This window comes from Gouania willdenowi, chromosome 1 (assembly GCF_900634775.1).
Source record: "Gouania willdenowi chromosome 1, fGouWil2.1, whole genome shotgun sequence".
NCBI lineage: Eukaryota > Metazoa > Chordata > Actinopteri > Blenniiformes > Gobiesocidae > Gouania > Gouania willdenowi.
Genome location: NC_041044.1, coordinates 3,211,371 through 3,355,549, shown reverse-complemented (window position 1 = coordinate 3,355,549; position 144,179 = coordinate 3,211,371). Strand labels below are relative to the sequence as shown.

Here is a 144,179-nt window from a genome sequence, read left to right as displayed (position 1 = left end):
ACTAGCATTCTCCTAGAATAGTGATTTCACTTTATTACATATAATCCTTACTTTTATTAGCCTAGAAATGCATTTTATCATGATTTAATTATCCCATTTCAATTGATATTTTGACTGTGTTAATTGTTGACTTTTGAATAAAAGGTTAAACATAATCTTTGATTCCTCTGATTCATTAAAGCTGTGATTATGGTGTAGATTTGCTGTTAGAATTCACTTTCCCCTGGTTTCACATTGATGAGTCTAGTCTAAAAACGTAGACATATTTCTCCTGTTAAAAGGAGTGGCACCCCGCAAAATTTGAAGTAATATTAATAATCATAATTAATATTCTTAGTTATATAACCCATGAATAATAACTCATCCTCCTACACTTTGGCAGCAATTACGGCCTCAAGTCTTTTGGAATATGAAGCCACAAGCTTGGTACATCTATCTATGGCCACTTTGGCCCATTCCTCTTTACAGAACCTCTGGAGCTCCATCAAGTTGGATGGGGAGCGTCGGTGCACAGACATTTTCAGATCCCTCCAGAGATGCTCAATGGGATTCAAGTCTGGGCTCTGGCTGGGCCACTCTAGGACATTCACAGCGTTGAATAGGCTTGGGCAAATGTCATTTGTGTGAAATTTGAGGCTGATTGAACTTTTTGTGTCAGTTATGGATTTCTTTAAATTGTGGCGTGCTTCAGAAATTAGCATTGCAAATTTGTGGTGGGGCCACGACCAAACCGTTAAAAGATATGCAAATCATTTTGATGATTTTTAATCTTCAGTTGGTCCTAAGTGTTCTGGCCGAGTTTGAAACAAATCGGATGAAGCCCTTCAGACTAGTTTGCGCAATGCGTTTTGCCATTTTTTTTATCTTTGACTCAAGATGTCTCTGCCTTCCTGTTTGATTTTCAGCATGGTTCATCGGGTAACTTTTTGTTCATCTTGGGGTCAAGAATACATGTTGCAAATTTCATGTGAATTGGGCCAACCTGCCAGTCGTTTGGCTCCATAGTATTTTTGGCGTCTTTTACAGTTTTTTTCATTGCGGCAAAATAAAAAAGCAAGAACAATAGGTTCCTACGGCCAGTATGGCCTTCGGATCCTAATTATCTGAACTCAATTACAATTCAATTATTAAAACAGATTTATTTTTTTTGAGTAGGATGAATCCGTTTTTTTTTTTTTTTTTTATTGACAAATTGCAAGTTCACAAATCAGTAAAACAACATAAAGGGGACAAAAAATCACTAGAAAAGAATAAAATAAATACAGGCATCAGTCACTTGGAGGCACAGGAAACAGTTCTTCATACAGAAGCAATAATTTCACCTTTTTTTGTTTATTCAAATAATAACTAAACTTAGTTAAGACAAGATGAAAAATCGGAAGGGATTTTGAGAATTTTGCCATTAATAATATGAGATTAATGATGAAAGTAATTGATTTATTTGTTCTTTCAAAGATAAAAATAACATATTTTGAGCTGCAGAACAGCTCAATGTTGACAGATAGTCATGGTACCACAGGATAAGTTGAAAGCTGGTTAGAATCTCCAGGAGTGACTGCACAAAGTGCTTTTAAAAATGACTAAAGTGGGTCTAATATCCTAAAAAAACACCCAGTAAATACTGACCAGCAGGTGTCCTCAGTGAGCAACATTTGTAACTAAGGTGACTAATAATGATAATTAAAAAAAATAAAATAAAAATAGGCTTTCACTATATACAGTACTATATGTAGCCTATATTGTGCTCTGCACAGTTTGTTTAGCTACACACATACACGGCGCCCCAGCGCTGGGCCGCCATCGCGCCTCCGCCCAGGACAAGCAGGCCAACTATACCGCGTGATCAAAGCTAAGCTTGTCTGCTACGGGTGGACAATTTTATGAAATAATTCATTAGCAGTATCATTGCAGTCCAAACAAATCTGATGTCGTACACCAGTGAATCAAGCAGCAGCCATGTTGAAAGTCTCAGCTCTGTCTGTCCCTGAACCGCAGATATTTTGCACGCACGCACGCACACGCACACGCACACGCACACGCACACGCACACGCACACGCACACGCGCACACGCACACACACACACGCGCACACACACACACACACACACACACACACACACACACACACACACACACACACACACACACACACACACACACACACACACACACACAATTTCTACACAGATTACGTGATCACAATTATAATGACCTCAACCCTGTTTCCTTCCATACTCAGTAACTTTCGTCTCACCTCTGAAAAGACGTATATTTGAGAAACTTTCTGAGGCCCGTTTTCACGGCGATGTGGGCACAGCTCCAGTCCGGGTGGCTACGGATGCAGTTGACGATGGGCTGAATGCTCTCAGCCTTCAGAGGAAGTGTGTCGTAGAAGGGCTGGAGTTTGAGGGCGTACTGAGAAAACCAGTTCATGGCGTCGTCCTCGGAGACGACCTGAAACAGCCTGAACAGCAACAGAAACGTCTCTATGACACGGTGGTCTACATTAAAAACATCTACAATCCCTTTAACACTAGAAGTCCCACAGAGGTGTCAAATGAACTTTTTACCTATAAAACCCATAGAGGTGTCATTTGACCCAAAGAGAACACAAAAATTATTTATTTTTAATGACAGTGTGGTGTGAGAAATGTGCAAAAGAACAACTGTGATTTGTTTTCAATGGTTTTTATTTAGAAGAATCTCCTTCATCCTCTTATTGAGACTCGTGACATACTTGGCACTGCCACGGTATCTCTCTCCTACATTTGCCACATGTGTATTTGTGGCAATGAACACATCGCACAGTTGCGCGATTGCTCTTGCAGCAATGGTTGATCTGACACTTAGCCCTTTTCCCAGGGCCAGGTGTAGGCGGTTGTTGTTGGCGCAGTTGCTCTTTGAGTGCCTTCTTTTCACTCACATGAGAGTTAGCCAACTCTCTTGCTAGCTGAACCAGGAAGTCCACCCGTCTCTCCTGCACCCCGGTGCATGCTTGATAAAGCAGATGTGCATTGAGTGCCGCCATGTCGATCATGTTGTAGAACACGGCGACTGGCCATCGCCGTGTTCCTGTGCGCACACTGTACTCCCGCACCATCTGGTCCATCACATCCACTCCGCACTTTGTGGTGTTGTATTGGGTGATGGTGTTTGGCTTCCTTTTGATGGTTTCCTCAGTCTCAACCACGCTGTGCATGCTGCTGAGAATGTAGACGGTCTTTTTTCGTTTGGGCGCATACACCGTCAGCGTGGCACCAGTGGTGGAAAACACCTAAAAAAGAAGAAATTGTTGTTATTATAGCGGTTTTAAACACAATGACACACTCAGAGGTGTTGATGGAATAAAAAAGACCAACAACATACCTGAGTGGTGAATTCCTTGCGGTCCATCTTTCTAGTTGACTGAGGAATTTCCCGGCGAATCTTGTTGACTGTCCCGAGGATGGTGGTTTTCCGGCTGAGCAGTCGTCGTGCAAGTGTCAGTGATGTAAAGAAATTGTCCGTGGTGACCGTCCTGCCTTTGTCCATAAATGGTTCCATCAGCTTCATCACCACACTCTCAGAAAGTCTCTCCTCACTGGGACGACTGGGGTCCTTTCCAAGATATGGGAGGACATTGCAGATGTACTTTGTTTTCAAATCACAAGCCACCCAAAACTTTATGCCAAATTTGTCGGGTTTTGTTGCAATGTACTGCAGGAAACAGCAGCGAGTCTTCGATGGGAAAAGCTGTTCATCAATTGTGATGTGTCGACCAGGGTTGTAGCATGTGATGCAGTTGGTAACAAACGATCCCCACACATCCGAAATTGCAGCAAACTTATCTGTCTGCACTCGCTCACTGCGCGTAAACATGTCATCAAATCGTAGGTGACGCATGATGTCTTGGAAACGGTTTCGTGACATAATTCCAGTGATAAGTGGGTTTCCCAGGCATGCTGACCAGCTGTCACGCAGAGATGGAACCTTGGTCACCCCCCTCAAAATAATAACAGAAATAAATGCCATTAGTTCATGGAGGATCATGAACCAGTCCGTCTGCTCCGTTTGCCGTGCATGCTGAATAGTCCATTCTTGAATGGGACGGAGCATGCCAACAGTAATGAAACAGAGGAAGCTCTGAAGGCGACTCCTGATTCTTCTTCTGGCCTTTGCTGTTGGCTCTCCATCTGCAGCGTACGGTTCCATTGGAGTGAAACGGAGAATTGTACCCACATGTTCTTCATGCCACACTGTGCCCTCTTTCGCCGTCTCTGTGGGCTCACTCTCCAACCGAGCTCTCTTTTCCAGATGAGGAGCAGTCGCGTCATCTGCAATGTGAACAAATTCAAATTATTCTTTTCTTCGGTTTTAAATAAAAATAAAGTCAGGAAATGAAAATAGGATGTTTGGGAAATCTAACCTGAAGACAGCTCAGAGTCCGAATCCGAATTTGGCTGAAGGTTTATGTCCTCCCCATCTGAGTCACAAGGGTTTGCATTGTTCAGGATCAATTCCAACGCTTCTTGAGTGGTAAACCTTCTCTGCATTTTGAGTAGAATAAGTGTGGAGTGTCAGCAGGTGGAAGCAGCCAGCTATTTATTCCCCACAGCACAAAAGGCTGCATGACAACATGGTATTCCAGTGGTGTCCAATTCCGGTCCTCGAGGGCCGCTAATCAGCACACCTTATTCAAATGATCATCCAGCTCTGCAGAAGCCTGATAATCATTTGAACCAGGTGTGTTGGAAGAGGTGACTCTGTTTCTTTCAATGTTTGTAGTCTGTGTTTGTTCTCCCCCAGCATCAAGCAGAACGAGTTAATAAACGGGGCATTGTGACTTTAGCTTCCAGGGCACTTCCCCCTAACATTCCAGACTTCCATTGTTAGAGTCAGGCTCTCCCCCCTGCTGATTTCTCAGGTGATTCATTTACAAATTAATAGAGGCAAATTGTAGCCATCAGAGTCGTCAGTTTGGTCCTAGAGTTCATTTGACCCTGCTCTGGGACTTCTGGGGGGATATAGAAATCCCTGGGACTTCTAGTGTTAAAGAGCATTTCTTCTTCAAAACACTGGGATTATTTTACACTAAGAGTAGGCAACATGGGAAAAAATTAATATCACAAGTTTTTCCATTCAGATCATTTAGAATATTTTATTTTATTTACCAGTAAAACAAACCAATTCACCTACTTAAAATCATCGCCCAAAATGGAAAAAATGAATACAAGGTGATTTAAGTCAGGGTAATTTTCAAACATTTAAAAAAAAATGTATGTAAGCAATTCATCAAACTGCTTCCAAGTACAATTAACATCAAACAAAAAGGTTGACAAGTTATTTTAGTCACACAGTCTTTTTACTCTGTTTAACTAAATTGGTGTAGCATTAGCAACACTTGCTACATACCATGGCAGCAGATCAGTCTAGTGATTTCCATTTGTTTTTGAGGTAACACACTCATGTTAATAAAATCCTATTTAAAGCAGTGTTATTTTAAACCCATCATTTCCCACAGTTTGGACAATCATATTGTTTAAAAGATAAAAATGTTACTGCTTTGGTTACATCAGGCCTGGGTGATATGGACCAATATTCATATTTCAATATTTTTCCTCAAAATGGCGATAGGCAACTTAAACTTGACTTATTTATATTTTTCAATATAGTTTTGCAAAAAAAACAAGAATGGGTCAAAAGCAGTGGATAAAAATGTCACAAAAACCCTTTTATTATTAACTCGCAGCACAATATCAACAGTTTGTACCACTTTTGACTTTTTCCTTCATTAAGACTGAAATGTGAAATTAAATTCTGTTGTGTTGTGAAACCACATTCAGGACGTTGTCCCTTTAAGAAGTGTGTAAAAACCTTTGAATTGGCTGTGTGTGGGCCACAGACATACAGTACCCTCCAAAAGTACTGGAATAAAACATGACAATACTGCTGACTCAAGCTGACTCATGTTTTCACAAAGTTTTACAGGCACAGCAAAGTTAAACAGGCACTGGTGGCTCTGTATTTAGGAGTCAGTGATGATTTGCGCAATTTTTTTGTGTGGCTATTTTTGACAGTGATTTAGGCGTTGTTTAATGCAGCCAGGACAAGAGAGTGCAGGGTGGTGCACCTAATGAGCGCTCCCCAGAACATTTCCCCATAAAAAACATTCCTTGCCTCACGATGACGGTGTTTCATGTTGATTCTGTCCATTTCCGCATTTAACCGTTTTCATTGGTCGATTCCGTGATTCCGTCAGTGATTCCGTTAGTGCAGATTTTATAGGGCCCTAGTAGTGTGTTCAGCTGCAGCTGAGCGGAAGGGCTGCACGTGTATCTGTTTTTTGTCTGCAGCAGCGAATAAGGTTGTTGAAACAGGCGAGGAGATGAACCATTAATATATAGCGATGAACACGGCGCTGTTAGTATCGATACTTTTGCAAGTGAGTATCGTATCCGACACTCACTTTTTTGTATCAATACTTTATTCAGTATCGAGTCTTTTGACAACACTAGTTGGAACTGTCGCCCCCTGCGGTCACAAATCTGTTTCTGGGTTAAAACTGTTTTTATCCTATTTTGGTAAACAAGAGGTTTACATCAACATCTTTAACTTTTCATGTTTTTTTTAGAGCCACCAAAAGCAGCGCAAGTTGTTATTTTGACTGATATCAAAATCAGACTGAATGTTTCACTCCAATAGAAAAATATGGGATGTTTACAGGCAGTGGGACCGTGTGACATCATCAATCACGTGATTTCAACATGGAGGAACACACGCTCTAAAACTGTAAAGTAGTCCCATTTTTAAAAATTAATCAAAAATGAATATGGTGGATAATAATGCATTTTGTTAGACATACAGTAGATCTTCGTATCAGTACAATTCAAAAATGTAGGCCACATTTGTAAAAACAGTGAAAGATCCCTTTAAGTCAAGCAAGTAATCAGTTTTTGAGGAATTCTGTTGATTCAGCAGCTCGGGTCAGTCCACTTTTAACTGGTTACATGATGAATTATCAATGAAGAAGGACTGTGGACTGTGACAGTTTCACTTTAATCTGATCCTCTATCATTATCCGTCTAAATGAAGCCTTTAGAAATCATTTTTACATTCTGAGTACCAACAGTGTGCATTAGTTTGAGCTCTACTTCTCCAACTGATCAGTTCATGTCTCCACTACTGACCTGGGGGTCATTGTTGGGGTGTTGGGACACATGAGTAGACAGTCCCATGACTGACACTGGCTCTTCTTGTACAGCACCACGCGGTTCTCCTCTCTGAGCTTGACTTTGCCTCCTCCTGCGTAGTCAGACAGCGGCACGTCTCGGACCCTGTAAGGGTTGTTGGACACGGTGTCCAACAGGTTCTGCATCATGACCTGAAAAACAGAGAGACAAGGATGGGAGGGGGAGTGAACTATTAGGTCAGCACAATGTTTTAACAAAATATATAAAAACTCACCAAAACACAACATTGACAATCAGAAATTAAACAAAAGATCAGCGGTAGAGCTGGGTGATATGGATCAAAACTCATATCTGAATATTTTTCCTCCAAATAGATACATATACGATATAAATCTCAATAATTGTATTTCAAATGATGTCTGACCAGAAATATAATTCAGGGTTAAAGGTCCAGTATTATGCTATTTTTCACCCATCTCCAATTGTTCTAAGAACCACAACAACATAGTATTTGAGGTTTATTTTCACAAACTCGCCTGTTTTCTGGAGTTTTAGGCTCTGAAAAGTCACTTTCAGACCACTCCTAAAAACAGGCTGTTTTGGGGCCTTCATGCATATGCATGAGTGGGCGTGAACACACATGCGCAAATAACAACAAATTATTAAATACTGTATTTTCAAAGGAACAGAAAAAAAGTCTTGTTTATTCCTAATTAATTTATTTTTACACTTGCTATCCAATATTAAGTATAGTAAAGCTGCGGTGCCCAACCTTTTACACATTGTGGACTCATTATTACATCACAAAATTTTGGTGACCCCAGAGACATTTTTTCTCGAGAATTAGTTTAAGCGCAAACTGACAAGATGCGCCAGCTCAGATATTTTTATACAGCATTTTACTTTAAATATATATATATTTTTTTTTTTTTTTTTGAGAAAGTGAAAGAATAGAATACAATTATTTGGGATTGTGTGTGTGTGTGTGTGTGGTGAAGAAAAATAATTCAAAAACATACAATGAAACATCATTTTAATCAGTACTTCTCATTTATCAATTACGAAACATTTCAGGTGACCACGGTTGAAAAACACTGTAATAATAATGGTAGCTGTGGAATTAAAGTGCTGTATAATAACTGTCCTCTCACTGCTCTGACAATGTATTCTGGAATTGCGTTTAATGTTTCTCTACAATCCAAACCAGATTTAATCATAAACTAGTCTAGATTTAGGTGAGCATGGTGATCACTTTAATCAATGACACATGAACTATTGATGGCATCACCATTCTAAGTGCCATGTTGTCATTATCACTGTTAAGATTGTATATATCTGCGCTCTTACTCTGTGTGGCTGTGTTGTAGAGGTTGGATGTTGTAGCGCATGTTCTCCCCTTGGGGCGCTGTGATGCTGTGTAGTGTTTGCCATGGGTACAGTGCCATGGGTATCTGTACCCATGGCACTGACCAGAAATCTCCACCAAAAATGTTTTTATCTCATAATTATGACTTTACTAACTCATAATTATGACTTCCTATCTCATAGTTATGACTTTCTTTCTCATAAATATGACTTTCTAACTCATAATTATGACTTTCCTTGGTGATTTTTTATTTTTTTTAGTGGCAGAAACGGGCTTCTATACAAACCAGATCCCGTGGGATTACCTTTCACAAGTAAGATTGAACAATACTTTTGGTTTATTTACCATTTATATAATGTTATGTCATCATAACTAATGTTATTTACACGTATAAGAGCAGGAAATCATACTCTCTATTGTCTCTTGCTGTTTTTTTCTTCTTCATATTTTGAAGGTTTCCCAGTCTTGAGAAGACTAATTCATCAGTGCTCTGTAGTGAGCAAAGAGGTGTATTTTTACTCTACATGCTAACAGATATGATTCATATGGAAAACAAAAGTTAGTATAACACTGCTAAATATTTATTTTTCTTTACCGTTAGTTATTTCTGCATGTTTAGGAATTATGCTGCGTTCACACCGGATGCGACAAGAAATGTTCGTCCGACCAGATTACAAAGTCAATTGATAGATGGGTCTCAAATGCGAAATCTTTCCTGTGTGGCAGTGCAGTCCGATCCACGCGCCAACAGCGTTGGCCGTTTTTTTTTCATATTCGCACATTTGCTCGAGTTGAAAATATTGAACTCCTGCAACTGTTTCGCATGACCAAAGCCAATCAGAGTCTTTGTTGACGATGACATCAGGCCGTCAACACGCACACCGGTCTGTTCACCCATTCAACCAAATTAGGGGAGTTCCTCAGTAGAAATAAATGCAGGCCAGGTGCATTAGACACCTGTCCAAGATGCCGGCTGCACGAATCATCAGCTCCAATCGGTCCATGAGGCGTCTATGTATATAATGTCTATGGTTTTCAACCTTTTCAGCCCAAAATAAAGATTCCAGAGACCATAGATATATATAAACACTAGATGAAGCAAGCAGGATTCGCCAGTGTAGCTCAACAGCAGCCATCTTACCTCAGACAACTGTTCTGATGCGCTCTACGGTAACTGTTGGAAGGTAAGTGATCAGCTTAAACAAAAATGGCAGTGGCTATCCGTACGATTGCCGAATCAATATGTCGACATTCTATCCTTATGCAGCGCCCCTATTTGGCCAGTTTAGGTCGCGTGACGAAACCTAACCCTTAACCTAAACTTAACCTTTAACCTAACCCTTAACCTAAAGCTAACCTTTAACCTAACCCTTAACCCTAACCCTTAGATGCTACGTACGTGTACTTTGGTAACCGTACCAGTAGCACCGGGGGTTGTTCGTACGTCAACCGTACAAATAGACACTTTCAACAAAAATACCCTTAACTCAATGAAATATTTAAAACAAAATTACAAATGGTTTGTTGAAATGGTACATGTTGAAATTGCCGCTTTTGCTCTCGCAAAATGACTTAATTAATGCGTATGAAGGGGGAGGGAGTTTTAACACACCACACATCTCCTCCTATCAGTCAGATCTCTCGTTAGAGCACCTCTTTCCCATCAGTCAGTTAATTGATGTTAGCAGACAGACTATTGAATTAAATGTTGTTCTTGTTAGGGACTAGAGATGGTTATCATTAAAAATGTATCAATACTACTGCTCTTATTGATACCCTTATCTTAACTTTTTTTTTTTTTTTTAAATCAATGGAAATTAAAAAAAAATAATAAAATGAACATCAATCTGTTTATTTTTGAAAATGTTAACAATATGGCACACAAAATAAATGAAAACCAGAAAATAAATAGTTCTAAACAAAACAAAGTGTACAATATAAATAAAATAAAAAATACAGTATATATATTTTTATTAACAAAACACTAAACCAACTATATGAACAATACAAATATTCAAATCAAGCATATCAAACATAACTTGATAAAAAAATTGTGCAAAAGGAGAATTAGAGCTGCACCGGCTCGTGAAAACATGGCTAACTATGTTGATTTACCTCTGGTTTGCCATATTAACTCGCAACGTTTTAGATGTATGATAATATATGATAACAAGTTACTACTCGAACTAAACGTGGCCGACAGCCGAGGCACTGTAACGACCGATGGCCGGGAAAACTACGCCAAAATGAAAAAGCGGCCCCGGAAGCAGCGGGTTTTCCTGCCAGCATTCGCCGCCCCGAGAGCAGACAGAGGCGGCGCGACAACGTGGCAGCGTCGCTACCGCGGAGAACTATTGGCTAGGCTAAAGTTGCTAAGCCAGGCAGCACGGCAGTATCAATGCTTGTCTCAGGCTTGAGGATTAACGCGACCATAAAATTACCGTTAAAAGAGCCAATAAGGATGTAGCTTGTTGGTCCGAGAGGACCAACAGACCATGGGGCCGTTTTAATACCGGGTTTCGGTACCCATCCTTATTCGTGACCAGTCACTTCGACAAAAAAATAAATAAACAACAACTCAACTCAAAATAGCCATTATATTTCTGTGTAGAAATGTTAACTTTGAGACTTTTAGTCGGTATCTGTGTCTAAATTTGCCAAAAAACATTGAATATGAGCAATAAAAGTCTTACCGTAGCTACAAGAAAAATGGCGACGTCAGAATAAAGTTGCGCACCTGCACGAGGCTTGAGTCTCCTCCTCGATGGAAATGATGGGTGTGGTCAAGTTTTACACTGAATAGTGTAAAAGATCCTACACTGAGATGAACCACGAGGCACAGCAGGTTTGCAGCCAGCACTCGTCTCTACTGGAGCAGATGGAGGCGGAGCGACAGACGCCACCGCGGAGGACTATAGACCTTGCTAAAAATATATGAATTAAAAAAAATAATAATAATAAAATAGAATACAATTATACAAAAAAAAAACATATCGGCTAAACCAGGCAGCACACAGTATCAATGCTTGAGGTTTGAGGATTAATGTGACCTTAAAATTACTGTTAACAGGAGCTTAAGGATGTCGTTGCCCAAATTGCCTTTGGAACGATATATCACATGACTATATTCTGATACATTTAGAAATTACCAGGAAATGAGGTCAAAAGGTCTCCGAGAGGCTCTTGACATCTGCTCATAGAATATCCATGTCAAATTACAGCCCCATTAAAAAAAAATAATAAATCGGAGCTCAAACATAATCAAAAACCAATGTCTTTGGGGTCACCAGAAATTCATGATATCAAAATGGGGTCACGTTCCAAAAAAGTTTGTGAACCACTCCACTGAATAATGTTTCTTTCCACTTATTTACAAAATGAGATTCTTTAAAATGTGTTATTATCACTAATTCATTCCATCATTATGATCTATGGATGTTTTAAAATAGTTTTATGAGCAAAATGTTGTAGTTGGACAAAGGGGCGACTTAATAAGTGAAAGGGGGTACTATTGATCACGTGACCCTCAGATCGTTTTTGTCCCTTCTGTGATTAAAGTAGTCCATATATATTTAGTATCCATGTAAATAATACAACGAGCACTGATCCATTATAAAATCTATATATTTCTAGACCTATATGATATTTATCCTTTATTCTCTATCTATCCTTTATTTATCTCTCCTCCTTTATATTTATCATTATTGTTATTATTATTATTGTTGTTGTTGCTGGTTTGTTTCTTTGCTTTTTGTTTCACGCACCGACTCCCAAGTCAAATTCCTTGTGCTGTCTTAAAATCTGTACTCGGCCAATAAAACATTTCTGATCATATGTTGTTCTATTCTTTATCTCATAATTACACAGATATAGATGCACTGAACGTGTACGTGTTTCACTGTAAGCCAGAGACCGACTTCTTTTAATAAACACTGAACGTGTGTCATCCAGCCTAAAAACACACATCATTCACTCACTGTGTTGTTTGCTCTGTAGAGAGAAATAAAACACTTTGTAAAATGTCTTTGGTTCCATGACTGGAACTGTTGGGTGAACAGAAAAGACTTTGTGCTTGTTTTCAGATTTAAAGCTTCATAAAGCAGCCCCCCCCCCCCACACACACACACACTGTTCAGATTTCTCTTTAAACGTTTATTATAATGAGTGATTCTGTGCAGTCGGTTCACATGAGGACAGAACAGATAAACGATTTAATACCAATACCAAATAAATTTAATACCATTTAAATGTGTTAATATCAAACTGAAACCATTTGAGTATTTGTGTGGAATCTTCTGCACAAAGAACCAATCATCTGGACAAAGGACAATCATTAAACAGGGGAAGTGAATCAGAACCAGTGTCAGCCATGCAAGACATCAGTGGTGCCACTTCCTCCAACCCTCCAAAATAAAGGTCCCAGAGAGCGGGGACCCCCACTGTAGCTGAAGGTGGTTGAACACAGACATGAACATTGAAGAACAGTCATGTGGAGACAGGACCATCTATAAGGGGGAATAAAGGGGAGAGATTTTTGGGGTCCATCCATAAAGTCAGTAAAATGATGGTCTATTGTTCTATGAATCTGTGATAACCACATTTATTTATTCATCTGAATAATATCCACTGTTATCCAGGAACGTTTATTATTATTATTATTGTAGTCATCTTAAAGATGGAAATCTTTGTTTTATTCACAAATAAAATTAAAAGTACACCAAAAATGATGGAAAATGTGGTGAAATGGGATTTTTAAAAAAACAGAAATGAGTTAAAAGTTGAAAATGAGAGTGGACAAGAACAGTCAGAAAAAGTGGTAAAAATGGTTAAAAGTGTCAATATTGGCTTAAAAGTGGCAGATGTGGTGGAAGGGGGTAAATGTAATTTAAAAAGTAGGAACAATTAATTTAAACTGGTAAATAATAGGCATGACAAATGGTGAATGTGGTGAAATTGGCAAAAATAAGCATGAAATGACAATAATGGGTCAACATATGCGACATCAGGTGGGAAATGGTGGAAAGGGTTTATAAATGCTGAAAATGTCTTGAAATTGGAAGAAATGTGCAGAAAAGGCATTTAAATATGATGGCGAAGTGGCAGAAATTGGAGTAATGTAGCAAAAATACATAAAATGGAGCAAAAATATGACAAGTTTGGTGTAGTTGCAAAAAAAAAAAAAAAAAAGGTTAAAAATAAGCAACAAATGGGCTCAAATTGTTCAAAAAATATTCTTAGTTTCTTGAAGGCATCTGGCGATCACATCCCAGTGTCTTGCGATCCCAAATGGGGTCCTGACCCCAAGGTTGAGAACTCCTGCAATAAAGAACCAACATTCTGTGACATTTAACAGTTTTCAAGACTTTTAAACAATAAACAAGTGTCTGGTATTTCTTAATTATTTTAATTTTTTAATCATTTTATTATTTTTATTCATAATTTTATTATTGTATTTTATTTCCTAACACTGTCAATCTTGCATATTTCCAAACTTGACAGAATGGTTGTCATGGCTACGTTGACCATATTTTGAGGACACTTGGGCCGACCTCAAAATACTCAAAGTACTCAACGTTTTCTTGAATCTGCCTCATACTAAATACATTAGAGTAGATAAATAAGTTGTTAATGTTCATAAGGTTTAAAAATCAATTTCTCTTTTGATAAGAAAGACTTAAAAACATCTGAAGTCAGTGGGTCAATCACCTTTATTATGATTATATTAATCTGTCCTTGAAAATTCTCATTTAAGCCATCTTAAAATCACTATCATTGAAACAATGAGAAACATCTCCTAGAAATCAAAACTATAATAAAAAAAAAAACCTCAAGGCTTACAGAACATTAAATAATCATTAAATACGCACACTGATAAATAAGTGTTACCTTAACTTACTATAGGATAAATCTCTCTGAACCTCTATGTTTTCCTGCTTATGTTTTTAATAAAATCCACTGATATTTGGTCTCTTTCAGTTTTTCTCTTCTCTCTGAAGATAGCACATCAATATACCACTGGTGTGTTCCTAGGTGTACAGCTTCAGCTACATGTAGTTCTGCTTTGACTTTTTATACAACCCACAAGAAGATGAGCTGCAAAAAAGTGGATCATCAACATCTGGAGAGATAAACCCTAAACCCTAACCCCTAAACCCTAACCCTGACATGAAGGAGTGATCAAATGCACAAGGGCGTCAGTGGAGCTGTAACTGTTTGAATGGAATAATTACTCCCTTCTTGCCCCTCGTCCTGGTGTTTGGGAATGAAGAAAGAGACCAAACTCTCCCTCTGAGAACCCTGAGGAGAAAATGGATGTATCATGTCCTGAACACGACTACTGCTCCTGTGCTGCATTGGACTTATAGCCCTCAGTGTTATAGAGGAGGTCAGGGCGGAGAACGCTGCGCTCCAAAGACGGATGGAGGAGATGAATCAGGAACAAGTTTGACTTGGAAAGGTTTGCTGCTTCACATGAGGACATTAGGTTTTATACAAGGTAAGACTTGCTATCAAAACATAGCTGTAGCTACTAAAGTAGCATTAGCGCCTAGCTAAACATAAAACAAGAGGAGCAACTCTGAATAAAATTATCCTCATTATGTATTTTTAAGCCAATTTTATGTGTTTTATTAAGTTGCTATTGTGGCCGTGTAAAATAATAACTTCTGTCACTGCTTCAGGCCAGACAATAAAGTCTGTCTATCTATCTATCTATCTATCTATCTATCTATCTCTTTTTGTCTGGTCTCATCTGTACGAGTTCTAGTGAAAATCCAAAAGGAGTAAACTTCCTCATCCTCTGAGTCTTCCTCCTGTGAATCAGGGTCCGACATAGACACTACACTGAAAGAAATAACTATTAACATTTACTTAGAAAAATACTCGTAAGTATTTGCATGATGATATTTGAATTAAATTTGATTACTCTAAATCAAGTAAAACTCTCTTGCCTTTATCAAGTAAAACCTAAATGGTATTTGTAAATAAATCTTACCCTACTAAATCAGTTTTATTACACTTGGTTATTTGAAATAATGAAGTAAGGTGTATGTGATTTTTTGGATATTTCTGTGTGTGTCATAGAAATACTGAGTAACTTTTATGTGTGCTGATCATATACAATAATGGATTACTTTATTAAATGTTATTTATATTTTATCTGTTGCATCAGTTTATTTATTCTTATTACAAAAATAAATATTAAGCACTAAATTTGAGTAATAACTACAACATGTTAAATTTTATTGAATTAATATGAAAAATCAATAATACAAAAATGCCAATATTTATCAACAACTTTTTTGTTTATTGACAACCTTTTTTGTCCAAGTTTTACACTTAAAAGAACAATGAATCGACAAACACAATGTCTTTTCTGAAGGCACAGCTGTGAGAAATGGCTGCATGCGTTTACAGCTGTATTAACATTCATGAACAGTTTCGTATTTAGGGCAACAAATGATTGCAGTAGAGTATTTGGCATTGCAGTAGACACAAACTAAACTAGACAAAGAACCAAAAATTTGTCTAAAGTCTGCATGAAAAAGTGACTTCCAAAACATAATGGCTTACAAATGAAATCCAAGAATAAAACCACTTTGAAACATGTGCAGGTGTTTCGCCATAACAAAACTGCTTGCTAGCATAAAAATGCTATAACGGCAATGGCACGACAAGTCGCTTAAGCTGAACAAAATGTCATATTTTAAGTTTTGGACAGCAACTTCATTTTCAGGCTTTGTACTTTGGGGGATGGCTTTATTGCATCTAAATCTAAGAAAAGTTTCTGGAACACTTCAAAAGTGTAACGCAGTGTTGGAGGATAAACAAGATTCAGGGAATAAATGAGACCCATTAGCAGTGTACATGCCTTTGCAGCATTTCCACATCCAGTCAGAATCTCCTTGCCATCAAGAACAATGGAAACATCCACAGGCTCTTCAGCATAGGAAGCACGAACAACAGCGATCTTCATGTTGTGCTGACAAACATCCTCCAAGTTGTCCACCTAGATAAATAAAAGAGAGCAATAGTTACTTCAACACATACTCAACAGCGTACAAGTTTAAAGTAAAAAATGATATGCCCTAGCTATATTACAGTGAACTAAAATAAATAATAAACTTGAGTATGTTTTGTCTGTAACAGAATGATTACTAATTTAATAATCATAAATGCAATCATACAAATTTCAAGTATTTTACCTGGAAATCTAGAAAGAGGTCTTCCACTTTTTCACCAAGGTAGAGCATTAATCCACGAATCACATCTCCACGTCTCATCTCAACAGTTTGGTCCTGTAAACAGTCAGACAGGAATTTATTAATAGTAAAGAAAAAATATTTAATGCACTCAGCACAAGTTCAAGACAGGTTCAATTGTGACCAAGTAAACACACCTGTCTCAGGTTGTCCAAGACAGGTCTCAGTTTTGCTCCAATAGCACCACCCTTCTTCCCTACTGGATCTCCTTTGTGACATCTGCTCTCCCTAGACTTCAATGTATGGCTCCCCTGAAAGACAAAATTACAAAAGAAACAAAAAAGAAATGAGGAATTAAATTAATTAATTTAGTTAGCAAACAATAAATAATGTTTACAGTTAAATGCTTACCAGACTGAAAGTGTGTAGTATCTTAGTGGTCTCAGTTAGGATTACTTTGCTCTCCCCTTTTCTAAAAGACACATTTTAGGTCATTTCAAAATTACTAATGACATCATCTTTGCTGTGATTGTGTGACCAAACTGTTGTAACAGTATAGTTAACAGGTAATAACCATGCACTGATGGAATTTTGGTACACAGATTCCAAATCAAACATACCGGCTGGTGCTTGAAGGGTTTATGCTGCCTGCCGTTTGTCTTTTGAGAAATAAGGGTCACTGTAGGACAAAAATACAAAAAGAAAACTTATTTAATCAATGCATTTAGCTGGTAAACAATAAATGTTTATAGTTAAATGTTTACCTGAGTGAAAGTTCCAAATGAATCTGAGGGATTTCAGTTTCAGGACTTTTCTGCAAGACAGGTTTTAGAAAATGACTCAAAATGACTAACATCACGTTGTTGTGATTGCGTGAATTAGCTGATAAACAGTATAGGGGTTTATAATATATAATAAGACAAGACGTGCCATTAATATTTGTTAAGCATAAGTAATAATCATAAGTATCAGTCGTATTTACATAGGTGGTTATTTTGTTTTGCATTGTGAGAAAGTGAGACTGTAATGAAAAGCATGATATCCAGAACGAGCTCCAAATCTAACATACCGGGGCACGGGGGGCTTAACGGGAGCGCGCGGTCCTCTGTTCACAGCCCAGAGATAAGTTTTAGAAACGAGAACAAGCTCTTTGCAGACGAAAGAACAGGCATTCCCGTAAAGTCTCAACACACCCACCATCGTTGTTTTGGTTGACGAGCACACGTGACGTGCCAAGGCAAAGCATGATGGGATCTGTAGTATTGACCGTAACAGTTGCGACACTTGCTGAAAATGTATGGATTTGGATTTTGCGTTAATTGTTTTCAGTGGTTTGCATTCGGTTCTTTCCTGTAGCGAGAAGTACAAAATTAATAAAATTGCGAAAATACAGCTCCAACTTTTTAGTAGAGGGGCTTGTGTGGCCATGCTTGTGGCGCTAGCATCGCAAACAGGTGCCTTGTTTTCTTAACGTCCTCGTCTGCGATAATATACTGAAACAAAAAATATGTATATTGTTGTACGAAAAACAGAAATGAAAAGTAGTTACTTACCTTAGCCTTTACATGTTTGCACATTGGAGTCCTGGAACAGCTCCTTTGACTGAATTCGCCTTTGGTTAAAGAGTCCGTCCTAACCGACTACCAGACTGAATCCCGGGTTGTAAGGGTCCCACTGCGCATGTGCCAATTCAAACTTGAGCTCTGATCTTTTTGGAGTAAATTTTACTCGGGTTTTCATAATAATTACAATAATTAAAAAAAACAGATTAATACTAAAATTACAGTAATTGTTACAGTTCCTATACAATTCATTATTTTAAATAATTAAATCACATATTAGTACACAATTTTAAATGACAAAAGTTAGTAAACACTGAGACCTAATTTTACAAAGTAGGAATTATGTAGTTTTACACAATAAAATTTAGTACACCCAAAAGTCATTTCTTTCAGTGTACACGCGCCATGTCACACACTGCTGCATCACCAACACTGGGGACAGGCGTCTGGACGTGGGGCGGGCGATTGGGGGGATGGTGGGGTGGGAGGGCTCGCTGAGCTCACCGGGCATAGTGACGGAGTGCATGTGGGGCGCCGAGTGGAGAGCGTACACGCGCAGCGCATACACGATTCCACACCAAAAAGGAGGACCTCATCAGAATCATCATGAAGGGACCAGAACTGATGGACGATGATGCCAGGACAGATGTTCAGCTGTGGGTCTCTCAGTTCAGGGGTCTGCAACCTGCGGCTCTGGAGCCTAATTTGGCCCTTTGACTCTTATGCAATGGCTCCCTATAGCTTTAAAAAAACTATTGAAATAAATAGTTTTTTTTTTTTTTTTACAGAGGCTAATAATGATTAATGACAAATAAAATCAAGATATAACAATTTGTTAACCTAAAATAAATCACATTGTGCAATGACTCAGTACATTCCTACTTCACCAATGTACAGGTTCAATATGCATGTGTGGTAAGAAATGAGTTATTAGCATGTGTTGATTACATGATCATGTGTTATCATATTCAAGTTACTTTTTGTAGCCTTTCAAATTAAATAAAAATCTTCTTTATATAACATTGTGTTCATTTAAACTGAGATGTATAAGAATTTGAAGATGAAAGATACTGTTTTATTCATTGATGTTAATTTATTTTATTTTATTTCAAACTGTTTATAAGTTTCCATTTACATGATCAATATAAATCAAATCAAATGAAATCAAACATTATTCTATATAATATAATACCGTATTGTCTTCATAGAGAAGGTATTTGTGGCTCCAGGAGGACTTTAATCCAGGTGAGATGAGGTTAAATGGTTCCTTGTCGAGTAAAGGTTGCAGACCCCTGACCAGGGGACGAGGGTTCGGAGACCCCACTATCAGAGCTGGACCCTTTGAATTTAATTGAATCGGGTGAAACAATGCAGATGTTAAGTTAGTTAAACTACTGTTAAGTCAACTATTTATCAGCACGCATGGCTTGAAAAAAAAAGGGGGTGCGACCAAATTCTGTGCTGATGCGACCAAAAAGAAAGTTAGTCGCACCAGTGCCACCACTGGAAAAGTGACTTTAGAGACGTGAGACAACAAGTGTACAGGATTTTGAACTAAAGAAATGAGGACCTTAGTCTTGTGTAAAGTTTGAGATTGGATGATTTTGATTATGTTATTCACGTTACGTCCGAAAACATGAAATGTCTCCACTGTAAGAAAGAGGGGCGCCCGGTCAGGGCATGTCCAGATTTTGGTGAGGGCGGCAGGTCAGCTGATAAACAGACCGGTGGGTGAGGAAGGAGTGGTGAGGAGATCACCCAAGGGCTGATGGGGGAGGAGGTGCAGGGACAGCGCAGACAAGTAGATGAACAAAGTGAAAGTACTGAGAAGGAGAGGAGGGCAGGTGGGAGAGTGCAGAATGACGGGAAAAACGTAAGAGGTAGGAGAACAATTAAAGAATGGAGAACAGATACAGAGTGGGAGCGATGCAGGTAAAACAGGCAAACAAGCGTAGAAAAGTCGATGAAGAGGAGATAAAAAACAGTTAAAGGCAGGGAGAGAAACAGTCACAGGTTGGACAAGAGAATGGTGTAGATGGTAAATACAGAATGGTGCAGATGAAGGACGTATGTGTGAGTAGAGGAGATGATAGAAACAGAGGCCACAGCGTCCCTAGAGGGGAGCGCTGATACTGCAGAGGAGGGGATGCAGGAAGAGAAAAATAATGACTATGTTTAGCAGGAAACGAGTAAAACTTGTTTTAAAACAAGTAAGAAAGCAAAAGTGAAATCAGGAAGGGAACACAAGGAATCTGAAGGGTCGGAGTTCAGTGCTGATGAAGTTTTTTTCTCATCTAACTGATAGTGAGACATCTGCTTTTCTCAAAGACAAAGAAACAAAAAAGACTACAGTATTGAAAAAAATGTAAAAAATTAATTAAGAAAACAAAAAAAACATGTGGGGAGTTAAAATTGAAAACTACTTCCCTGATAAAAAAAAAAAAAAGTGTTGAAACAGTCAGAGATCTGATAAGAAGTCGAGGGAAAGGCTGTTTTACCAGGAGTTAGGATGGAGCTAACTAAAGGTACTGCTGCTGCTGATGATGATGATGATGGTGATGATGATGATGATGATGATGATGATGAGGTAGATCACTCTATTTTTGAGCAGTGTGAGCTGTTTTTGGTAAATGTCTATGCTCCCAGACTGCTGTTCTTGAGTGAGATGAACTCATTATTAAAAGTGTTACTAACGAGACTTTTTTGATTTCAGGAGGTGATTTTAATTGTACTGCGGAGGACTCTATGAATAAGAATCATATTGAACATCATCCTACTGTTAAACCAGGTAATTAAAATCATGAGCTTGTAGACGTGTGGAGGAGAAACAAAATAAACGTGGAGTCATAGCAGAGATGGTTTTATTTCTTTAGCCAGACTTGATCGGTTTTATACCTTCAAGTATCAGATGAATGTGTTTAAGGATAGTTTTATTGTACCTGCCCCTTTTACTGACAACTCTCTTGTTTTTTGTAATATTTTTATGAACAATTTTAAAACTAAAAGCAATTCATGGTACTTTAACACATCTTTGTTACTTGTTAAAAACATTGTAGAGAGTTTTAGATATGTATGTATGGAAAGATTTTAAGTCTTATAAACAGTGGTGGGATTGAGGTAAAGCCGAAATTCAAACGTTCTGTCAGCAGTACACTCTCAATGCCACACGGACATCACAAGATCCATGAAAGCTCTACAGGCTGAAATTGTGGAACTCCAAACTTTGCTAGAGTCCACAGGAAAACAAGCACATATTGAAGTCCTAAAAGCCAAAAAGTCAGCTCTTACAGACCTCCTGGGAACCAGAGCCCAGGGAGCTCTGGTCAGATCCAGGTTTTAAAATGCAACTCAGATGGATGCTCCATCCAAATTTTTCTTTGGGCTGGAAAAAAAGAATGGGCAGAGCAGGTACATCCATGTTCTGAGATCAGCAGCGGGACTGGAGCTAATGGAAGATAGAGCCATCAGGAGACGAGCTGTGCAGTTCTTTTCTGAACACTCGGAAGGTAATGAGTCTGTTTACTCCTTAAAGGGCTCTATAAATAAAGTTGAGTTGAGATAAAAAAAAACTGGCGTCCTGTCTCACTGCTCTGCACTGATGATAAGATCTTCTCCAAAGCGCTGGCCAACGGAATAAAAGAAGTCATGGAACAGATCGTGCATCAGGACCAGACCTACTGTGTGCCTGGCAGGTCTATTCATGACAATGTGTTAATAATTCAGGATGTTTTGGACATCTCTAGTTCATTGGGCACATTCTGGTCTCATTTCTTTGGATCAAGAAAAAGCTTTTGATCGGGTTGAGCACCTCTATCTTTGGAAAACTTTGGGGGCTTTTGGCCTCAACCCCGGTTTCATAGCTATGGTGAAAGCGTTGTACCAGGACATTGAGAGTGTACTGAAAATGAATGGAGGATTAAGTGCTCCATTGAGAATTCAAACAGTAATAAAGCAGGGGTGTGCTCTTTCAGGCATGTTATATGCCATCTCTATTGAACCCTTGCTTTGTAAGTTGGGCTCCTCAATTCAGGGGCTGGTGCTACCACACTGTCAGAGAGCTTTTGTTGTTTCAGCCTATGCTGATGATATTATTTTAATGATAAAAATTCAAACTGAAATAAATAAACTAAACTGGGCAAAGAGTGAAGGTTAGGTTTAGATCCGAGAGGGGGTGGTAGAAAAGGTGAAGGGCAGGTTAGAGAAATGGAGGTGGTTGTTACCACAAATGTCATACAGAGGAAGGGTCCTAATTATCAATAATCTGTTGTCTCTGGCACAAGGTGGCATGTCTAGAGCCCCCTGCTGGTCTCCTTAAACAACTACAGTCTATTATGTTGATTTCTTTTGGGACAATCTTCATTGGGTACCAACCAGATAGTTTGTGATAAAGCACAGCCGCTGCCCACAGTGATGGAGACAGAAGAGGAAGTCAAGTCCATCACCCGTGATTTAAAGGAAGTTTGGGATCACAAGAATAATTTTAATTAACCATGAAATATTAACTTAAATAACTTTTAGCAGTACAAAAAGTTTTTAATATTAACCTTCTTTTTTTAAATCCAAACAAACTGCGACACAGTGACGTCATGACCCGGTGACACGGAACCGGACATTGCACGCTCGATACCGCGCTCATTACCGAGAGTGCTGTAATCTTAAAATGAACGTTTTGAACGTTTTGCAATACCAAAGTACTCCAAAATAACGAATGCACACACTTGTGGTGTTTGGAATCCGTTGGCAAAGTTTCAGGTCGAAATCATACCGCATCGCGGAGACATTTGCTCCACACACACACACACACACACACACACACACACACACACGCAAACCTTCTTTGCTTTATAGATAGATGATCACAGTCACAACTTGAACTGTGGTCTGCTGACATGATGATGCCATCCAAGATAGAAGCATAAACAAAACCCAGTGACGTCGGGGCAAAAACTCTATAGGATGTCCATTTGGGCAGCTAATTTTCCAATACAACTGATCTTTTATCCAAAACTTAACCTGGTCCAGACCAGGTTAAGTGTTCAGCCTAAGTTACCATGGTGATTTAGCTCTGTTAGAAGTTGTCCAGCGTTGTAGTACAGCACACACAAACTAAATCCTGAAAAAAAAAAAAAATATATATATATATACAGGTATATACAGTATATATAAACATAAATATAAACAGTAGTTTGACTAATATGTGCAAAACTAAATTAAATAACAAGATAACAATAACAAGATAAGATAATAATAATAATAATAAAATAAAATATAATAATAAGATAATAGTGCAGTAGTACATTGATGAGTAGTGCAGGTGAACATTTAAATTAAATAGTATGTACATGAACATTCTCAGTGACAGATTGATCCAGGGTTGTTACACTTTAAGACTTTTCATCAGACTGCTCCATGCTCGCCATCTCTGCTGCTTCATCAAATCCGTACTGGTTGTGTCTGTGTGTGTGTCTGTGCTCACACGTGTAAAAACACTGGCTCTGATTGGCTACCATGAAACATGACACCGCCTTAGCCAATCATAATCGCTCACCTTGTTTTTAACCCACCTCCTCACTACAGCTGCGTATGAAGCCAGGGTTTCTTTCTGATAACAGTGAATTCAATCAATGCATGTAACGCACCACATTTAACGTTCAGTAACGTTAACGGCGTTGTAACGGCGTAAAAAGTAATTCGTTAGATTACCCCGTTACTGGAAGCCGTTACCGAACATTGTTATTCTTCAAGCACAGAATCATGAACAAAACCAGGACAGGAATGAACAGAAGCTCCTGGATCGATGTGGGAGGAGTCTAACAACAGCTGAGTGGGAGGAGCCTAACAGGAGTCTGTTTCGTGTGTGTATGATTCATTATGTATTTGACAATAATGAACCATCAGATGTAACTAAAACAGCTTCTTCTTCTCTGGCTGGTTTTTCCATTAACCCCCCCCACCCCCACCCCTCTGTGACACCCCTTCATGCTCATCTCTACAGATTACAAGGATAATTAGCAAATTATCTCTTAAAAATCTCTTCTTCTTCTCCTCTTCCAAAGAGGGATTTGTGCCTCTTTGTTGGCAGAGTGAAGGAGGAGCTGCTGCTCTACTCCTTTGGCTCTCAAACAAAGCCACGCTTTATCAACAGCGCTAATGGAGGGAAGCAGTGCGTGAATCTTTTCTCTCATCCTTTATTCAAACTCTCAGAATGACGTGACACCATAGCATCAGTGTGAAGAGCTCAGAGGAAGTTTCCCATTAACTCCCAAATGACACAAACCATAGCAGCACACACACTGGACACTGTAGGCTGTACAGTAGGCATGGGTGGGTGGAAATGTGGGTGGAGTTTACTGGTGACGACTTGCAAAATTAATGTGCCATCTGTTATTGAGATAATGTCATGTTTTTAGATATTTGGTTATTTTTTCAAGAATCTTTTTGTTTTACTAATTCCTACTGTATATTCAGTCACATGGTCTATTGTTGGATGACTTTATTCTAACACTGACTTTCTCTGACTCATTTACTTGGCCTGGCCTTCTTTTAATTGGCCTAATTATGCATTGGCATGTTTTCATGTCATTCAATAAATATGATGAGAGTAATTTACAGTTTACACTTGTGTTATTCATAGGAAATGTGTTTTGTCTATTTTGTTGCATTTCTAATTTATAAATGTAGACTACTTGCATGGATAGGTCAATGTAACGTTTTTAGAGGGTAACGTGCTTTAGGCTGATATGTAATTGTAAGCCTCATTGTGAGGCTATTGTGCCGCCAATGCAATTTCTTTTTAATGTGTAAGTCTTTATGAATAATTTCAAACAGCATATCCATGTGTTGAGTCAGTGTTTGGTCTTTCAGGCCGAAAGTGTAATTCTGCCCCCAATTTGACCCTGGCACCCCTGATTTAAATGTTTTTACTGTGTCCCATAGTGAAGTGATGATAAAGTGGGATTTTCCTCAAGTTTTCTTTAATCTTATTGCATTAATATCAACTCAGTAAATGAAATGTCACCATCTAGTGGACATTATGTGAACTGTGGCATCTTTCTTTCTACATCAGAGGTTTCTAAATGTTTTACATTTACAGATTAAATGTGTGTTCAGGAATGTCTGAAGATGAAGAAGTGATTAAAATAAAAATAAGTCCCACTTTCACACATTAAACATTAAAAATCATCAGCTTAATTAGATTAAATGAAATGTGAAGTTTGATTAAATGTTTCTTAAGCTTGATTCAGTTTCATTAAATATTTGTTAATTTTTTTAAAAAGTGTTCATGAAATGTTTTAATAAATGTCAGCTTAATTCTATTTATTATTTATATGTTTGAAACTATTGTTTAATGAATTGTTTAAATTAAATCTTAAGCTTGATTCAAAAAAGTATTCCTTATTAAATGTTTAATTAGCCTTTTTGTTTTAATTCATTTTATTGTTATTTTATTTTTTGATTCTTGTTTTTCTCTCTTCCTTTCTTTTTGTTTTTCCTTTTTGTTTTATAAGGAGTTCATGAAAAAATTTCATTTTTTTTTTGTTTAATGAAAAAAGTGTTTGTGAAATGTTTAATCAAATGTTTGTTTTATTGAAAATAAAAATGTCAAAAATAAATGTTTGTTTAATATATAAGAATAAAGTGAATGATTAAATATTTGTTGGTATTAAAAAAGTGTTTATGAAATGTGAACCAGATAACATTGAATTAAAATATGGTTTGAACTATTTACACCATCTTTTTTATGTTGTCCACCATTTTTTTTTTTCATGTTTTGTATTTAATGTATGTTTTTGGAGTTGAAGCTTTGTACGGTGACCTAAGGACCTTTAAAAGGCAACATTAAATAAAATGTAGAATGATATCATTTATATGGCTCATTTCTGCTGCGACCACCTCCAAAAGCTGCTGTAAAATTTCCCCATTACAGAAAATATTAGTGTCATCTGCATTTAACACAAATTAAAAAGGTTTGACACCCTACATTGATCGTTAACTCATTGAGTGCCATTCACGTCTATAGATGTGAAGTGTGTTTTTCGGCTGAGGTTGCTAGGAGACAGTGTGACGAAGCTCTCCGGTGAATATCTAACTTGTACCATGATGTAGTGACCAGCTGGTGACATGTAGGTGGCAGCAGTGCACCTTTGAATGAGAGATCACCTGTGATGGGCAGAGCTCAGAGGGAGAGGAAAGGAGTTTACAAGACAGAAAATGGTTCTACAAGAGTTGAAGCTGAAGTTCCCAGCAGCTCACACTCAACCAGAGCATGTGTGGAACTGAGTCGTGACGGTGAGAGAAAACAATCAAAAAAACGGGGCAAGCAGTGACACTGGGCATGTCCGCGATGAGGAGTGTGTTGCATGTGTGGGAACTAACGGGGGAGAGACTTGGAGGATGGCCAAAATACAGTAAGAAATCTATTCAACTCTGACATACTGTATATATGATGGAGTCAAAAGAAAAAAATTCATTCTAAGTCTAAGTTTGGATAAATAATGATATATTTTATTGACACTTCATTAATCACATCCAGATAGAAAATACATAAAAAGTTTCACATTGTCAGTTTCTTCCTTTAAGTCAAAGTCCAAAGCTGAGTTCAGCAAAGTTTATTTAACTTAATCAGGTGTGAGGCTACATGTGTCAGTATTCAGAACAGACCAGAACAGGCAGAACATGGGTCCTCTATGTGGAATAATAAGAGAGAGTTTTTATTTATCTTTTACCATGTTAAAGTAATAAGTAGATAAAAATCCAACTGGATTTCTACTGGTTTAGAGTTTGTTCCCAAACAGAGAAAACAGAGGTTATATGTGTACTGTGTGTCAGACATGATGAGGATGTTTATGTGTCCAGTAGAGACTGGGCCACAGACTGGAGGACAGTTCTCTGCTCATACAGGTACATCTGGGTCTCCCACAGCATGTCCACCAGGACAGAGTCGCTCACCTCGTCCAACATCACCTCCTGAGACAGCTGAGGACTCAGTCTGACACACAATAATGCACTGGATTAACACACACACACTCCTCTGTGTTATTAACGGTTCATAACAACACAATAAAATCACACATGTTCAGTAGCGATGCAACATATTATCAGCACAACTCAAAAACACGCTAACAAGTGTCCAGAAATGGTGGAAAATGTGGTAAAATGGGATTTTAAAAACAACAGAAATTGGTTAAAAGTTGCAAATTAGAAAAGGGAAAGAAAAATAGGTAAAAATAGCTCAAAGTGTTAATATTGGCTTAAAAGTGACAAAAAAAATGGGGAAATGAAATTTAAAAAGTAAAAACAATTAGTTTAAACTGGTAAATAATGGGCATGACAAAAGGTGAATGTGGTTAAATTGGCAAAAATAGATATGAAGTATGGTCAAAAGAGGTTAAAAGTGACAATAATGGGTCAACATTAAGCATGTGAATCTCCATCACTGACAACGATTTGATACGTATCTCGCTACACTACCAGCGATACGATACATTAGCAATTCACTGAATCCCCTGACGATACGATACGATTTGATATTGATTTGATGCCAATTCATTTCTACACAATGCGATTTTGTACGATGCGATTCAACATGATTTAATGAAATTATACCAAAAATGTAAATAGTAAATAAGTAACTGTAATTCAGTATAGTACTAGAGGCAGTGGACAACAAATTTAACAAGAAGTGCACATTTTGCTTCTAATCTCTACTAGAACTATGCATCATTTTATGGAACTTATTTTTGGCCTCTTAAAAAAACTAAACACAAAAACAGGCTTTTTCATTAGTAGGATTAAGATTTAGAACCAGAGTCAACATAAGGAACAGGAAGTGGTTCCTCACATTTAGAACCTGTTTATCACACTGTCACAACTTAAACAGTAAACAGTGACATCATCACTTAAAGAGACACTTTCAATAGTAATGTCCATATTCCTGTCTGTCACAGATACTAATATGAACTGTTCAGTAGACATTAGGCTAATACAGTAGCATTAACATTTATAATATGAATAATAATAATAACCTTTCACTATTAGGTCTTTCATAACTGCTTGTGCAGAAAAAGATCAAAACTATTATTTAACAGTCACAGCTGCTGTAAACAGACCCTCACATTAGGCCCAATTTCAATACTTTTTATACCCCTCCCCTCCTCCGCCTTCACCTCCAAACTCTCGCCCACACCCCCGCCCCTCTCACTCCGTCTCACAGTTTTGATGTCATAAAACCGCGCCCTTATATCAGCGGAGCTGAGCCAAGGATGTTTTTGTGTACTTTTCCAGCCGAAGCGTCGTCATGTCTGTTGTGTGTAACGGGGCGTTCACACCAAACGCGACTGTAGCAACTGAATTGACGAGATTACATTCAAATCCTAACCTAAACTATTGTGTAACCTAAACGTACCGGGGCAAAATTAAAGCGGTTACATTCTTAAATAAGCCTGCATTCTGAGTGAACTCATCCTTTAGTAACTCCTTAAGTTATTACAGTGGCTGGGAAGTGTCAGGTGAATGCATTTACAGAAACGAACACAAATGCAAAATGGCCACAACGTTTCCGACGGACGGGTATTATGATATGATAGCCTGATATGAAAAATATAAGAGTATCCTAATCAACCTTCACTTACTTTCATACGTGTTTCGATGTCTTCTTCTTGTTCTTCTCTGTTCTGACAAGTTAAAAACATCCGCCAGAAACGTGTCCGTCTGTAATACCGGTCCGTTGGAAACACTTCCGTTGTGGAAACACTTCTGTTGTGGCCATTTTGCATTTGTGTTCATTTCTGTAAATGCATTCACCTGACACTTCCCAGCCACCGTAATTTCTACTGTAAAAGCAGCTCTGTTTATGATAAGTGAAGTGATCAGTCTCCCCTGTTCTCCCATACCCCGTAAATTAATCCACACACACAAGCGCACACGCACACACACACACACACACACACCTTGTTCATGACGAAAGGCAAAAAAGCACCACTGTGTTCAAGCGACTCATCACAGGTGATTGAAGTGACTGCAGTCGCGACAGCTGCGTTCAGTGTGAACGCACCTTAATAATAAATGGTTATAAAACAAAAGCTATGAAACAAAAACATATGGAAGCTACATACGACATACGTCAGCCAAACTACTGCCGTCCTAACTTGGCATAAAACACAACCGGTTTATATAACTTTGTAAGCTTTTTATGTGAAAAATAGGCTTACATTTATGCGAGTCCTTCTGCGCCATGTTGCTGAGTTGCGGGAAAGTCTGAAACTCCTCCATCCCCTCTGTTTTAAGTAAGCATCGGTAAAAGCTCCGCCTCTACACAATAGTGAAATGGGGCACCCCTCTGACTCTTGTGAACGTACATTTCAGAGAGGTGGGGCTAATGCTGCGTTCACACCAAATGCGTTTCTGGCGTCAAAATCGTGCCTCACACCCCTGGTTGGACGCCTCTGCTCACTGAATCAGACACTTGTCACCTGCGTCGAAGACGCTCTGGAGGCGTGTCCAAACAAGTTGGGAACATTGAGCACGTTGAGCGCATTTAGGGGAGGGGCTTCTCTGTTGCCGGTGGTGTTCATACAATAGATGATATTGTGGCGATCAGTTACGTTCATATTTCACTCAGTGACTGTGAAGTGGTGGAACATTGTGTTGAGAAGGCGGTGTTTCTGGTTGGATGTATTTTGGTGTGACTCAGTGTGTGCACTGTGATGTCAGAGGGCTATAGAGAAGTGTGGTGGAATAAGAGTGGCTTGGATTTATTTGTGCTTCTGTGCCGTTTCTGGATTCACCAGAGCTGCGCTCGGACGAGAGTCGCTTTCAGCGCTACTTCTGTCTCTCCCGTGCCCAGTTTGACGACCTGCTGACCAGCATCGGCGCGAGCATTACCTACCATTACACCAACAACAGGCGCTCTATTCCAGCAGAAGAGTGCCTGTCCATCTGTCTCCGGTTTGTGTTTTTTTTTCTGAATTCATCACCGTGGAGAAAACTCCTGATTGGTCGACACGACAGGCTATGCCCCAAATGTTCAACAATCCCAACTCCAGTATCAGCCGCGTTGGAGGCGCCGGACACACGTCAAAAGCTTTAAATCTCAAAATGAAAAGCTTCAAACGCCGCACGGGAGGCGCGGGATGCACAGCGCGACCTCACGACGCTCCCTAGATGCGAGTACACCTAACGCTTTTGGTGTGAACGCGCCATAAGGCGGAGGGGTAAGGGGGAGAAATGAGACGCAGCCTTAACGTCAATAAGACAAAGAAAGAATAAAATAAAATACACTATCACAGGTAGAGGGAGGTGCCAGAGTACTACCTTGGACTAAGTTATTACAGATACTTCTCTAACCAGTTTTACTGGAGCTCTGATTTCAGTTTGCCACAGGGTGGGGGTGGGGGCAGCAGAGCCCCTCAGTTTGTGCAGGTTTAGCAGCACGGTGTTCTGGTCAAGTTTAGAATCTTTCTACGCCTGATTTAAAGTATTTAGGTGAGTTATAAATCTCTTCTCTAGCTGCTGCTGCAGCTCCTCTCACTGACCTTCATGTTATAACTTTGTTGCGGTACCAACGTGCTTCCCGGCTTCCGTGTTCAAAACAAAACAGAAGCACGTGGTGCATTCAATGTGCCTTGGAAAAACAGGATAGAATGAAATACAGAATGAAAAAACTGTCCCGCGGCCCTGAAAACAGGAACAAGCGGGTCAGAAAATGGATGGATGATGGATGGATGAAAAAATCAATGCAACCATGGATTTTACCGATGCAGGCACGCAGTGACCGATGCATCTCGATTTCACCCGTAAATTGTACAGATGCACACTGAATGGATCGATACACCCGCATCGTGCACTTATGTATCTAGATTTTTGATTCGTATTGATTAATCTCCACATGCTTAGTCAACATATGTGACAATAGGGGCAAAAATGGTAGAAAGGGTTTATAAGTGTTTATAAGTTTATAAGTGCTGAAAATGTCTTGAAAGTGGAAAAAATGTTCAGAAAAGGCATTGAAATGTGATAGAGAAGTGTCAGAAATGGGAGTAATGTAGCAAAAATGCATTAAAAGGAGCAAAAATATGGCAAGAAAAAGGTTAAAGGTTAAAATAGGTTAAAATATGGAACGTTTATTGTATTTGCAGAAAAAAGGGTGCAAATAAGCAAAGACTGACTTTGTTCTATGAATCTATAATAACCACATTTATTTATTCATCTGAATAACATCCACTGTTATCCAGGAAGTTTACTATTATTTGCCCCATAGTATATATTCATCTTAAAGATGAGAATCCTTGTTTTAATCAGAAATAAAATGGGTTAAAAGATGACTATATACTATGGACCAAATAATACTAAACTTCCTGGATGTCAGTGCCTGATTGCTTCAGATCCTTTAAACACGTGCGTGTAGACTACGTCACTTCCGTCACTTGCAATCTTTTTTTTTTCTTTGTTTGCACATGCTGTCAAAGGTCAACACTACAAGAAGTGCAATCTATTTAAGACAGAAATGCATGTTTTGTTATTGCAATTAAATAAATGAATTTATTTTATTGCATAATTGTGACCCTCACCAGCCCTCCCTAAGGAAGGGTAATTAATACTGTACTTTATTAAAGGGAAGATATAAAAAGAGAGGGCAGTATTACACCTGGGTGAGGGGGTGGGGGGAAGGGAGCAGGGAGGAGAGACTCAAGGTAGGTAATGGAAAGGGTGGGGATGAGTTGATTATTTTAAAGTGAGAGTGAGATGTGAAGTTGTAGTAGAACATATTGTGTTGTGTAATCAAGCCAGTCTGGTGACAATTGTGAAGTTTAGGTATAATGGTGGTGGCTGTGGACAGAGAGAATGAGTGAGTGGGAAACCTAGAACAGGTATTTAGGATCAACTTGTCTAAAGTTAAGCCCAGTACCAGTTTTATCCCACAGCCCAACAAATGCCAGTGCATCGTAGACCGATGTAAGAACAGCTACTGCAAACCCAAGCGCTGCCCCAGACCCAAAGATGCAGCCAGGCCAGCAGAAAGAGCGAGGGCCAGGGAGTCCCAGGCCACCCCCCCCACAACCGAGCAGCCCTCCAGACGCCCCCAAGATCCCAATCCGAGAGGCATCCACCACCCCCCGTATACACACCCGAGAAAGCCCCAAGGAGCCGAGGACCCAGCGCACCCCGCCACCAACCCCAACCCCCAACCGCAAGCCACAAGGCAATGCCCCAGGTCGCCCCCCTGGAAGCAACCGGGGGCCGCCACCGCGGCACTCCAACGGCACACACCCAGCGTGGAACAGCAGCCCCCAGCCAAGGGCGCCCTGGACACACCCACCGGTTCGCAGATAGCAGGACAGACCTACCAGGCCTGTGGACAGTTAACCTGATAGAACGCGAAATGGGCTTGGCGGATTGAGAAAAAGTGCTTCTGAGGGCTGCAGGAAGTGTGCATCCCATAGTGAGACATCTCACCAAATATTAGGAAATAGAACCAAACAGAAAATAAAATAAAAAGCAAAATAAATCACTCAAAACATACATTTACAATCCCAATTCCCAATTGGGAAATCTTGGCACCAGATTTAGAAAACACAAACTAATTATTTTTAAATAGCAAGGATTCAACCTTTTAAATAGTACACAAAGTGCTGTAAAATAAGTTTACTGGATGTAGACGTGATTTACGCTTGTGTTGAAAGGATCAGGCACTGACACTGGATAACAGTGGATATTATTCAGATGAATAAATAAATACTGTTATCACAGATTCATAGAGCAATAGACCATCATTTTACTGACTTTATAGATGGACCCCAAAAATCTCTCCCCTTTATTCAACCACCTTCAGGTACAGTGGGGGTCCCCGCTCTCTGGGACCTTTATTTTGGGGGTAAACCAGCCCTATTAAAAACAAACACACACCTTTGGTAGAGTGTGTCCGTCATCTCACAAAAGGCTCTGGCCCTGTCCACAGCACATCCATCAGAGTCGGTACACTGAACACACACAACAGTAGGTTTAAGGGTCACACACTCCATCATCATCATCATCATCTTCATCATCATCACTGTACTCACACAGTCCACCAGCATCTTCAGCAGCTCCTTGGCTCCTACCAGACTCTTAGCGAGCTCCAGAGGGTTGGAGGGCCTGAAGACGTTCACTGAGCTCACCTCCACCTGAGGAGGTTTACCTGGACACACACACACACACGCACGCACGCGCACACACACAATCGTACGTACCAACATTTCCACGCTAAGTACTATATTGGTTTTATCAATTTATCAACAATTTATCAAGAAATGGTACAAACTGTGTCCACACAAACCCTGGTGGTAGAACAGTGAAACTACTAAGGGTGTGAGAAAAAAAAATGTATTCCACGATATATCGTGGTATTTCACTGTCCAATTAATGTATCAATCCAAAAAAAATGTAATAAAGAAAAAAAAACGTTAAATTGCGCTAACATTAGAACAGTTAAACTCCCAGTCACTAGGTGTCAGTGATACGTGAACATCAGACCTGCATCACTGCTCAATGCATTGAGCTGGTAGTTGATAGCACTTTATTTTCATAAAACATACTGAGCACTTTGATAGATGTATGTAGCTACTTAAAAAAAAAAAATTAAAACATAAAATCATAATCTGTTGTAGAAGCAAAAGTTAAACTTTTTTGAAAAATATAATTTGCCAGTTTGATAAACATTCCACTTGTTTTGATATTTGTTCTTGAATTACAGTTAGTTACCATTTACTTGTTCTAGCAAGTGGTAAAAAAATGAAATAAATTGTATTTCATTCCATTTTGTACTTGTAAAGGTGACATTTGTAATTATTGATATTACAATATTTTGTGATGTATATTGTATTGTTTAGTGTTAGAATATATTGTATTGTGACATGCAAATCGTGAATTGTATCGTATCGTCAGATTCATGGCAATGCACAGCCCTAGAAACTACACATAAAGTGTTCAGTTTATTAGCAGTATGAAAAACCACATCTCACACATGTTCTCTGTTTCTTCTAATAAATGAAATATATCATTAATAATTTAGTTCACCATTTGAATAATTGGTGTAAAAGGTTATGAAACACAGCGTTGACAGGACAAGCTGATGGTGCTGAGTTGTTCAATGTGGGCTCTATTCTCCCATATGTGTCAGTCAGCAAAGCTTCTGTCTGCGTGCTATTCTTATCAAACTTAATTTGGTCACTGCGTGCCTTCATCCCAGTTACACACTCTGGGTGGAGTGACCATAAAATGTGGACGTTCCCATTCAAATCTGGCCTTACCCCTTATCTTTAACTTTTCATGTTTTTTGAGAGGAACCAAAAGCAGCACAAATTGTCAGTTTGACTGAAAAAGCTACTAAAAGATCTATAAAGCTACTAAAAGATCTATAAAGCTACTAAAAGATCCATAAAGCTGCTAAAAGATCTATAAAGCTACTAAACAATCTATAAAGCTACTAGAAGATCAATAAAGCTACTAATCTACAGATCTAAAAATCAGGCTGAATGTTTCACTCCAATAGAAAACAATGGGATGTTTACAGGAAGTGGGGCCGTGTGACATCATCAATCATGTGATTACAGGATGAAGGAACAGAGGCTCTAAAACTGTGAAGTAGTCCCATTTTTAAAAGTTAATAAAATGAATATGATGCATAATAATGTGTTTTGTTAGTTGTAGATTTACTAATAAGTACATTTCAAAGATTTAAGTCACATTTGTAAAAACTGTGGAGGATCCTTTAACCTCTAACCACACGTTTATTTCTCAGTAACAGGAACCAACTTATTGTTGTGAGTGAGTTGAAGGTTAGTGCTGCTGCTGTTTTCTACACATCATTAAAAGTCTTACCTGTCCCAAGGGACAACACCATCCCCAACTTCTTGGTGTCCTTGCCCTGAGGGAAAGATAAATTAAAAAAACAGCTCTAGTATTTATCAAACATACGTGAGCTTCACCTCAGCTGTCAGAGTTTTGTTGTACTGATGGATTTCTGCCATGGCGTCCAGCGTGGGGTTATTGGCCAGCAGCCCGCCGTCCAGAAAACGTCCCATTGGTTGGAAGTAGGTGGGCGCGGCTCCACTGGATCGAGCTGCTCTCCATACCAGCTGATCTGAGAGGAAAGGGAAAGAAGAAGGTAAGCTATAAGCAGAGGTGACATGTGACGAAAAACAAATACTTTGTTGCTGTACTTAAGTAGTTGTTTTCTGATATCTGTACTTTACTTGAGTATTAATTTTTTTGGTGACTTTTTACTTTTACTCCTTATTTTTTAAAAACAAATATATTCCTACTCCACTATTTTAAAAATGAGTTTGTTACTTTTAAGACCTTTGAAGATGACGTCATGACATAAAAAGATGCACAACTTTGGTAGTTTGAGCTTTTTTCTGTTAGACAGGTCCCTTAGTTTTATGCTTCACATGTTCAAGTTTTTAAAAATGTTAAACTCAAAGCTGCTCTGGGTTTAACTGAGCATTTTCATTTTTTTTTTTCTTGACACGTTAAATTTACATATTTTAGTTATCATGAGTGCTGAATTCTCCAGGCGTTCAAGGGTAACAGATTTAACTTGTTTCCATGTACCAGTTTTCTACAAATTCTTAAAAAAAATTATAGAAATGGAATTTGCTGGTTTAAAAACCCTGTCTTATTATTAAAGGGACATTTGTTTTATTTATTTTTTTTACAACAAATACATTTAGTTGCATGTACTATTTTACTTTTACTCAAGTAAGGGATCAACTTTGATACTTTTACCAGAGTCATTTTTTATTCAAATATCTATACTTTTATTTTTTTCAAAAACCAAAACGGTTTTTGAAAGTATGTTGGTCTGTTTGTTGGCGTGTGTGTGTGTGTGTGTGTGTGTGTGTGTCTGTTTGTGTACACAATAACTTAGTTATAAGTTATGAACGGATTTTGGTGAAATTTTCAGAAATGTTGATAATGGGTGAAGGAACAGCTGATTCACTTTTGGTGATGTCCTGCTACCAAAATAAAACATAAATACCGTATTTTTCGTACTATAAGGCGCACTTAAAATCCTTTAATTTTCTCAAAAATCAAAAGTGCCCCTTATAATCAGGTGCGCCTTATGTATGAAATTAATATGTCAAAATGTTTTAGTGCAACTATAGTAAACTATGAAGCTTCAATGCTTGATGGATTTTTGGCACTTTAGGGCTACCGTAGTCAGGTGCCTCGTGGAGTGATATGTACCTGTATTGTTCTGTATTTTATGTGTTAAACCTGAACAATGTTGAGAGTTACTGTTAATGAGTTGAATAAAGTTTGACTTATCTGACCATTTTGTTTCGTTTAACGCGTCTCATTAATAATAATAATAATAATAATAATAACAAACCGGTGCACCTTATAATCCAAAAAATACGGTATTCCTTTCATTTTTCCATGCACACTGTGGAACTCCTGTTAAACATTGTTTTAGAACAGGGGTTCTCAACTGGTCTCACCCTGGGACCCACATTTTTCTACGGCCATTAAATCGCAACCCACGTTTTTCAAAAATAGGTGTTTTAAACACACATTCTCTTCTTTAAATCATAAATCTACATATTTTCCTGTGCAACATGCACTTCACAGCATGCCTATCATAAGAAAAGTTTCTTTCAAAATAAAAGATATATCCAACATGAGAGACTTTAAGTATTTATTTATTTTTGACCAGCTGTTCGCAACCCATCCAGTACAGGTCCGCGACCCACTTTTGGGTCCCGACCCACCAGTTGAGAATCACTGTTTTAGAACACTGATGACGATTTGGAACAGTGTCTCCGTGGATGCATACGGATCCGATCGTCCGTTTTCAAAAGTCTGCGCTAAACGAGTGCGGGTTAATTTGAGTATTGAAGACGAGTATAACTTTTCTTTAACCACCTCTGACTTTAATGATCTGAAGCTCAATTTGCAGCAGAACTCAGCACAGATTGATTATTCAGCCAAAAAGTGAACGGATTTGACATCATTTAATCGTCATTAGTCAATCATTATGGAGTCATGATGAAGACACATTTAATCAAGATTAACGCAGTGCTTCTCAAAGTGTGTGGTGCGCCCTCTGGTGGGGAATGGAGACATGACAGGTGGGGCGCCACCTATTTCAGGCTAATCTTCTTAAAGTCCTAGTGGCATGATAAAATAAGTTGATTTCAATAGAAAATATAAAAATATAGAACCCAATGATCATTCTGATATGACATGTATGGTCAAATGTTTATAGTACAGGTGAGAAATGAAAATAAATCCAACATTTCTGAGCGTATGCTGCAGTCAGAAGTTAAATCAGCTTTGGCTTTTTCCACAGTGCAGTGATTCCCAACCTTTTTAAAAGTAGCACTAAAGTGACGAGTTGTGCCAGCTCAGATATTTAGATACTGTATTTATTTTTTTTTTACTAGATTTATATTTGAGGGAGTAAAGTTATTGAAATTGTTATTTATTTAACTATTTAATGATTTCATTATTATAGTGTATTTTTTTCCAAACTAGATTTATATTTGAGGAAGTGAAAGCATAGGATACAGTTGTTTGAGACTCCGTGTGGTGTTTTAATTTGAATAATAATACTAATCTAAAAAACTGCAAAAATATAATTTAATGAGACATTTTTTTTTCCTTTGTAACAAGTGTAAGAGCAGAATAATAACAATCCCTCCAGTGTGTCTGCTCCAAAAAGATGCCATAAAAATGTGAATAAAATCAACTCATCTGTGATTAAATAAAGTGCCAAGTAGCAGCCGTTTATTCCGTTATGTGTTTCTATAGAATTGTAGATATCTGACACTTCATTACATAGTTACAATTGTAATTGTTGATATCTACAATTCTATTCCCACTAGTCATAATGTTAATTGTAGATATAAATAATTCAATTCTCAGTAGTCATAATGTTAATTGTTAATATCTACAATTATTCTTACATTTCAGGTATCATGAAAGGAATTGTACATATTTCTGACTAGTCAGAAATATATATCTGTAACATGTCAAAATTGATTTCCAGATATTTACAATTAACATTTCAACATGTGTAACACAAACACAAAATGTAATTCCTATTAGCAAAAACTAAAACTGTTAAATGTTAAAACGGCTTGCCATAAGCTGTAAGCCATAAGCTGTACCAGTATTTCTCAAACATCCCTTTACTACAGTGTTCATTTTAGGACCTCCTCAGGTCTCAGAGTCAGGTATCAGGAAAACATCTGTTAAATCTAACAGCGTCACTTATCAAAACTAGTGTCGTCAAATGGCATGGCCACAGGCTTCAAAATAAAAGTCATCAGACTCAGGCTTTAAAACGCGACATGGCATTTTATTTTGAAAAAATCGAAAGTAAAGTAAGTTGAAAAGCCATTCTTTCCTTTTAATTTTTAAAAGTTAAGATATATTAACATATTGTTTGATTACTAAATACATAGAAACTTTTCATTATCTTAATCTTTAAAAATAAGTAAATAAAAAATAACAGCTTTCAACTTACTCTCATATCCGTAGCAACAAATTGACGACATCATGTGAATCTCCGGTTTCTTCAAAATAAAATGCTGTGTCATGTTTTAAGGCCTGAGGTCGTGCCATTTGACGTGTGATGACGTTTAATTTGACAGAGGTTTTGCTGAGTCATGAGTCTATTTGGTCTCATGACTGATACCTCACTCTGAGACCTGAGGATGCCTTAAAATGTCCAAACGTTGTTAGCATCAGTGTCTACACACCTTGGTGTGTCACCTTCCTACGCTTTGATGCTGGTTCTTCTGTGTATCCTACAATCAACACATCCTCATCCTCCAATCCTGTAACTCAAACCACACAAAGCAAACCTCCTGGTTGATGTTTCACTGCCTGCTTGAACTCATTTTGTCATCACCCAGTGAGCACGCCGTTCAATGCAAAATTCTATGGAAATGTGTGATATTAGATGGTCCCAAATTATTACTTGTTCAACTTTTACTCACATTCATGTTTTGCAAAAAATCCTGTGTGATTGTAGATGCTTCTGTTGTGACAGGTCACCAGATAAAACCATCACCAGATAAACTAATACACCATCGTCTTTGTACCAGAGCCTTTTCATATTTGAATGTAGTCACAATAATCTGAACTGCTTGTTCATCACGACACATTAAAGGGTACGTGTAGTGTAAATGTATACCACAAATAATGTGTTTGTGTTACTAATAAACAAAATATGTGCACCTTTCTATTAAAAAAAACAATAAAAGGACTTTTTAGAATGATTTTATACCTTCGGGCATAAACTATGAAGTCAACATTTTGAACAGGATATGACGCACTTTTCGTTTCAACAACAGTGTTTTGTTGGTCTACAGTTTCTGAACAATGACGGAGTGTAAAGCCAATAGTTGCTATAACAACAAGAGAAAAACACCACAGAATCATTTCTTTTGTGTCTCTGAGCCAAATAACACTAAGTCAGAGTTATCCAGACGTTGGCTCCATATTATCAGAATGGGATACACACTTAAAACGTTGGCGTTCGGACCAAATTGGGTGGAATGTGAGGATTGCTTCAAGCTTAGCTGCTATGAGAGGAACCTGTGGGAAAAGCTAATGGGCTAAGCTAGTGGGTACCAAGCCAAAGTTACATCTGAAACCAGATGCGGTCCAACAGAATTCCTTCACAGAAAGTCTTTAATGCAGCTTGTAAACATACTTGTTCAGAGCACTACTAAGTTTCTGCTTACAGGGGATACAATGGGGGGGGTGTCATGGCACTAACCGCATCCCCACCCCACTTTGTCAGGAGAACTTACCCGTTGGTTAGGTGCTGATCCTCAGAGGTAGTGGAGCATCATCCAATCAATGAACAGATAACCTTTCACGCAGCTTTAATCGTAGTTTCTAACCATATTTGTGCACTTCCAACACCTAACTACTCAGCCATGGCTCGTTTCTGCTGCTAACAACAGCTCTGTCCGATAGGCTAATTCTGATGCTGAGTGGGTGCAGGGAGGCTCACAAGAAGCAGAAAGTTAATGAGAAAGGTGAACATTAAACCTAGATGCTACACTTTATCACCGAGGGGAAGTTACACATTTAGCTTGTTTAGCACTGAGAGTAAACAGAAAAGCTACACTTCCCACAATGTAAATACACCTGTTATGCATCTACCTCCCACAATGCACCATGCTGATCAACAAAAGTGTATCATATCCTGTCCTGGTTTATGCTCCGAGGTATAAATATGTTCTAAAAAAGTCCTTTTAATGTGTTTTGTTTTTAAAAAAGGTGCACAGCACATATTTTGTTTATTGGTAATACATTAAAAATATTTTATGTATTACTACAGGTACCCTTTAAATGACACGATTGTAAATGGGATTCAGGGCAGAATTGGACTGATTTGTCTGTTTGTCACAGTTTCTAGACATTCAACTGCTCGTTTTCCAGTAAAAAGTATGTAAATGTGTGATACTGTCCCAAAACATGCATGAGAAGCATTTTCGTGTTATGTCGGGGCCCAATTAAAAATAAAAAGAGTTATAAAACAAACCCAAAAACGGGTCAAATAGATTTTCCCATTTCCAAAGGTAAACTCGCGATCGTGAGGAGCTCGTATTGAACATCCACCGTTTATGAAAACCCAGTGAAATGGACGAGAAAGCAGCCACGTGACACTACATGTGATGATGTGCAACAGCGTTGTGCATGTCGAAGAACCTTGTGGAATGGTGAGAGGTCTGAACGTGGCACTGGTGGAGTACGGGGGCTCGCTGGCGACGGATGGGGGGTCATAGTTCCTGAAGATGTGCAGCTCGCCTGGATGTCGGTCTGCGAGAACACTGGTCACCATCACCCTGAACAAATAGAAAGCAAACATAGAAATACAACAAACAGCAGTACTGTCGCTTTGTATGTGAAAACATGTGTGGTCACAAGCATTAGCAGGGTTCTCACCAGGAAGTTTTCACAGTGTAGGGGGAGCACATGTTGTAGTGGGGTCAGGGGGAAACCCCCCCCATGGAAAATTTTGACATTTATAATCCTCTTAAACACTATTTGCTACATTTTGAGGGTGTTATTCCTTTTGTGGCCGCTAGACATACTTGAGGGGGCCGTAACATAATTGGGGGCTCCACGCTGTGATGTCGGCCCCTACGCTGTGTTTCAACCAGCATAGGGGCCGACATCACAGCGTAGGGGCCCCTACACTGTGATGTCGACTGCGCTGGCGAGAACCCTGATTAGGTTCAGATGTTTCAATGCAGTGTAACACCTGGGGTATTGAACATCAGTCATCTTGGTATCTTCTCCAAATTCTTTCTTCAGGAATTTCTCTAGTGGCGTGGTTTCGTACGGCCTCGACCCTTTGAACACCTGCTCTTTCATCCTGAAGTACAGGCAGCGCAGGTACTCCAAAGACTTACCTGCACACACAGGAACAACTCAACATTAGCTTAATTTAAAGGGATCTTTCACTGTTTCAAAAAATGTGCCCTAAAACTTTTGAAATGTCCTTATTAGTAGTATCTATGCCTTAAAAAAATGCATTATTTTGGACCACATACATTTTAATAACTTTTAAAAAAGGGACTACTTTACAGTTTTAGAGCCTGTGTTCCTCCATCTTGAACTCAAGTGACTGATGATGTCACACGGCCCCACTGCCCATAAACATCCCGCCTGATTTTTATATAATTTAGCATCTTTTTAAATAATTTAGCAGCTTTTTACATCCTTTAGCAGCTTTTTCAGTGAAAATGACAACTTGTGCTGCTTTTGGTTTCTCTAAAAAAAAAAAAATCAGGAAAATTTAAAAATGCTGATGTAAACCTCTTTTGTTTAGCGAAGGAAGACAAAAATAGTTGTGACTACGGATGCAAACAATTAATCGATTATCGATTAATTGTTTGCAATTGCAATTAATTGCGTTTTGAACCCGTAATTCCCCGCCAGTCCATGTGAGGGCGTGCTTGACGCCAGACGTACTTGACGCACACGCGGGAACACAGGTGAAGCAGGGCTCTGACGACAACAACAAGACAAACGAGAAGCGGTACACTGACAGGATGAAGAGGGAAAAAAAACGGTAATGGAGTAATAGAGCGACTTTAAGTTGGTTAATGACTACAAAGACGCCAAATGCACAATATGTGGAAGCATTTTAAAGAACAACAACTCCACAACTTAGTTGAATTACCACCTAAAGATGACACATTCAGCCGTGCTACAAGCAGCGAGTGGTTCTTCTCATCCAACAATCACCACAGTGTTGGGACGAATGGTATGTGATTCCACGAAAGCAGAGGGCATTACCCAGCGGATATGTAACATGGTTACTACAGACATGCTGTCGATAAACGTTGTTGACTGACAGGGATTTCGAGAGGTAATGAATTAAATCAAGCCAGGGTACAATATCCACTCTAGAACAACCATAACCATCCACATGCTACGTGAGGAAGAACGCAGCATTGAAAAGACAACTTGCAACCACGAATGTGGCCCTCACAACAGACTGTTGGACTTCCTTGTATACAGAAAGCTACATCACAGTTACATTCCACTACATTAAACCAAACTGACAGGTAATGTCAGCAGTCCTACTCACAGATAGCATGTCAGTGAGGCATACTACTGACAGTTTAGCTGACAAGTTAAACCAGGTTGTGGAAACATGGGGCGTGTAGTTGCTCGTGTACATGACAATGCATGGAATATCGTCTCGGCAAACAGTCCCACACGAGTCAATTGGCGCTCAGTTCCTTGTTTCGGCCACATTCTGCAGCTGGCCATTAACAAGGGTTTCGCTACCTACATTAACCGAGTCAAACAAAGCACTCATAAACTCATCCAATCCTGTAAAACCAGGTGGAATTCAGTCATTGAAAAGTTTTACAGACTAATGGAGCAGCGGTGTCTGCTGTACTATCAGACCACACAGTGACCAAACTCACAGATGCCAGGATGCTGGAGCTGAGGGAAAAATATTGGCAATTGATGGAGGATTTGGCGCCAGTGCTGGAAACACTCAAGTGTGCAACGACCATCATGTCTACTGAGGTGTTCATATCAGACACGTATCCCATCACCTTCAGCCTGATCAACGTGCATCTCAAGACAGACGATGGAGACACCAGCAAAGTGGGGGAATTAAAATCCAGAGTGTGTACTTCACTGGGTGAAAGGATGAATGTAAGTGTGGAGGCCACACTATGTAGCTCCACTTAAGTTAAGTTATTTTCTCAGTTACTTCACATCAATATTTCTTTCAGTTGAAACTCAACATGTTTTGTTTTGTATTGTTTGCAGCTCTCCCCTGAACAATAAGAGTGGCATCATCCAAGATGGCTGCTAAAGGAGGGCGGAGTTAAAGCAGAAGCTACCATCTTGGGGAAGCCACTGGGGGGGAGGAAGCTGTCTGTTTAATTTGTTTAGTGATTTAATAGTGAATTAGAAATGTTAGTTTAGAGTTATATTGGATTGGTTTATTATGTTTATAGTTTAGTTTGATACATTGCTTCTATTAGTTTAATTATAGGTTTTCACCACTGTATGTTTGAAAATTCCCACCCCCTAATTATCTTTGTTGGCCAGTCACCTGTGTTTAAAAACAGCACCATATTTGTCATTGGGAGATCAGTGGGGAAAGGTAAAGTTCCTGTGTTCACCTCAGTTCATTAGTTTTGTTTGAATTTACTTGATAGGTGAATTTTTGTTAAACTTAAATATTGTGTTAATAAATTCAATCATCTTTTTTGAAAGCTACACTTGTGTTCCTGCTTTTGCTGTTTGGTCCATGACATAATTGGTGGCAGTGGTGGGATGATCCAGTAAAGAACCAGGTGTATTGCTTTCTTCCTCCAAAATTTTTTTTTTTGTGGAGGTTGAGAAATGAGAGGTAGAGGGAGAAAATGAGCCAGAGAAGAGTGCAACCGAGAGCAGCTATTGGAAATGAAGGAGCCAGAAGAAACTGATGGAAAGGAGCTTGGTGCAATGGGTGGAGCAACGGATGAAGAGGTACACAGAGGAAAATCAATTGAGGATCTAGCTCAAATGTTTCAAGTCTTCATGGGACAGCAAGGAGTACGAGATGCCCAATGGAACAAAGAGATGGCTATGCAAGATAATAGATTTAGGTCTTTGCAGCATCAATTTACTCTCCTCCAGCAGGAAATATCCACCCGAGCTGATTTTGGGCAGCAATCTGTTCAGTCAATTTCTCACCAGGTGGATGGCCATCCAATTAATGCACCAGCACAGAGTCCGCTACCCTCAGCAACTGCTGAAGCTAATGAAGGTCAGTCACGGTTCTTTAGAGATCCTAAACTGCAAAAACTAACAGATTCTGATGATATTGAACATTTTCTTATAACTTTTGAACGTATTGCAGTTGCTTGCATGTGGCCTAGGTCAGAGTGGGCTTTTCAGCTAATTCCCTTGTTAACGGGTAAAGCAAGGAGTGCCTTTGTGCACATGGATGTTAATGAAAGCCTTAATTATGACCAGGTGAAGGCTGTAATTCTTAGGAAATATGACATCAATCCAGAGTCATATCGTCAAAAATTTCGAGCTCTGCAGGTGGAGGCTGATGAAACACCAAAAGAACTGTATGTAAGACTAAAAGATCTATATGGGAAATGGGTACAACCAAGAAACAAAACAGTGGATGAAATTGGTGAGGTGATTATTCTTGAACAATATCTGAGAATGTTATCTCCTGAGCTCCAGGTTTGGATCAAGGAGCAGGACCCGCAGACAGCAGCTAGGGCTGCTGGGCTGGCCGATATGTTTGTGGCTGCACGTCCGAGGCACCAATCATGGGCCTCTACATCCAGGAAACCAACCAGGTACACTCCAAAACCAGGAACTCTTCCGCCAACCATGGTGCCAGCCCCTACGGTCAGTAAGCTTCCTGTAAAAGAAAATCAAACATTTCTTAATGTGTCTGCAAAGAACTTTAAACCCATAATCTGTTATCTATGTGGGCAAGAGGGTCATACAAAACCAAGATGCCCACAAAATGTTGTGACCTTAACACAAATGTGTTACGTTCCAAGAGCAAAGTGTGAGCCCGGAAAAAGACCTCAATCACTGAAAGTGACCTCAATTGAGGTGAATGGGAAAGTTCTCCAAGCACTCATTGACACTGGGAGTACCCAAACCCTGATGCATCGTCGGTATGTTCCTGCACATGTTATTTGTAGTACTGAGTTGGTTCCAATTTGCTGTGTTCATGGAGATGAAAAACCATATCCTACAGCCAACGTCTATGTGAAAGTTGAAGGAAACACTTACCTGTTGAGAGTGGGTGTAACAGACAATCTGCCATTCCCAGTCATTTTGGGACATGATCTCCCAGTCCTTTTGGATTTGATTGCCCCAGTGAAACACTGCAACGTAGCTCTGACATGGTCCCAGGCTAAACAAGTGGATGATGTGGGTCAAACTTTGAGTACTCTTCCATTTTATAATGCAGAGATCCAAATAAATCCCACAAAGACTCCAAAAACCCGACAGCAGAGACGCCAAGAAAAATTTAGGCACACTGTTAATGAGCCCTGTGGTGCCCCTGACTTGCCACTGGGTTTTGAACTCCCAGACAACATTAGGATGCTGCAGCAGCAGGATGAAAGCTTAGCTGAGTATCTAAGGGAGGCCCAAGAAAATGCTGAGGTTAATGGGGGTTCGGAACAGACTGTGGGCTATGATATCAGGAATGGTGTTCTTTACCGCTGCAATGGGTCAGTTAGGCAACTGATGGTTCCACAAGATGCCAGGGATGCAATCCTGACACTGGGTCACTCAATTCCCTGGGCTGGCCACCTAGGGAAGCATAAAACCTCAGCCCGTATCCAACGTCATTTTTACTGGCCTGGTCTGCGCAAAGATGTATCACAGTTCTGTAGGAGCTGCCCTCAATGCCAACAAACTTCAGCTAGGTTTCCGCCCAAAGTTCCACTTCAACCTCTGCCAATAATAGAAACACCCTTTGAGCGTGTGGGAATGGACATTGTGGGCCCATTGGATAAGAGCAAGACAGGAAACCGGTTCATGTTGGTAATAACAGATTATGCCACTAAATATCCTGAAGTGTTTCCACTTAAAACGATCAAGGCGAAACCAATTGCATGGTGTCTTGTACATTTTTTTTCAAGAGTTGGGCTGCCCCAGGAGATCCTGACACATAGGGGTTCTAACTTTATGTCAAGACTGTTGCAGGATGTGTACAAGCTGCTGGGCATAAGAAGTTTGAGAACAACTCCCTATCATCCACAGACCGACGGACTCACAGAGCGGTTCAATCAAACTCTTAAGCAGATGCTCCGTAAGTTTGTTAACGACACTGGCTCTGATTGGGATCTTTGGCTCCCCTACCTCATGTTCGCATACAGAGAAGTTCCACAAGCTTCAACTGGCTTTTCACCTTTTGAACTTCTTTATGGTCATGAGGTCAGGGGCCCTTTAACACTGTTGAAGGAAATCTGGGAGAAAGATGATACTGGCAAAGAACCTGTTAATGTTGTGTCATATGTTCTCCAGATGAGGGAAAAGTTGGAGAAGATGACTGCTCTGGCCCAGGAGAACATGTTAATGGCACAGCATCGGCAGAGGGTTTGGTATGATGTCAAAGCTCGGGAAAGAGGGTTTGAGTCTGGCCAAAAAGTTCTTGTGATGTTGCCAACCAAGGAGAGCAAGCTATTGGCCAAGTGGCAGGGGCCCTATGAGGTAATTAAAAAGCTAGGTCCTACAACCTATCAAATCTCAATCCCAGGTCACCATCGTCCTATGAGGACCCTGCATGTCAACCTGCTAAAGGAGTGGGTCCCTAGACCAGCGAAGTCTTCCAGTGTTCTACTCATCAGGAATGTTACAGATGAAGAAGTGGAAGAACAATATCTGCCAGAGGAATGTTCCTCATCTGCAGATCTTGGACATTTATCTGGAATCCAGCAATTACAGGTGAGGGCATTGTGCACACCTGATATTTTCCAAGCCAACCCAGGTCACACTGACATCATGCAGCATCACATCACATTAAAGGAGGATGCAGTCATCAGGCGTATGAGTTATAGAATCCCTGAACGGTTGCTTGGTCCACTTCAGAAAGAGATTGATCTGATGCTGTCCATGGGAATCATTGAGGTTTCTCAGAGTGAGTGGTGTAACCCTATCGTTCTCGTACCAAAAAAAGATGGCACCCTTAGATTTTGCATTGACTTTAGGTACTTAAACACCATCTCAAAATTTGATTCCTATCCAACTCCACGTATTGACGAGCTGATCGACAAACTGGGAAAGGCCCGATATCTAACAACAATTGACCTTGCTAAGGGTTATTGGCAAGTTCCTTTGTCTCAGCAGTCCCGTGAGTTCACCGCCTTCCGGACACCATGGGGCCTCTTCTATTTTACAGTAATGTCCTTTGGATTGCATGGAGCACCAGCTTCCTTTCAAAGGTTAATGGACAAGGTACTGAATGGTCTGTCAGAGTTCGCTTCAGCATATTTGGATGATATTGTCGTTTACAGTTTGTCATGGGAAGAGCATTTGGAACATCTTAAATCTGTCTTTGAGTGTCTCAGGAAAGCGGGCCTCACCATCAACCCTGCTAAATGCATGCTGGCGAAAACAGAAGTAGAGTACCTCGGCTATGTCATCGGAGGTGGTGTCATTAAACCCCAAGTTCAGAAGATGAAGGCAGTTCAATCCTTCCCTTTGCCACGAACTAGAACTGAGCTGAGGTCATTCATTGGCATGTCAGGTTGGTACCACAGATTTATTCCAAACTACTGTGCTCGAGCTGCTCTGCTTACAGATATGGTGAGCCTACGACATCCAAAGCTGCTATGCTGGACTGAGGAGGCAAAGAAGGAATTTAAGGACATTCAGCAAGCACTAACCAGTGACACATGTTTGCATTGTCCTGACTTTGGGAAGCCATTTATTTTACAGACTGATGCTTCTGACCGTGGGCTAGGAGCAGTACTGCTTCAAGGATCTGTAAATGATCGTGATCCAGTGGCTTTCATAAGCAGGAAGCTGTATCCAAGAGAAAGGAAGTACTCCACCATTGAAAAAGAATGCCTTGCAGTGAAATGGGCCTTGGATTCACTAAAATACTACCTTCTTGGGAGGAAGTTTCTTCTTGAAACCGATCACAAGGCCCTGACATGGCTACATAGAATGAAGGATGCCAACAGTCGGATTACCTGCTGGTACTTGGCCATGCAGCCCTACCACTATGAAGTCCATCACGTACCAGGCAAGAGGAATGCTACAGCAGACTATCTCTCTCGCTTCCACAGCGAGAGTTCAGAGGAGGGGGAGTGTGTGGAGGCCACACTATGTAGCTCCACTTAAGTTAAGTTATTTTCTCAGTTACTTCACATCAATATTTCTTTCAGTTGAAACTCAACATGTTTTGTTTTGTATTGTTTGCAGCTCTCCCCTGAACAATAAGAGTGGCATCATCCAAGATGGCTGCTAAAGGAGGGCGGAGTTAAAGCAGAAGCTACCATCTTGGGGAAGCCACTGGGGGGGGAGGAAGCTGTCTGTTTAATTTCTTTAGTGATTTAATAGTGAATTAGAAATGTTAGTTTAGAGTTATATTGGATTGGTTTATTATGTTTATAGTTTAGTTTGATACATTGCTTCTATTAGTTTAATTATAGGTTTTCACCACTGTATGTTTGAAAATTCCCACCCCCTAATTATCTTTGTTGGCCAGTCACCTGTGTTTAAAAACAGCACCATATTTGTCATTGGGAGATCAGTGGGGAAAGGTAAAGTTCCTGTGTTCACCTCAGTTCATTAGTTTTGTTTGAATTTACTTGATAGGTGAATTTTTGTTAAACTTAAATATTGTGTTAATAAATTCAATCATCTTTTTTGAAAGCTACACTTGTGTTCCTGCTTTTGCTGTTTGGTCCATGACAGTAAGCTACATCCATTAATTTAATTATTGTAAATATTTTAACTGCTTGCATTGCACACAAAGTACATTGTTTGACAACTGTAGTTTTTACCTGCTTCTACTATCTTATCTAATTAATATAAATAATTAATATCAAGCAATCTATTAATGATGAATAGTGGTTTATTCATTAAATGATAAAATACTGAACCTATTACAAACAAATTATGATTAAAAACAATATCACATTTAAATCCAATTTATTATCTTTTTCTTCACAGATTGCTTCTGATGACATGAGGTCAACACCACCAATGCTAGCCACCATGCTGGATCCTAGGCATAAGCACCCCACCAAGGAGGATCGCAGCTCATGCCAAAATGCTTGAAGTGCTGGCAGAAGCAGAAGCCAGATGTGGGAGCTCCACATCAGCATATGCCGCTGGATACCAGCAAGAGGTGGTCGGTGCAGTGCCAGTCCAGGGAGCTGTGCTTCAGAGACACAGTGCTTATGCTTTACTCATGGGTGAAAACTATACCACCAGAAGCACTGATGACGTAGTAACAGAAGTAGACAGATTTCTGAAGTATCCGCCACCACCCCTTGATTCTATCCCTGCAGCATGGTGGAAAGTCAATGAAGGAAGGTCTCCAAGAATGGCAAACTTGGCAAGAAAGTACTTGACCATACTAGGGGTGTGAAAAAAAAAATCAATTTTAAGATATATCGCAATTTTTTGGGTGCTGATTTTAAATAAAATTTTTTCTATTTAAAAAAACTATTTTTTTTAAATTTAATTTAATTTCTTTTTTGATATTGAATCAATATTTTTGTGTATTTGTGCAATGTTTCAGTGGTGGTTACAATTCTTTCTATGTGTTGCAATGGTTATTTGATGAACTTGATTTTATGATGGCAGTGTGTAATACCTGCAATATTTATGTATGTACAGGAATTTTATTTTCATATAATCTGTTCAGATCAGTGCTTATTTTGTGCATTATCAGTAACTCAGGGTGATTAATCCTTAATGTTCTCACTTACAGCTGTTACAATGCCGTCATTATGTTGCCATGATAACTTTGAGACTTCTACACAGTAGTTTCAGTGAAAAGAAACTTGTTCCACTTTATTTTATGATGGCAATGTGTAACACGGTATTTTCCTTTTTTCAGTGAAAATTTGCAAAAACACTATTAATAAATAATAAATAGGATGTTTTGAAGCAAATAGTTTTGACTCACTTTGTCTGAATGCTCAATATCTTCTGATGAACATATACAGCAACATGATTTTTCATCTCAACGATTAATTTTGATATTAACTGGGTAGAATATCAACATATATCGTGATATATCGTATCGTGATACGTATAGTATTGCAACATCCTTGAAAATACTCACCACTAGGCCATACCAGGCACGTCAGTTCCTTCTGAGCGTGTATTCTCAACAGCTGGTCTAAGTGTTAACAGGAGTCAGTGATGTATTGTGTAGTTTTTTGGCAGTTTAAATTGGGTTTCAGGAGATTTAGGAGCTGTTTAATGCAGCCAAGACGGGAGGAGGAGGGCGGTGCGCCTAATAAGCGTTCCCCAGAAACACGTATTCCCCATAAAAAATGTTCCTTTCTTCTCACACTGACGCATTTCATGCCGATTCTGTCCATTTGATTTAGTCCGTGATTCCATTATCGTGGATTTTATAGGGCCCTATACTTAATATGTGTTATAGGAAGGATAAAAAATAAATAAATAAACATTGATGTTTGATGCCAGTGAATAGATAACGTATCGCTAGACGAAACATTGCAATATATCATTGTATCAAGATATTGTCACACTCCAAGTTTAAGGGAGAGTAAAGGTCCCTTAGAAGAGCTCTTCTTCTCCGCTTCATTGTCTACTACCAAACCGCAGAGTCATTTTAAAATGGTGGAACACAGACCCTGAAACGGTAAAGTAGTCCCATTTTGACACAGATCTCTAGGTTTTAGGCCACATTTGTAAAAACCCTTTAAATAAAAGAAGAGGAAAAGGTGTAGAACTAACAATAAATAAACTAACCGTGGATGATAGCAAGAGCCAGGATGCCCCCGGTGCTGGTGCCGGCTACCCAGTCGAAGAGTTCTCGAGTGGGCCGACCTGCTTCTTTCTCCAGGGCAATTAACATCTGGATCAGCACGAGGCCTTTGATACCTCCCCCGTCGAGACACAGAAGTCTGTCCATCCTTTAGGACAGGAAGAGACAAAAAAAACAGCTAGAAGCAGACTGACACTAGTTGTCTCTACCATGAGCTAATACAGGCTGTAATACAGTATACTCGGTAGCCATTGTCATATAGAAAAAAGCCAATAAGGCTGGTGTCAAATTACAGACACTTTCAGCTGGTGATCTGACAGGTAGCATATAAGAATACCAAATGTCATCAACAAAAAAAGCCATGTCAAACCCAGGACCAAGTCGACACGACAGAAACTGACTGAGAATATAATGGTTTTCTTTATTTTTCTGCTAAAACTTCTGGTTGAAGTTATGAAGAATTCACTCATGCTTTAAATAACAATATAAGAAGTTTTAAAACAGGAAGTGTTTAAAATCAGCTTGTTATAGGGGGAATCCCTGCTCAGCCTTGTTCCGGTCGTAGGAACTTCCACAGCTGAATAACATACCAGCATTCATTCATCAACTATTCACACACTTCTGTTGTTGTTTTGGTCGATCAGCTACTTGTTGAAGTGCAACACATAGATACTCAAGCAGCTATTCTGATTTGTCGCTGTAGAAAATGCTTTTCCAGGGAATCGTGTGGGTTTCTATCGTTGAAACAAGTTGGACAAGTCTGAAGACATTACTCAGAACTGGTCTGTGGCTTTTATCAGTACATCACTATGGCAGAACCTGTTCACAAAGACGGATGCTTCCCACTGTGCCAACATTCAGAACTTTGCCTTGGTTCATTCGTAAAACAGCAACAGCGTCATTTGTGACAGGGGTCAGCTGTTAAAAGGATTCTCCACTGTTTTTACAAGTTTGGTCTAAAATCTTTGAAATGTCCTTATTAGTAGATCTATGCCTAACAAAACACATTATTTTGCATAATATTTATTTAGTTGCCTTTTAAAAAAATGGGACAACTTAACAGTTTTAGAGCCTGTGTTCCACCATATTGAAATCATGTGATTGATGATGTCACACGGCCCCACTGCCTGTAAACATCCCATTGTTTTCTATTGGAGTGAAACATTCAGCCTGAATTTTATATCATTTAGTAGCTTTTTAGACAATTTAGCAGCTTTTTAGAATATTTAGCAGCATTTTAGGTTATTTAGAAGCTTTTTAGGTTATTTAGAAGCTTTTTATATCATCTAGCAGCATTTTTAAATCATTCAGTATCTTTTTGGATCATTTAGCAGCTTTTTAGGTTATTTAGAAGCTTTTTATATCATTTAGCAGCATTTTTAAATCATTCAGTATCTTTTTAGATCATTTAGCAGCTTTTTAGATCCGTTAGTAGCTATATAGGTCATTTAGCAGCTTTTAAGGTCATTTAGCAGCTTTTTAGGGCTGTAGTCAACCAAGAAAATGGTTGGTCGACCAAGCCTTTGGCACACGTAGATATTAGTCGACCGAAAAATAAGGAAAATGAATGAGCAGCTGCAGAGGAGGACGATAAATATTTTGTTTTGGCTTTTTGTGGTGCTGATTTGCTTTTAAACACGGACCATTTATGATATGAACCTTATTCAAGTTTTGACCAGAACCGGACAAAGCAAAACTGAAACCTCGAGGTCCGACAGACATTAGGTATTTATATACGTGCCCGACCTGGAACCGACAATTAAAACCTATTTTTTCCTCATACAAATGACTTTGTTTTAGTGGTAAACCTGCTTTTATTTATAATAATTGTTGATGTCAACATCAGATCAGCGCACGGGGGAAACAAACACACGTCAAAGACAGGTGCGCAGTGGGTGCTGTGGCGCCAGAGACAGCAGTGGATGAATTTACATAATCTACGTATCAAATATAAGGATAATCCATGTTCTTGTGCAGAAAAAGGATTGATTCAACATGGATGCTTGTGCTTCAAGCCTGTCCTAATTTGTTCCCTCTCTGCTCCGATCAGAGCAGTCAGTGACAGCGCAACACTTTTTTTTTTGCAGCCAGCACTCACTCACACAGCTGTTGCTGGACATAGAAGTGTATTGCATTGCATTTTTTGGTATTGAACCTGATACCGTTGCTGGTCGGCCAACAAAAATCTTGGTCGACCACGATGGCATCGGTCAATTAGTCGACTAAACAACCAAAGTTGGCAGGTTTTTAGTTCAATTAGCAGCTTTTTAGGTCATTTAGCCAGCTGTTGAAGAACTCCCACCATCCTCAGGGTTTGTGTGTCTTCAACGGTCTGTGATTTACTCTCTAACTTCAGCCACCAGAATGTATCAGTGCATTGTTTAAGGAAGTGTAAAGGTCCCTTAGGGGTGCTTTTCTCGTTTGTTTTTCTCGTCCCGTGCGATCACAGATTTTTTTGAATTGTTTATATCCTCTTTCGGTAAACAAAAGAGGGTTACATCGACATCTTTTTTAGAGCAACCAAAAGCGGCACAAGTTGTCATTTTGACTAAATACCTGCTAAATGATTTAAAAACCTGCCACATGTTCTAAAAAAGTTGCTAAATGATCTAAAAATCAGACTGAATGCTTCACTCCAATAGCTGAATAAAACGTGAGATGGGTTTAGACCTACTGATGATGTGTTGTTGCAATAGTATAGGATAGGATTAATATTGCAACAACAGATCATCAGTCGGGTAAAACTAACCTGCCTCACGACGGTCTAATCCCAGCTCACGTTCCATGTTCGTGGGTGAACAATCCAACACTTGGTGAATTCTGCTTCACAATGATAGGATAAGTCTACATCAAAGGATCAAAAAGCGACGTCACTATGACGCTATTGGCCTTACCAGCCTGTCATTGCCCGATCCCGTTAGATCTCGGAAGCTAAGCAGGTCCAGACCTTCAATCCAATAGCTGAATTGGAGTTTACAAGCAGTGGGGCCGTGTGACATCATCAATCACATGATTTAAAGATGGAGGAACACAGGCTGTAAAACTGTAAAGTAGTCCTATTTTTAAAAGGCAAAAACCACTATTTTCTCAGAAAATTAAGGTTTCTGTCTTCTCATGGTCACTTGTTCCTTGAGCAACAAAAATAGTTCTGACAGAATGTTTGGATGTTGTAAAATGTCATTTTTTTCCACTCAAATACTACAGGAAACCATTTATGAGCTGATGAAACTCATAACGTTCATGTTCATTTGGATTGTGACCCTGTAAACACTTTAAAAATGTCAGTAGTTAGGAACTGTTTTAAGTATTTTTGTTGTTTGGTTTAAAAACAATAGTTATTAATAAATATGACATGTTTTATTTAATGACGTAAGTATTTTTATTGAATGATCAGAGATGTTCCATCATTTTCAGCTTCGTCTTATGTCTGCGTTCACTAATGTGATGAAGAGTCTGCAGAAAAGGTCTGTTTGTTGATTCCACCACAGAAACTAGATGATCTTTGTAATTAGGTGTGATGGAAAATATCAATATCAGTTATCGAACAAACAAGTTGTAAAATAATAGCGTATCATGTTATCGGCCAAAAATCCAATACCGTGCATCCCTGCTTTCAGAGTTATTCTTCTGAGCTTTGCAGCAGAACTCATTTGTAAACAGAAACAGAAATAAAACAAACCCACACTTACTTTGTCTGGCCGTCCACTTGAAAACGTCCAGGTCCCGTGGTACCAGCACTAGCACCAGGAGCCTCCACATGCGTGAGAGCCTCAAAACCTGAAAATCAGGAGCCATGATCGACACGTTTCTAAAAGCCAAACGACATCTGCAGTAAAACCAAAGCTCTTTACTCAGGTTTGAATGTTTCTCAGTATGAGATGAACAGATACAGCTTAATAATGTTACCTCTAATCAACATTGATCTCACAGCACTTTATCAAAAACTACAGGAAACCATTTATGAGCTGATGAAACTCATAACGTTCATGTTCATTTGGATTGTGACCCTGTAAACACTGTGTAAAATGGTTATGATGATGGAAAAATCAAGTTAAAACCTCAGGACATGAATGAACATGACCCATGGTGGGAAACAATCATGTTACCTATGCCTTGAGGTTTGGTCGTGGAGGACATTGGAGGAGGGCTTCCAGGGGAGGCTGGGAGGAAGCGTTGCACTCCTACACTAAAGAGCATGTCCAGGAGAATCTCTCTGTTAGGGCCTTCAATGCAAACACCAGGTTAGTCGTGCACAGACAACGTGAACAGCACGGGCACAGGATGAGTGAGTAACAAAACAAACTGTTCATGCTTTTTCACCAGTAAATAGAAACTTATTTACTTTGTTTTCATGTGCATTATGACTTGTTTTGCTGAGGGAGAACAAAATGACAATATCAAATGGCCTTAAAGCTGCTTAATCATAATTTTAAAACTGTATCTGCATTTCATCCAAGTTGTTCTCATAAATCCTCTGAAAGGGATTTACTCAGAAACGAATGTCCAAGGTAGAGATTACTGCTCAAAAGTTTCTTTCTAATCTCCACCATCAACAAACGGTTTGTTGAAAAAAAGTAATGTGACTTGCACTTTGGAAATGTTGATCACAATAGCTACTGTGAGATATGGAGGCACAAAAAAGAATGCACAGTCGGCGCGAGAACATTTTTTTTTAAGGGATCCTCTACTTTTTTTTTGTACAAATGTGGCTTAAAATCTTTGAAATGTACTTAGTAGATCTACTGTATGTATAACTAAACACATTATTATGCACCACGTTCATTTATTAACTTCTAAAAATGGGACTACTTTATAGTTTTAGAGCCTGTGTTCCTCCATCTCGAAATCACGTGATTGATGATGTCACACGACCCCACTGCCTGAACATTCCATCATTTTCTACTGGAGTGAAATATTCAGCCTGATTTTTAGATCGCTCAAAAACTTTCACCATGTCTTCTTATTACTATAGACATTTTTTGGTTCTTTTTTTCAGACATTAAATTTTTGCTCTTTACCTTTTTTGCTTGACAGTTTTGGAAATGTCTCTCGCCTTCCTCAGAAGTGTCTCACTGACAGTCTGTGACGTGTCAGCCAGCAGATCTTAGAACATAGTATTTGAAGTTTGTTTTCCCAAACTCACCTTTTTTCCAGAGATTTAGCCTCTGAAAAGTCACTTTCTGAGCAACTCTACAAACAGGCTGATTTGCGGCCTACGAAATTTCATCAGTGGGCGTGTCTATAGATGGGATACTGACTTCCCCTCCCCGCATGGTGATGTAGGGCAACAGAACAGCCCGCCCTCCTTCCACCCACTCCGTAGCCGAGTTCATTCTGCTTTATAAACACAATACAGAGCGTGGGGGCGGGGCGTTCACCAGTACATACATAGACTGTAGAAAATACATACATAGCACTGCGTGAAGGACGCTGACATGCTCACCTTTTGTGGGCGTGTCTGTTAACATGTCAATCACGGCAGAGAGCTTCCTGGAAGGCGCGGCTTCTCCAGCTCAGTGCATGTGTATGAAGCCCAAATAGCACTTTGATGATGTTTAAAGCACAGAAAAGTATATTTAGCTTAACATAAGCCCTTTAACAGTCGACACGTGCGGCACACCCAGCAGAGCTGTCAGATCCACCGGGTCTGTCACGCCCACACCAACCGGCATGTCCTGGCGGGCCTAACGGATCCGACCGCCCTGCCGTGCGGGCCTCGACCCCCGCCAACTAATTTTTCTGGGTGTACCAGGCGTGTGAGAGCATATAGCCCCCCTAGTCTCTGTTCATGGCCTTCTTCGCATGCTTCCTGATTTCTTTGGCCTCCTTTATCCAACGTTTGCTGGGTGTGCCGCACGTGCCGGCAGTTAAGATCTGCTGGCTGACACGTCACACGCTGTCAGTGAGATGCTTCCAAGGAAGGCGAGAGACATTGTCGAAACTGTCATGCAAAAAATACCAATCTCATTATGCCAATCCTGATTGGCTGGTGAAAAGTATTAATTTGCCGCAGGTAGTCCCTCCTACTATAAGTGGAGTGGGCTGATGATACTACGTCATTCAAACAAGCAAACCTCTTCTCACTCACCCAGCAAAAAAGGTTGTCTGGTGAGACATCTCATTCAAATTACTCAGAAAACCAGGATTATGCAAATAATCTATAGTTCTCTTTCATAACATTTGTTTTGATGTCTCACTATGGGACATGGTAGCTCCCACATTGCAGACAAGCTCATCATGCGTTACACCAGCCCGCAGGGCAAGCACTGTTTCGATCAAGACAGGAGAACCGCCCATGCCATGCACAGAGCGGAAAGATCCAGCAGGTAAAACAGGACCAAAGTGAGGGACGAGGACCAACTCGCCGCAGCACAAATATCCTCAACAGACACTCCCCTGAACAAGGCCCAGGATGTGGCTAATACCCGAGTCGAATATGCACGCAAGCCAACAGGCGGCTGCAGACCCTGACTCGTATAAGCCAAAGCAATGCTTTGACCACCCAGTGTGACAGACGTTGCTTAGTAACGGGACGAAGAGCTGACGCCAAAGCCAGTAACAACACTGCCTTCAGGGACACAAACTTCAAGTTTGCACATCCCATTGGCTCAAAAGGAGGCTGTTTAAGTCCCTCCAGAACCACAGCCAAATACCATGAAGGCACCAGTGGCCTCGACACAGGGAGGAGCCTGCGTGCTCCTTTTATAAAAGAATGATCAGCGGATACTGACACGCAGTTTTATCCCCAAAGCCCACAGGGCCTTGGCCTTCTGTTTGTCAATCAGCTCCTGCAGAAATGATAAAATCACTCCCACAGTGTCATGTTTTCAATAAAAACATCTGAGATGATTCTTCGTTGGCAAACTCCACCATTTAATGTGAACAGGAGCAGCTCATAACATTATTCTTCTACGACACATACTCCTCTGTGTCTATGCAATATAACTGTAGACACCAGTATAACTCAGGACTCGGATGGCACCTCAAGGATGGGAGAGCTAATGGCTCCTATTACCACACTGAAAGGGGGTGTGTCCCATCTGGTGACACCAACCTTCAAACACCCTCCACTTACAGTCATACAGAGACCTAGTGGAGACAGCCTGAGTGCTCTGTATGATGGAAATCACACGCTGTGAGAGTCCCGCGGCTGACAGATTGCGCCACTCAGGGCCCAAGCCCATAGCGCTAAGCCCTCTGGGTGAGGATGGAAGACTGAGCCTCCACCTGTAACAGCAGGTCTCTTCGCAGTGGGAGTTGACAGGGATGAGCGCACAGCAGCCGGTAAACCTCCACAGGGCATGGCAGGCCAATGCAGAGCTACCAGGATCAGAGTATGGCCGGCTGCCTCATAAAGGGCCCAGATCTGTTCCACAACCTCCGGATGTAGCATCCACTCCCCGTAAATTGGCGCCCCCTGGACAGCAGGTCTGTGCCTGCATTCAGGGCTCATGGGATGTGTGTTGCTCTCAGCGAAAGAAGGCGACTACAACTCCACAGGATCAGCCTGCATGCCAGCAGGTGCAACTGAAAGGAGCACAATTCGCCCCGATGGTTGATGTACGCTACTGCGGTCATAATGTTTGTCCTCACCAGGACATGGTGGCCCGTGAGGAACGGAAGGAAATGTCTCTGAGAGTAATTAATGTGGGAGCGCTGGAGGCTCACATCACAGTGATCTCTTACAAACTGCCCCTCGTGCACTGCCTCTACCCATGACGGTGCCCATAGGCATTAGGGATGCACTGAAATGAAAACTTGTGGCCGAAGCCAAAAAAAAATATCAATGATTGGCCGAATACCAAATATCGAATACGGTTGTTAAGTTTTTCCCTATTTTTTTTAATAATGCATAAATAGCCTAGAATACATTTTTAGATATGTTTTTTAAAGAAAGTAAATGTTTATTGAATACTCTGACATTTTTTAGATATTCCAGTAGCCTTTCTTTTAAAAAAAAAAAATCACAAACTTATAACAGGTTCGCCAATGCGCCAAACCACAAGAGCGGAGTACACCTCTGCATGAACAAATAGTGTTTATGCTACAGTGTATGTTCACCGTGGAGGAGCGGCACTGACAGCAGGCAAATTGTGTATTTAGTTTTATAGGTAGCCATCACTCTTTTGCTAGCGAGACAAACAATGGCGGACTTTCGCAAAAGTTTTCATCAGGTTAAGGGTCGAGTCCATGGGTGGAGTTACCAGCATTTGTGACGTCACAAATGTGTAAAATTTGAAACGGAGCATTTTTCTCTGTGTTGTAAGACTTACACAGGCCACAAATAAACGACCGGATGGATTTATTTCATATTTTGTGTGAAGTGTGGACACTCAAGTTACCTCATTTGTGTAACTGCGAAAGTGGATTTTTCATATGTCCCCTTTAAACAGCACATGCTGAGGACCTTGGAACGCCTTGCGGCGAGCAGGTGGAGACAGATTGTGGACTTCCTGGGTAGGCAGAGGCAGAGAGCCTAGTCATCCTTCTTGGCCGTGCAGCGCCTCTGCATAGAGACCAGCGCGGAGCAGAAGATCCCCTCTTGAATGACGGGCATGTGCAGGATGTCACCGCTCTTGTTCTCTGAAAGGTTTGTCAGGTCAAGCCTGTGGAGGATTATGGTCCCCATCGCTCTCCCAGAGGGCTGGACCGCACAACACTGGACACAGAGGCACAGGTCCGTGACTACCGACATCTCCTCCCTCCTGGCTGGGTCCGCAACGCAAGGTTGTTGCAGAGCTCCATCTGGTATGCCATGAGCAGCAACAACACATTGAGTGCTCTGGCCGAGAGCGCTGCAGCCTTGTAGAAGCTCTCCGTCAGGGATGACTGTAAGTTGTCAGACTTGGTGGGCAGACGTTTGTGGAAGCAGGTGTGCTGCTACCAGTGATTTCACCGGAGCAGCTACGGGAAGACAGGGTCGTCTTGGTCATGATGACAGGCCAAGGGATGGCCAATCGGGCAGCGGCACGTCTGCACACATCCAGCATGTCCAAGCCGAGGAGAAGCTGGTATGCTTCCCTCAGCTCACTCCATGGAGGCGACGGGCTTTGCAGCCTGATCAGGGGTGACGAAAATGTCGTCCTCCACTTTGTCCTCTGAAATGAGAAGTTCAGAGGTGACGTCATTGTCGTCCCCACAGTCCAAGTCCAGAATGTCCTCCCCGGGTGGAGGAACAAAGGCAAGCTTGGACTGGGAACCCCATGAACCACCTCAGGCTCCATCTCAGCCGCGACGGCCTTGGTGCCGTGAGGGGGAAGATAGGGTCCCTTCTCCGACAAGCTGACTTGGTGTACCAGCCGAATACGGAGGCTCTTCACTGTGAAGACGGCGCAGTGGCGGCAGGAACCAGGGGCGTTCAGGGCCTGCTGGGAGTGTTCCAGCCCGAGGCTCCCTGAGCAGACCTGGTGTGCGTCTCGAGCAAGAGCACACCAGGCTTGAAGGCTTGAAGGCGAGCCTTCAAGCCTCCAGACCCCGTGGTGTGCAGGGCCTTGTCCACCATCTCCTTCTCTGTGTTAGTGTGCAACGAGGAAGAAGTAATCAAGTTACTAACTGGTGTGTTGCGTCCGGTGCTCGACAGCCGTGGTGTGGCGTCGAGCCGAAAACTGGTGTTTCAGCGGTCGGACCTTGACGGCAGGGCGTTGAAACAGTGTTAAACCGAGCGTGGAGAGCAAGAAAAACACTGGTCGACCTGGTGTGGTCGAGAGCAGAGAAAAAGCTTCAACAGCAGCGTCCAGAAAAGGGTCCACCTGTGGACGGTTAAGCAGCTGCGATGCGAGATAGCTCTTAGTGAGAAGAGGTTTTTGAATGGCACTGTGTTCTCCTCCCCCTCTACTTATAGTAGGAGGGACTACCTGCGGCAGATGAATACATTTCACCAGCCAATCAGGATTGGCATAATGAGATTGGGCTTCTGAGATATGACGCGGAGGCATATATCCCACAGTGAGACATCTGAACTAATGTTATGAAAGAGAACAGATTTCACATGCATTACTCAAGCATGCAAACAAGCTGATACTCGGTCACTAATTTATTATTATCTTTTCCATGCAAACTTGTTTTCTTTCACTTCTCAGCTAACTGAGTTCCACTAATACATTTTTAAACTTGCAAGAACAGGTAACTAACTGTAATTGAAGAACCAATATCAAAAACAAGTGGTATGTTAATCTGTCAAATTAATTTTTTCAAAAAAGTTTAACTTTTACTTCGACAACAGATTCTGATTCTGTTGTTCTTAAATTCTTAAAAAAAAGGTAACCACATACACATATAATAGTCAACATTAAATGTGGACTATTGAATATCAGATCGCTTTCGTCTAAATCCCTCTTAGTGAGTGATCTTATAACGGACCATTAATTAGGTGTATTATGCCTCATAGAGACTTGGTACAAAAATGAAGATTGTATTGCTCTTAATGAAGCAACCCTCCCAATTATGGTTATCACCATATTCCCCGTGAGAGTCGTCGGAGAGGAGTGGCAGCAGTTTTTCACTCAAGCTTATCAGTTACCCCAAAAACAAAACTTAACCAAAATTCATTCGAAAGCCTCTCACTTGAAATTTGTAATCCCAAAAACAAGATAGAAAAATCCACTTTACTGGTTATAATTTACTGTCCTCTTGGTCCATATTCAGAGTTTCTCTCTGAATTCTCTGACTTTCTCACTGATCTGGTGCTGAGCACTGATAAAGCTACCATAGTAGATGACTTTAACATTCATGTCGATGATGAAGACAACAGCCTAAATAAATTATTTACCTCACTATTAGATTCAGTCGGCTTTACACAAAATGTAAACAAACCAACTCATCTTAATCATGCCCTGGACCTTATGGTTTAGATATTGACCACCTGACAATATATCCTCAAAATCCTATATGCGTCCTGCGTCCCTGACGCATAAAAATCTGAAAGGACGCAGTAAATCTGGGACCCACCTCATTTTTCCCATGAAAAACGACACATTGTGAACAACAACTGGTTTAAAATCACAGTAACTAGCAAAATAAATCTAGCTGTCAGCAGACCCCTTTACGCATTAACTCAGCACAGACAGAATCCCCTTGAGTACATGCTAGAGTAGCCGCTACAACAACAGCTAGCCAGTTAACGCAAATTTCATTTCAACAGTTAAAGATACAAACTTCTTAGTAGTAAGTAAAAATCACGTTTCCACTGCTCTATGCTGTGTTTACTCATGTCGACGATGCTTTAATGTCTAGGCGACATGCTGTAATAAAATAAATAAAACATATTCTGGTGATTGCTGTGTGGAAATGAAAAGTACTTTGAATGCTCAGATGGCGTCTGCGCATTCATCCCGCTTCCCACGAGATCCCGTTTTTTCTCGAGTAAGCAGAAAAATTAGAACGCAAAAATGCCACTTAAGAAAAAGATGAAACCTATTGCTGGTCAGAAGACTATTGCGAGCTGTATTTTGTGCTTCCTCTACCTCTGTACCCCTCCCTGACTCTGATCAACCTCATGAGAGTACCTCAACATCGTTTATAACTATTTCTGCCTCCACTAGTAAGCTTGATGAGCCCACTGCAAAAAAAGTGCCTCCATCCTCTACACCTTGCTCCCAAAATAAGCAAAATTTCCTCAAGCAGTGGCTCACCACATATAAATGGCTTCACTTTTCTGATGACAATTTCATGTGCTGCACCTAGGGATGCACCGAAATGAAAATTTGTGGCTGGTTTGCCAAAAATGAAGAGACAAACAAAGGCATCCAATACTCCGGGAGAAAACACCTTGCACAACAATTTCAACCTTTCCTCCTTTCCAACCTGTTCTGTCCACTCCACTTTAGGTCAGATGTAGGGGTAGTTCTGCATCTAAACACTAGGGGAGCACCAGCATGAGTGTTGGCTCTAAGCTCCTCATGCTCCAACCTGGTTGGTAATCAGTCACACCTTTGTTGAGACACACAGACAATGCAGTGGAGGAGCTCAGGGATGTTGTTGGTGAGTGGCTTCAAGTTTATTGAATTTATATGGTTTATTTTTAAAGTTAAGCTACTAAAAGCAAGTATTTAAGTTGGATTATGTGTCATGTTAAAGAACACAGGCTGAGTGCTTGTTTGTATGTTATTTTGACCCAACTTTAAGTTAAATCTACATACATAGTGTTTGGCCTTACCATGTGTTTACCAGAGGGGTCTTAGTCAAAGCACATTAGGTTTACAGTTGATTCAATTGATATAAATATATTCTGATTTCATAGTGTAATTTATGTTAAGAAAACATCTCTAAAATATTAAGAGCAATAAATATTGGTTAAGAGTTTTAGATAAGTTTATATATAAAATAAAATGAATAAATAAGTTTATGGGTAAAATACATTGTTAAAAATTTAGACTTTGATTAAAATGGTTAAAATAGGGATATCAAAGTATGATTTAATTTTACAATTAAAACTAGTTACATATCTTAGGTTAAATATTAAGTAGCAGAAAATTCATTTATTTAAAAGATACATTATTTAAAATATAAGGTCAGATTGTTCATTCATTGGAAAACATTTGAATAGAGCTCATTCTTCCTTTCTCTCCTTTTCACCCCTTTTTTTCTCAAGGTTTTCAACCTGCTGCTGCTACAAACCTAAAACAAAACTGAATAAATGGTTAAAAGCTGAGTTGGCCTCATGTCTCACTTGTGCTCCATCCATGTCCTTTCAAGTTGGGCAAGCATTGTAAAAAATAGACTTGACAGTGGCTGGAGAAAATATAAATGCTTGGCGGAATACCGAATATCTAAAGCAGTTGTTAAGTTTTTCACTATTTTTTTAAACAGTGCATAAATAGCCTAAAATACGTTTTGACAGGTTTTTAAAGAAAGTAAATGTTTATTGAATATTCTGACATTTTTTTTAATATTCCAGTAGCCTAACAAAGTATTTTATTTATTTTAGCCCTTCAAATAAAACAAAAAAACTAAAGTGCATTAAAGGGGCATTATGATGAAAAAAAATCACTTTCTAATGGTTCTGCTACAGTGATATACATCACTTTTAGTTCTGTTTCCTCCCTCCCTTGTTATTCCACATTTTGTTAAAAGTCAGCTCCAAACGGGCAAGTTGGATTTTGCCCACGTTGGCAGGTGACGTCACCTAACACACCTCCTAGAATGTAAGCTCCTCCCTCTCCAACTATCTAACAGCTAAAACAAACACTGTGGTATATTATGAAATATATATTATACTTTATTGCCATATATGTAAACGCAAACTGCACTACTGGATCCCCAAACTGCACTACTTCTTCTGCTGCCGATCATGTTGGGAGTCATTGCTTGGAGCCACGGCTATTGTTCACACACATCAGCTGTTAACACTCCGTGATAATGCTACACTTGCCTATGAAGAGAAACCTGACATAGCTTGTGAACTGAGGAGGGAACGATGGGGATGGCTCACAGCACTAACAACAGACTTGGTTGTAGTATTGAATGGTTTCCAACTTTTACGTGGTGATGGACAACGGAGAGCGGTAAGGAGAGAGTCTGGCTGTGTTGTGTGCGGAAAGCAGGAGCTGCGGCTGCTGCTCTTGCTGTTCTGGTTCTGCAGCAATGCGCACACTTTTCTGACTAAAAATGATGGCACGATGTTTGATTGATTCACACGCTACTATTCAGCCTTTTTTTTTTTAACTCACTCCACTAAAGGCCGAATATGGCTTTTTTTGTAAAATTCGGCCGAATATATTCGGGAACCAAATATTCGCCTGAATTATAGCAAAACAGGCACATCTATGCACAAGTCAAACAAATGCACCAATTATCAGCATTCTACCATCACTTGCCATGTTTTAAGTAAAGAACATCAGTCCTGCCTCAGCATTCCTGCTCTACAGAAAGACTTAGAACGAAGTCAGGTGAAGATGGACAGTCAGCAGGACAAAGCACTGTACGTGTATGACGAAGATGATTCAACAGTGAAGATTCTTGAATTAAATGGGAGGTATGATAAAAGAATCACTTTCTAATGGCTTTGCTACAGTGCTATACATCCCTCATTCAGAGGGCCAAAGTTGAAATAGTTATGTATCCTCCCTCCCTTGTTATTCCACATTTTGTAAAAAGTCAGATCCAAACACACGAGTTAGATCTTGCCCGGCCTGTGACGTCACCTGCCGGAAACTCCTCCTCCTGACAATCCTCTCTCCTCCTCCCATGGACATAATACACGCCTCCTAGAATATGAGCTCCTCCCTCTCAAACTATCTTACAGCTAACACGAACACTCCTGTTTAATATAGAATACACATTATACTTTATTGCCATATACGTAAATGCAAACTGCACTACTTTTTCTGCTGCTTGTGTCTGCTATATTACGGGAGTCAATGCTTGGAGCCACGGCCCCATTGTGTACACCCATCAGCTAATAGCACTGCGTGCTAATGCTATGCCAGCCTGAGCCTATGCAGTGATACCTGACATCCCTTGTGAACTGAGGAGGAAATGGCGGGAATGTGGCAAGCAACAGGGCAAAGTGCCAAGCAACTAGGAGAAAATATCAGCCTGTCCTCCCGTCCATCATCATGTGGAATATTAGATCTACCTCCAATAATATGGACAACCTAGCGGCGCTAACTCGGCATGAGAGGCTCACGGCGCTAAGTTTTGTGCATTTCTGTTGTCATTTTGTATAAATATTTAGTTTTGTGTATTTTGAGTCATTTTCATCTTTTCGTTGTCGTTTTGGTGTATTTTTCTGTAATGTATGTTTTTTGGAGTCGTGTGTTTTTGGAGCCTTTTTGTATATTTTTGTGCATTTCTGTTTTCTGTACTTTTTGTATCAATAATGTTTAGTTTTTTGTTTTATTTTACTCATTTAGTATATTTTTACTATAAATACCTTAGATACGGTGAGGGCGTGTTTTGAGATCCGCGGGAACTATGTGAAACTTCCGGAAACTCTTCCGTTGTCGCAACTCGGCACTGTGTGCGTTTAGCATGTACATCCAAGGTGCACATTTGGTTATATAGCACGCGGTGAACATATCAGCGTTTATAATGCCGTATCCACGGAGAAATGTGTATTTTTTTACCGTTAACTTTCAACACAGCCACGACCATTGCCATCAATAACTTCCGTGTCTCGTCCGTTCGGTCTAAACAGCGAATGGTCAAACTAACATGAAAATAAACATTCTGAAACAATTACCAAATAAGGAAGTCAAGAAGTCCACAGAAGCTCAAAACTTGTGAAAGAGCCTTAAACTATCTTCTTCTCTCTCACTCGCTTGTCTGCACACAGGTCTGGTGCTACTCCAGGTCTATAGCGAGCGATTGGCTCTGGCTGCACACGTGACTCTAGCTCGCCACTACACTGCACTACATTATCATGTTTTTTAAGGAAGAAGCGGTAGGAGGTACATGGCTTCAGGTTTAATGTATGAAGGGTACAGGGCTGTGAAAGGTTTGGGAACCACTGCTTCAAACCAATGATCAGGTGCTTTCTTTAACTTCTTTGCACTGATACCTTTGCTGGTTCGGGCAGCGATGAGTCCAGGTGTTTCTCCAAGGTTGTTGGGAATCTCCACATCAGCCCCAAAAACAATCAGTGCCTTAATAAGATCCATGTGATCCATCTACAGACAAACAGACCAAAATAAGCAGCGCCTTCAGCCCAATGAACCAATGGACCAATGACCAGGTCCATTCTTAGTGTGTACCTTCATGGCTAAGTGCAGTGCGGTGTTCCCATCCTGGCCCTTCAGGTTAGCATCAGCTCCATGAGTGAGCAGCACCATAGCAGCCTCAAAGCGGCCTCGCTTTGTTAGGATGTGAAGAGCGCTTTCTCCAGTCTTATTAAGGTAGTTTACTGAGCAATCGTGTTCCAGCAGCAGGCGACACATCTGGCACAAAAAGCGTAAGACGGCCACTTGTGAGACAAATATAAGCCACATGTCTAATTGTTTGTGGGCCTCAAAACAATAATACTCCAAAAACACTCAAAAAGACAGAAAGAGACACAAAATGACAAAACAAAATATACAGTAAAGATTGACAAACAAACAACAAAATTACAGCAAAAACACACATTACGACAAAAAAAAGACAAAATTACTCCAAAAACACTTAAAAAAAAACCAGAAAAATACACAAAATGGCTGAAAAATACACAAAACAGTAGCAAAAAGAAACAGAATAACTTTGAGATGTGATATCACAAACCTCAGCTGTTTTGGCCCAGTGAAGAGGAGTTCCTCCATACAAAGCGTCTTCAGCTTGGAGCTGGCTTGAATCTGCTCGAAGGATCTCCTCGACACAGCTGACACACACACACACACACACGTCCAATCTGTCCTGAGATTCAAACCCTAATCCATTTCCTTCATTAGCTTCAGCTTCCATTAGCTTCAGCGTTACTGTCTCAATGATCTACTTACTCCTTCTCATTGTACTTCATGCCAATATGAATGGGATAGCCTAGTCCACCAATGACATCACACTTGGCTCCGCCCCCCAGCAGGGCTTTGACAGACTCGACGCGGCCCAGACGACAGGCAACGTGAAGCGGAGTCTCCCCGTTGTCGTTCAAATCGTCGACTCCTGTGCAGAGACGGGAGCACAAGGCCTGAATGGAGGGAGGGGAGGGAGACGGATGAGAGGTGGCCGCAAAAGTAACTGCACAAAATGACTGAAAAATGCACGAAAAAACAGCGAAAAGAGACAAAACGACAATAAAATACAAAACATTACTCTAAATACACATGACAACAAAAAAACAGAAAAATACACAAAACAACAGCAAAAAGACACAAAATCACAACATAAATACACAAAATCACTCCAAAAACACAAAAAACAGAAAATGACTGAATTACACAAAAACAAAGAGACAAAATTACAACAAACATACACAAAATTACTCCAAAAACATTCAGATACAGTGAAATACACAAAATGACTGAAAAATACACAAAACAACAGCAAAAAGAAACAAAATGACAACAAAAACACACTTCGACAACAAAAATAATCAAAATCACTACAAAAACACAAAAAAAACTGAAAAATGCACAAAATGACAATATTCAAATCGTTAACCCCTGTGCCAAGTTGTGAGCACAAGGCCTGGATGTAGGGAGGAAAGAGCAAAGGGGCGGGATCAATGGAGTCTCACCTCTACAAAAGCAGAGGACTCGTGTTTGCAGGCACAGTGCATGGGCGTGTCCCCGTGGCAATCTCTGATGTCAGTACGAGCTTGGCTTTCATCCAACAGCTGTTTAACACTGGCCAGGTCTCCTCGCTCACAGGCCAGGTGGAGCGGAGTCTGGCCCACCTCATTCTGAGAGTTGATGTGACTGAAAGAAAAAACAGGGTTTGTTTAGTCGGAGATGATTCCTACCAGAGTTGGGGGTCATTTACAATTACGTCTTCAATTATCCATCTTCAATTACGATTACCAGCATTTTTCCCAATTACAATTCAAATTAAAAATCAAAATCAATTAAAATTACATGCTCAATCACTAAAGTTCAATTACGTCTTCACTTATCCATGTTCAATGACAACTCAATTACGATTAAAATCAAAGCTACAAGCAGCAGGAAGTGGTGCACGTTGAGGTGTGTTGCTTGTTGGGGTGTGGCAGTAATTTGAAAGCGTTGAGACGTAGCTGACCATTTTCAAGGATTATAGCAAACTTTCCTGCAATGTTCTGTGCAAATATAATGTCTATGATTTCCTTTTACCAATAGGTGGCGCTATGACTATGAATGATGGATGGGTTAAACCAGGGGTCCCCAATCCTGGTCCTCAAGGGCCACTATCCAGCATGTTTTAGATGTTTCCCTCTTCCAACACACCTGATTCAAATGATGAACTCATCATCAAGCTCTGTAGAAGCCTGATAACAATCCTGGTCATTTCAATCAGGTGTGTTGGAAGAGGGAAATATCTAAAACATGCTGGATAGTGGCCCTTGAGGACCAGGATTGGCCACCCCTGGGTTAAACCATAACTAATTTTTTGGCAAACAAATGAAAGTTGCTATAATTACAGTAATTAAAATCTACTTAGCTCTACAAACCCTTAAAAACTTCCATAAGCGTAGCACATCATTTAAGTGAACAGGCTGCTAAGAGGAATATTTACATCTACAAAGATTCACAATCAAATAAACATGTACGTTCAGGGGCGGATCTACCGGGGTGGCATGGGGTCACCCCACAACAAAGCCTTGCCACCCCTGCTGCCACCCTAATTTGTACACACGGGCACGGTACTACGCGGCAGCGGTCCACCAACCGGTAATGCCCCGCTGTCGCTTCCTGACTGCGGAGCCAACGTTCTAAAACACCAACAAAGAAGACGCGTAAGATCGCACGACTGATTATCAATAAGCTTGCGCTAAGTATCGATTTTTTTTTTTCTCAAAATCTTTTCTGTTTTTTCACTAAAATGTGCAGGTACGTCTTCACATAAATGTTGTCACTGTTTGTTGAAGGAGCCAATATATTGTTTACTGGAATAGAGCACTATAATGGTGTCACTGGTAAGAAAGACCCTATGTTTTGTTTACAGAAAGCACTACTGGAGATACTCATTCATTTACATTGGTATGTTGACACTTATTTACAGAAATGTTGCACTAAAATAGTGTCACTGTTCATAGGACACTTTTTCAATTTATTGTCTTTCAGAGATATAAAATAAAAATTGTATTTTTTCACTTCATCTTTTTTCATGTCATAGATTATCATAGATTGATTTCTGACCAATATATCGCTAATCGTAGTATCGTCACATCGTGAGCGGTGTATCGCATATCGTATCGTGAGGTACCCAGAGGTTGCCACCCCTAATCAAAATAACAATTAAACAGTGTGGTTATTTTTGTTTTACACAAATTCATCATATGCCTTTTAAAATAAGTTTTTATACTTAGTTATATAACAGTGTGGCATCATTAACATGTCAATGACACTTTTTCTCCATCTGGTTACAGTTTGTTACAGTGAAAACAACTGTTTTAAAGCCATATTTTTGTAAAATTGAAAACATTTTGCACCGTAATAATTTAAACTAACTACTAGACACTTTTTTTATCATTCACACAATTCCAAGTCTTACACTTTGTTAAATGTTACAGAATGGTTCTTCAATGTAATGAATGTGATAATTATCCTGTTTATTTTCATGGACTGAAGCTGTGTTTCTGTGTGGATGCTACTCCAGTAAATATTAACAGTGTCGAGCTATTGTCTAGGACGTTCATGTCTATTCACGTCTGTGCTTCTATAAATCAATGTCAGTCAAAGAAAACATGGTGAAGCTACTTTGTTAATCTCACAGAAATGAAGAGGAAATAATCATTGTACTTGTTAAGCAGCACTGATATGTGTCCATGTTTACAGAGAAGTTGATAATACTAGCACTGAAATGACTATTTTCAGCATACATTTTGTTTTTAATGATTTAGAGTTCATTTGCAAAAACATTAACAATATTTAGTTGAAGCAATATTTACAGTGCATACAGAAAGTATTCACAGCGCTTCGCTTTTCCCACATTTCATCATGTTACAGCATTATTCCAAAAGGGATTAAATAATGTTGTCTGTCCGATCCCACTCTTTTCATGTAATTCAATAACCAACAGAATGCTATTTTAAAGTGTTTATCATTTAAAAGGTGCTTGAAATACTAAAAAACATCACAAAGCTTAGTTCAAGGTACTGAATGTTAACCATATGATAAGGAAAATCCCTTAACCCGAATTTTGACATTCAGGTTTATTAAGTATTAACTATGCTATTTTTCAGCCGTGTCTGGTATCTAACTGTTTCATAATAGATGATATATTAAGATATGATGTTGAAAAGATGTTTTGAAATATCTGGAGTTAATTATTAGGCATTCTTTTATGTTAAGGAACTCCCTCTGTTGTCTATGTCATTTCACTACACACCCACACGCTGAAAACAGAGACATTGACCAATCACCGATATGATCTCAGAATGATCAACCAAGACACCTCCTCCAAAAGGCGTCCCCAAATTCTTTTAAAAAAAGACGCGCTGCCCGAAACTTTAGTTTTTGGGACGCTGGCATTTCATACTCAACGCGTTTCCCTTCCCCACCTTTTCACTTATTTCATTTTATTTTTAGTTGAAACAGTTAGATTTTTGGAATGAACAGCTGCTTGGTTCGGACGAATCCAGCATCTAGTGACGTGCGTAACAGCCGAAAGAAGCCCGGCCTGCGACCCATTGGGGTAAGCCACGAGCCATTCTCTAACCCAGCTGCGAAGGCCAGAACCGCCTGGAACGGCTGAAGGGGCTCTACTCTGTTGAAACGCAACAGAACTCAACGGTGGCACGTCCTGCTGCATTGCTTCAAACAGCACCTCCAGGTCCAACCCTGACATCATCTTCAAGGTACTTGAATGAACTTTCATCAGCAACTTCATCCACAATAGATCACATCCATACTTCCATAACTACAAACTTACACACACTCACAACATTCTCCACACACAGTTCATCTCATTCATGTTTGTTCGTCTCCCCTGTCTGTCTTCCTCTCTTTGTTATGAGCTCTCTTTATGATTTTATGATCTTATTATTCGAATATGTATCCTGCATTTTTATTCAATATTTAGTAGACTAGCATTCTCCTAGAATAGTGATTTCACTTTATTACATATAATCCTTACTTTTATTAGCCTAGAAATGCATTTTATCATGATTTAATTATCCCATTTCAATTGATATTTTGACTGTGTTAATTGTTGACTTTTGAATAAAAGGTTAAACATAATCTTTGATTCCTCTGATTCATTAAAGCTGTGATGATGGTGTAGATGTTGCTGGTAGAATTCACTTTCCCCTGGTTTCACATTGATGAGTCTAGTCTAAAAACGTAGACATATTTCTCCTGTTAAAAGGAGTGGCACCCCGCAAAATTTGAAGTAATATTAATAATCATAATTAATATTCTTAGTTATATAACCCATTAATAATAACTCATCCTCCTACACTTTGGCAGCAATTACGGCCTCAAGTCTTTTGGAATATGAAGCCACAAGTTTGGTACATCTATCTATGGCCACTTTGGCCCATTCCTCTTTACAGAACCTCTGGAGCTCCATCAAGTTGGATGGGGAGCGTCGGTGCACAGACATTTTCAGATCCCTCCAGAGATGCTCAATGGGATTCAAGTCTGGGCTCTGGCTGGGCCACTCTAGGGCATTCACAGCGTTGAATAGGCTTGGGCAAATGTCATTTGTGTGAAATTTGAGGCTGATTGAACTTTTTGTGTCAGTTATGGATTTCTTTAAATTGTGGCGTGCTTCAGAAATTAGCATTGCAAATTTGTGGTGGGGCCACGACCAAACCGTTAAAAGATATGCAAATCATTTTGATGATTTTTAATCTTCAGTTGGTCCTAAGTGTTCTGGCCGAGTTTGAAACAAATCGGATGAAGCCCTTCAGACTAGTTCGCGCAATGCGTTTCGCCATTTTTTATCTTTGGCTCAAGATGTCTCTGCCTTCCTGTTTGATTTTCAGCATGGTTCATCGGGTAACTTTTTGTTCATCTTGGGGTCAAGAATACATGTTGCAAATTTCATGTGAATTGGGCCAACCTGCCAGTCGTTTGGCTCCATAGTATTTTTGGCATCTTTTACAGTTTTTTTCATTGCGCCAAAATAAAAAAGCAAGAACAATAGGTTCCTACGGCCAGTATGGCCTTCAGATCCTAATTATCTGAACTCAATTACAATTCAATTATTAAAACAGATTTATTTTTTTTGAGTAGGATGAATCCGTTTTTTTTTTCTTTTTTTTTTATTGACAAATTGCAAGTTCACAAATCAGTAAAACAACATAAAGGGAACAAAGAACAAAGTCAGGGAAAAAAAATCACTAGAAAAGAATAAAATAAATACAGGCATCAGTCACTTGGAGGCACAGGAAACAGTTCTTCATACAGAAGCAATAATTTCACCTTTTTTTGTTTATTCAAATAATAACTAAACTCAGTTAAGACAAGATGAAAAATCGGAAGGGATTTTGAGAATTTTGCCATTAATAATATGAGATTAATGATGAAAGTAATTGATTTATTTGTTCTTTCAAAGATAAAAATAACATATTTTGAGCTGCAGAACAGCTCAATGTTGACAGATAGTCATGGTACCACAGGATAAGTTGAAAGCTGGTTAGAATCTCCAGGAGTGACTGCACAAAGTGCTTTTAAAAATGACTAAAGTGGGTCTAATATCCTAAAAAAACACCCCGTAAATACTGACCAGCAGGTGTCCTCAGTGAGCAACATTTGTAACTAAGGTGACTAATAATGATAATTAAAAAAAATAAAATAAAAATAGGCTTTCACTATATACAGTACTATATGTAGCCTATATTGTGCTCTGCACAGTTTGTTTAGCTACACACATACACGGCGCCCCAGCGGTGGGCCGCCATCGCGCCTCCGCCCAGGACAAGCAGGCCAACTATACCGCGTGATCAAAGCTAAGCTTGTCTGCTACGGGTGGACAATTTTATGAAATAATTCATTAGCAGTATCATTGCAGTCCAAACAAATCTAATGTCGTACACCACTGAATCAAGCAGCAGCCATGTTGAAAGTCTCAGCTCTGTCTGTCCCTGAACCGCAGATATTTGAGCCACACACACACACACACACACACACACACACACACACACACTTTCTAGACAGATTACGTGATCACAATTATAATGACCTCAACCCTGTTTCCTTCCATACTCAGTAACTTTCGTCTCACCTCTGAAAAGCCGTATATTTGAGAAACTTTCTGAGGCCCGTTTTCACGGCGATGTGGGCACAGCTCCAGTCCGGGTGGCTACGGCTGCAGTTGACGATGGGCTGAATGCTCTCAGCCTTCAGAGGAAGTGTGTCGTAGAAGGGCTGGAGTTTGAGGGGGTACTCAGAAAACCAGTTCATGGCGTCGTCCTCGGAGACGACCTGAAACAGCCTGAACAGCAACAGAAACGTCTCTATGACACGGTGGTCTACATTAAAAACATCTACAATCACTTTAAAGAGCATTTCTTCTTCAAAACACTGGGATTATTTTACACTAATAGTAGGCAACATGGGAAAAAATTAATATCACAAGTTTTTCCATTCAGATCATTTAGAATATTTTATTTTATTTACCAGTAAAACAAACCAATTCACCTACTTAAAATCATCGCCCAAAATGGAAAAAATGAATACAAGGTGATTTAAGTCAGGGTAATTTTCAAACATTTAAAAAAAAATGTATGTAAGCAATTCATCAAACTGCTTCCAAGTACAATTAACATCAAACAAAAAGGTTGACAAGTTATTTTAGTCACACAGTCTTTTTACTCTGTTTAACTAAATTGGTGTAGCATTAGCAACACTTGCTACATACCATGGCAGCAGATCAGTCTAGTGATTTCCATTTGTTTTTGAGGTAACACACTCATGTTAATAAAATCCTATTTAAAGCAGTGTTATTTTAAACCCATCATTTCCCACAGTTTGGACAATCATATTGTTTAAAAGATAAAAATGTTACTGCTTTGGTTACATCAGGCCTGGGTGATATGGACCAATATTCATATTTCAATATTTTTCCTCAAAATGGCGATAGGCAACTTAAACTTGATTTATTTATATTTTTCAATATAGTTTTGCAAAAAAAACAAGAATGGGTCAAAAGCAGTAGATGAAAATGTCACAAAAACCCTTTTATTATTAACTCGCAGCACAATATCAACAGTTTGTACCACTTTTGACTTTTTCCTTCATTAAGACTGAAATGTGAAATTAAATTCTGTTGTGTTGTGAAACCACATTCAGGACGTTGTCCCTTTAAGAAGTGTGTAAAAACCTTTGAATTGGCTGTGTGTGGGCCACAGACATACAGTACCCTCCAAAAGTACTGGAATAAAACATGACAATACTGCTGACTCAAGCTGACTCATGTTTTCACAGAGTTTTACAGGCACAGCAAAGTTAAACAGGCACTGGTGGCTCTGTATTTAGGAGTCAGTGATGATTTGCGCAATTTTTTTGTGTGGCTATTTTTGACAGTGATTTAGGCGTTGTTTAATGCAGCCAGGACAAGAGAGTGGAGGGTGGTGCACCTAATGAGCGCTCCCCAGAACATTTCCCCATAAAAAACATTCCTTGCCTCACGATGACGGTGTTTCATGTTGATTCTGTCCATTTCCGCATTTAACCGTTTTCATTGGTCGATTCCGTGATTCCGTCAGTGCAGATTTTATAGGGCCCTAGTAGTGTGTTCAGCTGCAGCTGAGGGGAAGGGCTGCACGTGTATCTGTTTTTTGTCTGCAGCAGCGAATAAGGTTGTTGAAACAGGCGAGGAGATGAACCATTAATATATAGCGATGAACACGGCGCTGTTAGTATCGATACTTTTGCAAGTGAGTATCGTATCCGACACTCACTTTTTTGTATCAATACTTTATTCAGTATCGAGTCTTTTGACAACACTAGTTGGAACTGTCGCCCCCTGCGGTCACAAATCTGTTTCTGGGTTAAAACTGTTTTTATCCTATTTTGGTAAACAAGAGGTTTACATCAACATCTTTAACTTTTCATGTTTTTTTTAGAGCCACCAAAAGTAGCACAAGTTGTTATTTTGACTGATATCAAAATCAGACTGAATGTTTCACTCCAATAGAAAAATATGGGATGTTTACAGGCAGTGGGGCCGTGTGACATCATCAATCACGTGATTTCAACCTGGAGGAACACACGCTCTAAAACTGTAAAGTAGTCCCATTTTTAAAAATTAATCAAAAATGAATATGGTGGATAATAATGCATTTTGTTAGACATACAGTAGATCTTCGTATCAGTACAATTCAAAAATGCAGGCCACATTTGTAAAAACAGTGAAAGATCCCTTTAAGTCAAGCAAGTAATCAGTTTTTGAGGAATTCTGTTGATTCAGCAGCTCGGGTCAGTCCACTTTTAACTGGTTACATGATGAATTATCAATGAAGAAGGACTGTGGACTGTGACAGTTTCACTTTAATCTGATCCTCTATCATTATCCGTCTAAATGAAGCCTTTAGAAATCATTTTTACATTCTGAGTACCAACAGTGTGCATTAGCTTGAGCTCTACTTCTCCAACTGATCAGTTCTTGTCTCCACTACTGACCTGAGGGTCATTGTTGGGGTGTTGGGACACATGAGTAGACAGTCCCATGACTGACACTGGCTCTTCTTGTACAGCACCACGCGGTTCTCCTCTCTGACCTTGACTTTGCCTCCTCCTTCGTAGTCAGACAGCGGCACGTCTCGGACCCTGTAAGGGTTGTTGGACACGGTGTCCAACAGGTTCTGCATCATGACCTGAAAAACAGAGAGACAAGGATGGGAGGGGGAGTGAACTATTAGGTCAGCACAATGTTTTAACCAAATATATAAAAACTCACCAAAACACAACATTGACAATCAGAAATTAAACAAAAGATCAGCGGTAGAGCTGGGTGATATGGATCAAAACTCATATCTGAATATTTTTCCTCCAAATAGATACATATACGATATAAATCTCAATAATTGTATTTCAAATGATGTCTGACCAGAAATATAATTCAGGGTTAAAGGTCCAGTATTATGCTATTTTTCACCCATCTCCAATTGTTCTAAGAACCACAACAACATAGTATTTGAGGTTTATTTTCACAAACTCGCCTGTTTTCTGGAGTTTTAGGCTCTGAAAAGTCACTTTCAGACCACTCCTAAAAACAGGCTGTTTTGGGGCCTTCATGCATATGCATGAGTGGGCGTGAACACACATGCGCAAATAACAACAAATTATTAAATACTGTATTTTCAAAGGAACAGAAAAAAAGTCTTGTTTATTCCTAATTAATTTATTTTTACACTTGCTATCCAATATTAAGTATAGTAAAGCTGCGGTGCCCAACCTTTTACACATTGTGGACTCATTATTACATCACAAAATTTTGGTGACCCCAGAGACATTTTTTCTCGAGAATTAGTTTAAGCGCAAACTGACAAGATGCGCCAGCTCAGATATTTTTATACAGCATTTTACTTTAAATATATATATATTTTTTTTTTTTTTTTTGAGAAAGTGAAAGAATAGAATACAATTATTTGGGATTGTGTGTGTGTGTGTGTGTGGTGAAGAAAAATAATTCAAAAACATACAATGAAACATCATTTTAATCAGTACTTCTCATTTATCAATTACGAAACATTTCAGGCGACCACGGTTGAAAAACACTGTAATAATAATGGTAGCTGTGGAATTAAAGTGCTGTATAATAACTGTCCTCTCACTGCTCTGACAATATATTCTGGAATTGCGTTTAATGTTTCTCTACAATCCAAACCAGATTTAATCATAAACTAGTCTAGATTTAGGTGAGCATGGTGATCACTTTAATCAATGACACATGAATTATTGATGGCATCACCATTCTAAGTGCCATGTTGTCATTATCACTGTTAAGATTGTATATATCTGCGCTCTTACTCTGTGTGGCTGTGTTGTAGAGGTTGGATGTTGTAGCGCATGTTCTCCCCTTGGGGCGCTGTGATGCTGTGTAGTGTTTGCCATGGGTACATGTATCTGTACCCATGGCACTGACCAGAAATCTCCACCAAAAATGTTTCTATCTCATAATTATGACTTTACTAACTCATAATTATGACTTCCTATCTCATAGTTATGACTTTCTTTCTCATAATTATGACTTTCTAACTCATAATTATGACTTTCCTTGGTGATTTTTAATTTTTTTTAGTGGCAGAAACGGGCTTCTATACAAACCAGATCCCGTGGGATTACCTTTCACAAGTAAGATTGAACAATACTTTTGGTTTATTTACCATTTATATAATGTTATGTCATCATAACTAATGTTATTTACACGTATAAGAGCAGGAAATCATACTCTCTATTGTCTCTTGCTGTTTTTTTCTTCTTCATATTTTGAAGGTTTCCCAGTCTTGAGAAGACTAATTCATCAGTGCTCTGTAGTGAGCAAAGAGGTGTATTTTTACTCTACATGCTAACAGATATGATTCATATGGAAAACAAAAGTTAGTATAACACTGCTAAATATTTATTTTTCTTTACCGTTAGTTCTTTCTGCATGTTTAGGAATTATGCTGCGTTCACACCGGATGCGACAAGAAATGTTCGTCCGACCAGATTACAAAGTCAATTGATAGATGGGTCTCAAATGCGAAATCTTTCCTGTGTGGCGGTGCAGTCCGATCCGCGCGCCAAGAGCGTTGGCCGTTTTTTTTTCATATTCGCACATTTGCTCGAGTTGAAAATATTGAACTCCTGCAACTGTTTCGCATGACCAAAGCCAATCAGAGTCTTTGTTGACGATGACATCAGGCCGTCAACACGCACACCGGGCTGTTCACCCATTCAACCAAATTAGGGGAGTTCCTCAGTAGAAATAAATGCAGGCCAGGTGCATTAGACACCTGTCCAAGATGCCGGCTGCACGAATCATCAGCTCCAATCGGTCCATGAGGCGTCTATGTATATAATGTCTATGGTTTTCAACCTTTTCAGCCCAAAATAAAGATTCCAGAGACCATAGATATATATAAACACTAGATGAAGCAAGCAGGATTCGCCAGTGTAGCTCAACAGCGGCCATCTTACCTCAGACAACTGTTCTGATGCGCTCTACGGTAACTGTTGGAAGGTAAGTGATCAGCTTAAACAAAAATGGCAGTGGCTATCCGTACGATTGCCGAATCAATATGTCGACATTCAATCCTTATGCAGCGCCCCTATTTGGCCAGTTTAGGTCGCGTGACGAAACCTAACCCTTAACCTAAACTTAACCTTTAACCTAACCCTTAACCTAAAGCTAACCTTTAACCTAACCCTTAGATGCTACGTACGTGTACTTTGGTAACCGTACCAGTAGCACCGGGGGTTGTTCGTACGTCAACCGTACAAATAGACACTTTCAACAAAAATACCCTTAACTCAATGAAATATTTAAAACAAAATTACAAATGGTTTGTTGAAATGGTACATGTTGAAATTGCCGCTTTTGCTCTCGCAAAATGACTTAATTAATGCGTATGAAGGGGGAGGGAGTTTTTACACACCACACATCTCCTCCCATCAGTCAGATCTCTCGTTAGAGCGCCTCTTTCCCATCAGTCAGTTAATTGATGTTAGCAGACAGACTATTGAATTAAATGTTGTTCTTGTTAGGGACTAGAGATGGGTATCATTAAAAATGTATCAATACTACTGCTCTTATTGATACCCTTATCTTAACTTTTTTTTTTTTTTTTTAAATCAATGGAAATTAAAAAAAAATAATAAAATGAACATCAATCTGTTTATTTTTGAAAATGTTAACAATATGGCACACAAAATAAATGAAAACCAGAAAATAAATAGTTCTAAACAAAACAAAGTGTACAATATAAATAAAATGAAAAATACAGTATATATATTTTTATTAACAAAACACTAAACCAACTATATGAACAATACAAATATTCAAATCAAGCATATCAAACATAACTTGATAAAAAAATTGTGCAAAAGGAGAATTAGAGCTGCACCGGCTCGTGAAAACATGGCTAACTATGTTGATTTACCTCTGGTTTGCCATATTAACTCGCAACGTTTTAGATGTATGATAATATATGATAACAAGTTACTACTCGAACTAAACGTGGCCGACAGCCGAGGCACTGTAACGACCGATGGCCGGGAAAAACTACGCCGAAATGAAAAAGCGGCCCCGGAAGCAGCGGGTTTTTCTGCCAGCATTCGCCGCCCCGAGAGCAGACAGAGGCGGCGCGACAACGTGGCAGCGTCGCTACCGCGGAGAACTATTGGCTAGGCTAAAGTTGCTAAGCCAGGCAGCACGGCAGTATCAATGCTTGTCTCAGGCTTGAGGATTAACGCGACCATAAAATTACCGTTAAAAGAGCCAATAAGGATGTAGCTTGTTGGTCCGAGTGGACCAACAGACCATGGGGCCGTTTTAATACCGGGTTTCGGTACCCATCCTTATTCGTGACCAGTCACTTCGACAAAAAAATAAATAAACAACATCTCAACTCAAAATAGCCATTATATTTCTGTGTAGAAATGTTAACTTTAAGACTTTTAGTCGGTATCTGTGTCTAAATTTGCCAAAAAACATTGAATATGAGCAATAAAAGCCTTACCGTAGCTACAAGAAAAATGGCGACGTCAGAATAAAGTTGCGCACCTGCACGAGGCTTGAGTCTAGTGATGTGCTGAGCGTGCCGAGTCTTCAAAGCGTGTACCGAGTAATCTAAGGGACATTTTTTTGAAGCGTGGGTCGAGGCCCGTGTTGGTGACGTATGTGGTGACGTTCGAAGCCTCGCGAAGCGGCCGTACCACGTGACTGAATCCGGAAATGATTCGCTGGTTTGGAGCGCGATTCAAAATAAAACAGATGAGTCGACGCAATGGATTCCCCCTCACTTTTTGTGTTATTGCGCTTCTTTTGGCATCCTATTTCAGCTTCTTCTTTTGCGATGGAACCAGCAAGAAAGAGAAGATTTTCTCCAGTTTGGGAGCACTTTGAGCAGATCTCACCCAATAAGTTAAGGCATAGCAATAATTATGTATTAATAGATTACACAAATATGACAACATATAATTTCTCTTGCTCACATTTTTCTTTTCTAAATAGGTTTGAATAATAGTTTGTTTAATTGTAGGTGAAGTGTCTGTTGTGCTCTAAACAACTGGGTTATAATAATAACACCTCAGCTATGCTAAGGCACTACCGAGCCTTGCATGGCAGTGTGGATTCCAACCTGGGTGAACCAAATATTGCTCGACTTGAAAGTCCCCTTCAATATTGGGAAAAACATAAATCTACATTTCCAAATTTGTACAAACTTGCCATTACATATCTATGTACACCTGCATCATCTGTGCCCTGTGAACGGGTTTTTTCAAAGGCGGGTGAAATCCTGTGCAAAAAAGAAATCGCCTAAGTCCAAATACTCTCGAAAAATTATTATTTTTAAATAAAAATGAATAAATGTATTTTTGTTTTTATTAAACTCTGTCAATAGTTGCATAAGCACATACATGAACAAAGTCACACAAGCTCATTTTACATCACAACGTTCTCCACATTATTGGCTGTATTCTTTCAGACCATAGTTCAGACCCCACCATTTGTTATAAGCCCTTGGCATGTATTACATTTTTTTGTCCACATGATGGCGTAGTGGAGCATGTATCACTGCGACCCTTCGAACCATGTGCTGAGTAGTAGGCTGCGATCCCTCAATGCTTCATGAGGCTTCATATTGCCATCACTACTTGAGTCTCCTCCTCGATGGAAATGATGGGTGTGGTCAAGTTTTACACTGAATAGTGTAAAAGATCCTACACTGAGATGAACCACGAGGCACAGCAGGTTTGCAGCCAGCACTCGCCTCTACTGGAGCAGATGGAGGCGGAGCGACAGACGCCACCGCGGAGGACTATAGACCTTGCTAAAAATAAATGAATTAAAAAAAAAAGTAAAATAAAATAGAATACAATTATACAAAAAAAAAAACATATCGGCTAAACCAGGCAGCACACAGTATCAATGCTTGAGGTTTGAGGATTAATGTGACCTTAAAATTACTGTTAACAGGAGCTTAAGGATGTCGTTGCCCAAATTGCCTTTGGAACGATATATCACATGACTATATTCTGATACATTTAGAAATTACCAGGAAATGAGGTCAAAAGGTCTCCGAGAGGCTCTTGACATCTGCTCATAGAATATCCATGTCAAATTACAGCCCCATTAAAAAAAATAATAAATCGGAGCTCAAACATAATCAAAAACCAATGTCTTTGGGGTCACCAGAAATTCATGATATCAAAATGGGGTCACGTTCCAAAAAAGTTTGTGAACCACTCCACTGAATAATGTTTCTTTCCACTTATTTACAAAATGAGATTCTTTAAAATGTGTTATTATCACTAATTCATTCCATCATTATGATCTATGGATGTTTTAAAATAGTTTTATGAGCAAAATGTTGTAGTTGGACAAAGGGGCGACTTAAGAAATAAGTGAAAGGGGGTACTATTGATCACGTGACCCTCAGATCAGATCGTTTTTGTCCCTTCTGTGATTAAAGTAGTCCATATATATTTAGTATCCATGTAAATAATACAACGAGCACTGATCCATTATAAAATCTATATATTTCTAGACCTATATGATATTTATCCTTTATTCTCTATCTATCCTTTATTTATCTCTCCTCCTTTATATTTATCATTATTGTTATTATTATTATTGTTGTTGTTGCTGGCTTGTTTCTTTGCTTTTTGTTTCACGCACCGACTCCCAAGTCAAATTCCTTGTGCTGTCTTAAAATCTGTACTCGGCCAATAAAACATTTCTGATCATATGTTGTTCTATTCTTTATCTCATAATTACACAGATATAGATGCACTGAACGTGTACGTGTTTCACTGTAAGCCAGAGACCGACTTCTTTTAATAAACACTGAACGTGTGTCATCCAGCCTAAAAACACACATCATTCACTCACTGTGTTGTTTGCTCTGTAGAGAGAAATAAAACACTTTGTAAAATGTCTTTGGTTCCATGACTGGAACTGTTGGGTGAACAGAAAAGACTTTGTGCTTGTTTTCAGATTTAAAGCTTCATAAAGCAGCCCCCCCCCCCCACACACACACACACACTATTCAGATTTCTCTTTAAACGTTTATTATAATGAGTGATTCTGTGCAGTCGGTTCACATGAGGACAGAACAGATAAACGATTTAATACCAATACCAAATAAATTTAATACCATTTAAATGTGTTAATATCAAACTGAAACCATTTGAGTATTTGTGTGGAATCTTCTGCACAAAGAACCAATCATCTGGACAAAGGACAATCATTAAACAGGGGAAGTGAATCAGAACCAGTGTCAGCCATGCAAGACATCAGTGGTGCCACTTCCTCCAACCCTCCAAAATAAAGGTCCCAGAGAGCGGGGACCCCCACTGTAGCTGAAGGTGGTTGAACACAGACATGAACATTGAAGAACAGTCATGTGGAGACAGGACCATCTATAAGGGGGAATAAAGGGGAGAGATTTTTGGGGTCCATCCATAAAGTCAGTAAAATGATGGTTTATTGTTCTATGAATCTGTGATAACCACATTTATTTATTCATCTGAATAATATCCACTGTTATCCAGGAGCGTTTATTATTATTATTATTATAGTCATCTTAAAGATGGAAATCCTTGTTTTATTCACAAATAAAATTAAAAGTACACCAAAAATGATGGAAAATGTGGTGAAATGGGATTTTTAAAAAAACAGAAATGAGTTAAAAGTTGAAAATGAGAGTGGACAAAAACAGCCAGAAAAAGTGGTAAAAATGGTTAAAAGTGTCAATATTGGCTTAAAAGTGGCAGATGTGGTGGAAGGGGGTAAATGTAATTTAAAAAGTAGGAACAATTAATTTAAACTGGTAAATAATAGGCATGACAAATGGTGAATGTGGTGAAATTGGCAAAAATAAGCATGAAATGACAATAATGGGTCAACATATGCGACATCAGGTGGGAAATGGTGGAAAGGGTTTATAAATGCTGAAAATGTCTTGAAATTGGAAGAAATGTGCAGAAAAGGCATTTAAATATGATGGCGAAGTGGCAGAAATTGGAGTAATGTAGCAAAAATACATAAAATGGAGCAAAAATATGACAAGTTTGGTGTAGTTGCAAAAAAAAAAAAAAAAAGGTTAAAAATAAGCAACAAATGGGCTCAAATTGTTCAAAAAATATTCTTAGTTTCTTGAAGGCATCTGGCGATCACATCCCAGTGTCTTGCGATCCCAAATGGGGTCCTGACCCCAAGGTTGAGAACTCCTGCAATAAAGAACCAACATTCTGTGACATTTAACAGTTTTCAAGACTTTTAAACAATAAACAAGTGTCTGGTATTTCTTAATTATTTTAATTTTTTAATCATTTTATTATTTTTATTCATAATTTTATTATTGTATTTTATTTCCTAACACTGTCAATCTTGCATATTTCCAAACTTGACAGAATGGTTGTCATGGCTACGTTGACCATATTTTGAGGACACTTGGGCCGACCTCAAAATACTCAACGTTTTCTTGAATCTGCCTCATACTAAATACATTAGAGTAGATAAATAAGTTGTTAATGTTCATAAGGTTTAAAAATCAATTTCTCTTTTGATAAGAAAGACTTAAAAACATCTGAAGTCAGTGGGTCAATCACCTTTATTATGATTATATTAATCTGTCCTTGAAAATTCTCATTTAAGCTATCTTAAAATCACTATCATTGAAACAATGAGAAACATCTCCTAGAAATCAAAACTATAATAAAAAAAAAACCTCAAGGCTTACAGAACATTAAATAATCATTAAATACGCACACTGATAAATAAGTGTTACCTTAACTTACTATAGGATAAATCTCTCTGAACCTCTATGTTTTCCTGCTTATGTTTTTAATAAAATCCACTGATATTTGGTCTCTTTCAGTTTTTCTCTTCTCTCTGAAGATAGCACATCAATATACCACTGGTGTGTTCCTAGGTGTACAGCTTCAGCTACATGTAGTTCTGCTTTCACTTTTATACAACCCACAAGAAGATGAGCTGCAAAAAAGTGGATCATCAACATCTGGAGAGATAAACCCTAAACCCTAACCCCTAAACCCTAACCCTGACATGAAGGAGTGATCAAATGCACAAGGGCGTCAGTGGAGCTGTAACTGTTTGAATGGAATAATTACTCCCTTCCTGCCCCTCGTCCTGGTGTTTGGGAATGAAGAAAGAGACCAAACTCTCCCTCTGAGAACCCTGAGGAGAAAATGGATGTATCATGTCCTGACCACGACTACTGCTCCTGTGCTGCATTGGACTTATAGCCCTCAGTGTTATAGAGGAGGTCAGGGCGGAGAACGCTGCGCTCCAAAGACGGATGGAGGAGATGAATCAGGAACAAGTTTGACTTGGAAAGGTTTGCTGCTTCACATGAGGACATTAGGTTTTATACAAGGTAAGAAATGCTATCAAAACATAGCTGTAGCTACTAAAGTAGCATTAGCGCCTAGCTAAACATAAAACAAGAGGAGCAACTCTGAATAAAATTATCCTCATTATGTATTTTTAAGCCAATTTTATGTGTTTTATTAAGTTGCTATTGTGGCCGTGTAAAATAATAACTTCTGTCACTTCTTCAGGCCAGACAATAAAGTCTATCTATCTATCTATCTATCTATCTATATCTATATCTCTATCTATCTATATCTATATATCTATATCTATCTATCTATCTATATCTATATCTCTATCTATCTCTATCTATCTATGTCTATCTATCTATCTATCTATCTCTCTCTCTCTCTCTCTCTCTCTCTCTATCTCTATCTCTATCTATCTATCTATTTATATCTAAATCTCTATCTATCTATCTATCTATCTATATCTATCAATCTATCATCTATCTACAGTTTGTCAGTGAAAGGTTAGTATATTATGCAAATGTCTAAGATGTCCTCTGTTATTTACTGCTATTGTTGAGTTGCGTGAGATTAATATGAAAACTATAGTCATTTGTCATAATACAGAACCGGAAGTTGTTTCACGGTCTTCACTCAAACACGGAAGTCAAGCGTGCATATACAGTAGCCCATAGAGCAAATATTAGCAGAGTTACGGTCTTTTAAAATAACTTGCTCTCCGAGATGCGTTCAGGGTCCCTGAGAAACCAGGACATTTTCATCTATTCATAAAATCCAGAAATGACGTGAAAAGAGAAAATGTACAGCAGCTACATCCTTATCATGGCTAGTTTACAGTCTTTTAAAAAGTCCAAAATGGTAAAAAAGTGATTGAAACCTTTTTGTTCCCTTGATTTAAACATATCAATGTTATTTTTAGCCTCCTCTGGGAAAGTCTTGTTTTGTTCTTTTTTCCTCCATTAATTTGCTGGAAGCAACGTTAGCATTACCACAGCAATCCCAACACAAAGCTATAGCTGTTACATTTAAGGAAGGATTTGGCCACAGTTGACACATAGAAAAGGGCATTTTAAGAGACACAGAGTGCATATAAAGTTAATCCATCTGTGGATAAAAACATTTTATGAGCAGGGCAGGGGTTAACGGCTATTCCACAAATTATTTACAAAAGTAGGCATTTGGTGGGAAAGCACATTCATACATTCTGTCTAAATTAAATCCAGTGGATTTGACTCCGCTGCCCTCTCTGCAGAGCATCTACAAGCGCAGAGTCCACAGGAGAGCTGCCGCCATCATCAAGGACTCCACTCACCCCCAACACGGACTGTTCACACTTCTACCCTCAGGCCGGAGGTACAGAAGTGTGAAATGCAGGACCAGCAGACTCAAAAACTCCTTCTTCCCCTCGGCCATTAGACTCCTAAATAAGTGATTGGAGTCTAATGAACTATTCATTCACCCCCCCCCCCCCCCCCCCCCCTTCTCCACTGTACTTTGCACACCACCTGCATTCGCACTTTAGATGCGCCCATGCACAGCTAACACCATGTCTCTCTATTATGAAACAGCTTTTTTGCACATACCATTGTATATATCACCTCTCCTCTGTATAGCTAATATATTTGTATTTTTAATTGTACAGGTGTTTTGTATTTAATGTTCAGGTTTTTTTGTTGAATAACAGTGTTGCATGCCACTGTTATTTATTATAGTTCTTTTATCTCGATTTATTCCTTTATTATTTATTCCTTTATTACGTAGGCATTCACTGGCGGTCGGCAAAGCAAGAATTTCATTGTACAGGGAAACGTGTTTCTAACTGTACAGATGACAATAAACACTTTGACTTGACTTGACTTGACTTGACTTTTAACTCAGACTACGTTCAACGTGCGACGTCTGCTAAAAAACTATTATGTTACACATGAATGTTTGGGGATTTATTCTGGATTAACATTTTAAACATGCTGGCTACCACCATCATTACAGTTTATATTGACGTGTTTGGTAAAGGGAAATACAGTTTATCGCCATGGAGACACAAAACTTGCTTAAGTTAGCTTAGCACACAGTACAGGCTAGAGACCAGTGGTTCTCAAACTTTTTTGGCTCAACTTTCTCCAACGACAACATTTTCCTCAGAATACCAGTAATAGTGATAACATTTTTGAATAATATCATTTTGTAAAGAAGTGGAATTCAACAGTATTTTGTACCTTTTTTGCATCGTGACCCTATTTTGATATCAAAAACTTTCAGGCGGCCCCAAAGACACTTTTTTCTTCTAAGTAGTTTTTGATCATGTTTGTTTTATTGTGTTACAAATACTGAGCAGCTTGGATTAGTTACAAGTTGCACCAGCTCAGATATAAAGTGCATTTTATTTTACATAGATTTATATTTGATAAAGTTAAACTATAGAATACATGTTGTTTTAAATTTAAATTAAAAATTTAAATTTATTATACATTTTTATCAATTACTCTACATTACAGGCAACCCTATTTAAATTCCAGACAACCCCACATGTGTCCACGACCCCACGGTTGAAAAACACTGATTTAGTGGCTTCAGAAAATATTTATTTCTATAGTTTTTATAATTTCCTGTCTTCTTCATTCTGGTGTGGGAACATTTATGATTCTTGTATTTTCAAGGCAAGGCAAGGCAAGGCAAATTTATTTATATAGCGCATTTCATACTCAAGGCAACTCAATGTGCTTTACATGATAAAACATTCAATTGTTTAAAATCAATAAGAACATTTAAAATCATCAGTAAAATCAATAAGAACATTTAAAATCATCAGTAAAATCATCATTACATCAACAACATGACAAAAAATCTCTCTCTCAATCATATGCAGTAGAGAAAAAAAGTGCGTTTAACTTTGATTTAAAAATGTTCACATGTGATGCTGACTTCAGCTCCGCTGGCAGTTTGTTCCACTTCTTTGCAGCATAACAACTAAAAGCAGCATCACCATGTTTACTGTGAGCTCTGGGCTCCACTATCTGACCTGTGTCCATAGATCTGAGAGACCTGCTGGGTTCATACCTGACTAACATGTCACTGATGTATTCTGGACCAAACCCATTCACAGATTTATACACCAGCAGCAGAACTTTACAGTCTCCTCTGAGGCTGACTGGGAGCCAGTGTAAAGACTTTAAAACTGGAGTAATGTGCTCTGACCTCTTTGTTCTGGTTAAGACCCGAGCTGCAGCGTTCTGAACCAGCTGTAGCTGTTTGATGCTCTTTTGGGGGATTCCTGTCAGAAGACCATTACAATAGTCCAGTCTGCTGGAGATAAAAGCATGGACCAGTTTCTCCTGATCTTTCTGAGCCATTAAACCTTTCACTCTGGAGATGTTCTTTAGGTGGTAGAAGGCTGTTTTTGTGATAGATTTGATCTGACTGCTGAATGTAAGATCTGAGTCAATCAGAACACCAAAGTTTTTGACTTGGTCTTTAGCTTTTAAAGATCGAGACTCAAGATAATTGCTGACAGCAGTCCTCTTTTCCTTGTTACCAAAGACAATCACCTCCGTCTTGTCATGGTTTAGTTCAAGGAAGTTTTCACTCATCCAGCAGTTTATTTTTTCTAAACAGTCACACAACACCTCAATGGGACCATGGTCATCTGGGTTCAGTGATAGATATAGTTGTGTGTCATCTGCATAGCTCTGATAATCAACCTTACAGTTCTGTAAAATTTGTCCTAAAGGAAGCATGTAAAGGTTAAACAGAAGAGGTCCAAGAACAGAGCCCTGAGGAACCCCACAGGACATTGGTAATCTGTCAGATTCAAAGTTTCCAATGCTTACAAAATAGCTTCGCTCCTCCAAGTATGACTTAAACCATTGCATTACTTTTCCATTTAGTCCAACCCATGTTTGCAATCTGTGCAACAAAATTGTATGATCTACAGTGTCAAATGCAGCACTTAGATCCAACAGAATGAGAACAGATACTTTTCCTGAATCAGTGTTCAACCTTATGTCATTGATCACTTTGATAAGAGCAGTTTCAGTGCTGTGATGAGAACCAAAACCTGACTGAAATGTATCAAATATTTTGTTGAATGTTAAGAATTGACTCAGTTGGTTGAAAACCACCTTCTCAATGATCTTGGCCATGAATGGAAGGTTCTTATTGGTCTATAGTTAGCCAGTATAGAGGCATCCAGTGTTCTCTTTTTTAACAGAGGTTTCACATCAGCTACTTTCAGGGATTTTGGTACGGTGCCTGATTGGAATGAGCAGTTAATTATCTAACACAAATCAGTGACAATTGACTTTACAACAGTTTTAAAGAAGTTTGAGGGTATTGTGTCAAGGCAACACGTTGATGGATTCAGCTGCTGAACAGTCTCCTCGATTGTTTTTGGGTTCACTGTAATAAACTCTAACATTGTAGTTGACTCATCCCTCAGTGGTTGAAGCTGTTCAAGCTTTTTGTGATTTTGCTGTTTTGTTCTGATGTTTGACCTTATTGATTGTATTTTTTCATTGAAATATACAGCAAATTCATTGCATTTTCCAGCTGACAGTAATTCAGGGGCTATCTGATCTGGGGGGGTTGTGAGCTTTTCAATTACAGAAAACAACGCGCGAGAGTTGTTGACATTTTTGGCAATAATTTCAGAAAAGTATTGCTGCCTTGCTTTGAACAAGCCATCATTGAATTTTCGCAGACTTATTTTGTACAGTTCTAGATGAATTTGGAGTTTTATTGATCTCCATTTACGCTCAGCTCTTCTACAGTCAGATTTCAAATTCTGCATTATCTCAGTCCTCCTCCAAGGTGTTTTCTGTGTGCCACCACATCTATGACATTACAGACGTTTCTATTATACTCATCCAGAAGATCATCAACTGTCTCAGCACTCAATGTTGGTGTCATTGCTATGGCTTCCATAAACTGTGCACTTGTGTTGTCATTTATGTACCTTTTCTTTAAACACACAGAAGTAGGGGGAACAGATGTTACAGTCTCTAGGTCAAAAAAGACACAGAAATGATCAGATAGAGCTAAGTCTCTTACATCAACAGCAGAGATATCAACACCTTTAGAGATAACCAGATCCAAAGTGTGACCTTGAGTGTGTCGGACCAGTCACATGTTGTGTAAGACCAAAAGTATCCATTAAAGCATACAGTTCTTTGGCAGTATTGTCCATGTTATTGTCTACATGAATATTTAAGTCACCTGTTATTATTAAAAAGTTGTATTCAGTGCATACAACTGACAGCAGTTCAGCAAACTCATCCATGAATTCTCCAGAATATTTTGGGGGTCTATAAACGACTAAAAACAGAACTCTTGAATCACCCTTCAGTAAGAATGACATATATTCAAATGAGATAAAATCCCCAAATATTATTTCTTTGCACTGAAATATTGATTTAAAAATGGCAGCAACTCCACCACCTTTCCTGCAAGTACGACACTTATTTAAATAAATAAAGTCTTGTGGTGCACTTTCATTGAGAATAGTATTACTGATACCATCATTCAACCATGTTTCATTAAGAAATAAAAAGTCCAAGTGATGTGTCAAAATAAAATCATTAATTATTAGTGACTTGTTAACAAGAGATCTAACATTAAGAAGAGCTCATTTTAAAGACTTTACTGGAGACACTGGTGGACTTTTTGGATGACATGTTATAGCAGTCAAATTTTTATCTCTATAAAGCTTTTTGCTTTTTTTTAATTTAACAATTTTACCTGTGTTACCTGTCACCACAGGAATTAAAGAAACTGCATTAACTCCATAGGGCCCTGACTTTTTCTGGTTGTTCCTAAAAATAGAGCTATTGCAGTCTGGACCCAGCACACATCAGACCTGTGTCACTCTAAGATGAACACAGCTGGCCTGAGGAGAAGAGTGATCCTGAGCCTGGTATCGTCGAGGAGGGATGGGTGGTGCTGATTGATTCTTTAGAGGAGATAAGATGGGACCATGGTGGGGTAAAGGGTGGGGTGTCAGTCTTGTGCCAGCCAGAACCAGCTCGTTCATCTGGGCAGTTAAATCCAAGAAGGCAGGGGTAGGAGAGAAGCTGGATGAGGTGGAAGTAGGTGAATTTTGGGGTGAAGCAGGTGGGTCCTGAGATGTGGGGGTTGGGTTGACCTCTTCATTTTGGCGATTTTTATTTCTTGCTGGAAGCTCATCGACTCCATGTTCTTTCCTTGTTGTTTTGTTCTCCAATGGTACATGTTGTCCTTTGTCTTTATCAGAACTGATAGCAGTGTGACTGGTGAAGTAAAACAAGTTGGATGTGAAGAGTTTTACTCCAGCCTTGTTTAGACACAGTCCATCTGCTCTAAAAAGATGACGACGTTCCCAAAAAATAGGAAAATTTTCTATAAAATTTAGTGAAAGGGCAGCACAAGCCGAAGACAGAAATTTATTCAAAGAGTAAATCCTTGAGAATTTCAGATCTCCTTTGCGGACTGGAGGTATCGGGCCACTGATGAACACTTTAGGCAGTAAACAGCTCACAGTTTTTAGCAGATGGGTGAAATCCTGCTTTAACACCTCAGACTCCTCCTTGGCTAAATCATTTAACCCAAAATGAATCACAACATTTTTCAAATGTTAATTCAGTTAATTTCTAATCAAGATCATTTCTATAATCATTATTATGAATATCATTATTAACTAAAAATAAACATTTTAAAACCCATATTTTTCATGCTCACATTTAATAATTTTCCAGTATCTCTCTCTCTCTCTCTGTACCCCCTGTAACGCCATCGTGTAGCCTTAGGGGTACACGTACCCCCATTTAAGAATCACTGGGCTCGACCTCCCACCATGCCTACTCAGGTTTACATGCACACACTGACTCCAAAAATAAACAAAAAAAATGAATCCAAAATCACAGAAAATGACGACAAAACTAAAATTAGACAAAAATGACTAAAATAATCACAAAAAGAGTAAAATATACAAAACAAACACATTCAATGACCAGAAAATTGGCAATGAAAACAAAACAAAATGATTCCTAAAACTCAAAGTACTTTTACTACAAAGCTGGATCTGAATTATCTCTCCGTTAGCTTCACATAATCAATCCCAGAGCAGCTGTACTACGAAGCAGGATATCAACACATTCACTTTAACCAGCGGTTTTCAAGCTGGGTGCGTGCGAGCTCACAAAAAAAAGGGGTGGAGTTTGCTGCGTCTGACCAATCACAAACGCAGACCAAAAACAACACTGTTGCACCAGAAAAAGCGGGAAGAAATGAATGCAGGCAGATAATTGATAAGTGTTAATGTTTACATTAGTGATATTATACAATATTAGTTCATGGGAGAATAAATGGACTCTGATCAGTTTCACTTTATCAAGGCATATAAACGCTTTGTAAAGCACATTTCATACACAAGGCAATTCAAATATATACATGATCAAAAAATCTAATAAAAATATATTTACATTTTTCAGAAAATTCAGGTGATTTAGTGTCTACTGAATACATTTATTTCTATAGTTTTCATCATGTTTTTTTCATATCACACCTGGGGTGAGACCAACACCGACACATTATTCATGCATTTTCCTCTCTCTCTCTCTCTCTCTCTCTATACTGTGTAATTTTATGTTTAGGTATTAACGAATTGATTGTAAAGTTAAGGGTACGTGTTTTTTAGTTGTTTTTTGTTTGTGTTGGTGACAACCAGCACTCGCCGGTCGCCGTGGTGTGTGGAGTTTATGTTGGGAAAGATAATGGGGTTGAATGTGGAGTTTACCGGTCTAACGAGGACGCATGGTGTAAAGGTCGCCCGTGCTTCCCAGTACTCAGTAAACGAATGCGCCCGCGCTGTTGCTGTGGTGATCTGACCTCAGAGTGTAAAATTCACAGCAAGAATGAACGGAGCAGTCGTGCTGTTTGTTGACAGCGTAGAAAAGGTGAATGCGGTGGTGGAGAGCGGAGTGGTTATTAATGATATGTTTGTTGCTGTATCTTCTCTGTCTCTGGCGGCAAAAAGAGTGACTTTGTCGAACGTTTCGCCTTTCATAAGTGATGATTTTTGTCATGACATGGTAAAATAGTCTCTCCTATAAAAAAAAGCTGTCGTCGAGTTGCAACGCACCACAGTTATGAGTCATGTAGTGTCACACAGACGCAGGGCTCGAGACTGCGAGTAAATTGGTCACATATGCGACTATTTTTTCAGTGTGTGCGAGTAAATTTTTGTCTGGTCTCATCTGTACGAGTTCTAGTGAAAATCCAAAAGGAGTAAACTTCCTCATCCTCTGAGTCTTCCTCCTGTGAATCAGGGTCCGACATAGACACTACACTGAAAGAAATAACTATTAACATTTACTTAGAAAAATACTCGTAAGTATTTGCATGATGATATTTGAATTAAATTTTACTACTCTAAATCAAGTAAAACTCTCTTGCCTTTATCAAGTAAAACCTAAATGGTATTTGTAAATAAATCTTACCCTACTAAATCAGTTTTATTACACTTGGTTATGTGAAATAATGAAGTAAGGTGTATGTGATTTTTTGGATATTTCTGTGTGTGTCATAGAAATACTGAGTAACTTTTATGTGTGCTGATCATATACAATAATGGATTACTTTATTAAATGTTATTTATATTTTATCTGTTGCATCAGTTTATTTATTCTTATTACAAAAATAAATATTAAGCACTAAATTTGAGTAATAACTACAACATGTTAAATTTTATTGAATTAATATGAAAAATCAATAATACAAAAATGCCAATATTTATCAACAACTTTTTTGTTTATTGACAACCTTTTTTGTCCAAGTTTTACACTTAAAAGAACAATGAATCGACAAACACAATGTCTTTTCTGAAGGCACAGCTGTGAGAAATGGCTGCATGCGTTTACAGCTGTATTAACATTCATGAACAGTTTCGTATTTAGGGCAACAAATGATTGCAGTAGAGTATTTGGCATTGCAGTAGACACAAACTAAACTAGACAAAGAACCAAAAATTTGTCTAAAGTCTGCATGAAAAAGTGACTTCCAAAACATAATGGCTTACAAATGAAATCCAAGAATAAAACCACTTTGAAACATGTGCAGGTGTTTCGCCATAACAAAACTACTTGCTAGCATAAAAATGCTATAACGGCAATGGCATGACAAGTCGCTTAAGCTGAACAAAATGTCATATTTTAAGTTTTGGACAGCAACTTCATTTTCAGGCTTTGTACTTTGGGGGATAGCTTTATTGCATCTAAATCTAAGAAAAGTTTCTGGAACACTTCAAAAGTGTAACGCAGTGTTGGAGGATAAACAAGATTCAGGGAATAAATGAGACCCATTAGCAGTGTACATGCCTTTGCAGCATTTCCACATCCAGTCAGAATCTCCTTGCCATCAAGAACAATGGAAACATCCACAGGCTCTTCAGCATAGGAAGCACGAACAACAGCGATCTTCATGTTGTGCTGACAAACATCCTCCAAGTTGTCCACCTAGATAAATAAAAGAGAGCAATAGTTACTTCAACACATACTCAACAGCGTACAAGTTTAAAGTAAAAAATGATATGCCCTAGCTATATTACAGTGAACTAAAATAAATAATAAACTTGAGTATGTTTTGTCTGTAACAGAATGATTACTAATTTAATAATCATAAATGCAATCATACAAATTTCAAGTATTTTACCTGGCAATCTAGAAAGAGGTCTTCCTCTTTTTCACCAAGGTAGAGCATTAATCCACGAATCACATCTCCACGTCTCATCTCAACAGTTTGGTCCTGTAAACAGTCAGACAGGAATTTATTAATAGTAAAGAAAAAATATTTAATGCACTCAGCACAAGCTCAAGACAGGTTCAATTGTGACCAAGTAAACACACCTGTCTCAGGTTGTCCAAGACAGGTCTCAGTTTAGCTCCAATAGCACCACCCTTCTTCCCTACTGGATCTCCTTTGTGACATCTGCTCTCCCTAGACTTCAATGTATGGCTCCCCTGAAAGACAAAATTACAAAAGAAACAAAAAAGAAATGAGGAATTAAATTAATTAATTTAGTTAGCAAACAATAAATAATGTTTACAGTTAAATGCTTACCAGACTGAAAGTGTGTAGTATCTTAGTGGTCTCAGTTAGGATTACTTTGCTCTCCCCTTTTCTAAAAGACACATTTTAGGTCATTTCAAAATTACTAATGACATCATCTTTGCTGTGATTGTGTGACCAAACTGTTGTAACAGTATAGTTAACAGGTAATAACCATGCACTGATGGAATTTTGGTACAGAGATTCCAAATCAAACATACCGGCTGGTGCTTGAAGGGTTTATGCTGCCTGCCGTTTGTCTTTTGAGAAATATGGGTCACTGTAGGACAAAAATACAAAAAGAAAACTTATTTAATCAATGCATTTAGCTGGTAAACAATAAATGTTTATAGTTAAATGTTTACCTGAGTGAAAGTTCCAAATGAATCTGAGGGATTTCAGTTTCAGGACTTTTCTGCAAGACAGGTTTTAGAAAATGACTCAAAATGACTAACATCACGTGGTTGTGATTGCGTGAATTAGCTGATAAACAGTATAGGGGTTTTAGAATGTATTAGTGGTGATGAACAGAGAGGTTTCACTGCTTCAAAAAAGCCAACTCTTATATAAAAAAGTAATATATATAATAAGACAAGACGTGCCATTAATATTTGTTAAGCATAAGTAATAATCATAAGTATCAGTCGTATTTACATAGGTGGTTATTTTGTTTTGCATTGTGAGAAAGTGAGACTGTAATGAAAAGCATGATATCCAGAACGAGCTCCAAATCTAACATACCGGGGCACGGGGGGCTTAACGGGAGCGCGCGGTCCTCTGTTCACAGCCCAGAGATAAGTTTTAGAAACGAGAACAAGCTCTTTGCAGACGAAAGAACAGGCATTCCCGTACAGTCTCAACACACCCACCATCGTTGTTTTGGTTGACGAGCACACGTGACGTGCCAAGGCAAAGCATGATGGGATCTGTAGTATTGACCGTAACAGTTGCGACACTTGCTGAAAATGTATGGATTTGGATTTTGCGTTAATTGTTTTCAGTGGTTTGCATTCGGTTCTTTCCTGTAGCGAGAAGTAAAAAATTAAATAAAATTGCGAAAATACAGCTCCAACTTTTTAGTAGAGGGGCTTGTGTGGCCATGCTTGTGGCGCTAGCATCGCAAACAGGTGCCTTGTTTTCTTAACGTCCTCGTCTGCGATAATATACTGAAACAAAAAATATGTATATTGTTGTACGAAAAACAGAAATGAAAAGTAGTTACTTACCTTAGCCTTTACATGTTTGCACATTGGAGTCCTGGAACAGCTCCTTTGACTGAATTCGCCTTTGGTTAAAGAGTCCGTCCTAACCGACTACCAGACTGAATCCCGGGTTGTAAGGGTCCCACTGCGCATGTGCCAATTCAAACTTGAGCTCTGATCTTTTTGGAGTAAATTTTACTCGGGTTTTCATAATAATTACAATAATTAAAAAAAACAGATTAATACTAAAATTACAGTAATTGTTACAGTTCCTATACAATTCATTATTTTAAATAATTAAATCACATATTCGTACACAATTTTAAATGACAAAAGTTAGTAAACACTGAGACCTAATTTTACAAAGTAGGAATTATGTAGTTTTACACAATAAAATTTAGTACACCCAAAAGTAATTTCTTTCAGTGTACACGCGCCATGTCACACACTGCTATATCACCAACACTGGGGACAGGCATCTGGACGTGGGGCGGGCGATTGGGGGGATGGTGGGGTGGGAGGGCTCGCTGAGCTCACCGGGCATAGTGACGGAGTGCATGTGGGGCGCCGAGTGGAGAGCGTACACGCGCAGCGCATACACGATTCCACACCAAAAAGGAGGACCTCATCAGAGTCATCATGAAGGGACCAGAACTGATGGACGATGATGCCAGGACAGATGTTCAGCTGTGGGTCTCTCAGTTCAGGGGTCTGCAACCTGCGGCTCTGGAGCCTAATTTGGCCCTTTGACTCTTATGCAATGGCTCCCTATAGCTTTAAAAAAACTATTGAAATAAATAGTTTTTTTTTTTTTTTTTACAGAGGCTAATAATGATTAATGACAAATAAAATCAAGATATAACAATTTGTTAACCTAAAATAAATCACATTGTGCAATGACTCAGTACATTCCTACTTCACCAATGTACAGGTTCAATATGCATGTGTGGTAAGAAATGAGTTATTAGCATGTGTTGATCACATGATCATGTGTTATCATATTCAAGTTACTTTTTGTAGCCTTTCAAATTAAATAAAAATCTTCTTTATATAACATTGTGTTCATTTAAACTGAGATGTATAAGAATTTGAAGATGAAAGATACTGTTTTATTCATTGATGTTAATTTATTTTATTTTATTTCAAACTGTTTTTAAGTTTCCATTTACATGATCAATATAAATCAAATCAAATGAAATCAAACATTATTCTATATAATTTAATACTGTATTGTCTTCATAGAGAAGGTATTTGTGGCTCCAGGAGGACTTTAATCCAGGTGAGATGAGGTTAAATGGTTCCTTGTAGAGTAAAGGTTGCAGACCCCTGACCAGGGGACGAGGGTTCGGAGACCCCACTATCAGAGCTGGACCCTTTGAATTTAATTGAATCGGGTGAAACAATGCAGATGTTAAGTTAGTTAAACTACTGTTAAGTCAACTATTTATCAGCACGCATGGCTTGAAAAAAAAAGGGGGTGCGACCAAATTCTGTGCTGATGCAACCAAAAAGAAAGTTAGTCGCACCAGTGACACCACTGGAAAAGTGACTTTAGAGACGTGAGACAACAAGTGTACAGGATTTTGAACTAAAGAAATGAGGACCTTAGTCTTGTGTAAAGTTTGAGATTGGATGATTTTGATTATGTTATTCACGTTATGTCTGAAAACATGAAATGTCTCCACTGTAAGAAAGAGGGGCGCCCGGTCAGGGCATGTCCAGATTTTGGTGAGGGCGGCAGGTCAGCTGATAAACAGACCGGTGGGTGAGGAAGGAGTGGTGAGGAGATCACCCAAGGGCTGATGGGGGAGGGACAGCGCAGACAAGTAGATGAACAAAGTGAAAGTACTGAGAAGGAGAGGAGGGCAGGTGGGAGAGTGCAGAATGACGGGAATAACGGAAAGGTAGGAGAACAATTAAAGAATGGAGAACAGATACAGAGTGGGAGCGATGCAGGTAAAACAGGCAAACAAGCGTAGAAAAGTCTATGAAGAGGAGATAAAAAACAGTTAAAGAAACACAGAAGTGTGTTGATAAAAGGCAGGGAGAGAAACAGTCACAGGTTGGACAAGAGAATGGTGTAGATGGTAAATACAGAATGGTGCAGATGAAGGACGTATGTGTGAGTAGAGGAGATGATAGAAACAGAGGCCACAGCGTCCCTAGAGGGGAGCGCTGATACTGCAGAGGAGGGGATGCAGGAAGAGAAAAATAATGACTATGTTTAGCAGGAAACGAGTAAAACTTGTTTTAAAACAAGTAAGAAAGCAAAAGTGAAATCAGGAAGGGAACACAAGGAATCTGAAGGGTCGGAGTTCAGTGCTGATGAAGTTTTTTTCTCATCTAACTGATAGTGAGACATCTGCTTTTCTCAAAGACAAAGAAACAAAAAAGACTACAGTATTGAAAAAAATGTAAAAAATTAATTAAGAAAACAAAAAAACCATGTGGGGAGTTAAAATTGAAAACTACTTCCCTGATAAAAAAAAAAAAAGTGTTGAAACAGTCAGAGATCTGATAAGAAGTCGAGGGAAAGCCTGTTTTACCAGGAGTTAGGATGGAGCTAACTAAAGGTACTGCTGCTGCTGCTGCTGCTGATGATGGTGATGATGATGATGATGATGATGATGATGATGATGATGAGGTAGATCACTCTATTTTTGAGCAGTGTGAGCTGTTTTTGGTAAATGTCTATGCTCCCAGACTGCTGTTCTTGAGTGAGATGAACTCATTATTAAAAGTGTTACTAACGACACTTTTTTGATTTTAGGAGGTGATTTTAATTGTACTGCGGAGGACTCTATGAATAAGAATCATATTGAACATCATCCTACTGTTAAACCAGGTAATTTAAATCATGAGCTTGTAGACGTGTGGAGGAGAAACAAAATAAACGTGGAGTCATAGCAGAGATGGTTTTATTTCTTTAGCCAGACTTGATCGGTTTTATACCTTCAAGTATCAGATGAATGTGTTTAAGGATAGTTTTATTGTACCTGCCCCTTTTACTGACAACTCTCTTGTTTTTTGTAATATTTTTATGAACAATTTTAAAACTAAAAGCAATTCATGGTACTTTAACACATCTTTGTTACTTGTTAAAAACATTGTAGAGAGTTTTAGATATGTATGTATGGAAAGATTTTAAGTCTTATAAACAGTGGTGGGATTGAGGTAAAGCCGAAATTCAAACGTTCTGTCAGCAGTACACTCTCAATGCCACACGGACATCACAAGATCCATGAAAGCTCTACAGGCTGAAATTGTGGAACTCCAAACTTTGCTAGAGTCCACAGGAAAACAAGCACATATTGAAGTCCTAAAAGCCAAAAAGTCAGCTCTTACAGACCTCCTGGGAACCAGAGCCCAGGGAGCTCTGGTCAGATCCAGGTTTTAGAGTGCAACTCAGATGGATGCTCCATCCAAATTTTTCTTTGGGCTGGAAAAAAAGAATGGGCAGAGCAGGTACATCCATGTTCTGAGATCAGCAGCGGGACTGGAGCTAATGGAAGATAGAGCCATCAGGAGACGAGCTGTGCAGTTCTTTTCTGAACACTCGGAAGGTAATGAGTCTGTTTACTCCTTAAAGGGCTCTATAAATAAAGTTGAGTTGAGATAAAAAAAACTGGCGTCCTGTCTCACTGCTCTGCACTGATGATAAGATCTTCTCCAAAGCGCTGGCCAACGGAATAAAAGAAGTCATGGAACAGATCGTGCATCAGGACCAGACCTACTGTGTGCCTGGCAGGTCTATTCATGACAATGTGTTAATAATTCAGGATGTTTTGGACGTCTCTAGTTCATTGGGCACATTCTGGTCTCATTTCTTTGGATCAAGAAAAAGCTTTTGATCGGGTTGAGCACCTCTATCTTTGGAAAACTTTGGGGGCTTTTGGCCTCAACCCCGGTTTCATAGCTATGGTGAAAGCGTTGTACCAGGACATTGAGAGTGTACTGAAAATGAATGGAGGATTAAGTGCTCCATTGAGAATTCAAACAGTAATAAAGCAGGGGTGTGCTCTTTCAGGCATGTTATATGCCATCTCTATTGAACCCTTGCTTTGTAAGTTGGGCTCCTCAATTCAGGGGCTGGTGCTACCACACTGTCAGAGAGCTTTTGTTGTTTCAGCCTATGCTGATGATATTATTTTAATGATAAAAATTCAAACTGAAATAAATAAACTAAACTGGGCAAAGAGTGAAGGTTAGGTTTAGATCCGAGAGGGGGTGGTAGAAAAGGTGAAGGGCAGGTTAGAGAAATGGAGGTGGTTGTTACCACAAATGTCATACAGAGGAAGGGTCCTAATTATCAATAATCTGTTGTCTCTGGCACAAGGTGGCATGTCTAGAGCCCCCTGCTGGTCTCCTTAAACAACTACAGTCTATTATGTTGATTTCTTTTGGGACAATCTTCATTGGGTACCAACCAGATAGTTTGTGATAAAGCACAGCCGCTGCCCACAGTGATGGAGACAGAAGAGGAAGTCAAGTCCATCACCCGTGATTTAAAGGAAGTTTGGGATCACAAGAATAATTTTAATTAACCATGAAATATTAACTTAAATAACTTTTAGCAGTACAAAAAGTTTTTAATATTAACCTTCTTTTTTTAAATCTAAACAAACTGCGACACAGTGACGTCATGACCCGGTGACCCGGAACCGGACATTGCACGCTCGATACCGCGCTCATTACCGAGAGTGCTGTAATCTTAAAATGAACGTTTTGAACGTTTTGCAATACCAAAGTACTCCAAAATAACGAATGCACACACTTGTGGTGTTTGGAATCCGTTGGCAAAGTTTCAGGTCGAACTCATACCGCATCGCGGAGACATTTGCTCCACACACACACACACACACACACACACACACACACACGCAAACCTTCTTTGCTTTATAGATAGATGATCACAGTCACAACTTGAACTGTGGTCTGCTGACATGATGATGCCATCCAAGATAGAAGCATAAACAAAACCCAGTGACGTCGGGGCAAAAACTCTATAGGATGTCCATTTGGGCAGCTAATTTTCCAATAGAACTGATCTTTTATCCAAAACTTAACCTGGTCCAGACCAGGTTAAGTGTTCAGCCTAAGTTACAATGGTGATTTAGCTCTGTTAGAAGTTGTCCAGCGTTGTAGTACAGCACACACAAACTAAATCCTGAAAAAAAAAAAAAATATATATATATATATATATATATATATATATATATAAACATAAATATAAACAGTAGTTTGACTAATATGTGCAAAACTAAATTAAATAACAAGATAACAATAACAAGATAAGATAATAATAATAATAAAATAAAATATAATAATAAGATAATAGTGCAGTAGTACATTGATGAGTAGTGCAGGTGAACATTTAAATTAAATAGTATGTACATGAACATTCTCAGTGACAGATTGATCCAGGGTTGTTACACTTTAAGACTTTTCATCAGACTGCTCCACGCTCGCCATCTCTGCTGCTTCATCAAATCCGTACTGGTTGTGTCTGTGTGTGTGTCTGTGCTCACACGTGTAAAAACACTGGCTCTGATTGGCTACCATGAAACATGACACCGCCTTAGCCAATCATAATCGCTCACCTTGTTTTTAACCCACCTCCTCACTACAGCTGCGTATGAAGCCAGGGTTTCTTTCTGATAACAGTGAATTCAATCAATGCATGCAACGCACCACATTTAACGTTCAGTAACGTTAACGGCGTTGTAACGGCGTAAAAAGTAATTCGTTAGATTACCCCGTTACTGGAAGCCGTTACTGAACATTGTTATTCTTCAAGCACAGAATCATGAACAAAACCAGGACAGGAATGAACAGAAGCTCCTGGATCGATGTGGGAGGAGTCTAACAACAGCTGAGTGGGAGGAGCCTAACAGGAGTCTGTTTCGTGTGTGTATGATTCATTATGTATTTGACAATAATGAACCATCAGATGTAACTAAAACAGCTTCTTCTTCTCTGGCTGGTTTTTCCATTAACCCCCCCACCCTCACCCCCCCCACCCCACCCCTCTGTGACACCCCTTCATGCTCATCTCTACAGATTACAAGGATAATTAGCAAATTATCTCTTAAAAATCTCTTTTTCTTCTCCTCTTCCAAAGAGGGATTTGTGCCTCTTTGTTGGCAGAGTGAAGGAGGAGCTGCTGCTCTACTCCTTTGGCTCTCAAACAAAGCCACGCTTTATCAACAGCGCTAATGGAGGGAAGCAGTGCGTGAATCTTTTCTCTCATCCTTTATTCAAACTCTCAGAGTGACGTGACACCATAGCATCAGTGTGAAGAGCTCAGAGGAAGTTTCCCATTAACTCCCAAATGACACAAACCATAGCAGCACACACACTGGACACTGTCATAGAGGGATGAGCAGCACTGCTGGCACAGTCAGGTTCACTATGTTTAGATTTTCATTTATCTTAGATTTTTGTGGAGTATGAAAACTATAAATTTTTTGAGACCTTATAGTATAAGCAAGTGTTTCTTAAATGGGGGTATGTGTACCCCTAGGGGTACGCAAGTTGCTATATGTCAAAGAATTCAGATTCTTTAGATGCGTGTGTTGTTGTGAGGTGCTTCATTAAATTTGAGTTGTTTATAACGGATGTGGACAAAGTCTTTGCTACTGGATATAATGAACACTTCACATGCACGTTCCTGCCTTTGGCCACAATTAATTTAAAGCAGCGTTTGTATCGCCACCTTAAAAATGACAACTTTTCATGTCAGGTCCAGGCTCCTGACACGCCCATCGCGCGTAAGTAGAACAAAAGCACGTAGCGTGTGAATAAAGGCAGTCTGAAGCAAAGGAGGCGGGCTGGGGCATGATGTCATTTTTTTGGGCCTGTCTAGAAATCACGGAACATTAAAATTTTCCCAACGATTGTAAATGTCATTGAAATCCGTGAAAATTATAAAGTACACTTTTAATTTGAAGCGCCTTCGTTGATAAACACTGTAACAGGTTGATTTGATCAGATTATAGATCAGATTATTGCAGTGTGAGAGGATCGGCCAAATTCTTCTGTCCGTGTCACAATTAAAATCTCTCCTTTTTCCCCCTCATACGAACAACAGATTAATGTTTAAGTGGAAAGCCTGATTTCATTCACTTCTTCCATTTCTGCTTTCAGAAATGATCAGCGCATCATCATCATCTGTCATCAATACGGTACCTGCTCTAAAGTGTGATACGCTGCAGGTTTGAGGAAATAACCCCTGCAGAGCGTTGTCATGGCAGTTTTACAGTTTTCCTTGTGTTAAACCAAGTGTTTACGCTCTGTGATGATTGATGAGGTCCAGACGAAAGAGTGATAAAGTAATAAAAAAATATTTATTCTATTCTAAATAAAAGGAGTACAAAAAGATTCCTCCTGCAGAAGGAAAGCATGCAAGACGAGTTGAAGAAAATCAGCTAGTAATAAATTATAATCTTAGTAACAAATAGTAGATAGATGAAACACATATAATAGATCAAACAATAGCATCGTTACTGTCGTCACATTACGGATATGCTGTTTTTCTGAGACACAGACATCTCTAAAAATAGAGCAAGAGGAAGGTGGAAATAAGCAAAACCCTTAAAAAAGAACATGATCAAAATCTATCATTAACAACTACATTCATTAGCAAAGTCTATATTCATGATTATATCAAAAATGAGCAACCACGTGATTATGTCAAACATTGCTACTACATGATTCATTGGAAAATATTACTTAGCAAAAACACAGCAAAAGAAATACAATAAGTGTAAAGGGATGACTGTGCAGACTCACCATCAGAATCGTCAAACACGCACATCAAAAATATGTCTGGTGGTAGTTCTGGCTGTTGTTGAGCTATGCGCACATGTCTGTCAGCGAATGCACTTTGCACGAGTCCTTCCATTAACCGGCGCAGTATGAGAATCCCGCAACAGAGGATTTGAATTGTTATTACCAGTATCATAGCAATTTTAAGCAAAAGTAGACGCCAGCCTGCAAGCATGGTGGAAAACCAATCAGGACCCCCTAAGTGATCTTTGTTTATAGCGTTGCATAACTTGGAGATGTTTTTAACCGCTTACGCAATGATCTGACTGTCCACGGTGTTGTCCGGGATGTATGTACAACAGGAAGCCCCTCCAATTGCACACACTCCCCCTTTGGCCAAGGTTTGCAGGTCTAAAACCAATTTATTTTGCAAAACCATTAATCTTGTGTTTGTAATTTCCCCCGAGATCCTGGTAAAGGCTGCGTACATCATATTGATGTACGTTTCCATTCGCAGCAACGTTTTCCCAACTCCCTTCCAGGGAAACAGCTAATAGGATACCTTTTGCCCAAATGTTCATAGTTTATGTTCCGGCAGAATGTCCGTACCCCAGATTGCGTCATGTGGGTTGAAACCCAGAGGAGTGTGAGATTTACGTTTCCGTAGTGAAGATAGAGGAACAGCTGAGACTATGTAAGTGTGATCAGTTACATGCACGGAAGCGCATACCCCATCCCAGTTTGGAGGAAGATGTGTATATAGTATATAGCCGCACAACCAGAACCCATTGTCCAAATTAAGTGTTCCATTAACCCTGGGTGTCTGAGCGTGGTCCCATGTGTTTATTTTTTCTCAATTTGAGCATTCAGGACCATGGGTACGATTGCAATTAGGCCAAGGAAATTGGCCCAATTTACGTGTGCCGTTCCTAGTGAAGCAATAGGGGAAAACGGTAGATGGTGTGTATTCGACGTACATAGGGGCTGAAGTATCATCCCGTAGGATTGTGAGCTTTTTTACCGATTGTTTAGGGCAATGTTTGGGATTCCCCCCCGCCAGGGGTGGAATAGGCCAAATAACATAGCGAATCAGGCGGGGTTATGTGTATAGCTGTCAGGCGTGGATGCATCAATGACACAGGCATATAAGAACATACGTAGCAGTTGGAGCGGCCTCTACTTTTAGGTTGATAATTAGCATAGGTATTCGTGAGGAACGGGTGGGTCACATTAGTAGCCAATAAAGTATTGTGTAGGTTAAGATCGCTAATCCAACGTTTACTTCTGTTACCATATGTACCTTTGTCAAAAACACCATTCACATCATGAACATCACTCGTATTTATTAACTCCAGTCCAGTGCCTCCGTCAGCAGCTGAGGCTATAGCGGAGCAAGCTCCACATGAAACAACGGGCCGATGCCATGTTGAACGAAGATTCTTCAGTCTTTTCCTCAATCACAAACAGAAAGGCTTGTGACGGTACAATTTTCTTCGAAGTCCTCAAGGCTTCATTTTTTAACAGACCATGTGCCTTGTCAAAAATATCAGCCCCTGTGATTGCCCAACGTCTTTTTTCCCCTTGCTTCGTATTTCCACAAAGCAAAGAAATGCTCCTTTATGCACAGCTCCTGATCCAAAAGAAACGCTCCTTCACGCACAGCTCACGAGAAGCCAGCTCACGACGGGGTAGCACCTTACTGCGCCACCTCATTCAACGACCTCGTCGACGCCCCCTCTGCTGGTCCTTTTGCTTTTGGGTCAGCATCAGCTGGTGTCAGTACCCTTCTGCAGTGTGATGCGTAGATCCACATCGCTCGCTCCGCGACCTTCACGGCCGTTTGGGTTGTCAGCTGAAATTGGAAAGGGCCAATCCACCTCCAGTCGGTCCACCTTTTCCGTTTCGCGTTGTGAACGATCACAAAGTCACCAGTCTGAATGGCATGCAGATGCTCGATTGTAGTCAGAAGAAAGGCAGCTTGTACTCTGGACCTGTTGAGTGAGAGGAGTGTGGAGAGTTGTGCACAGTATTTTATCAAATAGTTGATCTGGAGAGCTGTCTCATCCGAGGACAAAACTGAGGGGGACAGCTCCACATTTGGTGGATACCCAAAAATAATCTGAAAAGGAGGGACTTGGTGTCTCATTTGGAAATGGACAAGTGGCAAGCCCTTGAACCAGTTCAGCCCTGTCTGATCCATACACTTGTTCAATCTGTTTTTCAGTGTACCTCTCTCTACGGCCCCAGCTGACTCAAGGTGATGGCTGCAATGTTTCCTAAGATCCATGTCTAATCTCAGTCCCAGCTGTTATCACCTGACTGACAAAGTGTGTGCCGTGTGTCTGAGGAGATTTTGTATGAAATGCCCCATCTGGGAACAATGTCTGTTAACAGTGCTTTGGCTACTGCTGTGGCTGTCTGGTGTTTAGTGGGAAATGCCACAATCCATTTAGAGAACATGTCAATGATAACCAAACAGTGCTTATTTCCCTAACATGGTGTTAGTTCAACAAAGTCCATCTGTAAATGTTGAAAAGGAATGGATGGTGGTGGGTGAGTTGTCTGGTTACTCGAGGGCTTCTTTCTGGGTGGTTTTTAGCACAAATCATGCATCTTTGACAAAAATCAGCTGCAAAGGACGAGAACCCCCTAGTGAACCACTGTCTGGACTGAGGCTATCATTCCCCCTTTTGACACATGAGCCTGGCTGTGTGTCAACTTAGCATAGGCAGGAAAACGAGCAGCAGGTAAACAAGGTTTTGAATCAGGGCCATACCAAACCCCACTCACAGTGACAGTCCGAGACCTACCATTTGTGGCAATCAGCGGCGGTGACAAAGGTGGAGAGTTTGGAAAGAGAGGGGACAGGCTGAGTAGAAGAGAGGAAAGTGGAGGAAGAAGACAGCTGCATTGGCACATGCATTACCACGAGAAACCTCATCAGCAGCAGAGGAGTGAGCAGCACATTTACAAACAGCAATGCAGGAAGGTAGGTGAGTAACATCTAGAAGGGGAGAATTCAAAATCAGGGAGCCAGCAGATTTCAAAAAGCCATGCTGCTTCCAGAGCACCCCAAAGTCATGCACAACACCAAAGGCATAGCCAGAGTCATTGCAGATGTTAGCAGACGTACCTGAGGCCAGACAACATGCCTCTGCCAGAGCACACAATTAGGCCGCTTGGGCTGCATGGGATGCAGAGCTCACATGAGAACTCAGGTATCAGATAGCACTTATAAGCCGTGTGCAAAAGCTGTGCGTAAAAGAAAACTAACACAAGGCAAGGCAAGGCAAATTTATTTGTATAGCACATTTCATACACAAGGCAACTGAATGTGCTTTACATGATAAAACATTCAATTGTTAAAAATCAATACGAACAATTAAAATCACCAGTAAAATCAATTAAAATCATCAGTAAAATCATCAACAAACACATGACATCAACAACATGACCAAAAATCTCTCTCTCAATCATACACAGTAGAGAAAAAAAGTGTCAACAACGGAATACTTGTCCATCCAGCTTTACATGTTCCAGCCAGAGTCGGACCAGGCGGAGCGAGATGAAAATGAAGATGATGAACCTGCAGAAACCTAACAAGTGAGCTAACACAAGTGCCGAGCTAACGCTAGCGCCAAGCTAACGTCACGAAATGCATTTTAATTCAGTCTTTTCGGAGACAAAAACGGAAAAATGAAATGACTAATGAAAACTTTAGACTTAAATTAAATCACGTAGGCCATATCATCAAGGATCTAAAACGAGCACACAGCGCTAACATATGGAGACGGTGCAACTGCTAATGCTAACAAAACAATGACAGGGACGTCTTATCATCACACTTTTTAGCGTTATTTACAGCTTACCGAAGTGCTCTGTTCGTCGTCTCCAAAGATAGAAGGAATTGAACCCTCAATCAGACACAGTCTTTAGGCAAATCCTTCTTTATACTGGCGGAGGTTGATGAAGCAGTCATCATTGAAGTGCTTCAGCCACACAAAAATGACCTTAACCACAGATGTGGTACATTTCTATAAAAAATAAAACTCAACCAGACACTTTGAAAAGGTTCTGATGCTGGGAGACGGTGTAATGAAGCTTGTGGGTTACTACATCCAACAACCCAACATTTTGACTTATCCTCTCGTAACTTCGGCATCCTTGAGCTTGGACTACAAAATAAAAGCGAGAAATAAAAATGGCGGATTGCTCGAAGTGTTGGACCTGGAGTCGATGTCCTAATTTGGCAGTTCCGCTGCAATTGCTGTGATGTTATTGTTCAAAAAACGTTATAGAGAATAGAAAAATCGAAACAAATTGAAAAATATGACCAAAACAGAATATAGAGATATCAACGGAGCACCTGAAGAGACTAATTTGAACTTTTCTGTGCTTCTAAACACTCTAAATATACAACAAAATGCATTTAAGGGCTTAAAAAGTGGATTTAGCATGATATGTCCCCTATAAAAAAGATGAGTTGATTTCTATCGCGACTCATTTTAATGTGCCGGTTGCTAAATCTGATAAAAAAGGAGGTAATTAGAAGTCAGGTGCATACTGCGTTATCTGATAAAAATGTGCTTCCACCTGTTGCCTCTGGTCCTACTCGGTCGGCACAGCATGAGGATGTTGAGGGAGCACGAGTTTACGCAGGAGTTTGAGTTGCGGAGGATGGAGATGCAGCAGAGCACAATGCAAGAGTCGAAGTCAAAGTGACTTTTCAGAAGCTAAAACTCCAGAAAACAGGTGGGTTTGGGAAAATAAACCTCAAATACTATGCTGGTGGGGTTCTTAGAACAAATGGAGATGGGTGAAGAACAGCAGAATACTGGACCTTTACATTTGGTGGAATTCGTCAGTTGTTCTGTTGCTGCTGCTGCTTCAGCTACAGCTGAGCTAAACTGGTAAAAGTTAAAAGTCTGACTTCAACAAGTAAAATGTAGCTGAAGAAGGCTTTTCTCCCCATTTATCATAATCCTGTGTGATATGGGTGGGAGGGAATAAAAGGGGTGGGGTTGACTGATGTAGGCTGTACAGTAGGCATGGGTGGGTGGAAATGTGGGTGGAGTTTACTGGTGACGACTTGCAAAATTAATGTGCCATCTGTTATTGAGATAATGTCATGTTTTTAGATATTTGGCTATTTTTTCAAGAATCTTTTTGTTTTACTAATTCCTACTGTATATTCAGTCACATGGTCTATTGTTGGATGACTTTATTCTAACACTGACTTTCTCTGACTCATTTACTTGGCCTGGCCTTCTTTTAATTGGCCTAATTATGCATTGGCATGTTTTCATGTCATTCAATAAATATGATGAGAGTAATTTACAGTTTACACTTGTGTTATTCATAGGAAATGTGTTTTGTCTATTTTGTTGCATTTCTAATTTATAAATGTAGACTACTTGCATGGATAGGTCAATGTTACGTTTTTAGAGGGTAACGTGCTTTAGGCTGATATGTAATTGTAAGCCTCATTGTGAGGCTATTGTGCCGCCAATGCAATTTCTTTTTAATGTGTAAGTCTTTATGAATAATTTCAAACAGCATATCCATGTGTTGAGTCAGTGTTTGGTCTTTCAGGCCGAAAGTGTAATTCTGCCCCCGATTTGACCCTGGCACCCCTGATTTAAATGTTTTTACTGTGTCCCATAGTGAAGTGATGATAAAGTGGGATTTTCCTCAAGTTTTCTTTAATCTTATTGCATTAATATCAACTCAGTAAATGAAATGTCACCATCTAGTGGACATTATGTGAACTGTGGCATCTTTCTTTCTACATCAGAGGTTTCTAAATGTTTTACATTTACAGATTAAATGTGCGTTCAGGAATGTCTGAAGATGAAGTGATTATAATAAAAATAAGTCCCACTTTCACACATTGAACATTAAAAATCATCAGCTTAATTAGATTAGATGAAATGTGAAGTTTGATTAAATGTTTCTTAAGCTTGATTCAGTTTAATTAAATATTTGTTAATTTTTTAAAAAAGTGTTCATGAAATGTTTTAATAAATGTCAGCTTAATTCTATTTATTATTTATATGTTTGAAACTATTGTTTAATGAATTGTTTAAATTAAATCTTAAGCTTGATTCAAAAAAGTATTCCTTATTAAATGTTTAATTAGCCTTTTTGTTTTAATTCATTTTATTGTTATTTTATTTTTTGATTCTTGTTTTTCTCTCTTCCTTTCTTCTTGTTTTTCCTTTTTGTTTTATAAGGAGTTCATGAAAAAATTTCATTTTTTTTTTTGTTTAATGAAAAAAGTGTTTGTGAAATGTTTGATCAAATGTTTGTTTTATTGAAAATAAAAATGTCAAAAATAAATGTTTGTTTAATATATAAGAATAAAGTGAATGATTAAATATTTGTTGGTATTAAAAAAGTGTTTATGAAATGTGAACCAGATAACATTGAATTAAAATATGGTTTGAACTATTTACACCATCTTTTTTATGTTGTCCACCGTTTTTTTTTAATGTTTTGTATTTAATGTATGTTTTTGGAGTTGAAGCTTTGTACGGTGACCTAAGGACCTTTAAAAGGCAACATTAAATAAAATGTAGAATTATATCATTTATATGGCTCATTTCTGCTGCGACCACCTCCAAAAGCTGCTGTAAAATTTCCCCATTACAGAAAATATTAGTGTAATCTGCATTTAACACAAATTAAAAAGGTTTGACACCCTACATTGATCGTTAACTCATTGAGTGCCATTCACGTCTATAGATGTGAAGTGTGTTTTTCGGCTGAGGTTGCTAGGAGACAGTGTGAGGAAGCTCTCCGGTGAATATCTAACTTGTACCATGATGTAGTGACCAGCTGGTGACATGTAGGTGGCAGCAGTGCACCTTTGAATGAGAGATCACCTGTGATGGGCAGAGCTCAGAGGGAGAGGAAAGGAGTTTACAAGACAGAAAATGGTTCTACAAGAGTTGAAGCTGAAGTTCCCAGCAGCTCACACTCAACCAGAGCATGTGTGGAACTGAGTCGTGACGGTGAGAAAAAACAATCAAAAAAACGGGGCAAGCAGTGACACTGGGCATGTCCGCGATGAGGAGTGTGTTGCGTGTGTGGGAACTAACGGGGGAGAGACTTGGAGGATGGCCAAAATACAGTAAGAAATCTATTCAATTCTGACATACTGTATATATGATGGAGTCAAAAGAAAAAAATTCATTCTAAGTCTAAGTTTGGATAAATAATGATATATTTTATTGACACTTCATTAATCACATCCAGATAGAAAATACATAAAAAGTTTCACATTGTCAGTTTCTTCCTTTAAGTCAAAGTCCAAAGCTGAGTTCAGCAAAGTTTATTTAACTTAATCAGGTGTGAGGCTACATATGTCAGTATTCAGAACAGACCAGAACAGGCAGAACATGGGTCCTCTATGTGGAATAATAAGAGAGAGTTTTTATTTATCTTTTACCATGTTAAAGTAATAAGTAGATAAAAATCCAACTGGATTTCTACTGGTTTAGAGTTTGTTCCCAAACAGAGAAAACAGAGGTTAGATGTGTACTGTGTGTCAGACATGATGAGGATGTTTATGTGTCCAGTAGAGACTGGGCCACAGACTGGAGGACAGTTCTCTTCTCATACAGGTACATCTGGGTCTCCCACAGCATGTCCACCAGGACAGAGTCGCTCACCTCGTCCAACATCACCTCCTGAGACAGCTGAGGACTCAGTCTGACACACAATAATGCACTGGATTAACACACACACACACTCCTCTGTGTTATTAACGGTTCATAACAACACAATAAAATCACACATGTTCAGTAGCGATGCAACATATTATCAGCACAACTCAAAAACACGCTAACAAGTGTCCAGAAATGGTGGAAAATGTGGTAAAATGGGATTTTAAAAACAACAGAAATTGGTTAAAAGTTGCAAATTAGAAAAGGGAAAGAAAAATAGGTAAAAATAGCTCAAAGTGTTAATATTGGCTTAAAAGTGACAAAAAAAATGGGGAAATGAAATTTAAAAAGTAAAAACAATTAGTTTAAACTGGTAAATAATGGGCATGACAAAAGGTGAATGTGGTTAAATTGGCAAAAATAAATATGAAATATGGTCAAAAGAGGTTAAAAGTGACAATAATGGGTCAACATGAAGCATGTGAATCTCCATCACTGACAACGATTCGATACGTATCTCGCTACACTACCAGCGATACGATACATTAGCAATTCACTGAATCCCCTGACGATACGATACGATTTGATATTGATTTGATGCCACTTCATTTCTACACAATGCGATTTTGTACGATGCGATTCAACATGATTTAATGAAATTATACCAAAAATGTAAATAGTAAATAAGTAACTGTAATTCAGTATAGTACTAGAGGCAGTGGACAACAAATTTAACAAGAAGTGCACATTTTGCTTCTAATCTCTACTAGAACTATGCATCATTTTATGGAACTTATTTTTGGCCTCTTAAAAAAAACTAAACACAAAAACAGGCTTTTTCATTAGTAGGATTAAGATTTAGAACCAGAGTCAACATAAGGAACAGGAAGTGGTTCCTCACATTTAGAACCTGTTTATCACACTGTCACAACTTAAACAGTAAACAGTGACATCATCACTTAAAGAGACACTTTCAATAGTAATGTCCATATTCCTGTCTGTCACAGATACTAATATGAACTGTTCAGTAGACATTAGGCTAATACAGTAGCATTAACATTTATAATATGAATAATAATAATAACCTTTCACTATTAGGTCTTTCATAACTGCTTGTGCAGAAAAAGATCAAAACTATTATTTAACAGTCACAGCTGCTGTAAACAGACCCTCACATTAGGCCCAATTTCAATACTTTTTATACCCCTCCCCTCCTCCGCCTTCACCTCCAAACTCTCGCCCACACCCCCGCCCCTCTCACTCCGTCTCACAGTTTTGATGTCATAATACGGCGCCCTTATATCAGCGGAGCTGAGCCAAGGATGTTTTTGTGTACTTTTCCAGCCGGAGCGTCGTCATGTCTGAAACTGAACTTGTTGCTGTTGTGTGTAACGGGGCGTTCACACCAAACGCGACTGTAGCAACTGAATCGACGAGATTACATTCAAATCCTAACCTAAACTATTGTGTAACCTAAACGTACCGGGGCAAAATTAAAGCGGTTACATTCTTAAATAAGCCTGCATTCTGAGTGAACTCATCCTTTAGTAACTCCTTAAGTTATTACAGTGGCTGGGAAGTGTCAGGTGAATGCATTTACAGAAACGAACACAAATGCAAAATGGCCACAACGTTTCCGACGGACGGGTATTATGATATGATAGCCTGATATGAAAAATATAAGAGTATCCTAATCAGCCCTTACCCACCTGGACACAACGGACTCATATGTGAGAATGCTGTTCATAGACTTCAGTTCAGCATTCAACACCATAATTCCACAACAACTCATCTGTAAACTGGACCAGCTGGGGCTCAACACCTCCCTTTGCAACTGGCTGCTGGACTTCCTCAGTGAGAGGCCACAAGCAGTACGAGTCGGCAGGAACACCTCGAGCAGCATCACACTCAGCACAGGGGCCCCCCAAGGCTGTGTGCTCAGTCCCCTGCTCTTCACCCTACTGACTCACGACTGCACACCAACCTACAGCTCCAACCACATGGTGAAGTTTGCGGACGACACAACACTGGTGGGTCTCATCACCAAGAACGACGAGACCCACTACAGGAAGGAGGTCAATCTTCTGACCACGTGGTGCAGAGACAACAACCTCCTGCTGAATGTCAGCAAAACCAAGGAGATTGTTGTCGACTTCCGAACACCCACCACTGACCATCGATGGTGCTGCTGTGGAGAGAGTGAGCAGCACCAAAGTCCTGGGGGTGGACATCAGTGAGGACCTCTCCTGGACCACCAACACTGCATCACTGGAAAAGAAAGCCCAACGGCGCCTCTACTTCCTCCGCAAACTGAAACGAGCGAAAGCTCCCCCACCCATCATGTGCACATTCTACCGGGGCACCATCGAAAGCATCCTGTCTAGCTGCATCACTGTGTGGGGTGGGAGCTGCACTGAACACAGCAAGAAAGCACTACAACGCATGGTGAACACAGCAGGCAAGATCATTGGTGCCCCACTCCCCTCCTTGCAAGACACATACATCACCCACCTCACCAGAAAAGCTACCTCGATTGTGAGAGACGCTAGCCATCCCGCACACAGTCTGTTCAGCGTCCTGCCGTCTGGGAGAAGGTATAGGAGCCTCCGTGCCCGCTCCACCAGACTCACCAACAGCTTCATCCACCAAGCTGTCAGGAAGCTGAACTCTCTCCCCTCTGTCACCTCAGTCATATCCACCAGGCTGTCAGAGAGCTGAATCCCCCCCCACCACCAAAATAGCAACAAAAAAAAAAAAAACAACCTGTCAAATTCATACCATAAAGACTGAAAATGCTGTTATTTATTACTGTTTTACTGACTGCTCTTGGTACTATCACTCTTGCACTACTACTGTATATACAGAATTTTTTATGCTGCCAAGACCGTTTTGCCTTTGCACTATTAGGAACTCATGCTGCTACTCCCACCTACACACTGTATTTATATATTAGTATTAGTTTTATTATTTATATATTAGTATTAGTTTTAGTATTTAGTATTTATATATTAGTATTAGTTTTAGTATTTATATATTAGTATTAGTTTTAGTATTTAGTATTTATATATTAGTATTAGTTTTAGTATTTAGTATTTATATATTAGTATTAGTTTTAGTATTTAGTATTTATATATTAGTATTAGTTTTAGTATTTAGTATTTATATATTAGTATTAGTTTTAGTATTTAGTATTTATATATTAGTATTAGTTTTAGTATTTAGTATTAGTAAATGTTTTATCTGTTGTAAAAATTGTATGTCTACCTTTAGTATAGGAATGTCTTTTCTGTTGTGCCTGAGCACTTTATCTGTTTCACCGTGGGAAGTGAGAAACGTCTTCTCAATTCCCTTGTATGTTTGTGCATGCAAAGGAAATGACAATAAAGCTGATTTTGACTTTGACTTTGACTTTTTACTTACATACGTGTTTCGATGTCTTCTTCTTGTTCTTCTCTGTTCTGACAAGTTAAAAACATCCGCCAGAAACGTGTCCGTCTGTAATACCGGTCCGTTGGAAACACTTCCGTTGTGGAAACACTTCTGTTGTGGCCATTTTGCATTTGTGTTCATTTCTGTAAATGCATTCACCTGACACTTCCCAGCCACCGTAATTTCTACTGTAAAAGCAGCTCTGTTTATGATAAGTGAAGTGATCAGTCTCCCCTGTTCTCCCATACCCCGTAAATTAATCCACACACACACAACCGCACACACACACACACACACCTTGTTCATGACGAAAGGCAAAAAAGCACCACTGTGTTCAAGCGACTCATCACAGGTGATTGAAGTGACTGCAGTCGCTACAGCTGCGTTCAGTGTGAACGCACCTTAATAATAAATGGTTATAAAACAAAAGCTATGAAACAAAAACATATGGAAGCTACATACGACATACGTCAGCCAAACTACTGCCGTCCTAACTTGGCATAAAACACAACCGGTTTATATAACTTTGTAAGCTTTTTATGTGAAAAATAGGCTTACATTTATGCGAGTCCTTCTGCGCCATGTTGCTGAGTTGCGGGAAACTCTGAAACTCCTCCTTCCCCTCTGTTTTAAGTAAGCATCGGTAAAAGCTCCGCCTCTACACAATAGTGAAATGGGGCACCCCTCTGACTCTTGTGAACGTGCATTTCAGAGGGGTGGGGCTAATGCTGCGTACACACCAAATGCGTTTCTGGCGTCAAAATCGTGCCTCACACCCCTGGTTGGACGCCTCTGCTCACTGAATCAGACACTTGTCACCTGCGTCGAAGACGCTCTGGAGGCGCGTCCAAACAAGTTGGGAACATTGAGCACGTTGAGCGCATTTAGGGGAGGGGCTTCTCTGTTGCCGGTGGTGTTCATACAATAGATGATATTGTGGCGATCAGTTACGTTCATATTTCACTCAGTGACTGTGAAGTGGTGGAACATTGTGTTGAGAAGGCGGTGTTTCTGGTTGGATGTATTTTGGTGTGACTCAGTGTGTGCACTGTGATGTCAGAGGGCTATAGAGAAGTGTGGTGGAATAAGAGTGGCTTGGATTTATTTGTGCTTCTGTGCCGTTTCTGGATTCACCAGAGCTGCGCTCGGACGAGAGTCGCTTTCAGCGCTACTTCTGTCTCTCCCGTGCCCAGTTTGACGACCTGCTGACCAGCATCGGCGCGAGCATTACCTACCATTACACCAACAACAGGCGCTCTATTCCAGCAGAAGAGTGCCTGTCCATCTGTCTCCGGTTTGTGTTTTTTTTTCTGAATTCATCACCGTGGAGAAAACTCCTGATTGGTCGACACGACAGGCTATGCCCCAAATGTTCAACAATCCCAACTCCAGTATCAGCCGCGTTGGAGGTGCCGGACACACGTCAAAAGCTTTAAATCTCAAAATGAAAAGCTTCAAACGCCGCACGGGAGGCGCGGGATGCGCAGCGCGACCTCACGACGCTCCCTAGATGCGAGTGTAGCAGACAGCAGGGGGCCCCCTTCTCCAATAGTGCCACTTCCTGCCTCATGGTGGAAGTGGCCTACTTAAGTCTCCCCTGCACCTGGCGATCAGTCTTGACTGCTGCTGGCTGGTGACAGGTGTGCTTTTAACTTCTCCCTCATTTGAGCATTTTAATCTGTTCTTAACTTGCCTTTCTGGTTTTAGAGCTTCTGTAGAACTCCGGTGGCAGCTAATTTCCCCCGTTTCTTATTGCAACTTTAAGGTGGGACAAGCGTTTTAATACTTTGTTTGTATTTGTTGTATTTGGGTTTTAACGTTTGTTTCCATTTTAATTGCAGATTTTAGCCTGCTACTGTTTTGTTTAGGGTTCATTTTTAGGGTTTCTTTTTGGTTGAATTGGAGAGCTTCCTGGAAGGCGCGGCTTCTCCAGTTCAGTGCATGTGTATGAAGCCCAAATAGCACTTTGATGATGTTTAAAGCACAGAAAAGTATATTTAGCTTAACATGAGCCCTTTAACAGTCGACACGTGCGGCACACCCAGCAGAGCTGTCAGATCCACCGGGTCCGTCACGCCCACGCCAACCGGCATGTCCTGGCGGGCCTAACGGATCCGACCTCCCTGCCGTGCGGGCCTCGACCCCCGGCAACTATTTTTTCTGGGTGTACCAGGCGTGTGAGAGCATATACCCCCCTCGTCTCTGTTCATGGCCTTCTTCGCATGCTTCCTGATTTCTATGGCCTCCTTTATCCAACGTTTGCTGGGTGTGCCGCACGTGCCGGCTGTTAAGATCTGCTGGCTGACACGTCACACGCTGTCAGTGAGATGCTTCCAAGGAAGGCGAGAGACATTGCCGAAACTGTCATGCAAAAAAGGTAAAGAGCAACATCCACTAAATTTAACGTCTGAAAAAAGAACAAAAAAACCATTTAGCAGCTTTTTCAGTCAAAATTACAACTTGTTGTGCTTTTGGCTGCTCAAAATAATCAGGAAAAGTTAAAGTTGCAGATGTAAACCTCTTTTGTTTACCGAAAGGGGGGTGTTACGGCTGAATTTGCAGTTGACCTCATTTGGAGACATGATTTATTGCTCTGGTTGAATGATGGAGTCCAGTCGGAGCATTGATGGTTTTATAAAAAAGATTTATTATAAGATAAAATAAAAAGGAGTAAAGAAGAAGCTTCCATCCTGAAAGAATGAAAAACAAAGGCTGGTGGCAAAAAATGCAAAACCCGTTCAAGACCCGTTCCAACGCTCTGACTAACAGTTTCAAAGCTTAAGCTTTTTATATAGATAACAGCAAAGTTCCACTCTGGGGTAAGGAGGAGGGGAGAGTCAGATGCCCAATAGTGGAAAGATTTGAGGATGATGAAGATGTGTATGTTTTGAGGAAGGTTAGGCGCCAGTCTTATCTATCCTTGATAGTGTGCATGTGTGCAGAGACTCTGGCCTTGGCAGAGTCTCTGTGCACTGAGTACGCTCTGTACTGTTTAATCATGATTCAGTTGTTCAAAAGTGTAAAGAGTAATGGAGTCATCATGTATTAAAACATGACAAATTGTACACATGAACATACATTTGACGATATGATGATGAATATAAAAATCTGCCATAACAGGGGTAAAAACAGTTGTGACCAAAAATGATCTCTGACTGCAGGGGGCGACAGTTCCAATTCTGTGGTTTGGTAGTAAACAATGAAGCAGAGAAGAAGAGCTCTCCTAAAGACGGGGTTTTCAACCTAGGGGTCAGGATCCTATTTGGGATCACAAGACACTGGGAGGAGGTCTCTAGATGCTTTCAAGAAACTATGAGTATTTTCTGAACAACTTGAGTTCATTTTTGCTTATGTTTACCCTTTTTCTGTAACTACACTAAACTTTGTATATTTTAAATAGGTACTAAACTTCCTGGATAACAGTGGTTATTATAATAATATAATAATGTCTTTACTTTATATAGCACTTTTTGAAAAACTCAAAGACACGTTTACAATGAAAGTACGAATAAAAAGAAAAGAGTACATGTAAAAATTAAAGTTTTAGATGAGTTTTGAGGTGTAATTTGAAGTCCAGAGTGGTAGTATTTTTTATATCTTGCGGTACTGAATTCCAGAATGGGGGGGGGGCTGCAGAGAAGACTCTGTACCCCCAGGTGAGCCAGTGTAGTAATATTATTCAGCTAAATAAATAAATGTGGTTATAACAGATTCATAGAACAATGGACCATCATTTTACTAACTTTATGAATTGGTCCCAAAAATCTCTCCCCTTTATTCCCTCTTATAGATGGTCCTGTCTCCACATGACTGTTCTTCAATGTTCATGTCTGTACATAGTATTAATCTGCCGCAGGTAGTCCCTCCTACTATAAGTGGAGTGGGCTGATGATACTACGTCATTCAAATAAGCAAACCTCTTCTCACTCACCCAGCAAAAAAGGTTGTCTGGTGAGACATCTCACTCAAATTACTCAGAAAACCAGGGTTATGCAAATAATCTATAGTTCTCTTTCATAACATTTGTTTAGATGTCTCACTATGGGACATGGTAGCTCCCACATTGCAGACAAGCTCATCATGCATTACACCAGCCCGCAGGGCAAGCACTGTTTCGATCAAGACAGGAGAACCACCCATGCCATGCACAGAGCGGAAAGATCCAGCAGGTAAAACAGGACCAAAGTGAGGGACGAGGACCAACTCGCCGCAGCACAAATATCCTCAACAGACACTCCCCTGAACAAGGCCCAGGATGTGGCTAATACCCGAGTCGAATGTGCACGCAAGCCAACAGGCGGCTGCAGACCCTGACTCGTATAAGCCAAAGCAATGCTTTGACCACCCAGTGTGACAGACGTTGCTTAGTAACGGGACGAAGAGCTGACGCCAAAGCCAGTAACAACACTGCCTTCAGGGACACAAACTTCAAGTTTGCACATCCCATTGGCTCAAAAGGAGGCTGTTTAAGTCCTTCCAGAACCACAGCCAAATCCCACGAAGGCACCAGTGGCCTCGACACAGGGAGGAGCCTGCGTGCTCCTTTTATAAAAGAATGATCAGCGGATACTGACACGCAGTTTCTGAGATATGACGCGGAGGCATATATCCCACAGTGAGACATCTGAACTAATGTTATGAAAGAGAACAGATTTCACATGCATTACTCAAGCATGCAAACAAGCTGATACTCGGTCACTAATTTATTATTATCCTTTCCATGCAAACTTGTTTTCTTTCACTTCTCAGCTAACTGAGTTCCACTAATACATTTTTAAACTTGCAAGAACAGGTAACTAACTGTAATTGAAGAACCAATATCAAAAACAAGTGGTATGTTAATCTGTGAAATTAATTTTTTCAAAAAAGTTTAACTTTTACTTCGACAACAGATTCTGATTCTGTTGTTCTTAAATTCTTAAAAAAAGGTAACCACATACACATATAATAGTCCACATTAAATGTGGACTATTAAATATCAGATCGCTTTCGTCTAAATCCCTCTTAGTGAGTGATCTTATTGTAACCCAGGTTTAGTGTTTATCAAAGTGAAAGTATGTTATAAATAGTAATAAAAAAAGAAATAAATAAATTTGAAAAAGAGTTATTAAATAGGTAAATATGATAAAATGTTTTAAAACGTTTTTCATATTTTATTTATTTATAAGAATTTGTTAAAAGTTTAAAACTGTTAATTTGTGGGTTATTTGTTCAATCTACTTTAATAATAATAATAATTTTAAAAAAAAAGTGTATTTTCCTATTAAGCACGCAGCTGTGTGACCCATGTGACTAGCATCAGCCAACCGGATTGTTCCCCGGAAATGTACCTGCTAGGCGAGGGAGACATGCACGGAGCTGCTGCTGCTGCATAAAAAAGAGAAAAGGAGACCAGGCAGAAACATACACGGAGCTTCTGCAGAATAGAGAGCAGTGAGAACGCATACAGGCGGTGCTGCTGCGGGGAAGGAAGAAAGGAGAGCAGAAAACTAGTTTAAAAGTTGTTGGATAAGTATTTTTGCTTTCCAACCTGTTCCAGTGCGGAGATTGGTACCGTGATAAACGGGACTTGGTGAGTGAGAGAAATGTATATATTTTTTTTATTTCATGTAAATGTAAAGCTGTGGTAGCGTATTTATGTTGTTTTTGGTAAAATGTGAAGGTGTAAAGTGCATTTAAAAGCTAAATGAAGGCACAAACTCTGTTCGCTGTTCCGTCTTTCTGCTCGTGTCCGCCATTACGTGATGGCGGTGCTGCTTCAAAAAAGCAACATTTATGGACAGAAATGCACATTATCGTTGTTTTAGATCTACCTAGTGTTTTTATTTCATGTATTCATACCCATTTTATGTTGTGTATGATAGGCCATTTAGTGTGGGTTGAAAAATATCCAGCTAAAGTGAACTTTGAAGAAGACCTGTTTGAAACAAGATGGCGAGCAGCTCTCGAACCAGCCTTCGAACCACGTGGACCTTCTGAGCTGTGCATCTGCTTCGAGTGCTACGCCCTCTGCTGATAGGTGCATGGTTTTCATCTGAACTGGTAGGATTCACCCATACTTCTGCAACACTGCAGAGGATAAAGACTGAACTGAACTGCTAAGTCAGAGTGAAGGGAGAGAGAAGAGACTTTTTCTGTGAAATACAGATTTGATTCAGCCTTTTGCTGAATTCTTTTCATTTCTATTTTTTTGTATTTTTATTTCTAATAATTGTAAAAGGGTATTTTACAATGGTCTTTGTTGTAAACAAACTGTCCAACTTAAAAGGTACCTAAATGTGATTCAAACTAATTAGTTAACTTATGATACATTGAAACACTTGAATATAAAACTAACTTGAATAGAAAATTAACTAAAAGGTTGCAACCAGTAAAACTCAAAACAGATCTGAAACTGAATTAAACACAAAAAGGGTTTAACAAAAAGGGATTCAAACAAAATTGTGATTTTTCTATTGTATGTTTTATGTTGTCATTGTTGTATGTCCTTATTTTATTTTTCTAATACTATTTAAACTTATCCTCTGGTTTGTGGTCTTTTACTTAGATTTCTGTAGTGTTAAGCTGTGAATTTCTCCAGCAGTCGTAACTTACCAAATTTTTCTGGTCCATTCTTGTGTGATACACTATTAGATGATATTACGCTGTAATTACCCCACTAGGGCGTTACATTATAACGGACCATTAATTAGGTGTATTATGCCTCATGGAGACTTAATACAAAAATGAAGATTGTATTGCTCTTAATGAAGCAACCCTCCCAATTATGGTTATCGCCATATTCCCCATGAGAGTCGTCGGAGAGGAGGAGTGGCAGCAGTTTTTCACTCAAGCTTATCAGTTACCCCAAAAACAGAACTTAACCAAAATTCATTCGGAAGCCTCTCACTTGAAATTTGTAATCCCAAAAACAAGATAGAAAAATCCACTTTACTGGTTATAATTTACTGTCCTCCTGATCCATATTCAGAGTGTGTTTTTGGAGCCTTTTTGTGCATTTCTGTACTTTTTGTATCAATAATGTTTAGTTTTTATTTTTATTTTACTCATTTAGTATATTTTTACTATAAATACCTTAGATACGGTGAGGGCGTGTTTTGAGATCCGCGGGAACTATGTGAAACTTCCGGAAACTCTTCCGTTGTCGCAACTCGGCACTGTGTGCGTTTAGCATGTACATCCAAGGTGCACATTTGGTTATATAGCACGCGGTGAACATATAAGCGTTTATAATGCCGTATCCACGGAGAAATGTGTATTTTTTGCCGTTAACTTTCAACACAGCCGCGACCATTGCCATCAATAACTTCCGTGTCTCGTCCGTTCGGTCTAAACAGCGAATGGTCAAACTAACATGAAAATAAACATTCTGAAACAATTCCAAAATAAGGTAGTCAAGAAGTCCACAGAAGCTCAAAACTTGTGAAAGAGCCTTAAACTATCTTCTTCTCTCTCACTCGTTTGTCTGCACACAGGTCTGGTGCTACTCCAGGTCTATAGCGAGCGATTGGCTCTGGCTGCACACGTGACTCGAGCTCGCCACTACACTGCACTACATTATCATGTTTTTTAAGGAAGAAGCGGTAGGAGGTACATGGCTTCAGGTTTAATGTCTGAAGGGTACAGGACTGTGAAAGGGAACCACTGCTTCAAACCAATGATCAGGTTCTTTCTTTAACTTCTTTGCACTGATACCGTTGCTGGTTTGGGCAGCGATGAGTCCAGGTGTTTCTCCAAGGTTGTTGGGAATCTCCACATCAACCCCAAAAACAATCAGTGCCTTAATAAGATCCATGTGATCCATCTACAGACAGACCAAAATAAGCAGCGCCTTCAGCCCAATGAACCAATGGACCAATGACCAGGTCCATTCTTAGTGTGTACCTTCATGGCTAAGTGCAGTGCGGTGTTCCCGTCCTGGTCCTTCAGGTTTGCATCAGCTCCATGAGTGAGCAGCACCATAGCAGCTTTAAAGCGGCCTCGCTTTGTTAGGATGTGAAAAGCGCTTTCTCCAGTCTTACTAAGGTAGTTTACTGAGCAATCGCGTTCCAGCAGCTGGCGACACATCTGGCACAAAAAGCGTAAGACGGCCACTTGTGAGACAAATATAAGCCACATGACAATCAATGTTAAACATATAGACCTGTAAATAAGTCACAACAATGAGTGAGCAGCACCATAGCAGCCTCAAAGCGGCCTCGCTTTGTTAGGATGTGAAGAGCGCTTTCTCCAGTCTTACTAAGGTAGTTTACTGAGCAATCGTGTTCCAGCAGCAGGCGACACATCTGGCACAAAAAGCGTAAGACGGCCACTTGTGAGACAAATATAAGCCACATGTCTAATTGTTTGTGGGCCTCAAAACAATAATACTCCAAAAACATTCAAAAAGACAGAAAGATACACAAAATGACAAAACAAAATATACAGTAAAGATTGACAAACAAACAACAAAATACACAATATTACAGCAAAAACACACATTACGACAAAAAAAAGACAAATTACTCCAAAAACACTTAAAAAAACAGGAAAATACACTAAATGACTGAAAAATACAACAGCAAAAATAAACAAAATCACTACAAAAACACTCAAAAAATCTGAAAAATTCACAAAATGACAATATTCAAATCGTTGACCCCTATGCCAAGTTGTGAGCACAAGGCCTGGATGTAGGGAGGAAAGAGCAAAGGGGCGGGATCAATGGTGTCTCACCTTTACAAAAACAGAGAACCTGTGTTTGCAGGCACAGTGCATGGGCGTGTCCCCGTAGAAATCACTGATGTCAGTACGAACTTGGCTTTCATCCAACAGCTGTTTAACACTGGCCAGGTCTCCTCGCTCACAGGCCAGTTGGAGCGGAGTCTGGCCCACCTCATTCTGAGAGTTGATGTGACTGAAAGAAAAAACAGGGTTTGTTTAGTCTGAGATGATTCCTACCAGAGTTTGGGGTCATTTACAATTACGTCTTCAATTATCCATCTTCAATTACGATTACCAGCATTTTTCCCAATTACAATTCAAATTAAAAATCAAAATCAATTAAAATTACATGCTCAATCACTAAAGTTCAATTACGTCTTCACTTATCCATGTTCAATGACAACTCAATTACGATTAAAATCAAAGCTGCAAGCAGCAGGAAGTGGTGCACGTTGAGGTGTGTTGCTTGTTGGGGTGTGGCAGTAATTTGAAAGCGTTGAGACGTAGCTGACCATTTTCAAGGATTATATCACAAACTTTCCTGCAATGTTCTGTGCAAATATAATGTCTATGATTTCCTTTTACCAATAGGTGGCGCTATGACTATGAATGATGGATGGGTTAAACCAGGGGTCCCCAATCCTGGTCCTCAAGGGCCACTATCCAGCATGTTTTAGATGTTTCCCTCTTCCAACACACCTGATTCAAATGATGAACTCATCATCAAGCTCTGTAGAAGCCTGATAACGATCCTGGTCATTTCAATCAGGTGTGTTGGAAGAGGGAAATATCTAAAACATGCTGGATAGTGGCCCTTGAGGACCAGGATTGGCCACCCCTGGGTTAAACCATAACTAATTTTTTGGCAAACAAATGAAAGCTGCTATAATTACAGTAATTAAAATCTACTTAGCTCTACAAACCCTTAAAAACTTCCATAAGCGTAGCACATCATTTAAGTGAACAGGCTGCTAAGAGGAATATTTACATCTACAAAGATTCACAATCAAATAAACATGTACGTTCAGGGGCGGATCTACCGGGGTGGCATGGGGTGGCAAATGTCACCCCACAACAAAGCCTTGCCACCCCTGCTGCCACCCTAATTTGTACACACGGGCACGGTACTACGCGGCCGTGGTCCACCAACCGGTAATGCCCCGCTGTCGCTTCCTGACTGCGGAGCCAACGTTCTAAAACACCAACAAAGAAGACGCGTAAGATCGCACGACTGATTATCAATAAGCTTGCGCTAAGTATCGAATTTTTTTTTTTTTTCCAAAACCTTTTCTGTTTTTTCACTAAAATGTGCAGGTACGTCTTCACATAAATGTTGTCACTGTTGAAGGAGCCAATATATTGTTTACTGGAATAGAGCACTATAATGGTGTCACTGGTAAGAAAGACCCTATGTTTTGTTTACAGAAAGCACTATTGGAGATACTTATTCATTTACATTGGTATGTTGACACTTATTTACAGAAATGTTGCACTAAAATAGTGTCACTGTTCATAGGACACTTTTTCAATTTATTGTCTTTCAGAGATATAAAATAAAAATTGTATTTTTTCACTTCATCTTTTTTCATGTCATAGATTATCATAGATTGATTTCTGACCAATATATCGCTAATCGTAGTATCGTCACATCGTGAGCGGTGTATCGCGTATCGTATCGTGAGGTACCCAGAGGTTCCCACCACTAATCAAAATAACAATTAAACAGTGTGGTTATTTTTGTTTTACACAAATTCATCATATGCCTTTTAAAATAAGTTTTTATACTTAGTTATATAACAGTGTGGCATCATTAACATGGCAATGACACTTTTTCTCCATCTGGTTACAGTTTGTTACAGTGAAAACAACTGTTTTAAAGCCATATTTTTGTAAAATTGAAAACATTTTGCACCGTAGTAATTTAAACTAACTACTAGACACTTTTTTTTTATCATTCACACAATTCCAAGTCTTACACTTTGTTAAATGTTACAGAATGGTTCTTCAATGTAATGAATGTGATAATTATCCTGTTTATTTTCATGGACTGAAGCTGTGTTTCTGTGTGGATGTTACTCCAGTAAATATTAACAGTGTCGAGCTATTGTCTAGGACGTTCATGTCTATTCACATCTGTGCTTCTATAAATCAATGTCAGTCAAAGAAAACATGGTGAAGCTACTTTGTGAATCTCACAGAAATGAAGAGGAAATAATCATTGTACTTGTTAAGCAGCACTGATATGTGTCCATGTTTACAGAGAAGTTGATAATACTAGCACTGAAATGACTATTTTCAGCATACATTTTGTTTTTAATGATTTAGAGTTAATTTGCAAAAACATTAACAATATTTTGTTGAAGCAATATTTACAGTGCATACAGAAAGTATTCACAGCGCTTCGCTTTTCCCACATTTCATCATGTTACAGCATTATTCCAAAAGGGATTAAATAATATTGTCTGTCCGATCCCACTCTTTTCATGTAATTCAATAACCAACAGAATGCTATTTTAAAGTGTTTATCATTTAAAAGGTGCTTGAAATACTAGAAAACATCACAAAGCTTAGTTCAAGGTACTGAATGTTAATCATATGATAAGGAAAATTCCTTAACCCAAATTTTGACATTCAGGTTTATTAAGTACTAACTATGCTATTTTTCAGCCGTGTCTGGTATCTAACTGTTTCATTATAGATGATATATTAAGATATGATGTTGAAAAGATGTTTTGAAATATGTGGAATTAATTATTAGGCATTCTTTTATGTTTAGGAACTCCCTCTGTTGTCTGTCATTCCACTACACACCCACACCCACAAGCTGAAAACAGAGACATTGACCAATCACCGATATGATCTCAGAATGATCAACGAAGACACCTCCTCCAAAAGGCATCCCCAAATTCTTTTAAAAAAAGAAACGCTGCCCGAAACTTTAGTTTTTGGGACGCTGGCATTTCATACTCAACGCGTTTCCCTTCCCCACCTTTTCACTTATTTCATTTTATTTTTAGTTGAAACAGTTAGATTTTTGGAATGAACAGCTGCTTGGTTCGGACGAATCCAGCATCTAGTGACGTGCGTAACAGCCAAAAGAAGCCCGGCCTGCGACCCATTGGGGTAAGCCACGAGCCATTCTCTAACCCAGCTGCGAAGGCCAGAACCACCTGGAACGGCTGAAGGGGCTATACTCTGTTGAAACGCAACAGAACTCAACGGTGGCACGTCCTGCTGCATTGCTTCAAACAGCACCTCCAGGTCCAACCCTGACATCATCTTCAAGGTACTTGAATGAACTTTCATCAGCAACTTCATCCACAATAGATCACATCCATACTTCCATAACTACAAACTTACACACACTCACAACATTCTCCACACACAGTTCATCTCATTCATGTTTGTTCGTCTCCCCTGTCTGTCTTCCTCTCTTTGTTATGAGCTCTCTTTATGATTTTATGATGTTATTATTCGAATATGTATCCTGCATTTTATTCAATATTTAGACTAGCATTCTCCTAGAATAGTGATTTCACTTTATTACATATAATCCTTACTTTTATTAGCCTAGAAATGCATTTTATCATGATTTAATTATCCCATTTCAATTGATATTTTGACTGTGTTAATTGTTGACTTTTGAATAAAAGGTTAAACATAATCTTTGATTCCTCTGATTCATTAAAGCTGTGATGATGGTGTAGATGTTGCTGGTAGAATTCACTTTCCCCTGGTTTCACATTGATGAGTCTAGTTTAAAAACGTAGACATATTTCTCCTGTTAAAAGGAGTGGCACCCCGCAAAATTTGAAGTAATAATAATCATAATTAATATTCTTAGTTATATAACCCATTAATAATAACTCATCCTCCTACACTTTGGCAGCAATTACGGCCTCAAGTCTTTTGGAATTTGAAGCCACAAGCTTGGTACATCTATCTATGGCCACTTTGGCCCATTCCTCTTTACAGAACCTCTGGAGCTCCATCAAGTTGGATGGGGAGCGTCGGTGCACAGACATTTTCAGATCCCTCCAGAGATGCTCAATGGGATTCAAGTCTGGGCTCTGGCTGGGCCACTCTAGGGCATTCACAGCGTTGAATAGGCTTGGGCAAATGTCATTTGTGTGAAATTTGAGGCTGATTGAACTTTTTGTGTCCATTATGGATTTCTTTAAATTGTGGCGTGCTTCAGAAATTAGCATTGCAAATTTGCGGTGGGGCCACGACCAAACCGTTAAAAGATATGCAAATCATTTTGATGATTTTTAATCTTCAGTTGGTCCTAAGTGTTCTGGCCGAGTTTGAAACAAATCGGATGAAGCCCTTCAGACTAGTTCGCGCAATGCGTTTCGCCATTTTTTATCTTTGGCTCAAGATGTCTCTGCCTTCCTGTTTGATTTTCAGCATGGTTCATCGGGTAACTTTTTGTTCATCTTGGGGTCAAGAATACATGTTGCAAATTTCATGTGAATTGGGCCAACCTGCCAGTCGTTTGGCTCCATAGTATTTTTGGCGTCTTTTACAGTTTTTTTCATTGCGCCAAAATAAAAAAGCAAGAACAATAGGTTCCTACGGCCAGTATGGCCTTCGGATCCTAATTATCTGAACTCAATTACAATTCAATTATTAAAACAGATTTATTTTTTTTTGAGTAGGATGAATCCGTTTTTTTTTTTTTTTTTTTTTTTATTATTGACAAATTGCAAGTTCACAAATCAGTAAAACAACATAAAGGGAACAAAGAACAAAGTCAGGGAAAAAAAATCACTAGAAAAGAATAAAATAAATACAGGCATCAGTCACTTGGAGGCACAGGAAACAGTTCTTCATACAGAAGCAATAATTTCACCTTTTTTTGTTTATTCAAATAATAACTAAACTCAGTTAAGACAAGATGAAAAATCGGAAGGGATTTTGAGAATTTTGCCATTAATAATATGAGATTAATGATGAAAGTAATTGATTTATTTGTTCTTTCAAAGATAAAAAATAACATATTTTGAGCTGCAGAACAGCTCAATGTTGACAGATAGTCATGGTACCACAGGGTAAGTTGAAAGCTGGTTAGAATCTCCAGGAGTGACTGCACAAAGTGCTTTTAAAAATGACTAAAGTGGGTCTAATATCCTAAAAAACACCCCGTAAATACTGACCAGCAGGTGTCCTCAGTGAGCAACATATGTAACTAAGGTGACTAATAATGATAATAAAAAAAAATAAAATAAAAATAGGCTTTCACTATATACAGTACTATATGTAGCCTATATTGTGCTCTGCACAGTTTGTTTAGCTACACACATACACGGCGCCCCAGCGCCGGGCCGCCTCCGCCCAGGACAAGCAGGCTGCTCCCGGCCACACACCGTCCGCCCGCTGCCCACAGAGTGATTGGCTCTGGTGCGCTCATAGGCTGCCTCTAACCCAGCCAACAATACCACGTGATCAAAGCTAAGCTTGTCTGCTATGGGTGGACAATTTTATGAAATAATTCATTAGCAGTATCATTGCAGTCCAAACAAATCTGACGTCGTACACCACTGAATCAAGCAGCAGCCATGTTGAAAGTCTCAGCTCTGTCTGTCCCTGAACCGCAGATATTTGAGCCACACACACACTATTTCTAGACAGATTACGTGATCACAATTATAATGACCTCAACCCTGTTTCCTTCCATACTCAGTAACTTTCGTCTCACCTCTGAAAAGACGTATATTTGAGAAACTTTCTGAGGCCCGTTTCCACGGCGATGTGGGCACAGCTCCAGTCCGGGTGGCTACGGCTGCAGTTGACGATGGGCTGAATGCTCTCAGCCTTCAGAGGATGTGTGTCGTAGAAGGGCTGGAGTTTGAGGGCGTACTGAGAAAACCAGTAGATGGCGTTGTCCTCGGAGAAGACCTGAAACAGCCTGAACAGCAACAGAAACGTCTATGACACGGTGATCTACATTAAAAACATCTACAATCACTTTAAAGAGCATTTCTTCTTCAAAACACTGGGATTATTTTACACTAATAGTAGGCAACATGGGAAAAAATTAATATCACAAGTTTTTTCATTCAGATCATTTAGAATATTTTATTTTATTTACCAGTAAAACAAACCAATTCACCTACTTAAAATCATCGCCCAAAATGGAAAAAATGAATACAAGGTGATTTAAGTCAGGGTAATTTTCAAACATTTAAAAAAAAATGTATGTAAGCAATTTATCAAACTGCTTCCAAGTACAATTAACATCAAACAAAAAGGTTGACAAGTTATTTTAGTCACACAGTCTTTTTACTCTGTTTAACTAAATTGGTGTAGCATTAGCAACACTTGCTACATACCATGGCAGCAGATCAGTCTAGTGATTTCCATTTGTTTTTGAGGTAACACACTCATGTTAATAAAATCCTATTTAAAGCAGTGTTATTTTAAACCCATCATTTCCCACAGTTTGGACAATCATATTGTTTAAAAGATAAAAACGTTACTGCTTTGGTTACATCAGGCCTGGGTGATATGGACCAATATTCATATTTCAATATTTTTCCTCAAAATGGCGATAGGCAACTTAAACTTGACTTATTTATATTTTTCAATATAGTTTTGCAAAAAAAACAATAATGGGTCAAAAGCAGTGGATAAAAATGTCACAAAAACCCTTTTATTATTAACTCGCAGCACAATATCAACAGTTTGTACCACTTTTGACTTTTTCCTTCATTAAGACTGAAATGTGAAATTAAATTCTTTTGTGTTGTGAAACCACATTCAGGACGTTGTCCCTTTAAGAAGTGTGTAAAAACCTTTGAATTGGCTGTGTGTGGGCCACAGACATACAGTACCCTCCAAAAGTACTGGAATAAAACATGACAATACTGCTGACTCATGTTTTCATAGTTTTACAGGCACAGCAAAGTTAAACAGGCACTGGTGGCTCTGTATTTAGGAGTCAGTGATGATTTGCGCAATTTTTTTGTGTGGCTATTTTTGACAGTGATTTAGGCGTTGTTTAATGCAGCCAGGACAAGAGAGTGGAGGGTGGTGCACCTAATGAGCGCTCCCCAGAACATTTCCGCATAAAAAACATTCCTTGCCTCACGATGACGGTGTTTCATGTTGATTCTGTCCATTTCCGCATTTAACCGTTTTCATTGGTCGATTCCGTCAGCGCAGATTTTATAGGGCCCTAGTAGTGTGTTAAGCTGCAGCTGAGCGGAAGGTAGTGTTGTGGTGGTCAAGACCGGTCTTGGTCTCGAGACCAAATTTTAAAGGTCTTGGTCTTGTCTCGGACTCTGAAGCATTTTGACTTGGTCTTGTCTCGGACTCGGGATTTTCCGTCAAGACCGTTCGAGACCAGCACTAATTACTGCTATTTTTAAACTTTTTTATAATGTGATAACACGGAGAAGAACGGGATAAAACAATATTTTATTCATTATTTAATCCACCCTGTATAATGACCACAACCTTCCTTAATGTGACGTGTGTGACTACGGTGTCAGTTTGGACCGCGGAGCGCAAGGGACAAATGAACTAATCACCGGTAAAAATCCCAGTAAAACTCCAGAAAACAATCACCAGTAATAAATATTATCTCCCTGGTAAAGACAGTAGCTCTAATAACTGGTAAAATGATAAACTGATGATATTACAGCCTGTGAATGCTGGATAGGGGACGCACTTACTCTGCTTCTGGGTCCTAGTGCCAGCCGGTTGGTGAAGCCTGTTCCGTTTACCGTGTTTACTGAGGTCCGTGTGTGTTTAATAAGTGTGTGTGTGTCCGTGTGAAAATGTTTATGCCTCTGTCCATCCACTCTTTTCATTATATCCATGTCTTTTAAGACTTTATTACATAATGTCGGCTGTAGTCCGGGCCGCCGCCATCTTGGATTATGTCGTCACCAGAGCGTCATCGCCGCAGAGTTGCACGAGCATAGAATGACTCAAATAACTGTAAAGAGGTCTTATGTTAGTCTATTTTATTTTTAAAGTGGTGTTTTTTTTTGTGGCTTTAGCCTCCAATTACATTTATGTATATAATATGTTCCCCACAATATAAACAGGTTCACAATATAATTATTTTTTATAGTTTCTGTTTCCACTGTATCCAGAATAATAATAATTCTCAACAAGAACAATTGGTTGATTTGTCACATGACTTTTCCAGGGTTTGAGTTTGTTTTATTTAGTTTCACATCTACCTGTAGCTCTATGTTTTTTACACTGCTGACAACTTGTTTGTAGTTTTATTTCAGAAAGTTTCACTTTTACAGTTACAGTTGGAAACCTTTGTTAATTAAATATTACAGCAACCAAATTAAACTATATCAACTATGTGAATTAATAACAATAACCTGTTAAAGGCTTTTTCAAACTAAAAAATGATCTTGTGAAATCTGTGACCTGTTGACCTGCACAACTCAAAGAATCAGAATCATTCTTGGCAGAAATGCTTTTAAACACTTGCTGTACATTCAGCTGACATAAAAATCTTGTTTTCAAATATGTAGAATAATTGTGAATTTATCAGTAGCAGTAGTAGTTTTAATATTTTAGTTAATTTTTTTCCAGGCACGTTTTTTGTCCATCAAATGTATTTAAAATAAACTAAAATTAAAGCGAGAATGTTTTTTAACTGTCGAACCTTGTCATAATTTTATTTATTTATAGATTTTTTTTAAATTGATAAAAATAATGTTTATGGTCTTGGTCTTGGTCTCGGTCTCGGCTTGTCTCGGTCTTGGTCTTGACTTGGTCTCGGCTCCCGAAAGTCTTGGTCTTGTCTTGGTCTCGGTGCATTCTGGTCTCGGGCAAGTCTTGGTCTCGGATGGTGTGGTCTTGAACATAACACTAGCGGAAGGGCTGCACGTGTATCTGTTTGCGTCTGCAGCAGCGAATAAGGTTGTTGAAACAGGCGAGGAGATGAACCATTAATATATAGCGATGAACACGGCGCTGTTAGTATCGTATCCGACACTCACTTTTTTGTATCGATACTTTATTCAGTATCGAGTCTTTTGACAACACTAGTTGGAACTGTCGCCCCCTGCGGTCACAAATCTGTTTCTGGGTTAAAACTGTTTTTATCCTATTTTGGTAAACAAGAGGTTTACATCAACATCTTTAACTTTTCATGTTTTTTTTAGAGCCACCAAAAGCAGCACAAGTTGTTATTTTGACTGATGTCAAAATCAGACTGAATGTTTCACTCCAATAGAAAACAATGGGATGTTTACAGGCAGTGGGGCCGTGTGACATCATCAATCACGTGATTTCAACATGGAGGAACACACGCTCTAAAACTGTAAAGTAGTCCCATTTTTAAAAATTAATCAAAAATGAATATGGTGGATAATAATGCATTTTGTTAGACATACAGTAGATCTTCTTATCAGTACAATTAAAAAATTTAGGCCACATTTGTAAAAACAGTGAAAGATCCCTTTAAGTCAAGCAAGTAATCAGTTTTTGAGGAATTCTGTTGATTCAGCAGCTCGGGTCAGTCCACTTTTAACTGGTTACATGATGAATTATCAATGAAGAAGGACTGTGGACTGTGACAGTTTCACTTTAATCTGATCCTCTATCATTATCCGTCTAAATGAAGCCTTTAGAAATCATTTTTACATTCTGAGTACCAACAGTGTGCATTAGTTTGAGCTCTACTTCTCCAACTGATCAGTTCATGTCTCCACTACTGACCTGGGGGTCATTGTTGGGGTGTTGGGACACATGAGTAGACAGTCCCATGACTGACACTGGCTGTTCTTGTACAGCACCACGCGGTTCTCCTCTCTGACCTTGACTTTGCCTCCTCCTTCGTAGTCAGACAGCGGCACGTCTCGGACCCTGTAAGGGTTGTTGGACACGGTGTCCCACAGGTTCTGCATCATGACCTGAAAAACAGAGAGACAAGGATGGGAGGGGGAGTGAACTATTAGGTCAGCACAATGTTTTAACCAAATATATAAAAACTCACCAAAACACAACATTGACAATCAGAAATTAAACAAAAGATCAGAGGTAGAGCTGGGTGATATGGATCAAAACTCATATCTCAATATTTTTCCTCCAAATAGATACATATACGATATAAATCTCAATAATTTTATTTCAAATGATGTCTGACCAGAAATATAATTCAGGGTTAAAGGTCCAGTATTATGCTATTTTTCACCCATCTCCAATTGTTCTAAGAACCACAACAACATAGTATTTGAGGTTTATTTTCACAAACTCGCCTGTTTTCTGGAGTTTTAGGCTCTGAAAAGTCACTTTCAGACCACTCCTAAAAACAGGCTGTTTTGGGGCCTTCATGCATATGCATGAGTGGGCGTGAACACACATGCGCAAATAACAACAAATTATTAAATACTGTATTTTCAAAGGAACAGAAAAAAAGTCTTGTTTGTTCCTAATTAATTTATTTTTACACTTGCTATCCAATATTAAGTATAGTAAAGCTGCGGTGCCCAACCTTTTACACATTGTGGACTCATTACATCACAAAATTTTGGTGACCCCAGAGACATTTTTTCTCTAGAATTAGTTTAAGATCATGTTTGTTATACTGTTTGTTATACTACTTTACAAATAAAAAGTAGAGCGCAAACTGACAAGATGCGCCACCTCAGATATTTTTATACAGCATTTTACTTTAAATATATATATATATATATATATATATTTATTTTTTTGAGAAAGTAAAAGAATAGAATACAATTATTTGGGATTGTGTGTGTGTGTGTGTGTAGTGAAGAATAATAATTCAAAAACATACAATGAAACATCATTTTAATCAGTACTTCTCAATTATCAATTACGAAACATTTCAGGCGACCACGGTTGAAAAACACTGTAATAATAATGGTAGCTGTGGAATTAAAGTGCTGTATAATAACTGTCCTCTCACTGCTCTGACAATATATTCTTGGAATTGCGTTTAATATGTTTCTCTACAATCCAAACCAGATTTAATCATAAACTAGTCTAGATTTAGGTGAGCATGGTGATCACTTTAATCAATGACACATGAATTATTGATGGCATCACCATTATAAGTGCCATGTTGTCATTATCACTGTTAAGATTGTATATATCTGCGCTCTTACTGTGTGGCTGTGTTGTAGAGGGTGGATGTTGTAGCGCATGTTCTCCCCTTGGGGCGCTGTGATGCTGTGTAGTGTTTAACACCGCAGCAGTTGTGTGTTCAGAAGAAGAAAATAAAGTATCCTCGGAGAGAGGACGTTGATGATCGGACCCGATGAAAGTGTCGTTTATGTGCACACACAAAGTACTCCATTAAGCTCAACACCTTAACAATCACATTAACACTAGAAGTCCCAGGGATTTCTATATCCCCCCAGAAGTCCCAGAGCAGGGTCAAATGAACTCTAGGACCAAACTGACGACTCTGATGGCTACAATTTGCATCTATTCATTTGTAAATGAATCACCTGAGAAATCCGCAGGGGGGAGAGCCTGACTCTAACAATGGAAGTCTGGAATGTTAGGGAGGAGCTGGGATAATTTCCATACCTATAGGAATAGCCTATTTTCATGCAGCCTTTTGTGCTGTGGGGAATAAATAGCTGACTGCTTCCACCACACAGTCATTAAAAATAAATAATGTTTGTGTTCTTTTTGAATGAAGCTTGTGTTGGATAGTTGGCATTTAAAAATAAAAAAAAGTAACCAGAAAAATTGTAGATGTTATACAAAAAATGACAAAATCAGGAAAAAAGGTTGCTGTGTCATAGAGGGTTAAAGCCTCCACCTTATGAGAATTTTAAATATATATTTCTTACATAGTCCATTAACACATATAAAAAAAAAAAAAAAAGACTTAAAATATCAATGCAACTGTATATAACTATATATTAACTGAAATTCTTCCTGAACCCAGGATGCAGGGCCCCTCGTGTGGTGCGACACTTACTGCCTCATTGACATAACAAAAGCAGCTGAGGACAGCCGTTAGCTCAAATCCTTTGGGTCGAATGACCCCTCTCTGGGTTTTATAGTTAAAAAGTTCATTTGACCCCTCTGTGGGACTTCTAGTGTTAATGATCAGTAAAATGTCTGCTTTTTTAAAGAAACACTGATGATTTATCTCTTTGTTTGTTATTACCAGCAGGAAAAAAGCGTTTTAATTGTCAATAAACGTGTTTATAATTGTCGCTGTTCCATGTATAACAAGTGTGATGATAGGCAGGACTTTTATTTTATCAACGCTAACATTTGGAGTTAAAACAAGGCACACAAACCCTGCTTTGGTTAAACATTTTGAGCATTAAAATGTGTTGGTGAGTGTATTATATTAGCTGTGTGTGTTGAAGCTAATCTTCTAATCCAGTCACAGACACAGACGGTCGGTATCTTACCTGCTGCTAGCTGCTCTCTGACCGCCTGACATATGACAACAGCAACTACTACCACTGCACTGCAACCTATCTTGATACCAGCCTGGCAGACGGGAGACGGTCCAATCAGAGAGTGGTAGGTAGGAAGGTGGGTGGGGCTTGTTCTGGTCTCTGACAAACCAGTGGTTCTCAACATAGACATTACGTAGCGCCTCATGACGTGCTGGACCACATGAAATGTTGCCGCCAAATTGGAGAGGTCTCTTCACTCTACGCTAGCACTGAACAATTATGCCGGTGTTTTGTACAGCTTTTAATTGCAATAACAGTATTCAAACCAATGGAAGCCTGTTTCCGCCACTAAAAAAAAAATAAAAATCAACAAGGAAAGTCATAATTATGGGAAACAAACTCATAATTATGAGATAGAAAGTCATAATTATGTGATAAAAAGTCATAATAATGAGTTAGAAAGTTCATAATTATGAGAAAGAACATATTTACAGCAGCTTGTTTATGTGGTGAGCTGACACTGAGAGATGGCTGATAAGACTATCGAAGACTACTTTAGACGGGGCTTCACAAATGATGAAATACTTTGTTTGCTTGTAAATTCACATAGAAATATACTGAGTAAACGCAACCTTGAAAAGATACTAAGCAAAAAGAGGTTCTGGCGTCGAAAGGATAAAACTGATGTGGCTGAAGTAGCTCAGTTTATTAAACAACAAATGGAGATTTCTGGTCAGTGCCATGGGTACAGATGGATGGACCAAAAATGTTTCTATCTCATAATTATGACTTTACTAACTCATAATTATGACTAACTATCTCATAGTTATGACTTTCTTTCTCATAATTATGACTTTCTTTCTCATAATTATGACTTTACTAACTCACAATTATGACTTTCTTTCTCATAAATATGACTTTCTAACTCATAATTATGACTTTCCTTGGTGATTTTTTATTTTTTTTAGTGGCAGAAACGGGCTTCTATACAAACCAGATCCCGTGGGATTACCTTTCACAAGTAAGATTGAACAATACTTTTGGTTTATTTACCATTTATATAATGTTATGTCATCGTAACTAATGTTATTTACATGTATAAGAGCAGGAAATCATACTCTCTATTGTCTCTTGCTGTTTTTTTCTTCTTCATATTTTGAAGGTTTCCCAGTCTTGAGAAGACTAATTCCTCAGTGCTCTGTAGTGAGCAAAGAGGTGTATTTTTACTCTACATGCTAACAGAGATATGATTCATATGGAAAACAAAAGTTAGTATAACACTGCTAAATATTTATTTTTCTTTACCATTAGTTCTTTCTGCATGTTTAGGAATTATGCTGCGTTCACACCGGATGCGACACGAAATGTTCGTCCGACCAGATTACAAAGTCAATTGATAAATGGGTCTCAAATGCGAAATCTTTCCTGTGCGGCGGTGCAGTCCGATCCGCGCGCCAAGAGCGTTGGCCGTTTTTTTTCATATTCGCACATTTGCTCGAGTTGAAAATATTGAACTCCTGCAACTGTTTCGCATGACCAAAGCCAATCAGAGTCTTTGTTGACGATGACATCAGGCCGTCAACACGCACACCGGGCTGTTCACCCATTCAACCAAATTAGGGGAGTTCCTCAGTAGAAATAAATGCAGGCCAGGTGCATTAGACACCTGTCCAAGATGCCGGCTGCGCGAATCGTCAGCTCCAATAGGTCCATGAGGCGTCTATGTATATAATGTCTATGGTTTTCAACCTTTTCAGCCCAAAATAAAGATTCCAGAGACCATAGATATATATAAACACTAGATGAAGCAAGCAGGATTCGCCAGTGTAGCTCAACAGCGGCCATCTTACCTCAGACAACTGTTCTGATGCGCTCTACGGTAACTGTTGGAAGGTAAGTGATCAGCTTAAACAAAAATGGCAGTGGCTATCCGTACGATTGCCGAATCAATATGCCGACATTCAATCCTTATGCAGCGCCCCTATTTGGCCAGTTTAGGTCACGTGATAGGTCAGTCATTGGTCAGTTTAGGTCGCGTGACGAAACCTAACCCTTAACCTAAACTTAACCTTTAACCTAACCCTTAACCCTAACCCTTAGATGCTACGTACGTGTACTTTGGTAACCGTACCAGTAGCACCGGGGGTTGTTCGTACGGCAACCGTACAAATAGACACTTTCAACAAAAATACCCTTAACTCAATGAAATATTGACAAATTTACAAATGGTTTGTTGAAACGGTACATGTTGAAATTGCCGCTTTTGCTCTCGAAAAATGACTTAATTAATGCGTATGAAGGGGGAGGGAGTTTTAACACACCACACATCTCCTCCTATCAGTCAGATCTCTCGTGAGCGCCTCTTTCCCATCAGTCAGTTCTCTTGTCAGTCATGTGTCAGTTTTCTTGTTTTACACATCACACAGTTTCTTATCAGTTAGTTCTCTCATTATTATTAAATCTTTTCAGAACACATTCCCAAAAAGCTATTTTAATGTTTTAAAAACAAAATCTATTTTTTTTCCCAATAATTTCATGACTAAATCAAAAGAAATTCCATAAATGAGAAAACTGAATGTTCAAGAAGAAGTGAAAATACAAAACAATTTGCTGGGTTGGACCAGTTCTGGCTGACAGATGTGATTTGGGTGTTTGTTGTCTTCTTATGTGTTTGGGTGCACATGTTATATTCTACTGTATTGTGTTTATGTGGTCTTTACCTCAAAAGACAAAATAAAATAACATTGAACCTTGAAGCCTCATCGGTAAACAACTCTTAGTTCACAGGACGGGAATATATAAAGCTTTTAACTCAATGGTCCCAACAAAGCTTTTTTATAAACTCAAATACCTTGTACTTGATGATGCCATTTGTAAATGGATTTTTAATTGTTTAACTTGCCAACCACAAAGGGTCAAAGTTAATGGTTATATTTCTGATGAGCTGTGTACTAGCACTGGTTCCCCACAGGGATGTATTTGAAGCCCCCTGTTGTTCACCCTGTATACTCACGACCTTGTAGCATCTCATGAAAGCAATGTGATTATTAAATACAACCATCATTGGACTGATCAGCTCAAAAGATGAATCGCATTATTGCGAGGAGGTAGAAAAAGTCATTCAATGGAGTAAAGAAAACAACTTGCTTTCGAACACATCAAAAACTGGTGAACTTGTTATTGACTTTTGTCAAAACAGAAATCATTTACGTATTATTATCAATGATTGGGATGTGCAGATTATTGTAAATTATTGGGCGTGATTCTTTCTCACGACTTGAACTGGAGCTCTAATACCAGTATCATTGTTAAGAAAGCAAGACAGCGCCTCTTCTTTTTACACAAGCTTCATGACTTCACTCAAAATGCTCAAAAATATTCTTTTAAATTTCTACTATTGCCTAATTGAGTGTCTTAACCAATTGTATTACTGTGTGATCTCATAATTTCACTCTGAAAGAAAATGTCTAACCCCATAAGTATGAGAAAGAAAGTCATAATAATGACATAGAAAGTCATAGTCATGAGTTAGTAAATTCATAATATTGTAATTACGTGATAAAAAGTCATAAAAATGAGTTAGTAAATTTGTAAAAAAAAGAAAGTCAATTATGAGATAGAAAGTCAAGTCATGAGTTAATAAATTAATAATTGTGAGAAAGAAAGTCATAATTGTGAGATAAAAAGTCACTGTTTATTTTTGAAAATGTTAACAATATGGCAAACAAAATAAATGAAAAACAGAAAATAAATAGTTCTAAACAAAACAAAGTGTACAATATAAATAAAATAAAAAATACAGTATAAATATTTTTATTAACAAAACACTAAACCAACTATATGAACAATACAAATATTCAAATCAAGCATATCAAACATAACTTGATGAAAAATTGTGCAAAAGGAGAATTAGAGCTGCACCGGTTTGTGAAAACATGGCTAACTATGTTGATTTACCTCTGGTTTGCCATAATAACTCGCAACGTTTTAGATGTATGATAATATATGATAACAAGTTACTACTCGAACTAAACGTGGCCGACAGCCGAGGCACTGTAACGACCGATGGCCGGGGAAAACTACGCCGAAAAGAAAAAGCGGCCCCGGAAGCAGCGGGTTTTTCTGCCAGCATTCGCCGCCCCGAGAGCAGACAACGTGGCAGCGTCGCTACCGCGGAGAACTATTGGCTAGGCTAAAGTTGCTAAGCCAGGCAGCACGGCAGTATCAATGCTTGTCTCAGGCTTGAGGATTAACGCGACCATAAAATTACCGTTAAAAGAGCCAATAAGGATGTAGCTTGTTGGTCCGAGTGGTAAATATTATGGTAAAATGGTAAAAAAGTGATTGAAACCTTTTTCTTCCCTTGATTTAAACATATCAATGTTATTTTTAGCCTCCTCTGGGAAAGTCTTGTTTTGTTCTTTTTTCCTCCATTAATTTGCTGGAAGCAACGTTAGCATTACCACAGCAATCCCAACACAAAGCTATAGCTGTTACATTTAAGGAAGGATTTGGCCACAGTTGACACATAGAAAAGGGCATTTTAAGAGACACAGAGTGCATATAAAGTTAATCCATCTGTGGATAAAAACATTTTATGAGCAGGGCGGGGGTTAACGGCTATTCCACAAATTATTTACAAAAGTAGGCATTTGGTGGGAAAGCACATTCATACATTCTGTCTAAATTAAATCCAGTGGATTTGACCTTTTAACTCAGACTACGTTCAACGTGCGACGTCTGCTAAAAAACTATTATGTTACACATGAATGTTTGGGGATTTATCCTGGATTAACATTTTAAACATGCTGGCTACTACCATCATTACAGTTTATATTGACGTGTTTGGTAAAGGGAAATACAGTTTATCGCCATGGAGACACAAAACTTGCTTAAGTTAGCTTAGCACACAGTACAGGCTAGAGACCAGTGGTTCTCAAACTTTTTTGGCTCAACTTTCTCCAACGACAACATTTTCCTCAGAATACCAGTAATAGTGATAACATTTTTGAATAATATCATTTTGTAAAGAAGTGGAATTCAACAGTATTTTGTACCTTTTTTGCATCGTGACCCTATTTTGATATCAAAAACTTTCAGGCGGCCCCAAAGACACTTTTTTCTTCTAAGTAGTTTTTGATCATGTTTGTTTTATTGTGTTACAAATACAGAGCAGCTTGGATTAGTTACAAGTTGCACCAGCTCAGATATAAAGTGCATTTTATTTTACATAGATTTATATTTGAGAAAGTTAAACTATAGAATACATGTTGTTTTAAATTTAAAGAATATATTTTTACATAGTTATTATACATTTTTATCAATTACTCTACATTACAGGCAACCCTATTTAAATTCCAGACAACCCCACATGTGTCCACGACCCCACGGTTGAAAAACACTGATTTAGTGGCTTCAGAAAATATTTATTTCTATAGTTTTTATAATTTCCTGTCTTCTCCATTCTGGTGTGGGAACATTTATGATTCTTGTATTTTCAGTTAATTTCTAATCAAGATCATTTCTATAATCATTATTATGAATATCATTATTAACTAAAAATAAACATTTTAAAACCCATATTTTTCATGCTCACATTTAATAATTTTCCAGTATCTCTCTCTCTCTCTCTCTCTCTCTCTCTCTCTCTCTATGTACCCCCTGTAATGCCATCGTGTAGCCTTAGGGGTACACGTACCCCCATTTAAGAATCACTGGGCTCGACCTCCCACCATGCCTACTCAGGTTTACATGCACACACTGACTCCAAAAATAAACAAAAAAAATGAATCCAAAATCACAGAAAATGACGACAAAACTAAAATTAGACAAAAATGACTAAAATAATCACAAAAAGAGTAAAATATACAAAACAAACACATTCAATGACCAGAAAATTGGCAATGAAAACAAAACAAAATGATTCCTAAAACTCAAAGTACTTTTACTACAAAGCTGGATCTGAATTATCAGTTATGAGTCATGTAGTGTCACACAGACGCAGGGCTCGAGACTGCGAGTAAATTGGTCACATATGCGACTATTTTTTCAGTGTGTGCGAGTAAATTTTTGTCTGGTCTCATCTGTGCGAGTTCTAGTGAAAATCCAAAAGGAGTAAACTTCCTCATCCTCTGAGTCTTCCTCCTGTGAATCAGGGTCCGACATAGACACTACACTGAAAGAAATAACTATTAACATTTACTTAGAAAAATACTTGTAAGTATTTGCATGATGATATTTGAATGAAATTTTACTACTCTAAATCAAGTAAAACTCTCTTGCCTTTATCAAGTAAAACCTAAATGGTATTTGTAAATAAATCTTACCCTACTAAATCAGTTTTATTACACTTGGTTATGTGAAATAATGAAGTAAGGTGTATGTGATTTTTTGGATATTTCTGTGTGTGTCATAGAAATACTGAGTAACTTTTATGTGTGCTGATCATATACAATAATGGATTACTTTATTAAATGTTATTTATATTTTATCTGTTGCATCAGTTTATTTATTCTTATTACAAAAATAAATATTAAGCACTAAATTTGAGTAATAACTACAACATGTTAAATTTTATTGAATTAATATGAAAAATCAATAATACAAAAATGCCAATATTTATCAACAACTTTTTTGTTTATTGACAACCTTTTTTGTCCAAGTTTTACACTTAAAAGAACAATGAATCGACAATTATTGTTATTACAAACAAACACAATGTGTTTTCTGAAGGCACAGCTGTGAGAAATGGCTGCATGCGTTTACAGCTGTATTAACATTCATGAACAGTTTCGTATTTAGGGCAACAAATGATTGCAGTAGAGTATTTGGCATTGCAGTAGACACAAACTAAACTAGACAAAGAACCAAAAATTTGTCTAAAGTCTGCATGAAAAAGTGACTTCCAAAACATAATGGCTTACAAATGAAATCCAAGAATAAAACCACTTTGAAAAATGTGCAGGTGTTTCACCATAACAAAACTGCTTGCTAGCATAAAAATGCTATAACGGCAATGGCATGACAAGTCGCTTAAGCTGAACAAAATGTCATATTTTAAGTTTTGGACAGCAACTTCATTTTCAGGCTTTGTACTTTGGGGGATAGCTTTATTGCATCTAAATCTAAGAAAAGTTTCTGGAACACTTCAAAAGTGTAACGCAGTGTTGGAGGATAAACAAGATTCAGGGAATAAATGAGACCCATTAGCAGTGTACATGCCTTTGCAGCATTTCCACATCCAGTCAGAATCTCCTTGCCATCAAGAACAATGGAAACATCCACAGGCTCTTCAGCATAGGAAGCACGAACAACAGCGATCTTCATGTTGTGCTGACAAACATCCTCCAAGTTGTCCACCTAGATAAATAAAAGAGAGCAATAGTTACTTCAACACATACTCAACAGCGTACAAGTTTAAAGTAAAAAATGATATGCCCTAGCTATATTACAGTGAACTAAAATAAATAATAAACTTGAGTATGTTTTGTCTGTAACAGAATGATTACTAATTTAATAATCATAAATGCAATCATACAAATTTCAAGTATTTTACCTGGCAATCTAGAAAGAGGTCTTCCTCTTTTTCACCAAGGTAGAGCATTAATCCACGAAT

At 39.1% G+C, this 144,179-nt stretch overlaps 2 protein-coding genes and 3 long non-coding RNA genes across 6 annotated transcripts in view; all 5 read right to left on the bottom strand.

The window, feature by feature from the left end:
* LOC114471848 (85/88 kDa calcium-independent phospholipase A2-like) overlaps positions 1 to 16,787 on the bottom strand; it is a 46,788-nt gene extending 30,001 nt beyond the window's left edge. Inside the window, exons 1-4 of the mRNA XM_028460793.1 lie at positions 16,740 to 16,787; positions 16,406 to 16,543; positions 7,167 to 7,360; positions 2,255 to 2,464 (exon numbers count right to left, since the gene is read on the bottom strand). Coding sequence (XP_028316594.1) covers positions 2,255 to 2,464; positions 7,167 to 7,360; positions 16,406 to 16,543; positions 16,740 to 16,787 — 590 coding nt within the window. The remainder of the gene's footprint in view (positions 1 to 2,254; positions 2,465 to 7,166; positions 7,361 to 16,405; positions 16,544 to 16,739) is intronic.
* Positions 16,788 to 16,792: 5 nt separating this feature from the next.
* On the bottom strand, positions 16,793 to 17,259 carry LOC114470454 (uncharacterized). Its single transcript, XR_003674876.1, has 3 exons — positions 17,148 to 17,259; positions 16,934 to 17,047; positions 16,793 to 16,832 (listed from the first exon to the last, which is right to left on the bottom strand). It is a non-coding gene; the product is annotated as an uncharacterized LOC114470454 (long non-coding RNA).
* Positions 17,260 to 26,861: 9,602 nt separating this feature from the next.
* LOC114471825 (85/88 kDa calcium-independent phospholipase A2-like) lies at positions 26,862 to 92,117 on the bottom strand. The gene is made up of 18 exons (XM_028460764.1): positions 92,103 to 92,117; positions 76,463 to 76,656; positions 74,064 to 74,273; positions 68,434 to 68,614; positions 67,697 to 67,884; positions 67,482 to 67,578; positions 66,980 to 67,162; positions 66,787 to 66,895; positions 55,394 to 55,510; positions 54,977 to 55,064; positions 51,272 to 51,435; positions 41,568 to 41,718; positions 41,012 to 41,148; positions 35,263 to 35,417; positions 35,156 to 35,201; positions 33,358 to 33,473; positions 33,203 to 33,276; positions 26,862 to 27,287 (listed from the first exon to the last, which is right to left on the bottom strand). The coding sequence occupies exons 1-18, from the start codon at positions 92,115 to 92,117 to the stop codon at positions 27,143 to 27,145; spliced, it is 2,370 nt and encodes a 789-aa protein (XP_028316565.1). The 3' UTR covers positions 26,862 to 27,142.
* Positions 92,118 to 94,674: 2,557 nt separating this feature from the next.
* On the bottom strand, positions 94,675 to 96,798 carry LOC114470440 (uncharacterized). Of its 2 annotated transcripts, XR_003674873.1 has the most exons (6): positions 96,655 to 96,798; positions 95,794 to 95,843; positions 95,650 to 95,708; positions 95,441 to 95,501; positions 95,033 to 95,125; positions 94,675 to 94,836 (listed from the first exon to the last, which is right to left on the bottom strand). It is a non-coding gene; the product is annotated as an uncharacterized LOC114470440 (long non-coding RNA). The 2 variants fall into 2 exon arrangements; XR_003674872.1 differs by lacking the exon at positions 96,655 to 96,798 and having other exon boundaries at positions 95,794 to 95,889.
* A 46,963-nt stretch (positions 96,799 to 143,761) lies between these two features.
* LOC114470449 (uncharacterized) overlaps positions 143,762 to 144,179 on the bottom strand; it is an 801-nt gene continuing 383 nt past the window's right edge. The window contains exons 2-3 of the long non-coding RNA XR_003674875.1: positions 144,120 to 144,179; positions 143,762 to 143,923 (exon numbers count right to left, since the gene is read on the bottom strand). The exon at positions 144,120 to 144,179 is cut by the window's right edge and continues 33 nt beyond it. This is a non-coding gene — a long non-coding RNA (uncharacterized LOC114470449). The remainder of the gene's footprint in view (positions 143,924 to 144,119) is intronic.

Bases quoted from the DNA above. Each gene is read 5' to 3' on its own strand.
- LOC114471825 (XM_028460764.1), bottom strand. The intron at 33,474-35,155 runs GTAAGACTTTTA...GTGTGTGTCCAG, and splicing joins GGTGTTGTCCCTTGGGACAG to GTAAACCTCCTCAGGTGGAG. The intron at 33,277-33,357 runs GTGAGTACAGTG...GTGTGTGTTCAG, and splicing joins TGAAGATGCTGGTGGACTGT to TGTACCGACTCTGATGGATG.